The sequence below is a fragment of the Ranitomeya variabilis genome, chromosome 6 (genome assembly GCF_051348905.1).
Source record: "Ranitomeya variabilis isolate aRanVar5 chromosome 6, aRanVar5.hap1, whole genome shotgun sequence".
Classification (NCBI taxonomy): domain Eukaryota; kingdom Metazoa; phylum Chordata; class Amphibia; order Anura; family Dendrobatidae; genus Ranitomeya; species Ranitomeya variabilis.
In genome coordinates this window covers 368,503,673-368,647,851 of record NC_135237.1, presented here as the reverse complement: position 1 = coordinate 368,647,851, position 144,179 = coordinate 368,503,673, and the positions used below count along the sequence as shown (strand labels likewise).

At 45.1% G+C, this 144,179-nt stretch overlaps 2 protein-coding genes across 11 annotated transcripts; one reads left to right on the top strand and one right to left on the bottom strand.

Annotated features, from left to right (window-relative positions):
• Window positions 1-2,844: 2,844 nt before the first annotated feature.
• Window positions 2,845-3,526, bottom strand: LOC143781185 (chromobox protein homolog hpl-2-like). Its single transcript, XM_077267674.1, has 2 exons — window positions 3,289-3,526; window positions 2,845-3,084 (listed from the first exon to the last, which is right to left on the bottom strand). The coding sequence occupies exons 1-2, from the start codon at window positions 3,388-3,390 to the stop codon at window positions 2,851-2,853; spliced, it is 336 nt and encodes a 111-aa protein (XP_077123789.1). The 5' UTR covers window positions 3,391-3,526; the 3' UTR covers window positions 2,845-2,850.
• Window positions 3,527-58,874: 55,348 nt separating this feature from the next.
• ADNP2 (ADNP homeobox 2) lies at window positions 58,875-123,266 on the top strand. 10 transcript variants are annotated; one of them, XM_077270012.1, is made up of 5 exons: window positions 58,897-58,954; window positions 75,651-75,992; window positions 86,494-86,611; window positions 117,165-117,254; window positions 119,292-123,266. In XM_077270012.1, exons 2-5 carry the CDS (start codon window positions 75,652-75,654, stop codon window positions 122,094-122,096), a joined length of 3,354 nt encoding a protein of 1,117 aa, XP_077126127.1. In that variant the 5' UTR covers window positions 58,897-58,954; window position 75,651; the 3' UTR covers window positions 122,097-123,266. The 10 variants fall into 10 exon arrangements, with proteins under 10 accessions (XP_077126131.1, XP_077126134.1, XP_077126127.1 ...); XM_077270009.1 differs by lacking the exon at window positions 58,897-58,954 and adding an exon at window positions 59,117-59,274; XM_077270011.1 differs by lacking the exon at window positions 58,897-58,954 and adding an exon at window positions 59,165-59,368.
• The last annotated feature ends 20,913 nt before the right edge of the window (window positions 123,267-144,179 follow it).

Sequence of the window (144,179 nt, the reverse complement as noted above, 5' to 3'; positions counted from 1 at the left end):
GCATTTGGTTAGCGCTGGGCAGGCCCGCCTGATCTAATAGAAGGGTGTCACTACTAGGCTTGCCTGGATGCTGTGCATCACCATTGTGTGAACAGCGCCACATACAAGTCTTTTATGTGCAGCAATGTGCCAAGCAGCCACCCCCTCCATTAATTTGGCAGGTTGTGAGTGGCTGTCTCATCGGTTATGCTGCACCTGTGTTTTTCTATCATAACCATATGGGTCCACTGCATCCTGATAGTGCATTTGTTTGGAGGCCTAGGCCGGTAAGCATCTCTACCTTGTTTTGCTGTTTTTTCTAATTTTTGGAGGATCTCTGAATCCTCTTTTTGTGCTCTTGCTATTTAGTGTAAAATACCACTGAAACGTAACACAAAGCACCTAATACTGTATGGGTGAATAATTGAATCCAGACACATTTCTCAACCCTTTTTTTAACTCTTGTATACCACCAAAATGTAACAGAAAGCACCTAATACTCTATGGATGACTAATTGAATACAGACAAATTTTTCAACGCTTTTTTGGAGTGTAAAATACCATCGAAACTTAAAACAAAGCACCTAATACTGTATGGGTGAATAATTGAATCCAGACACATTTCTCAACCCTTTTTTAACTCTTGTATACCACCAAAATTGAATCCCAGATACATTTTTCAATGCTTTTTTGGAGTGTTATATACCATCAAAATTTAACACAAAGCACGTCATACTGTATAGATGAGTAATTGAATCCGTACAAATTTTTCAATGCTATTTTGGAGTGTTATATACCACCCTAATGTAATAGAAAGAACCTAGTACTCTGGATTACTAATTGAATCAGGACAAATATTTGAACACTTTTTGGAGTATTATATACCAACGTAATGCACCAAAAAGCACGTAATACTGTATGGATGAGTAATTGAATACAGAAAAAAATATGAACAAAAATTATTTGAAAGGCGTTGGAGAAAGTGCAAAGGCAGGAAAAAATTGTAAGGAGGGTTATCCAGTCATCCATAGACCCCAGAAAGGAAACAATTGATAGGCCTCATTCTAATATTTTTAAATTGCAGTTGCTGTACAATTACATTCAAAAAGGCTTTGCAGAAAGTGCAAAGCCAAGAAAAAATTATAAGGGGGGTCATCCAGTCATCCATAGACACCAGAAAGGAAATAACTGGTGGGCCTCATAAAAATATTTTTAAAGTGTAGTTGCTCTACTCCTACACTCATAAAGGCTTTGCAGAAAGTGCAAAGCCAGGAAACAATTATAAGGAGGGTCATCCAGTCATCTAAAGACCCCATACAGGAAAAACCTGGCTGACCTCATTCAAATATACTTAAAGTGTAGTTGCTGTACTACTACACTCAAAGGCATTGTGTAATAATTATAGGGGATAACTCAGGAGACTTTGTGTGGAACAAGACAACTACAGGACACAGTTTTATAAGTGGTAAAGTATATTATCACATGGTGATTCAAACAGGTGCAGAGAGAAACTCAAGTCCACAACACTTGGTGCAAATATCAAATGCAGCTCAGCAGTCTATAGGAAACTTCAGAGGAAAATGCAATCACGCAGAAAGTCTATGAAGCACAATTATTCTTGAGGATACTTGACACGAATAAGTCCTTGCTTAGTCCAAAACACAGATAGATATGCTTATAAGGCAGTTCAAACAATATCTTAGCTCAACCAGGGAGGTCTGGATAACAGTCTCAGGTTCTTGCAAAGCAGCAACAGCTTACATGTCCAGCAAATGCAGATGGAAGTAAACACGAGCAGCAGATGAAGGAGGATTACTGGAACTGGTGTTATGGCTAGCGGAACGCACCGAGTAAATATAGCTGTTTATTATAAATGGTGCGTTCGCAGCCCGGGGTCCACCGTGCAGGAGGAACCTGCTGCTAGTGAATGGTGGCACTGTTTGGCGGTATAGACTAGGAATTCTAGGGGCTAATTTCAGCCGGGTCCCTGAATACATTCATACAATCTCCTCACCGGAGGTGCCGGAATTCTAGGGGCTTATTTCAGCCGGGTCCCTGAATACGTTCATACAATCTCCTCACCGGAGGTGCCGGTATTCTAGGGGCTTATTTCAGCCGGGTCCCTGAATCCATTCATACATAACCACACTGGCGCAAAGCACATATTTGGATTGATACTAGCGCATGGCCGTGCGGCCATGCAAGCCTTTTATAGCTGCAGCAAGTACAAGACCTTCCTAGAAGGACCAATGAGACGCTGCCACAGAGCCTGAGCACTTTCAGGACCTTCCTGGAGAACCAATGGACTTTGCTGCATTATCCAAGCATGTGACCCTCGATCTCCAATGAGAGATCTTACCCTGGGCATGCTCAGAAGGAGAAAAGCAGGACTTAGTCCCAAAAGCGTCTGCTCGCCGCTACCCAGCACTGGCTTCAATGGCAGAAGCTGGAAAAGCAGCAGTATCCCTTTGTACAGAGTCAGACTGAGCGAGACGCTGGGACCAACGTCTCCGCTGAGCAGACTCCACTGCGGCAGGAGACGAATTGGAGACCGCAGCGGAGATGGCCCGAGATTCCCCCTGTGCAGAGGCAGGAACTCGACCCCTAACAACTGGTGTATGCAGCAGGAACTCAGAACAGAGTAGCAGGATAACCCCACAGGTTCACAGGAGCAGGTATATAGCCAGGGAGTCACCAGAGGTCAGGAGCTGGATGCAAGGCAGAATACTCTAGCACAGACTGAAGGCTGGGGTAGAGTTTTATAGCAGAAAGACACAGTGCACATGAGACCAAAGACGCCATCTTGGAAAAGGGCACAAAAAGGTAATAAAAAATGTTCATCCTGACATTACTCCCTCTTTAAAAGCGGCCTCAGGACGATCCTGGACCTGGTTTCTCAGGGAATCTCTGATGAAAACGAGAAATCTTCTGTTGGGCATTGATGTTTTCCACAGGTTCCCAAGAGTCTTCCTCAGGGGGATATCCCTGCCATCTTATCAGATATTGGAGCCGATTCTTGCGAATCCTGGAATCAACAATTTCCTCCACCACAAATTGTTCTGGCCCATCAATCACCACAGGCTGCGGAGGTGGCACCACACGTCCCTGGAAGGTATTTAGAGATACAGGCTTTAGTAAAGATACATGAAAAACTGGGTGTACCTTCATAGTCCTAGGCAACTTCAGCCGGCAGGCCACAGAGCTCACAATACCGTTGATCTTGAAAGGGCCAATGAATTTCTGTCCAAGTTTTTGTGAAGGAACATTTAACTTCAGATTCTTAGTTGCTAACCACACGGAATCTCCTACCTTGAGCATGGGTGCAGGTTTACGGAATCTATCAGCCGATCTCTTATAACGTTCTTGAGCTGTGGTCAGGGATTCCTTCAGAACCTCCAGATTTTGCCTCATCGCAGTCAGCCTTTCCTCCACTGCCAGAACCGGAGAATTAATTGGAGACCTAGGTAAGATACACGGATGATAACCCAGATTGGCAAAGAAAGGTGTAAATTTAGTGGAGGCGCTCTGAGAATTGTTATATGAAAATTCGGCTAACAGCAGCAACTCCAACCAATCATCCTGGAGATGGCTGACATAGCATCTTAGATATTGTTCCAGTGTCTGGTTGGTACGCTCAGTCTGACCATTTGTCTGGGGATGATAAGCGGAAGAGAGACAGACATTAATATTGAGTGCAGAGCAAAACCCCTTCCAGAATCTTGAAGTGAACTGCACTCCTCAGTCAGAGATGATCTCATCTGGAACCCCATGCAACCGAAAGACATTCTGTATAACCAAGTTCACCGTATCTTTAGCTGAGGGGAGGCCGGTGCACGGAACAAAATGAGCAGCTTTAGTCAGGCGATTAACTACCACCATGATTGTATTCATGCCCCCGATGTAGGCAGCTCCACAATAAAGTCCATTGATATAGACCCCCAAGGGCGGGACGGAACAGGTAATGGTTGTAGAAGACCCGTAGGTGCCACATGAGGAGTCTTGCAACGAGCACATACCTCGCAAGAGAGAACATAGTCCTTAGTATCCTTCAGGCAAGTTGGCCACCAGAAGAATCGGCTCAAGAACTCTTGTGTCTTCTGTACCCCCCGGTGACCAGCCAACTTGGAGTCATGTACCAACTTGAGGATCTGCAGACGGACGACCTCAGGGACGTAGATACGTCGATCTCTGAACCACATGCCACCCTTAAAGACAAGATTAATATCCACAGGTGGGTTGGCCAGAAAAACATCCAAGCCTCCCTGCACTCCTTCCACAAGTCCTGATCGTGGATAACTCAGATGAAATTGGCATCAGATAGAATGGACTTGGACGGGGCTCCAGGTACGGAATCCGCAGCATGGATTCGGGATAAAGCATCAGCCTTCCCATTATGAGAACCTGGACGGTACGAGATAACAAAGTTAAATTGATTTAAAAATAAGTTCCAACGAGCCTGACAAGGAGAAAGACATCTAGCGGATCTAAAGAACTCTAAATTGCGATGGTCAGTGAGCACTATGATCTGTTGTGCAGCTCCTTGCAGATGATGCCTCCATTCTTTGAAAGCCGCAATAATAGCCAGCAATTCCTTGTCTCCCACGTCGTAATTCTTCTCTGCTGAGGTTAGTCTACGGGAAAAGAAAGCACAAGGATGTAGCAGACCCTTCTCTCAAGTTCTTTGGGAGAGAATAGCCCCCAAAGCATTATCAGAAGCGTCCACCTCCACAATGAAAGAAAGTGTTGGATCTGGGTGTATCAACAGCGGTGCTGATGTGAAACAGATCTTAAGCTGATCAAAAGCTTCTTGAGCCTGTGATGACCACTTAAAGGGCTTTTCCTTCTTTGTCAAGGAAGTAATGGGACGGACAATATAAAAATTTTTTTGAATGAAGCGTCTGTAGAAATTTGCAAAACAAATAAAACGTTGGACCTCCTTAACGTTCTTGGGTACCGGCCAGTCAAGGATAACCTGAATCTTACCAGATTCCATGTTCAGCCCCTGGGGAGAGATGATATAACCTAAGAACTGTATCTCAGAACGATGGAACTCACATTTCTCCGGCTTAATATACAGATGGTTCTCTTTCAGACGTCTTAAAACAGTTTTGACATGTTCTTCATGTTCCTGTAGAGAGTCAGAAAAGATTAGTATATCATCCAAATAGATCACTACAAACTGGCCCAACAAATCTCTGAAAATGTCATTAGCAAGGTGTTGAAACGTTGCAGGGGCGTTACAAAGCCCGAAGGGCATCACAAGAGATTCAAAGTGTCCATACCGGCATCTGAATGCTGTCTTCCACTCATCCCCTGGACGAATACGCACCAAATTATAAGCCCCATGAAGATCCAGTTTAGAGAACACCTTAGCATGGCGGACTCTTTCCAGTAATTCGGGAATCAGAGGCAAAGGGTAACGGTTTCGTAAGGTTAACTTAGGCTACGTTCACATTAGCGTTGTGCGACGCAGCGTCGGGCGCCGCTGAGGCGACGCATGCGTCATGTGCCCCTATATTTAACATGGGGGCGCATGGACATGCGTTGCACTTGCGTTTTGTGACGCATACGTCACTGCGGCGCACGCGTCAGGGCGCAGAGGACGCAGCAAGTTGCATTTTTTGTGCGTCCAAAATCAAGCAAAAAAAGGACGCATGCGTCACAAAACAATGCGCTTTGCATGCGTTTTGCATGCGTTGTGCGTTGCGTCGCCGATGCGTCGCCGACGCAACACACAACAATGCAAATGTGAACGTAGCCTTATTGAATTCTCGATAGTCAACACAGGGTCTCAGGGTCCCATCCTTCTTCTTTACAAAAAAGATAGGTGCCCCTGCTGGTGAGGAAGAAGGACGTATGAAGCCTTTGGCCAGATTTTCATCAATATACTCTTTTAAGGCTTGAAGCTCAGGTGCCGCCAAAGGGTATACGTTACCAAAAGGAATGGCTGCCCCAGGAAGCAGCTCAACGGGACAGTCATAATGCCTGTGTGGAGGAAGCTGATCTGCATTCTTCTTGTCACAGATGTCAGAGAACTCTTTATTAGCTGGAGGTAAAGAAAATACCTGTACATGTGGTTCCGTAGTCGTGGACTCAGGGACAGCTTCTGTTTATACTGAGTTGCTCCTTGTTGGGAAGATAATCTCCTTGGTCTCCCAGTTGATAATTGGGTTCTGAGAACGCAACCAAGGAATGCCTAAAATCACAGGAAAATGAGAAGAAATTAGCAAGAAAGAAAGTTGCTCCTGATGATTAGGCTCCAACAAAATTTCAAGGGGTACGGTCTCCTGATCCACAGGCCCAGAGATTAAAGGTGACCCGTCCACTGTTTCCATGGTAATTGGAGAGGCTCTTTGCTGAATTTTAATACCATGTTCCTTGGCAAATGCGATATCCATGAAATTGCCACCTGCACCAGAGTTAATCATAGCTGAACTGGAAATCCACTGTCCTGAACACAGGATCTTATTAGGGAGAGAACAGTGAGAGTTCTTTTCCTTCAGCTCCTTGGGGGTGAAGTCATGGAAAGTGAATGGAATACAGCGTTTAAATGCAGGCTACATTCAGAGATGTCAGATTCATCATCACAGTTGTCATACTCCCCTATTGCTACTAGCACCTTGTTAGGCCGTCTAGGACACTTAGGACAATTGATCAAGAAGTGGTCAGACTGGCCGCAGTAGAAACATAGACTTTCACGAAGGCGATGCTCCTGGCGCTCATTGATCTCGCGCCTCTGAACGGAATCAATTTGCATGGGCACCTCCTCCACCTCCCAAGAGGTTTTACCTGCAGGCTCTTTGGAAGGAAGGGAAAGTTAGAAACACGGTTATATGCAGCAAATTTCTCCTGCCTACGCTCAGTAAGGCGATTGTCTATGCGCACACAATGCTGTATAAATGTCTCTAGCTCTTGTGGTGACTCAGAGCGGGCTAGTTCATCTTTTACAATACTAGACAGACCCCTTTTAAAAATAGGCAATTGTGCATAACTGTCCCAATTGGTATCTACCGCCAATCTCCTGAATTCAGTGGCATACTCAATAACAGAACGTTTAGCCTGGCGTAAAGACAACAAAGCAGATTCAGCGGTTGTACGGCGATTAGGGTCATCAAACATTAATGTCATAGCGGCCAAGAAATCATCCAAGTCATTTAACCGTGGGTCACGAGACTCAATCATCGGATTCGCCCAGGCGAGCGCTCGTGAAGTCAGTAGCATTATTACACACAATACTTTGGATCTATCAGTAGGAAAACGGTCAGCATGCACATCAAAATATAGCATACATTGATTCACAAAGCCACGAAATTTGTCGCGATCACCATTAAATCTGAATGGGGGCAACTTAGGTGGGCCAGCTGGTGGCGGTTGCCCAGAGGGTAAAGTCACTTGTGCAGCTATTTGCGTGCTTATGTCCTGAAAAGCCCATCCATACTGGGACTCTATGCCAGCAAGTTTGTTTTCTTGGGCTGCCATGCGGTTGCTCAAGTCCTGCAAAGTTTGTCCAAACGCTTGTTGATTGTGTTCAAAGCTTCCAAACTTCTTTTGCAGACCTTCCACATCTTTCTGCAGTGATCTAATTATGGAAAACACCTGCTCTAATTTGCTTTCTACAGTCATTGTTCCAGCAGTCTCCTTTTTTTTTTTTTTTAGGCTAGAGTATCCTGTAATAATTATAGGGGATAACTCAGGAGACTCTTTGCGTGGAACAAGACAACTACAGGACACAGTTTTATAAGTGGTAAAGTCTATATTATCACACGGTGATTCAAACAGGTGCAGAGAGAAAATCAAGTCCACAACACTTGGTGCAAATAATAAACGCAGCTTAGCAGTCTATAGGAAACTTCAGCGGAAAATGCAATCAAGCAGAAAGTCTATGAAGCACAGTTATTCTTGAGGATACTTGACACGAATAAATCCTCGTCTTAGTCCAGGCACAGATAGATATGCTTATTAGGCAGTTCAAATCATATCTTAGCTCAGCCAGGGAGGCCAGGTTAATAGTCTCAGGTTATTGCAAAGCAGCAACAGCTTACATGACCAGCAAATGCAGATGGAAGTAAACATCAACAGCAGATGAAGGAGGACTATTGGAAACTTGTGTATGCAGCAGGAACTCAGAGCAGAGTAGCAGGATCACCACACAGGTTCACAAGAGCAGGTGTATAGCCAGGGAGTAATCAGAGGTCAGGAGCTGGATGCAAGGCAGAATACTCTAGCACAGACTGAAGGCTGGGGTGGAGTTTTATAGCAGGAAGATACAGTGCACATGAGACCAAAGACGCCATCTTGGAAAAGGGCAGTAATGCACAAAAGGTAAAAAATGTATAGAGTCCTGACACTCCGTCTACTACTTCAGTCATGGGAGAAGCTACATCTCTCCAGGCTCGGCCGGGTACGTGCACTAAAGATGACCATTCTCCCCAAATTACTTTACTTATTTCGTGTCTTGCCAGTCCCTGTCCCTTCACATTACCTCAAAATAGCCCAACGATTAGTGGATGCTTTTGTTTGGAGAGGTGGCCTCCCCAGGGTTAATAGAGCTACCCTCTACCGTCATTGTTTGAAAGGAGGCTTGGGAGTTCCCAATGTTTCTAAATATTACCATGCAGCCCAATTGGCGCAACTGACCCTATATCATGCCTACTCCGAACCCCCACTGTGGCTATCTCTAGAGGCCCCTGAATTTTACTCAGTTACCCTCGACACACTACTATGGATTCTCCCAGCCCAGCGTATACACATCTCGAATCCTATTATAACGCACTCCCTTAGGATTTGGGACTCGTTGAAATAATCCTCGCAGCTAATCTCACCATTTTTACCCCTCGCCCCCCTTTCGGGCAATCTCCAGTTTCCCCCAGGCATGAAATCCCTTAAGAACTTTTGTTTATGGATCTCTGCAGGGATAACCAGAGTCCACCATCTTTTTAACGTCGATGGGATTATTCCATTCTCGGTCCTGAGTGAAAAATATAATTTCCCCCCTGGAGAGGTATTTCGCTATCTACAACTTAAAAACGTTGTCAACTCATTACTAAAAAATTCTACCCCTCCCTACTCCTTTACTCCCTTCGAACAAAAGTGCCGTCAAAATCCACATGCTCCAGGTACTATATCTCTCCTCCACTCGCATATCAACTCCTCCTCTCATGGGTGCTGCTTATAATACACTTCTCGCTGGGAGTCCGACATTGGTTCCACCTTGACAGATTCGGAGTGGTCCCAAATTTGGTCCTCCTCTACTGGAGGAATATTAAATACCCTTATGCTGGAAACTAACTATAAGGTGTTAACCCGATGGTACCTGACCCCAGCCAGAGTGGCTAAGGCAGTCGCCAACTACTCTCCAAATTGCTTTAGAGGGTGCAATTCCGCAGGAGATATGTTCCATACATGGAGGCTATGCCAGATTGTACGTAAATTTTGGATCAGAATCTACCATTTGGTTTACTCTATAACAAATATAAACCTTAAAAAAAAAACCTTGGGAGGCCTTACTAAACAAACGCATCCCCAACATCCCTAAACACACTCCAACCCTCATTGCATTCATATTCCTGGCAGCCAAACAAACCATAGCTTTGTCATGAAAAAAAAAACACATTTAGATTTAGCTGCGGTTAAAACACGCCCTTCTTGGTATATGATCAACGAAAAATTATCTGCCATACTTACAGATAAAGTCGGTAAATTTGAGAAAGTATGGCTTCCCTGGGCGGAGTACGCCAACCACACCCCCTTTGCCACACCTGTATTTCATCTGACCAACCCAGATCCCCCTGATTCTGATTCAATCATTAACGATAATTGGACACAACATATCCCCCTTCTCGGGCTTCCCTCCTCCCCTCCCTTGCCTCCTACCCTGTTGTTAGTTTGTCTGTTTGTTTGTCAACCGTTTACATGCTCTCTTATGCATATTGCAAATACAGCTCTGTATTGATATTTGCTATCACCTTATTTGTAAAATGTAAACTTTCAATAAAAATGTATTGTTCAAAAAAAAAAAAGGTGCACATGGGGCATTATTACTTTCTTGGGGGCAAAATGTGGAAACTGTTTTCTAGGATCTGCACAGAGCATTAAAATATTTTCTGGGGGGTAATTTTACCATCTAGAGGGCACAAAGGAATAATATTACTTTGTAAGGGCCACAGTAGTGGCATTACTACGTGGAGCAGTAAGAAAACCCCTGTTATTATGCCAAACAGCAGGTGCAGTAATAGGGACACATACGACAGGAGCGGCTCAGCATTGGGGTAAGAGTAGGATGAGGAGATAGTGCAGGGTGGGGATAGATGGGGACGAACCTGGAGACATTGTACCCTTTTGTATCTGAGTCCTGACTGGAAGTGTCATGGCAATGTGGGCCAGATGGAAAAGACGGGAAAAGTGAACGACGCCATCAGAAAGAATGTGAGCTGTAAGTCACCATCAATAAATGTACTGTAAACATTTGTATGTTCTGCAGGATTGATATCTACCACTATATGTCACCATATGGCGGTAACATCAGTATTGATTTTTCTTTAGTGATTTATTTTCACTAACAGCACGGTCACCATAGTTGCAATCAGGGTTATCTGGTTAGGGGTCTACTCAGATATTTCGCCCCTCCTGAGCTGAACCCCTAGCTATGCTTTTGGGCAATACTGTCCTGATTTCTCAGTAATAACCCAGCCTAATTTGGGGTTGTAAACTCCACCCAAATGTAAGGGAGAGATTTGTCCGATATCACTTTCCACATCCCAAAACACCCTACCACGGTACCATGGAATGAGTGTGTGCTTTGTGGGGACTTTTACCTCTTTCTGAGCCACAAGCGTTATGATGGAATGGGGACCTTAACTTTATGCGATGAATCGGAGACCAGCAACTGTTTTTAAACATTAAAAACAGCTTTAGTCCACATTCACACGTTTTCGGTCAGTATTCTAAATCAGTATTAGTAAGCCAAAACCATGAGTGGAACAGTCAGAGGAAATGTATAATAGAAACACGTCACCACTTCAGCATTTATCACCCACTCCTGGTTTTGGATTACAAATCCTGAGGTAAAAAACTGACCAAAAACTCGTCGTATAATCAATGTGTGTGTGTGTGTGTGAAACATTGCACTGCACTCGGATAGCACCCGAGTGCAGTGCGATACCCGAGTGCAGTGCGATTCCCGCTGACACCAGCAGCAGTGAACAGCCTGTCTAGTCGTTGGCCACCGTCTCTGTTACGTTGATATCAGAATCTACATCCTCAAGACACCCACACTGTTGACTGTTGTGAAGGAGCACAAAGTCACTGGCTCCATCACATACTCCAGCAGGACACGAGCATCCTTCTGTTGGCGATCTGCTGGAGGGCAGCACCAACAGGGGACATTGCCGGTACAATGATGCCACTGCATTGTGCCGCCAGCATCCACTGCAAAAATGGATAGAAGAGGAGTCAGACACCTCGGAGGATGAGGTGTCTGGATTAGGTGAGTATAGGGATTTTTTTTTTTTTGGGGGGGGGGATTGTGGGGTATCATCACACTATATAGGGCACTGTGATTTGGACTCTGTGAATAGCCATCTTCTTTAGCAATGACCTTTTCTGGCTTACCCTCCTTTTGGAGTGTGTCAATGACTGCCTTCTGAACATCTGTCAAGCCAGCAGTCTTCCCCATGATTGTAGAGCCTACTGAAATGCTTAGGAAGCCTTTGCAGATGTTTTTTGTTAATTATTCTAATTTACTGAGATAATGACTTTTGGGGTTTCTTTGGCTGTAAGCCATAATCATCACTTCACGTTTTGTATTGAAGAACTGAAATAAATTAACTTTTTGATGATATTCTAATTTTCTGAGAAGCACCTGTAAATGGTGGACTGTGAGGTGGACCGTCATACTATATAGGGAGCTATGAGGTGAATCATCATACTATATGGGGAACTGTTGAGGGTACCATCATAATATATAAAACAGCTGTAGGGGGAGTACCATCATAGTATATAGGGGGCTGTTGGAGGGACCAACATACAATATGGGGGGCTGTGAAGTGGACGTCATACTCTATAGGGAACCATGAGGTGAACCACATACTATATGGGGGGCTGTTGAGGGTACCATCATACTACATAGGAGCTGCGACGTGTACCATCATAATTTATAAAATAGCTGTGAGGAGTACCATCATACTATATAGTTGGCTGTTGGAGCGACCATCATACTATATGGGGGGCTGTGAGGTGGACCGTCATACTATGTAGGGAGCTATGAGGTGAACCATTATACTACATAGGAGCTGTAAGGAGTACCATCATAATATATAAAATAGCTGTAGGGTGTACCATCATACCATATAGGGGGCTATAGGAGGACCATCATACTATATAGAGGGCTGTTGGGGGACTGTCATGCAGTATTGGGGCTATGGGGGATCTATCATACTGTGTAGGGTGGCTGGGGTGGACATCATACTGTGTGGGGGTCTGTGGTGCCTCTCATACTGTATATTGGGGGATATGGTGGATACCATACTGGATGGGCGGCTGTGGTGACACTCTTACTGTGTGGGGTGCTTTGGGGCATCATACTTTGTGTAAGGTTTGTGGGGCAATCATACTGTGTGGGTCATCATACTTTGTGGGGTTATAATACTCTACGAAGGTCATGAAATGGGTATCATAGAGAATGAGACCACGTAAAAGCTTTAGAAAGGGCAAAATATATGTCAAAGTAATGCAATACATTTCCTTCTCCTTTTCTAAGAACTTTGGGAGATATTTCTATCACAGTCACAGTCAAAGAGCATAACAGGCAACCCATAGAAAAAGTCCTATGTACGCCCCTGCTAAGGAGCATTATTACAATAAAGAGGAACTGAGGGTCATTATTATAAGTGTTACACCACGATAAAACTTACCTGTCCAGGCCGGCATGCTCCCGACGCTCCTCCTCGCTCCTCTCCGTCTGGATTCCCTGGCGTTCGTCCCTTCGGCGGTCCGCGCATGCGCAGACGTGCTCCTCTCACCGCCGGGACTTCTGGGAGGTCGTGACCCGCTGTCTCCACCCCCAATATGGCGGCGCCAATCGGGTATTTCTCCCCTGCATCGCACCGGGTAAGACACCTTTGCTTCTATTGCGTTTGCTGGTCTGCCGCCAGCATTCCTTTAGGTTCCCTGGCTCTGATCCCTGCTATCTTCGCTGTGTCTCTTATCTTCTCTGTTTCCCGTGTTCTGCCAGTCCTGTGTTCCTGCCGTGTCCTGCCAGTCCTGTGTTCCTGCCGTGTCCTGCCAGTCCTGTGTTCCTGCCGTGTCCTGCCAGTCCTGTGTTCCTGCCGTGTCCTGCCAGTCCTGTGTTCCTGCCGTGTCCTGCCAGTTCTGTCTGTGTTCCTGCCATGTCCTGCCAGTCCTGTGTTCCTGCCGTGTCCTGCCAGTCCTGCGTTCCTGCCGTGTCCTGCCAGTCCTGTGTTCCTGCCGTGTCCTGCCAGTCCCGTGTTCCTGCCGTGTCCTGCCAGTCCTGTGTTCCTGCCGTTTCCTAAGTAATACTATTTTTGCTAATTTTTTATAATATTTTTGGTTTTTGGGTCTATTGGTATTTGTGACACTACCTTTTAGGGACTATAGGGTATTTGTAGGGCCAACAGGGCCAGTCTTCGTGGAGCGGGGGCGCCAACCGCAGAAACTTAGGGTGCCTACCTCCGCAAATAGGTAGTGGACAGGAGTAGGGTATTTGATAGGGGTCAGTTAGTTCCCCTGTTGGTTATTCAGTGTCACTGTATTGTCCTCAATTTTGGAACTTTGTTATTTTAACTTTATTTATTAAAAGTTATATTTTAGGAATCCTTGTGTTTTGGTTTGTTTCGTGTTCTGCCAGTCCTGTGTTCCTGCCAGTCCTGTGTTCCTGCCGTGTCCTGCCAGTCCTGTGTTCCTGCCGTGTCCTGCCAGTCCTGCGTTCCTGCCGTGTCCTGCCACTCCTGTGTTCCTGCCGTTTCCTGCCAGTCCTGTGTTCCTGCATCCCAGCCATGTCCTGCCAGTCCTGCATTCCTGCCTCCACCGTTCCTGCCGTATCCAGTCGGCTCTGCGTTCCTGTCATACCTAGCCTATCCTGAGGTCCTGCCGTATCCTGCCAGTCGTGAGTCTCCGTTGTCTCCTTCTGTCAAGTGCTAGCATCCTACCGGTTAGTGCCCAGTCCTTGCTTTCTCCATCTGTCCAGTACCTCTGCCATTCTAGCTTCTGTTCTCTCTCTGCGCTAACCTCAGTCGTCCCTTTGGCTCCGGCTGTCGCGGCTTCACCCTCCTTGGGCCTGTCCCTAAGACTCCCTGTACAGGGGGTGGTACCATCTGGTTCACTCGCCCTCGGGGGCTCTGAAGTCGTGACCCAGAGGGTCCACTTCCTAGTCCTAATAATAAGTACTGTATGCACAATGGGGGCATTGTTATCTTGTTAACGGAAGCAAGGATTCATTATTATTATTAATATAATAAAGCACAGGAGATATTTTTATTATGAGGAGGTACAGGGTTATTATTATAAGGTCACGGGGAGCATTTTTAAAGGAGGCAGAGAAATTATTATAAGGTAGCACAAGTTATGGTTTGTGGAGAGGTGGCAGAATCTGAGGAGGGTCCTGGAAAATCAGTAAAGTGAAGATATCTGTGTGCTACATTTTGCGGGGACAAGATATGGATGGAAGAAAAGGTCATGTTGACCTGGACCGAATGCAAAGGAAAAGGGAATGACAACAATCAGCGAGAACGTCACTGGTGAGAACCTGCACAGTATACATATATATGGTTTGCAGAGCACTGGTGTAAAACTGATCTTACCATTATATGGTCACTGTGTGGTGGCAATATCAGTCTTAGTACAGTGGTTTTGGTTAAAGTAGTCTAGTTGTTCAAGCTTGAAGTTAAAGTCTGCAGTGACTCTATGTGACTGCGGACTTTTGGATCCTCACAGAGCTTGCACGCTGCGATGATTCTCCGGTGCTGGGAGTTGGTGATCATGTACAGTGGCGTAACTTGAACAGCATGGGCCAAAAAACAAAAGCTCTAATGGGGCCCACAATTATTTCAAGTCTTTAATAGTATTGGTCTTTTTATATAGGCCAAAAGGGACTTTTGGGGCCCTCTAGGCTCCAAGGCCCTGGTGCGATTGCGACCCTCACGCACCTACTGTAGTTACGCCCCTGATCATGTTACCACAAGTATGCATTTTTCATACATGCGGTCATGTGTTAACTAGATGTGCACGCCCTTGCTCAATACAATTGACATTAGCAAAGCCGAGAACAAATAGTCGGAATGTGGCCGGAAGTGTGAAAATCGCATACTTGTGGTCACATGACAGCTGGTCCCAATGCTGGCACCGGAGGGGCTTCACAGTGTGCACTATGAGGATTCAGAAGTCTGAAGTTACATAGACTTTAACCTCAACCCCTTTAACGATCAGTATGGTGGTATTATCAATATTGTATATACTGGTAATATTTGGTTGTGATTTGTTGGTATTTGTAATATTGCAATATTATTATTTTGATATTATAATTATTTAATCTTATATAGCAATATTATTGGTATTATTAGAAATAATGGTATTGTAGTAAATTTTGATTTCCTTCAGGCAAGGTAATATTAGTTATATATCCGCATCTGGTGCTCAGGGCAAGGACAGCATGGGAATATGTGATTTCAAATGCCAGGGCTAAATTTCAGTCCCAGTCCGTCCCTGGTCCCTACACTGTATGATGGCCCGAATTTTGTCAAATCCAACCTTTCGTCAAAATAACCTATTGTTACTGGCGCACCTCTCCCAGGACTTATATCACCGAGGCCAGCCACCTTGGTGATACAGACATAGACATGACATCCAAGACCTTATCTCCCGATTTCTTACATATCCCCCCTCTGCCCAAAGATGGGAGGCTAGGCACCTTCTGCCAATAAACAACATATCCTTGACAGAGCATCCACATTTCCATGTTGCTTATCGGGTCTATGCTCTACATGAAAACTGAAATCCTGCAGAGCCAAAAACCAGACGGTTACCCTGGAATTGTTCCCCTTTTTCTCCCTCATCCGCCTTAGCGGGTTATGATCTGACACCAGCTTACATTTTCGGTCTAGAAGGGAATATTTATCAAAGAGTCCAATGTCCAGGCACTTTTTCTCTACAATTGAATTGTTTTTCTCATATGAGGAAAGCTTTTTACTGAAGTAGACTTTCGGGTGTTCCTACCCATTGAGCTCATGGAACATGACATCCCCTAGCTTGACAACCAACGCATCCATCTGGACTATGAATTCTTTGTAGAAATCCATCACTACCAACATTGGAAGCCTACAGAGGGCCAGTTTTAACTCCTGAAATTCCCTCTCAGCCTCTGGAGACCACGTAGCCATAACTGATTTAGTGTCCTTTAGGAGATCAGTTAGTGGCGCTACTATTATGACAAAATTAGGGACAAACCTTCTTTAATAGCCCAAAATGTATAGGAATGCTCTGACCTGTCTTTCCAGAGGGGATGTGGCCTGCTTTGTATTGCTTCCACCTTGTTAACTTGAGGTTTAATCTTGACCCAGCCTACAATGCTGCCCAAATAGTTGATTACTCCATCCCCATGGCATATTTTTTAGGACTAATAGTAAAGCTAGCTTTCCCTTAGAGCATTTAAGACTGCCTGGACAAGCATATGGTTTGCATTTTCTTAACCCCTGTCTAATGGCGCACCCTGTGTCACATCGATCCGGAACTCGCCCTTGGATGGCGGCTGGTTTGGTAAAAGACTAATGAGAGTGCTTGTCACAAGCCTCCTATTACATCTTATAATGGCCAGTCTTTGGCCACTTTGGTACGTCCCTTTTGAGACAGCTGATACGTACTGATGTAAGATGCCAGGCCTTTATACAGACAAAACACATGCCCTGGAAGGTGTGAAGAACATTTTAGGAGATATCATGGTTGATATGCCCTTATCTGAGCTACTAGTGCCACTGCACTGCTCAAGGAACCTTTAACTATCTTTATATATATATATATATTATATATATATATACATACAGTGGTGTGACTTGAAACTCATGGGCCACGATGCGAAAGCTCCAACGGGGACCCCAAATATTTTAAATCTTTAATAGCAATAGTCTTTTTCTATAGGCCAAAGGGACTTTTAGGGCCCCCTAGGCTCCAGGACCCGGGTGCGATTGCAACCCCTGCACCTGTTGTAGTTACACCCCTGTATATATATATATATATATATATATATATATATATATATATATATACACTGCTCAAAAAATAAAGGGAACACTTAAACTACAGAATATAACTCTAAGTAAATAAAATTTCTGTGAAATCAAACTGTCCACTTAGGAAGCAACACTGTTTGACAATCAATTTCAAATGCTGTTGTGCAAATGGAATAGACAACAGATGGAAATTATTGGCAATTATCAAGACACACTCAATAAAGGAGTTGTTTTGCAGGTGGGGACCACAGACCACATCTCAGTACCAATGCTTTCTGGCTGATGTTTTGGTCACTTTTGAATGTTGGTTGTGCTTTCACACTCGTGGTAGCATGAGACGGACTCTACAACCCACAAAAGTGGCTCAGGTAGTGCAGCTCATCCAGGATGGCACATGAATGCGAGCTGTGGCAAGAAGGTTTGCTGTGTCTGTGAGAGTAGTGTCCAGAGGCTTGAGGCGCTATCAGGAGACAGGCCAGTACACCAGGAGACTTGGAGGGGGCCATATGAGGGCAACAACCCAGCAGCAGGACCGCTACCTCAGCCTTTGTACAAGGAGGAACAGGAGGAGCACTGCCAGAGCCCTGGAAAATGACCTCCAGCAGGCCACAAATGTGCATGTGTCTGCACAAACGGTTAGAAACCGATGGTCTGAGTGCCCGACGTGTATATATTCATGTACAGTATATTCATGTGTATATATTCATGTATATTCACTCTGCGACTATAATTTCCCCTGATGAGGCTTATGAAAAAAGGCTTAAATGGTATTGGTTGGGGTTCACTACTATACGGCCATAATTGGGTACTGCCCTTGTTAGGGTGGGAGTCCTGCATTTGGGGCACAACAGAGAACAACAGAGCATACTAAGGACTAAACTATATCACTGATCCCCATCCTATGCCGCATTCTGAGGGCGATCTCCAGTGAAACGGGTGACATCCCCCCAATCTTTTAATTAATGCACTGTTTTTGTCGCAAGTACTTTTTTAAATGTCTATGTCATATACAGCTCTGGCAAAAATTAAGAGACCACCACATCAAAACTCTGTCATGGGCAGCCCAATCTCCAGACCTGAACCCCATTGAAAATCTCTGGAATGTAATCAAGAGGATGATGGATAGTCACAAGCCATCAAATAAAGAAGAACTGTGCCAGAAGCAGTGTGAAAGACTGGTGAAAAGCATGCCAAGACGCATGAAAGCTGTGATTAAAAATCATGGTTATTCCACAAAATATTGATTTCTGAACTCTTCCTGAATTAAAATATTAGTATTGTTGTTTCTAAATGATTATGAACTTGTTTTCTTTGCATTATTTGAGGTCTGAAAGCACTAGGTTTTTTATTTTGACCATTTCTCCTTTTCAGAAAAAAAATACAAAATTTATTGCTTGGAAATTCGGAGATATTTTGTCAGACGTTTATAGAATAAATGAACAATTTACATTTTACTCAAAAATATACCTATAAAGAGAAAATCAGACAAACTGAACATTTTGCAGTGGTCTCTTAATTTTTGTCAGAGGTGTATTTGGTTTATTGGTGCTTGTAGTTTTACTCCTTATACATTAAAAGTTAAAGGGGTTGTCCACTACTTTCAATTAACCCCCCAATGTATCCCCCCGGGGCCCCTGATGAATTGTGCAAATACCTTTTGTTGCCGTTTTTGCCTGTGAGCGGCGCTGTAGCGGCGGCTGAGTCCGGGTCACGTGACCCCCAGGCTGCAGCCGCCGCTTATTTCCGCCGACGTCACGTCAATTTCCAGGCTCTGGAAATTGACGTGACGTCAGCAGCAGGTGTGTCCCAGCCGCACAGTCAGAGCAGTCACTCATCAAGAGTGACTGGGCTGTGGGCGTGGCTGGTGGCTGCCTGCGGGGCTGTGCTGGGGGCGGGCGGGGATGGGCAGGGATGATGAAGGTGCGGGCGCTGAGGTCTGTATGTACGTGCCGGCGCCGGTGCTCTGCGTGCCAGCGCCGGTATGTAGGTACGGCGCCGGGGCTCTGCGCCGGCATGTGGGGGTGGGGGCCGGCGCCGGTGCTCTGCGTGCCAGCGCCGGTATGTAGGTACGGCGCCGGGGCTCTGCGCCGGCATGTGGGGGTGGGGGTGGGGGTGGGGGTCCGGCGCCGGTGCTCTGCGTGCCAGCGCCGGTATGTGGGTACAGCGCCGGGGCTCTGCGCCGGCATGTGGGGGTGGGTGCCGGAGCCCTGCGTGCCCTGCGTGCCAGCATGTGGGTACAGCGCCGGGGCTCTGCGCCGGTATGTGGGGGTGGGGGCCGGCGCCGGTGCTCTGCGTGCCAGCGCCAGTATGTAGGTACGGCGCCGGGGCTCTGCGCCGGTATGTGCTGGGTCTGCTGCGGGGGGTGGGGTGGTCTTTGGTGTGTGTGTGTGTGTGTGTGTGTGTCTCTGTGTGCAGGCATTGTCCGATGGGACTACAAGTCCCATCGGGCTCTGCCTGCTACAGTGACAGTCAGTGACACATTAGCCAATGATGGGACCGTAGTAGTCCCATCATCCGGCTAATGTGTTGAATGTAAAAAAAACAAAACAAAAAAAACCCACACATATACAGTACATACACACATACAGAACATGCGCCGACATGCGCCATGCGACGACATGCAACATGCTGCATGCGACGACATGCTGCATGCACCATGCGACGACATGATGCATGCGACGGCATGCGCCATGCGACGGCATGTGATGACATGTGCCATGCGACGACATGCGCCACGTGACGGCATGCGCCATGCGACGGCATACGACGACATGCGCCATACGACGACATGCGCCATGTGACGACATGCGCCATGCAACGGCATGTGACGACATGCGCCATGCGACGACATGCGCCACGTGACGGCATGCGCCATGCGACGCCATGCGACTGCATGCGCCATGCGACGGCATACGACGACATGCGCCATGCGACGACATGCGCCATGCGCCATGCGCCATGCGACGACATGCGCCATGCGCCACGCGACGGCATGCGCCATGCGACGACATGCGCCATGCGATGGCATGCGACGGCATGCGACGACATGCACATACATACATACAGACATACAGTACATACATACAGACATACAGTACATATAACATAGATTACATACTCACCATCACATGTCACTTTGATCCCCGAAGCCAGTGTCATAAAAAATATTAAAATAATTAACAACCAATATACTCCCTGATCCGCAGAAATCCAATTAAAACAGTGTCCCACGACGATCTCCCGTGGAGAACAGGAGCATCTGCTGATGCAACCACTCTCCAGGGGCTCCAGGAAGACAATGAGGGGAGGAAGGTATCCTTCCACAATGTATTCCCCACAATGTATTCCTACGCCCCTGTGAGAAAATAGTCCCTAGTCTCACTTTATGGCATGCTGTATGAGAAAGTTCCCACGCAGCTTTTTGCCATAAAGTGAGACCAGTGAACTATAGTAACCTCAGTGATGCACTGCAGGAGCCATTGTCCTTAAATACGTGGCACGTGGCACTTACATACGTGGCACTTGCATACGTGGCACTTATATACGTGGCACTTACATACGTGACACTTACATACGTGGCACGTGGCACTTACATACGTGGCACTTACATACGTGGCACTTACATATGTGGCACTTAAATACGTGGCACATGGCACTTACATACGTGGCACGTGGCACTTACATACGTGGCACTTACATACGTGGCACTTACATACGTGGCACTTACATACGTGGCACGTGACACTTACATACGTGGCACTTATATACGTGGCACGTGGCACTTACATACGTGGCACTTACATACGTGGCACTTACATACGTGGCACGTGGCACTTACATACGTGGCACTTGCATACGTGGCACTTATATACGTGGCACTTACATACGTGACACTTACATACGTGGCACGTGGCACTTACATACGTGGCACTTGCATACGTGGCACTTATATACGTGGCACTTACATACGTGACACTTACATACGTGGCACGTGGCACTTACATACGTGGCACTTACATACGTGGCACTTACATATGTGGCACTTAAATACGTGGCACATGGCACTTACATACGTGGCACGTGGCACTTACATACGTGGCACTTACATACGTGGCACTTACATACGTGGCACTTACATACGTGGCACGTGACACTTACATACGTGGCACTTATATACGTGGCACGTGGCACTTACATACGTGGCACTTACATACGTGGCACTTACATACGTGGCACGTGGCACTTACATACGTGGCACTTGCATACGTGGCACTTATATACGTGGCACTTACATACGTGACACTTACATACGTGGCACGTGGCACTTACATACGTGGCACTTACATACGTGGCACTTACATACGTGGCACTTAAATACGTGGCACATGTCACTTACATACGTGGCACGTGGCACTTACATACGTGGCACTTACATACGTGGCACTTAAATATGTGGCACGTGGCACTTACATACGTGGCACTTATATACGTGGCACGTGGCACTTACATACGTGGCACTTACATACGTGGCACTTACATACGTGGCACGTGGCACTTGCATACGTGGCACTTATATACGTGGCACTTACATACGTGACACTTACATACGTGGCACTTACATACGTGGCACTTACATACGTGGCACTTACATATCGTGGCACTATGTCATAAAATGTTCATTACACGGTTAGGGGTGAGGTTATAGGGGTAGGGTTAGGGTTTGGATCCCTTTATCACCCTGATGGTGGTGGGTGGTTTTTCAGTGTTTTTTCTGTTTTTTTTCTATAAAAACACATGCGTTTTTAACGCAAACGCGCGCGTTCAAAAACGCATGCGTTGCCGAAAACGCGTCAAAACGCATGTGAAAAAACGCATGCGTTTTTAATGTTAAGTATAGGAAAAAACGCATGCGTTTTTTAGCGCTAAAACACAGCGTCCAAAAACGCAAGTGTGAAACCAGCCTCAGTGCCGGAATTGGCACATCTAAGGCTACGTTCACATTTGCGTTGTGCGCCGCAGCGTCGGAGACGCAACGCACAACGCAAACAAAAACGCAACAAAACGCACGCTAAAACGACGCATGCGTCCTTTTTGGCCGAAAGTTGGACGCAAAAAAAATGCAACTTGCTGCGTCCTCTGCGCCCAACGCTTGCGGCCAAAAAAAACCATGCGTCGCAAAACGCAGCACAATGCATGTCCATGCGCCCCCATGTTAAATATAGGGGCGCATGACGCATGCGGCGACGCTGCGGCGCCGAACGCTAATGTGAACGTAGACTTACAGATGCGCCATTTCTGGGGTGGCTGCGGACTGGTATTTGTAGCCGGGGGGGGGGACCAATATCCATGGCCCCTCTCTAGGCTATTAATATCAGCCCGCAGCTGTCTGCGTAGCCTTTCTGGCTATAAAATATAGGGGGACCCCACGTCATTTTTTTGGGGGGGTCCCTCTATTTTAATAGCCAGTAAAGGCTACGCAGACAGCTGCGGGCTGATATTCATAGCAGGCTACAAATATTGGCCTCGGCCGTCGGCTTTCCCCCTCTGGCACAGAAAATTGCGCGGGAGCCCACGCCATTTTTTTCAGTTTTTTATTAAATTAAACGCTCATTAAGCCCCGTTTCACACTTGTGTCGGCACGGGTCCATCGCTATGCGTTGGGCCGACGTACCGACGCACGTTGTGAAATTTGTGCACGTCGTGTGCAGCGGATGCAGTTTTTCAACGCATCCGCTGCCCATTCTGAAGTCCGGGGAGGAGGGGGCGGAGTTTTGGCCGCGCATGCGCGGTAGAAAATGGCAGACGTGACGGATGTGCCAACGGTCCGCCAAAACACGACGCATCCGTTGCACGATGGACGCGACGTGTGGCCATCCGTCGCGATCCTTCACTAATACACGTCTATGGGTAAAAAACGCATCCTGCGAGCACATTTGCAGGATCCGTTTTTTTCCCAAAAAGACGGATTGCGAAAAACGCAAGTGTGAAAGTAGCCTTATAGAAACATCGGCCTTTCTATTATATATCTATGGATATATCTATCTATAGATATATTTATCTATAGATATATCTATAGATACATAGATGTATCTATCCATATATTTGGCTGCTTTCACACATCAGGTTTTTGCCGTGAGGCACAATCCGGCGAGTTTTGAAAAAAACGGATCCATTTTTTTCCGACGGATCCGTCTTTTTCTCATAGAGTTGTATTAGCGCCGGATTGCGCCTGATGGCCACACGTTTCATCCGTTTTTTGCCGGATCCATCAAAAAAGCTGTTTCCGCCGGATGGAAAACACATACAGAGGAACGTTTTTTCTGTCCGGCGAAAAAACGCACAGCGACGGATCCGGCAAAAAAAGTATGAAACTGAGCTGTGAAATGATGAATCCGGCCTTGGAATCCGTTTTTTCATGCATGTTTCCATTCAAATCATGCACATTTTCCGTTTATTTACTTATTTCCAAAAACGGCATTAAAACCGCGCATAAACTGCACCCAAAAAAGCATAAAAACTGCACCAAAAACTGCATCAAAACTGCACCAAAAACTGCATCAAAACCTGGTGCAGTTTCGCAGTTTTGGTGCGGTTTTGATACAGTTTTTGGTGCGGTTTTGATGCAGTTCTTGGTGCGGTTTCGGTGTGGCTTTTTCCGCAGCATGTGCACAACAAGTCTGCGGCTCCCATAGACTTACATTGGTTGTGCACTACACTGCGGATTTGATGCAATTCAGTGCAGCAAAAAACGCTGCGGATCTGCAATCAGATCTGCAACAGGTGCACACAGCCTTAGCATTTAGTGAACCTAGCCAAAAAGCCAAGCAAAAAACAAGCGTGGGATTGCACTTTTTTTGCCATTTCATTGCACTTTGAATTTTTTTCACATTTCCTGCTACACGACATGGTAAAACCAATGGTGTCGTTCAAAAGTAGAACTTGTTCTGCAAAAGATAAGCCCTCACATGGCCATATTGACGGAAAAAATATGGCTCTGGAAAGAAGGGGAGCGATAAACGAAAACAAAAAAGCTCCAGGGGGTGAAGGGGTTTAGAAACATGGATATGGACATATCTATGGAAATAGACATAGATATATCTGTATGTATCTATCTATCTATCTATCTATCTATCTATCTATCTATCTATCTATCTATCTGTCTGTCTGTCTATCCCATATCTATCTATCTATCTATCCCATATCTATCTATCTATCTATCTATCTATCTATCTATCTATCTATCTATCTATCTATCTATCTATCTATCTATCCCATATCTATCTATCTATCTATCTATCTATCTATCTATCTATCTATCTATCTATCTATCTATCTATCTATCTATCTATCTATCTAACCCATATCTATCTATATCTATCTATCCCATATCTATCTATCTATCTATCTATCTATCTATCTATCTATCTATCTATCTATCTATCTATCTATCTATCTATCTATCTTTCCCTCTATCTATCTGTAATGGAGTGTGGGTTGGACAAATGTAAAAGAGGAGGTCGGACAGAAATGACATCACAAATCTTTTTGAAGCTAGAGGGGGGAGAGGAGGGAGGGGTTGGGGTGTGTTTTGGAGAGGGTGTGCTAGGTTCAGGCTTAGTAGCAGTGCAATGCATCATGGAACTTGTAGTATTAGAGCACAATGACTCAGGAGAAAGGAAGTTGTCGATTAACCCCATGAGAGCTGAATCCAGCACTAAAATGTGCTGCTACAGCATGATAAAAGGTAATATTGCTAAAATAAACACAGTAGATGTTTTCAGTGGCCCATAATAGCAAGATTTATGAAAAAAAAAAAAAAAGGTTATAGTAGTGGACAACTTCTTTAAGGTTTTTTTTAATATAAATTTTTATATTTTTAACAGTGGTAACAAAAATATATAATAAAATATAAATTGTCATTGATACAATCTGTCAATTCCATAATTAAAGAATTACTAACATCATGACTATTATTTCTTGATACATATAGGAGGAATAAGAGCTCCAGAGCCTCCCCCTCGCGGAACTGATAACTTATATCTGTGCTGCTCCTTTTCCAAAATGACATATGAAAATTTCCATGACCACAGTAACAACAAAAAGATATCGTCCATCATGACCTGTCATTGGTATAAAATTTCCCCTCTGTACTTAAAAGATTAAAGATTTCATGGTTTTTGATTTCCAGATGTATATATAGAGAGGGAGATTAAAGCCCTAGAGCTCCCACCCCCTGAAAGTGAGGACTTATTTCAGTGAAAAAAGTTAACTTTTATGGTATCTTATGCGATACACCATTGATCCTTGGGAAAGGTCCACAGTGGCCATATCAGCCACAGTTTTGGGGCTTTAAAGTGACCTGAGCGTGAGGCTCAGTAAGTATCTCATGCTCGATGACAGGATTAAGACCTAGTACTCAAAGAACATGTCTCTATTTTGGAGTAACAATTCCCAGCACTGACGTGTTTAGGATGGCAACAAAGTTTCTGCAACTGCGACATGCTCAAGGTTGGCTTTTGAATGGGCCAACAAGCAAGGAGTTTTTAGAGGGTCCTTATCCTTCCAGCGTTTTATTAGGTTGATATATATTTGGAATAGGTTCCTTTTCCCTGATTGGTGTATTTTATAGTTGACCTCTCTAACCTTTTCCACCACTTCATAGAGTCCTTGCCACTTGACAAGGAATTTGCTCACCACTGTGGGCACTAGCACAAATACCTGATCCCCAGGCTTAAACTGTCCCGATCCTATTATACACCCTGGATTCTGCCTCTTGTTCCTTGAGGAGGTGCCTTTTTACAACAGGCATAACGTTTGCAATCCTTTTCTGCATCTGGGCCACATGCTCTATTATGCTTTTATAGGGTGTGGTGTAAGTTTCCCACGTCTCCATTGCTACTTCAAGTAGTCCCTGGAGGTGACACCATACAGTAGCTCAAAAAGGTAATACTTTGATGAGGCTTGTGGAACTTCCCTGATCGAAAATAGGTAGGGTAAAAGACAGTCTCAATCCTGACCATTCTTCTCTTCCACCTTCTTTAACCTGACCTTCAATGTTTTATTAAACCTCTCTACCAGGCCATCCGTCTGTGGATGGTACACTGAGGACCGTAGCTGTGAAATCTGTAGGGTCTTACACAATTTCCTCATGACTTTCGATATGAATGGTGTCCCCTGATCTGTTAATATCTCATTGGGAAGGCCAGCTTGAGTGAATATATAGAATAACTCTAGAGCAATACACTTGGAAGAGGTGTTTCTCAAAATCACCAGGTACTGGGTAGCATAATCTAACATCACTAATATGTACTGAAGTCCTCTGTCAGACTTCACCAGGGGTCCCACCAAATCCTTGGCTATTCGTTCAAATTGAACCTAAATAAATGGCAATGGCACCACTGGACTGTGGAGGTAGGCCACCAGGGAGATCAACTGGTTTATGGAGCAAGACTGACAGTAATCCAGTATTTCTCTATAACAACCTGGCCAGTAAAACCTTTGGAGAATCCGCTCCTAGGTCCTGTTTATTTCAAGATGACTACCCAACACATGGGAATGGGTCATATCGAACACCATATGTCCATAGGGCCCAGAGACAAGTAGTTTCTCTATTACCCTGCCCCTCACTTTGATCACTCTATACAACAGGTATGTATTCATGGCAAAATACGGGAAATGTATCGGCTCCTGGGTAACACCATTCAACACTGTTTGACAGAGAAGTCAGCTATGTTTTGAATTGTGTTGATATACAAGGTGGGCCATATAGGAGGATAAACCTGGGTGGGCCATGTATATGGATATACATAAATAAAATGGGAATGGTTGGTGATATCAATTTCCTGTTTGTTGCACATTAGTATATGGGAGGAGGAAAACTTTTCAAGATGAGTGATGACCATGGTGGCCATTTTGAAGTCGGCCATCTTGGATGTACAGTACAGACCAAAAGTTTGGACACGCCTTCTCATTTAAAGATTTTTCTGTATTTTCATGACTATGAAAATTGTAAATTCACACTGAAGGCATCAAAACTATGAATTAACACATGCAATATTATATACTTAACAAAAAAGTGTGAAACAACTGAAAATATGTCTTATATTCTATGTTCTTCAAAGTAGCCACCTTTTGCTTTGATGACTGCTTTGCACACTCTTGGCATTCTCTTGATGAGCTTCAAGAGGTAGTCAGCGGAAAATGGTCTTCCAACAATCTTGAAGGAGTTCCCAGAGATGCTTAGCACTTGTTGGCCCTTTTGCCTTCACTCTGCGGTCCAGCTCACCCCAAACCATCTCGATTGGGTTCAGGTCTGGTGACTGTGGAGGGCGTAGCCCCCCTTTCACTCTCCTTCTTTGTCAAATAGCCCTTACACAGCCTGGAAATGTGTTTGGGGTCATTGTCCTGTTGAAAAATAAATGATGGTCCAACTAAACGCAAACCGGATGGAATAGCATGCCGCTGTAAGATGCTGTGGTAGCCATGCTGGTTCAGTATGCCTTCAATTTTGAATAAATCCCCAACAGTGTCACCAGTAAAGCACCCCCACACCATCACACCTCCTCCTCCATGCTTCATGGTGGGAACCAGGCATGTAGAGTCCATCTGTTCACCTTTTCGGCGTTGCACAAAGACACGGTGGTTGGAACCAAAGATCTCAGATTTGGACTCATCAGACCAAAGCACAGATTTCCACTGGTCTAATGACCATTCCTTGTGTTCTTTAGCCCAAACAAGTCTCCTCTGTTGTTGCCTGTACTTAGCAGTGGTTTCCTAGCAGCTATTTTACCATGAAGGCCTGCTGCACAAAGTCTCCTCTTAACAGTTGTTGTAGAGATGTATCTGCTGCTAAAACTCTGTGTGGCATTGACCTGGTCTCCAATCTGAGCTGCTGTTAACCTTCAATTTCTGAGGCTGGTGACTCGGATAAACTTATCCTCAGAAGCAGAGGTGACTCTTAGTCTTCCTTTTCTGGGGCGGTCCTCATGTGAGCCAGTTTCTTTGTAGTGCTTGATGGTTTTTCTAACTGCACTTGAGGACACTTTCAAAGTTTTCCCATTTTTTCGGACTGGCTGACCTTCATTTCTTAAAGTAATGATGGCCAATCGTTTTTCTTTACTTAGCTGCTTTTTTCTTGCCATAATGCAAATTCTAACAGTCTATTCAGTAGGACTATCAGCTGTGTATCCACCAGACTTCTGCTCAACACAACTGATGGTCCCAACTTCATTTCTAAGGCAAGAAATCCCACTTATTAACCCTGACAGGGCACACCTGTGAAATTAAAACCATTTCCAGTGACTACCTCTTGAAGCTCATCAAGAGAATGCCAAGAGTGTGCAAAGCAGTCATCAAAGCAAAAGGTGGCTACTCTGAAGAACCTAGAATATAAGACATATTTTCAGTTGTTTCACACTTTTTTGTTAAGTATATAATTCCACATGTGTTAATTCATAGTTTTGATGCCTTCAGTGTGAATTTACAATTTGCATAGTCATGAAAATACAGAAAAATCTTTAAATGAGATGGTGTGTCCAAACTTTTGGCCTGTACTGTATCTTTATAAATGGCCCACTCAAGTGTATCCATATAAATGGCCCACCCTGTACAATGGCATTCTAAAAGTTTGGGTCCCTTGTTATTGTGAAGATAAAAAGATCTCTAAAATGCCAAAAGTTAAAGATGACACATTTCCTTTGTATTTTAGGCAAAATAATAACAAAAAATATTGTCATGTCTAACATTTTAACCCCTTAATGACTGCCAATATGTCTTTTAACTGACCTGAGATATAAGAGAATAGCATCCCCATACAGAAGACAATCCAGTAGCTGTCGGCTGTACACTATAGCTGACAACTTGCTGCATCAGCCACGATCAGTGTTTGCACCGTCCTAATCTCTTTAACCCCTTAGATGCTGCTGTCAATAGTGACTACATCATTATAAATGGTTAACAGAGTTTGGGGGCTACCTCTTTATCTAAGTTGGTGTCCTCAGATCATGATTGTGTGGTCTTGATATTTGCCACTGCAATTCATGACCAAATAGCGGTCTTGGAGTCTGACGGCTGTAGTAATCTGTTCAGAAGTTAGAGGCATGTGGTAAAAATACAAATTTTCATTTCTGTCATGCTACTTTGCATTAATTCCTGAAAAGCACCTGAAGGGTTAATAAACTACCTTTTTCAATATGCCAGGGGGTGCTGTTTTTAAAATGGTATCACATATGGGGGTTTCCCAACATATGGGACCTCTGAAGGCACTTCAAACATGGATGAGTCCCTAAAAAAATACATTTTGTAAATTTCCTTGAACAATGAAAAATGACTGCTACATTTTTAAACCTCCTAAAATACTGACAAAATAAAATAACATTTTGTAAATGGTGCTGATGTAAAGCAGGCATGAGGGAAATGTTATTTTTTTATGTTTTGCTGTGGTATGACTATCTGGATTAAAGGTATAATCATTCAAAGTTTGAAAAGTGCAAATTTTTTTACATTTTTCTCAAATTTCTGATATTTTTTATAAATAAACACAAAACATATCGACCTAAATTTACCATTATCCTAAAGTATAATGTGTCACGAAAAAACAAGCTCAAAATAACTTGGATTTGTTGAAGTTTTCCAGAGTTATTACCACATAAAGTGACACTGGTCAGATTTCAAAAATTTTGCTCCGTCACTAAGGGGTTAAAAACTACAAAAAGGAAAATGGGTCAATGCAAATGTGTCACGGGTTTACCATGACAGAGAGGAGCCAGAAGACCTCAGCATCTGATTTCTCCTACTCCTGCACTGATTAGAAGCACTTCACCTTCATATTAAGCGGTGTAAATTTATTTTAGCAGTGCAGGGGTTAATTGTCTCAGTTGAGAGCTCCTGGAAGCTTTAGTGCATTAATACTCTTAGCTGTGCACTGTCAGCCACTCCCATCTTCTATATAAACTGGGTCCTGGCTTACACTCATTGTCAGAGTAGCTTTTTCTGCATGGCTGGAGGTTGTTGTTGGTTGTTAATGGAGAAGGCATTTGGTGGATTTATCTGTGACTGTTGATGGGTTTTGAGTGTGTGATAATTCCCTTTTTTCTCCCACTTTGGTTTAACCCCATCCTCCACTCACCGGTGTTTACATCTGCTGTTTATGTGTGTATATTTGTATGATTGGTATTTTCCTTCATTCCTGTTTGTATTACCTTATTAGTCTGGTTGGTGTATTACGGTACACTACTACTCCCCTCTTCCCTGGGTGGGGGAAGGGTACAGACTGAGGCCGGATTCAGGAGCTAAGGCAAGGTACGTGGCCCTGGCATCTTCCCCATCAGAAGTAATCTGGGGAACAAGCTAGGGCGCCCTTAGCGTTAGGGACAGGAAAAGAGCCCCTGGTCCAGGAACACCCGACAACAGAGTCAAAACAAAACGTTTGGGAATCCTGCATAGTTAGTATCTAGTAGCACCCTCTTTTGAAAGTATCACAGATTATAAACACTTTTTGTAGCAGCCAAGAGTCTTTCAATTCTTGTTTGAGGGATTTTCGTCCATTCTTCCTTGGAAAATTCTTCCAGTTCTTTGAGATTCCTGGGTCGTCTTGCATGCACTAATATTTTGAGGTCTGGACACAGATTTTCAATGATGGTCAGATAAGGGGTCTGTGAGGGCCATTGTAAAACTTCAGCTTACGTCTTTTGAAGTAGTCTAGTGTGGATTTTGACATGTGTTTAGTTAGCATCATTATTCATTTGCAGAAGCCATCCTCTTTTCAACTTCAGCTTTTTTTTACAGATGGTGTGTCACGCTCGCGCCCAGACTGGTTGGCGCGGGTGTGCGGGGGAGTGGCCCCACTGGACCACAGACCAAACTTCCCTGGAAGTGGCGTAACTAAGTAGCTTCATAGGTGTTCGCTGGAGCCTCTGATGGTGAGGTCAGACTTGTGCAATAGGAAGCTACCAGGTACCACTCCAGGGTGGTGTCTGGCTGTGGCTGCTGATCCCACCGGGGAATGGAACATAGACAGGCAAGCGGGCACGGCTGGCACTCAGGCAGACACGGCTGGGACACAGGCAGATGGGTACAACAGAGACACTGGCAGGCGGTCACGGCTGGCTCTCTGGTAGGGAGGCAGGAACGGCTGGCTCTCTGGCAGGACAGGCGGACAAGGCTGGTACACTGGAAGAACCGGTAGGAACCGGTCTGCAGGCAGGTATGTTAAACAGGTATGAACCTGTTCAGACAGGAGGACTAAATAGTTAGAGAAAGACCGCAAGAGCGGATGCAGAGCGAAAGCACAGGAGCTAGAGCCAAGAACAGAAATGGAGGAGGTGGAGCCAGGAGCAGGAGGCGGAGCCAAGTGCAGAAACGCAGGAGGCGGAGCCAAGAGCAGGAGGCGGAACTAAGCACAGAACCGCAGAAGGCGGAGCCAAGAGCTGGAGGCGGAGCCAAGCGCAGAACCGCAGGAGGCAGAGCCAAGAGCTGGAGGTGGAGCCAAGTGCAGACACGCAGGAGGCGGAGCCAATAGCTGGAGGCGGAGCCAAGTGCAGAAATGCAGGAGGCGGAGCCAAGAGCGGGAGAAATAGAACCGCAAGGAGCGGAGCCAGGTAGAACCGCAAGGAGCGGAGCAAGGTAGAACCACAAGAAGCGGAGCTGTAGAGCGAGAGCTGAGCGGAGCCACAGAGCAGGGCCACAGAGTGCAGAGCAAAGTCAGAGTACAGAGCAAAGTGCAGAGTAAAGCTACAGAGAGCAGAGCTGAGAGCAAAGCCACAGAGTGCAGAGCTGAGAGCAGAGCAAAGTCAGAGTGCAGAGCAAGACACAGAGTGCAGAGCCGAGAGCAAAACCACAAAGTGCACAGCAAGTTCACAATGCAGAGCAAGGAGCAAAGCAAGGTCGCAGAGAGCGGAGCCGAAAGCGGAGCAAAGCAAGACACAGAGAGCAGAGCAAAGCAAGACACAGAGTATGCACAGCAGAAAAATCTAACCAAGACAGGGATATAAACAGACACAAGAACGGGACTAGACTAAGACAGAGTCAGGAACGAGACTAGGCACAGAGACATGGACACAAGCCAGGGTACGACGCCGCTCTGGGTGGTGGACATAGGCCAGGGTACGAAGCCCCGCTGGGTGGCTACACAGAAAACAGACCAGGGTACAACGCCCCCCTGGGTGGCGGACATGAGAGTAAGTGAGACAGGGCCTGGCACCTCAGCAGCTAAGAACTGACTGAAGGAGTAAGGGTACCATCTCACAAAACGATTTACCAACGATCACGACCAGCGATACGACCTGGCCGTGATCGTTGGTAAGTCGTTGTGTGGTCGCTGGAGAGCTGTCACACAGACAGCTCTCCAGCGACCAACGATGCCAAGGTCCCCGGGTAACCAGGGTAAACATCGGGTTACTAAGCGCGGCCCTGCACTTAGTAACCCGATGTTTACCCTGGTTACAAGCGAACGCATCGTTGGATCAGTGTCACGCACACCGATCCAACGATGACAGCGGGAGATCCAGCGACGAAAGAAAGTTCCAAACGATCTGCTACGACGTACGATTCTCAGCAGGGTCCCTGATCGCTGCTGCGTGTCAGACACAGCGATATCGTATGGATATCGCTGGAACGTCACGGATCGTGCCGTCGTAGCGACCAAAGTGCCACTGTGAGACGGTACCCTAAGTTGCACAGGCCCCCACCAATGCCTGGGGATGTCTTAAATACAGGAAGCCTCATGGTGATTGGCCAGGGACACCTTAGCAAGGTGCACACAGTCGCTATAAGAAACAGGAGTTGCCGGCGCTGCCCCCCTATGCACATAGACAGAGCATGCACAGAGCAAACAGCAGACATGAGGCACACAGCATGGAGCTGGCAGCAGAGAGAAGTCACAACAAGGCCCAGAGAAGTAAGTGAGTTTGAGTGTAATGCAGGTGGGGGATGGGAGGCCATGCGGTGATGCCAGCAGAGTTGTTACATGGTGCTATGTTTGCATCAAGAATTTGTTTAAATTTAATTGAACACATTCTTCCCTCTACCCTTGAAATATTTCCAGTGCCATTGGCTGCAACACAACCCCAAAGCATGATTGATCCACCCCCATGCTCATTGTTTGGCGAGATTTTCTTTTCATGAAATTCTGTGCCCTTTTTTCTCCACAGATACCTTTGATCATTGTAGCCAAAGAGTTCTATTTTAACTTCATCAGTCCAAAGGACTTATTTCCAAAATGCATCAGACTTGTTTAGATGTTCTTTTGCATACTTCTGATGCTGAAATTTACGGTGAGGACTCAGGAGAAGTTTTCTTCTGATGACTTTTCCATTAAGGCTGTATTTGTGCATTTGTCACTGAACAGTAGAACAATGTATCACAATTCCAGAGTCTGCTAAATCTTTCTGAAGGTCTTTTGCAGACAATCGAGGGTTCTGGTTTGCCTCTCTAGCAATCCTATGAGCACTGAAATATTGCTTGGTCTTCCAGACCTTATCTTGACCTCCACTATTCCTGTTAACTTTAATTACATTTTGAACTGAGGAAAGAGCAATGTGAAAATGTTTTGCTATCATCTTATAGGCTTATCCTGCTTTGTGTGCCTCCACCATTTTAATTTTCAGAGTGCTAGGTAGCTGGTTAGAAGAACCGATGACTGTTGTTTTTTGACACAAGGTTAGAGGAGACTGGGTTTTATAAAGCTGGAAAATTTGCATTATCTGGCCTTTCCTAATGATGACAGGGAACTAACCATAACCTTAACAGGCTAGTTAAGGTCTTAAACCTTTGTCAAAGTTATGTGAGCACACAAATCTCCAAGGGTGCCCAAACTTTTGTATTGGCCCATTTTCCTTTTTGTAATTCTTAACATTTAAAATATGACTACGGTATATATATTTTGTTTCCTAAAATACAAAGGAAATGTGTCATCTTTAACGTTATGCCTTTTAGAGATCATTTCATCTTCATCTTGCTTAACTGTTCACAATAACAGTAATTTTGACTTTGACTTTGTTTGACTTCATTACATGATATAACTTTCACTGGATTTTGTGGTTTGCACAGTGAACTGTGCTCACAATGATTTCTTGAAGTACTACTGAACCCATACACTGATCTGCATGACCAAATCATGCCTTTTTCTAATGCAGTGCCGATTTTTCCAGAATCTATGAATCTTTTGATGATGGTGGGATCTTTAAAGCCTTTGCAATTTTACATTTAGACACATTTTTCAGATATTATTTCAAAATTTTTACTTGCAGTTGGTCACAGATTGCTGAGCTCCTGACCATCTTTGCGTTTGAGAGTTTCTGCTTCTCCAACATTCTCTATTCATACTCAGTCATGTGACTTAGTAGAAACTGGATCCATTAGCTCTTTTTTTATTAGCACTTCTCAGTTTTGTATCCTTTTGTTAACCCTACTCCAACTTTTGAGATGTATTGCTGCCATCAATTTCTAAATGAGTAAAAAAATTTAAAATGAAATGAAAAAAATACCTAACTTTCAGCTTTTGATCTGTGGTCTGTTGTGAATAAAATATAACTATATGAGAAATCCAAATTATTACATTCTTGTTTTATTTACATATTACCAAAAGTCCCAACTTTTCTGGAATTGGGGTTCTAGATGCATATAGTTGCCTATTAGTGCTAATAATGCAAAAGAAGATTAGCTATTTAGATACAAGGGGAAGGTTGTGAATCTTAATTTACAAGAAACTTGATTATGTCCATCCTTGAACACCATTTTTTATCTACGGCTAGATTCACTCATAGGCCGGATTCACACTAGCGTAGAATATGGACGAGTGCTATGCGAGAAAACAGCATAGCACTCTGACCAGTGTTAATCTATGGAGCAGCTCACATCACCGTATTTTTCCTCTGGCGTATTCTATGTGCCTGTAAAATCACAACATGCTGCGATTGTCACCAAGACTCGGCCGAGACTCGCCAATGCAAGCCTATGGGAGCGAGAAAAAAAATCGCACAGCACTCGGACCATGTGACTGCTGTCCAATTTTTACTCATCGGTGACCTTTGAAAAGCCGGCAGTTCTTGTGCTGCATACAGTAAAATCACACTGACAGGTTAGAATAGAATAGATATATACACATAGCAAAAATGCATACACAGGGCGGCACAGTCTCTATCATAGAGGTTTTGGTGGTGGAGGGAGGTGTCCTGGCCGGCACTATATTTCCGCTGTCTTGCCCCTACACTGATTGACCCGTAGAAGCACAAGCACAGCGTGAAACGGCCGTCGTCCCTGTTCTCCCCTGCTCACACGAGCTTCGGCTCCGTCATTCCCGGCCATGAATTTTATCTGGAGAAGTTGCCAATAAAAGTTTGAATTTTGAAGACTGGTGAGTGCCCTCATCTTTTCTCATTGGTGGATTATATATACACATAGAATACATAGATATATAGATGTCAGTGACACACACACACATATATATATATATACTGTATATATATATATATATATACAGGGTGGGCCATTTATATGGATACACCTGTTGTGAATTCTGTTCTCGAACTCCCTCCGGTGGTTATGAATGGTACTTCGGTGAGTTCTGTCCATGGACTCCCTCTGGTGGCTGTGAGTGGAGCTGCTGGCTCTGAGGTTCTTTCCTCAGCTGACCTCGTTTAGTTCTAGGCTGCTGCTCTATTTAACTCCACTTAGATCGTTACTTGATGCCAGCTGTCAATGTTCTAGTACTGGTTCAGTTCTCTCTTGGATCTTTCAGATGACCTGTATACTCCAGCAAAAGCTAAGTCCCTGCTAGCTTATTTGTTTACCACTGTTTTTCTTGTCCAGCTTGCTATCATGATTTTGCCCGGCTAGCTGGAAGCTCTGGGATGCAGAGTGGCACCTCCACGCCGTGAGTCGGTGCGGGGGTCTCTTTTGCACACTCTGCGTGGTTTTTTGGTAGTTTTTTATGCTGACCGCAAAGATACCTTTTCTATCCTCAGTCTGTTTAGTTAAGTCTGGCCTCCTTTGCTGAAACCTATTTCATTCCCGTGTTTGTGACTTCCATCTTAACTCACAGTCAATATTTGTGGGGGGCTGCTTATTTCTTTGGGGAATTTCTCTGAGGCAAGTTAGGCTTTATTTTCTATCTTTAGGGGTAGTTAGCTCTTAGGCTGTGAAGAGGCGTCTAGGCAGAGTCAGGTACGCTCCACGGCTATTTCTAGTTGTTTGTGATAGGATTAGGGGTTGCGGTCAGCAGAGCTCCCATTTCCCAGAGCTTGTCTTCTATTACTAGTTTGCTCATCAGGTCATTCCTAGTGCTCCTAACCACCAGGTCATCATAACATACACCTAAATAAAATGAAAATAGTTGGTGATATCAACTTCCTGTTTGTGGCACATTAGCATATGGGAGGGGGAAAACTTTTCAAGATGGGTGTTAACCATGGCGGCCATTTTGAAGTTGGCCATTTTGGGTCCAACTTTATTTTTTGCAATGGGAAGAGGGTCATGTGACACATCAAACTTATTGAGAATTTCAATATCAATAAGTATCCGTTGTTTCAAATGCTGGGGTCATCTGAAGGCAATTGTCTATGCTGTGAAGATATGAGATGTGCAACATCTGAAACAACAGATACTGGAAGCCTGTGCTAGCATTTCTTTTGCGGTGTTGCTATCAGTGTGTCAAGAGTGGGAGAAGAGGGTTGCATTGACAATCCAACACAATGGGCAGCACTTTGAACACATTTTATAAGTGGTCATAAACTTGTAAATAACTCATCTTTTGTGAAAGAATAGAGTTATGTTAAAATCAAGCACACCATTGTTATTCTTGTGAAATTCACAAGAAGTTTGATGTGTCACATGACCCTCTTCCCATTGGAAAAAAATAAAGTTGGATCCAAAATGGCCGACTTCAAAATGGCCATCCTGGTCACCACCCATCTTGAAAAGTTTTCCCCTCCCATATACTAATGTGCCACAAAAAGGATGTTGATATTACCAACCATTCCCATTTTATTTAGGTGTATCCATATAAATGGCCCACCCTGTATATATGTATATATATATATATATATTTATTTATATTGCATGGATAGATGCACCTCGAGCAGGAGAACTTTCTCAAGATAGCAATCCCCCAAGTATCACCCCACTTGCCACCGCTACAGGTCAAGTGGGAAGAGCGAGGCCAAATGCCAGAATTGGCACATCTTAGAGATACGCCTTTTCTGGGATGGCTGAGAGCTGATGTTTTTAGCCAGGGGGCCAGTATCCATGGCCCCTTCCTAGGCTATTAATATCAGCCTGCAGCTGTCTGCATAGCCTTTGCTGGTTATTAATTATAGGGGACCCTACTTTTTTTTTAGAGTCTAGCATTTTAATAGCCAGTAAAGGCTAATTATACAGCTATGAGCTGATATGAATAGCCTGGGAATCTCCATGGGTATTACCCCTTTCCCAGGCTATAAACATCTGTCCCCAGCTGTCAGCTTTCCCTCTGCTGGTTATGAAAATTGCGCGTGAGCCCACGCCATTTTTTCTGAAAAATAATCTTTTATTAAATTCATGTACAGTAAGCTGCACACATTGTACTAATTATATTTGTCATTGACATCTGTATATCTACCTATTCTATTTGTATTTACTGTATGTAATCCATCTCTATCCTGTCAGCTCCTGCAGTGATTTTACAGAACACAGCAGATGAATTACAGGCTTTTCTATCTATCTATCTGGAGCGCCCTCACCGCCGCAGGGCCGAGGGGTACCCGGTACCGGGCCTGGGTGAGCCTCTGCTCTGGGGTTGTCACGGCGGCTAGGCCCCGGTCCGTGACCCTGCCGTGGGGCGCACAGTGAATAACAGGTGTGGATGATGTAGATGGGGGGTGAGGCTGTGGTGGTGCGGTGCAGTAAATAACGAGGACACCAGGTTGCAGTCTCTTTACCTCTTTACTGAAGATCTCTGGGTCCTCAGTCCGGAATACGGTTCACCAGGCTGCGCAAGTCCGGCCGGTCCAATGGCACCTCCAGAGTTCTCCTCACAGGTGGAAATCGGTGCCTTCCTTCTAGCGCTATGTGTTGTGGTCCTTCCCTGCTGTGCTTACGGAAAGTCCCCCACAACCGTTGTGTCTGTTTCTTAAGTTCCCTCACAACTCGATTAAATGATGTTCTTCTAATCCTCCGTCCCTCCCTAATGTTCTGGTTGGGACGGCACCCGTTTGACGGGTAGGCTCGGAGCTCTTCCGGGACCCTAGAGTCGCCCCTCTCCACAAGTTGCCCCCCAAGACTGCATAGGTGATTTTAGTTAGACAGCCCGCCTTAGACTGACTGTCCTGCCGCTGTTTAGAGTATTGCTTGAAGCTGAATGTTATAATACTCCCTCGGCGTTCCGGCCACCGGTAATGCGCCTCAGTAGGGTGTTGCTCCGGTCTTACAGCACGACCCCTACTGGTATTTCTCCTTTTGCTTGATCTCGTTTCTCACTCAGCACAATCTATCTCGCTTCTAGTCCTTCCTTGGGCACCGCCGCTACCCGGAGCAGGCGCGGTCCCGTTACGTTCGTTCAAGTTGCCAAGCCTCTGTCAGGATCCCACCCCTGACAGAGACCCTACTGTATCTTCCCCCACAACACCCTCTGCCACAAGGTGTTGCCTGGTTCCAACCCAGTCAGCTTTCTGATCTAACTTCCTGCCTGACCCCCAGTTTACCCACTATGGTGGGGAGTGGCCTAATGAATAGAACCCTTAGCTCCCCCCGGAGGCCCAGCTGTGAAATGTATTGGTGTCTGTGATACCTGATCAGGGGAACTCCTTCAGTGCCATCGGACGCACCATGGCTCCCCATAGTGGCGGAGCCACAGTACTGCAACGACCAGGACTCTGGGGCGCTGTACTCCCCCCTGGTTAAACACAGTACTCCGGGACTGGGAAGAAAACAACAATACAAGTTAGCAAAAAGACATACAATTTCGTTGAGTGTAATAACAATAAGTATACTTGAACAGGCTTCCCTTTATGGGAGGTAAGGACACTTGAACGTTACAAACATAGTTAACATTATAAATTACAGGCTATAAATAACTCCTGTTACCCAACCGGGTATTCTACTAAGTGCAAAATTGTTGAACAATAATTTAATATTGTCTTTAAGGACTTACACTCTAAATCCACTAAAGACCTTCCTATAATCACATTATAAGGCAATTTAACGTTCTCATTCTCCTTCTTTAAATCTGCAGGACCGCCTGTCCTATCGGCACCAGACCTACTGCCTCTCCTTTCAGTTACAGGACCGCCCCGTTCAGCCAGGGCCTACTGCCTTTTCAACTACTATACACAGTATAGAACATAACATTACTTTCAGTTTAAGAGCACTAAGTCATCTCTACATGACTCCTATGAGGACTCAGGGTTTACCTTCTATCCTAACTATCTATCAGCATTATCAAAAACATTTTCTATTGAACATTAAGCCTTCTCATTATCTTTCTTCCTTTCATGCATGCTGGACACCACGTCTATCCCTACGGGCCCACCGCATCCTTCTTCTATCTTTCACCTTTTTCTTCTCAGAGCACATCATCAGTATTTCTTCACATTTAACTACTTAAATACATATAACTTTCTCATGTAAACATTATCATCTCTTTCTTTGGTCAAGACATTATTGCTTCCTATCTTAAGCAATATCACAGTTTAAGCATAACAAATGAACATCCCCTTTAAGAGGGGACCAAGTCTTTATGAGGTAGCACGCCTTCTTAAGCTACCAGTCCATACTCAGCAAAGGTTCCAGTGTGGTATCTTCACAAAGAGTCCTTCTTTAAGTAAAACCAGTAGGGAGCGCCTTTAATAAAGTGCAAACTATGTACAAGAAGTTCGGATCATGCACTGTTCATGATTTCAGCAGTTCTAGAAACTTGTGCAAATAAAACTTTAGAAAAATCAAACAAAAGCAAAACAATAGGGATCCCAGGTCCACAGAAGGATCCCCTTAAGAGTTAACCCTGAACGGGTTCAGCAGCAAAAATCAGGAAACAACAAACCAACAGTTAAAAACTATGTACATATTAACAAAGCAATTATGCTTACTCGTTCTTTGTGGAACAGGGTGGTTTCCGATCTGGCCTCACCAGGCCAACGGATCGCACTGGTGAGCCAGGAAGCGGTTCCGGTCCCCGCAGCGATAAGATCCCTCGCCGGGAGGCCCTTCTCACTGGCAGGTGTACACGTCCCTCCGGGGCACGGCGAGGCCGGGCTTCTCGAGGTTCCGCGGGGCCGGGCTCTGCTGCTTCCCTCACTGGATCATCTTCTTCCAGTGTTCCGGCAGCAGCCTGGAGGGCAATGCATCGCTGTACGCCTCGGGCTATCCAGCCCGTCTCACCAGTTTCCCTCCTCCACCTCGTGTAAGTCACGGCGTCGCCCGGCTCCAGATCACGAGCGAACCTCCTGCCGCAGGGCTCCACCTCCTCCCGATCGACACGGACCTGCAGCGGCTCTCCAATCTCCTGGATAACTCCTCTCCCGTGCCGGGAGTTAAAAGACACTACCACACCCCAGTGTGACGGCGGGATCTCTGGAGCTCTGACCAAGTCAATCGGTGCTGCAGGCTGGGGCCGGCTCCCCCACGCTGCCATCAGATGCCGTAAATGTTCGGCGTCCGGCATGATCTTCAGGTCCGGCGTCTGTACCGTACCTCCAGCCGCGGCCAGGTGGGAGGGAACAGGGGACACTGGGGACAACCGGACCTCCGTGGGCTGGCCCAGCCGAGTAAGCACGCGGGCATCAGCCTCCAGCCGGCGGGCTAGCTGTCGGGCCTCGGCTGCAGCCACACACTCCTCAGACAGCGGAAAAGGGGGTCGGCCCATCGGTGGCTCCGTGAGGGTCAGACCCCGCAGCGTTGGCGCTTCTGGGGCTGTGTCGGGTTGCGCAGCCTCAGGCCGGATCGGGTCAGTCCCACGCGGTGTTCCTGGTGTCGCCATCTTTGCCTTTTCTCCAATGTCCTCTTCCCGTGGTCTCTTTCGTGGGCGGCCCCGTCTCCATTGTCTCCACCCTCCAAACAGGATCAGGAGGCGGACCTCGGCTGTTGACGGACACGTCCGCAGGACACAGAAATATTTGGACTGGGCGGCCATTGTCGTTCACGCTTTCCAGCCTGCCTCCGCCTACTCCACGCCCTTCTTCTTCTCCTGCGCTCTCCTTAGCGCTGCAATGGCGGCGGTTTTGGCGGTAACTTTTAGCGGCAAGTGGCAACGCACAGTCCTTGTAATAAAGCACAGTCCAAGCACAATAAATCACAGTTCCAAGGCACACATGACCTGATTCTTCAGGCTTAAGTAGATCCTGTTCGTGACGCCAAGTTGGAGCGCCCCCACCGCCGCAGGGCCGAGGGGTACCCGGTACCGGGCCTGGGTGAGCCTCTGCTCTGGGGTTGTCACGGCGGCTAGGCCCCGGTCCGTGACCCTGCCGTGGGGCGCACAGTGAATAACAGGTGTGGATGATGTAGATGGGGGGTGAGGCTGTGGTGGTGCGGTGCAGTAAATAACGAGGACACCAGGTTGCAGTCTCTTTACCTCTTTACTGAAGATCTCTGGGTCCTCAGTCCGGAATACGGTTCACCAGGCTGCGCAAGTCCGGCCGGTCCAATGGCACCTCCAGAGTTCTCCTCACAGGTGGAAATCGGTGCCTTCCTTCTAGCGCTATGTGTTGTGGTCCTTCCCTGCTGTGCTTACGGAAAGTCCCCCACAACCGTTGTGTCTGTTTCTTAAGTTCCCTCACAACTCGATTAAATGATGTTCTTCTAATCCTCCGTCCCTCCCTGATGTTCTGGTTGGGACGGCACCCGTTTGACGGGTAGGCTCGGAGCTCTTCCGGGACCCTAGAGTCGCCCCTCTCCACAAGTTGCCCCCCAAGACTGCATAGGTGATTTTAGTTAGACAGCCCGCCTTAGACTGACTGTCCTGCCGCTGTTTAGAGTATTGCTTGAAGCTGAATGTTATAATACTCCCTCGGCGTTCCGGCCACCGGTAATGCGCCTCAGTAGGGTGTTGCTCCGGTCTTACAGCACGACCCCTACTGGTATTTCTCCTTTTGCTTGATCTCGTTTCTCACTCAGCACAATCTATCTCGCTTCTAGTCCTTCCTTGGGCACCGCCGCTACCCGGAGCAGGCGCGGTCCCATTACGTTCGTTCAAGTTGCCAAGCCTCTGTCAGGATCCCACCCCTGACAGAGACCCTACTGTATCTTCCCCCACAACACCCTCTGCCACAAGGTGTTGCCTGGTTCCAACCCAGTCAGCTTTCTGATCTAACTTCCTGCCTGACCCCCAGTTTACCCACTATGGTGGGGAGTGGCCTAATGAATAGAACCCTTAGCTCCCCCCGGAGGCCCAGCTGTGAAATGTATTGGTGTCTGTGATACCTGATCAGGGGAACTCCTTCAGTGCCATCGGACGCACCATGGCTCCCCATAGTGGCGGAGCCACAGTACTGCAACGACCAGGACTCTGGGGCGCTGCATATCTATCTATCTATCTATCTATCTAAAATATTTTTTTTTTCAGAGACTATGAACGATAACACCCAAAAAGTTTTTATACACTCATGGTTAGTGGTTAGATGAAGCCATTTATTGTTAAACTACTGTGTTTTCTCTTTTTAATTCATAATGACAACCCAAAACAAATCCAAATCACCCTGATCAAAAGTTCACATACCCTGGTGATTTTGACCTGAAAACATGCACACAAGTTGTCACAAATGGGGTTGAATGGCTACTACAGGTAACATCCTCGCCTGTGGCCTGTTTGCTTGTAATCAGTGTTTGCATAAAAGTTGAGTGAGTTTCTGGGATCCAGAGAGACTTTTGCATCTCTCATCCAGCCCCTGTCATTTCTGGATTGTGATTCATGGGAAAAGCAAAAGAATTGTCAGCAGATCTATGGCAAAAGGTAGTTAAGCTGTAGAAAACAGGAAAGGGACACAAAAGATATCCAAGGAATTGATAATGTTAGTCAGCAGTGGCTTCACCCAACCACTAAGGCTGGTTTCACACTTGCGTTTTGATCTGCAGTGTTTTTAAAAAAAGTGCATGTGGTGAAAAAACGCATGTAAACGCGGAAAAACGCCGCGTTTTTTTAGACGCATGCGTTTTTGCATGCAGAAAAAAAACGCGGCGTTTTGCCGCGTTTACATGCGTTTTTTCCTGCGTTTGCGTTTTTTAAACGCATGCTGAGAAGTGTGTGACAGCTGCCAATCATCAAAATCAACTAGAAAACCCACTATAAACAGAAATAGCTAGGGTTAGGGTTAGGGTTAGGATCCCTAGGGTTACTGGGGATCCTAACCCTAACCCTAGGGATCCTAACCCTAGGGACCCTAACCCAAACCCTAACCCTAGGGATCCTAACCCTAACCCTAAGTGTTAGGATCCTAACCCTAAGGGTTAGGGTTAGGATCCCTAGGGTTAGGGTTAGGGTTAGGGTTTTCTTGTTTTTTTCTTGTGTTTAGGGTTAGGGTTTTCTTGTTTTTTCTTGTGTTTAGGGTTAGGGTTAGGGTTAGGGTTTTCTTATTTTTTCTTGTGTTTTCTTGTGTTTTTCTATAAAAACGCATGCGTTTTTAACGCAAGCAAACGCATGTGCTTAAAAACGCATGCGTTTACATAGACAGCAATGCATTTTTTTGCCACGAATAAACGCATGCGTTTTTTTGCGGCAAAAAAACGCCGCTAGAAATTACTACAGGTTGCATTTCTGCAACTCAACGCACACGTCAAAAAACGCATGCGTTGCCGAAAACGCGTCAAAACGCATGCTAAAAAAGCATACTTTTTTAATGTTAAGTATAGGAAAAAAAAACGCATGTGTTTTTTAGCGCTAAAACGCTGCAGATCAAAACGCAAGTGTGAAACCAGCCTAACCATGAGTGGAGAAAAAGTTTTGGTGTTATCATTCATTTTCTCTGAAAAAAGGCCAAGAAAGCAAAAATTCTGCCAGGGTATGTAAACTTTTGAGCACAACTGTATATATATATATATATATATATATATATATATATACAGCTCTGGAAAAAATTAAGAGACCACTGCAAAATGTTCAGTTTGTCTGATTTTTCTCTTTATAGGTATATTTTTGAGTAAAATGTAAATTGTTCATTTATTCTACAGGAAAGATATATATCTTGATACTGTGTTAGCCAGTAGATAGAAAATTATTTAGACGTGAGAGTCCTCAGTGGTTAGCCAATAAAAGGCCATTAGCCATTAAAAGGTATCAACCACCGAGGATTCTCACATCTAAATAATTTTCATTTATTCCATAAACTTCTGACATGTCTCCAAATTTCCAAGCAATAAATTTTGTATTTTCTTTCTGAAAAGGAGAAATGGTCAAAATTAACCCCACCCCCACCCCCCAGTGCTATCATACATCAAATAATGCAAAGAAAACAAGTTCATAATCATTTAGAAACAACAATACTAATGTTTTAGCTCAGGAAGAGTTCAGAAATCAATATTTTGTGGAATAACCATGATTTTTATTCACAGCTTTCATGCGTCTTGGCATGCTTTCCTCCAGTCTTTCACACTGTTTCTAGAGCAAAAATGTAAGCAGTTCTTCTTTGTTTGATGGCTCGTGACTATCCATCATCCATTCCAGAGGTTTTCAATGGGGTTCAGGTCTGGAGATTGGGTTGCCATGACAGGGTTTTGATGTGGTGGTCTCTTAAATTTTGCCAGAGCTGTATCTACATTATTATTCAAAACTGTATTTACAATTCTTCAAATATGCTGTGAACAACAAGTATGTAGACAGGCATGGCTGTGACAGTTGAGATTGTATAAAGCAAGCAGACAGTAAAGTCTTTTTACACTGCTTGGTGTAAAGAAAACACACTAGAATGCAAAACACCAGCACAAGGCGTAAAAAGATTTAAAGGGGTATTCCCTTCTCCAAGATCCTATCCCAATATGTAGTAGGTGTACTAACAATAATATTAGCAAATACCTCCAATTAGAAATGTAGTATAGTTTTTCTGATTCAATTCGCTATGTCTCTTTCCTCATGTGCAGACATTGCAGGACCTTAGGTATCCATGGTTACGACCATTAGCAACTAGCTAACTGCTACTATATTAGTGGTCGAAACCATGAATGCCTAAGGTCCTGGAATGCCTGCACATGGCAGGACGAAGGACACAGCTACGAAATGCGCGTCGGGGTGTGCTCCGCACCACACACTGGGTGTGCTCCGCACCACACACTGGGTACCGCTACATTCATCACCAGGTATTAACGCTTCATTATTTTCCTTTTTTCACTCACGGATTACTCTATACTGCAGTTGTGTGCAGCTTTTGCCCGATATGTTCCCCCGAATGGGGTATTTAATATGACACATTATGCATATTCGGATTGATTTTATACTTGATGTTATTATAATTTGGTCTCTTTGATATTTGCAATGGTTCATAGGTGGTATGAATATACTTTATGTATATATATTATTTCAGTTATTCACATATATTCATTATTTTGCACCTATTTGGACACTGTTTCCTATTTTTTTATTTATTATATTTTGTAGCGAACACCCCTAATTATTTTTTATTTTTTCCTCATATTTTTTCACATTTTTTTATTTTTTTATGGTGTCATGGTTTTGCATAATCTTATTTTGTGCGGACACTCTTGTTATTATATTATTGCCATTTGCTTCAATAAAGGCTCTTTTATCATAATTTTCCCTTGTCCTTTTAATTCTTACATGTCCTGAGGTTTTTCTTGTTACTGTTCTGAATGGTTTGCCATTCAAAATTTTTAGATGTAGACACTCACATTTTTTAGTGTATATTTTTAACATCTCATATTTTTATTATTTTTAATATATTTTTTATTCTATATTATATTTATTACTTATATTTCATTTATTGTCACATCTTCCTTCTGTTTTATGTCTGTGCCATGTAGGTTTGGAGAAACTTTTATCTTATCAGATTTTGCACGGCCACAGAAGTCATGACCTGTGGGCTAGTGTAGCATAGCGTCTACTACGTGTCTTGGGGGACACTCGCGTGGCATGGGATTAACGCACTCAGGCACGGTTTTCTATCAAAACAGAGTCTTTTAGGTTTATTTCTCACAACATAAACCACATCCACAGGAACTTAGTAACAGTTTGAACACCATCTGGACGTATTCAACTTCACCACAGTTCATCTCTGACCCCGGTCAGCATTACACACGGTTTTCAGACCGTTACCCGTTGGCAACCTTCACGGGTTCCTGGACACCTCTTGGCCTCAGAGGTGCCCCATACACAATGTCTCTCTCTTCTAACCCCGGTTAGCATAACACGGATCCCTTTCCGTTACCTGTTGGTGCTGCACAGGTTTCTCGGATACCTCTCCTCCACAGAGGTATCCTTCAGACGTTTCTCACTCTGACCACAGTGAGTACAACACGGATCTCCATCCATTCCACACACTGGCATGTGCTAGGTCCAGAGCCCTGCCATGTGCTCTTCAGGAATCCTATTCTCCAGGACAGGGCCGGCTCCAGGTTTTCATGGGCCCTTGGGCGACAGAACCTCAGTGGGCCCCCTTGTGGAGCAAATCATGTGGCGACAGTAAAACAGCAGGGACCACAGAGACCCAAATATTTTATTTAGAAAAAAACTATGTAAACTTTATAAAAACACTAGTGCAAAATAGAGAAAGTGCAATATATCAGGGAAACTTTTGATAAATTTGCTTCTCTGTAAGTTGTAAACTTCTAAACAAATTTAAACAATTTATGCCTTTTGCTAGATCTTTAACAGTAGTTACTTTTCTTAGGTGCTCCTTTAAACCTTTCTTCCCCATCTATTCCCTACCTACAAAAACTCCCCACTCTGTGTGCACCTGCAGTGTGGACCACTGACCCCAATATTTAATCAATTGTGTCATTGCTAGGATTACTCCCACCCCCCAAAATCCCACAGAAAGTAGTAATGCCCCTACTGTGCAACGACATGTATGGGCCTTTGAAGGATATAAATATATAAATACAATTGTAAATGCATTAATTTAAAAAAAACCACAATACTAAGTGCTATTTACATGAACTCTGTATTTACTGTCAGTGTACATGTAACACAGTGATCACTGGTGACATTATACACAGGAGCTCTGTATATAGTGTCAGTGTACAGGTAATACAGGGATCACCAGTGACATTATACACAGGAGCTCTGTAAAAAGTGCCAGTGTACAGGTAATACAGTGATCACCACTGCCAGTGACATTATATACAGGAGCTCTGTATATAGTATACAGTGTATAGTGTCAGTGCACAGGTAATACACTGACTCACCAGTGACGTCTCTAGCTGAAGTCCTTCATCTTTGCTTTTCTCATTCATGCAGCACAGACCGCCATCGCTTCTTCCAGCCAGGACTCGCCTCTGCATAAAAAAAACACAGTTATCTAGAGCACATTCCCCACTTTTTCCCTTTCTTCTACACTACACATCTGAATACAGAGGTCCACCCACAATCAATATATAATTGGTTATTATGCAACCTCATAGATTGCAAGCTTACGAGTCCCCCATCATGTGCAGTCCCCCTTACCTCCCACTTCATGTGCAGTCCTCCTTACCCCCACTTCATCATGTTCAGCCCAACTCCCCCACTTCATCATGTGCAGCCCAACTCCCCCACTTCATCATGTGCAGCCCAACTCCTCCTTCATCATGTGCAGTCCTCCTTAACCCCCAAATTCCATCATGTGCAGCCTCCTTTAACCCCCCAAATTCCGTCATGTGCAGCCTCCTTTAATCCCCCCAAATTCCACCATGTGCATCCTCCTTTAACCCCCCAAATTCCATCATGTGCAGCCTCCTTTAACCCCCAAATTCCATCATGTGCAGCCTCCTTTAACCCCCAAATTCCATCATGTGCAGCCTCCTTTAACCCCCCCAAATTCCATCATGTGCAGCCTCCTTTAACCCCCCCAAATTCCATCATGTGCAGCCTCCTTTATCCCCCCAAATTCCATCATGTGCAGCCTCCTTTAACTCCCCAAATTCCATCATGTGCAGCCTCCTTTAACCCCCCCAAATTCCATCATGTGCAGCCTCCTTTATCCCCCCAAATTCCATCATGTGCAGCCTCCTTTAACTCCCCAAATTCCATCATGTGCAGCCTCCTTTAACCCCCCCAAATTCCATCATGTGAAGCCTCCTTTAACCCCCCAAAATTCCGTCATGTGAAGCCTCCTTTAACCCCCCAAAATTCCGTCATGTACAGCCTCCTTTAACCCCCCAAATTCCATCATGTGCAGCCTCCTTTAATCCCCCCAAATTCCACCATGTGCATCCTCCTTTAACCCCCAAAATTCCGTCATGTGCAGCCTCCTTTAACCCCCCAAATTCCAACATGTGCAGCCTCCTTTAACCCCCCAAATTCCGTCATGTGAAGCCTCCTTTAACCCCCCAAAATTCCGTCATGTGCAGCCTCCTTTAACCCCCCCAAGTTCCATCATGTGCTGCCTCCTTTAATCCCCCCAAACTCCATCATGTGCAGCCTCCTTTAACCCCCCAAATTCCATCATGTGCAGCCTCCTTTAACCCCCCAAATTCCGTCATGTGCAGCCTCCTTTAACCCCCCCAAGTTCCATCGTGTGCAGCCTCCTTTAATCCCCCCAAACTCCATCATGTGCAGCCTCCTTTAACCCCCCAAATTCCATCATGTGCAGCCTCCTTTAACACCCCCAAATTCCATCATGTGCAGCCTCCTTTAACCCCCCAAATTCCATCATGTGCAGCCTCCTTTAACCCCCCAAATTCCGTCATGTGCAGCCTCCTTTAACCCCCCCAAGTTCCATCGTGTGCAGCCTCCTTTAATCCCCCCAAACTCCATCATGTGCAGCCTCCTTTAACCCCCCAAATTCCATCATGTGCAGCCTCCTTTAACACCCCCAAATTCCATCATGTGCAGCCTCCTTTAACCCCCCAAATTCCATCATGTGCAGCCTCCTTTAACCCCCCAAATTCCGTCATGTGCAGCCTCCTTTAACCCCCCCCAAGTTCCATCGTGTGCAGCCTCCTTTAATCCCCCCAAACTCCATCATGTGCAGCCTCCTTTAACCCCCCAAATTCCATCATGTGCAGCCTTCTTTATCCCCCCAAATTCCATCATGTGCAGCCACCTTTAACCCCCCAAATTCCGTCATGTGCAGCCTCCTTTAACCCCCCAAATTCCATCATGTGCAGCCTCCTTTAACCCCCAAAACTCCATCATGTGCAGCCTCCTTTCACCCCTCCCCACTTCTTCATTTGCAGTTACCCACCATTTAATTTAAAAAAAAAAAAAGGTTTTTTTATACTTACATCACCACTCGCTCCCTTGCAGCGCCTCTCCGCTAGCGTCCTGGCCGGGACATGTCGGCACGTGCGCGATGACGTCATCGCGCACGCCCGACACCTGACCCGGAAGCATAGAGAGATATCATGGAGGGAGCAGGAGCTGTGCAGCCGTCAAGCTGACAGCCGCGCACAAAGCTCCCGGACCCGGCGCGGACGTGTGCGCCGACTGTGACTGCTGCCGGCCGCTTCACAGTGCAGCGCACACGGCCGCGCACAATTTGATGCAGCTTTGCACACAATTTGCAGCTTTACAGCCACCACCAGGCGGCCGGCCCTGATCAGCTGCAGGGGGAGCGGCCCGGGGGGCATTTGCATCTTTGCAACCCGGCCCAGTCCGCCCCTGCTAGGGGGGCCCCCAGAAGTCAGGGGGCCCCGGCATCTGCCCGACCCTGCCGTCCGCTGACGCCGGCCCTGCTCCAGGACTTCCAACACAGGCTTCCAGGACCTTCCGGCACAGACCATTCAGGTCCACACTCCAAGACCATGTGACCATCCCTCAGTCACATTATATAGTACTAACCACTCCCACAGGTGGGAGTGTGGATGTGTGGCTAGTTTGTCCCACCCATCTCACACAACTAGCCTAGTAAGTCTCCCTTACAACTACACCATAGATATACACACTCTTGAAGGACTACAGGTCCCAGAACAACAACATTGCATCAGACTTCTGCGACACATATCGGCCATTCACAACACTGCCAGTGACTGTTTCACCACGATTATAACGACAAATATGCCTCCATGCACATCCCAAGGAGCATACACAGCGCCCCCTAACTGCCACAGGGGTCACTACACCACACTAGTTATGCCCTTATATCACTGATTGACTGCTTGTTCTCTATCACTCAGCACAGGCTTGGACTGGCCCATAGAAGAACAGGAGAATCCTCCAGTGGGCTCATGTGCAAGAGTGGGCCACCACCCTCTTATATAAGCAGTATTTGGCACAATATACTTGAATCACTATGTACAGATAAAAGCAGCATCTTATACATTTAACAGTTTACCCAGTTCATTGGTATATAAATGTGATTGAGGATAATGTCACATTTGAATGTAGTTAAAAAGTGGGCCCTGGAGTTCGTTACTAGTGGACCCTTGGCACCCCAGGCTGACACTGACTGCGCATTGGGAGAAAGCTGGGCTGGGTAGGGTATGCCTGCACATGAATACAGACAACTTCACAGCATATGCCATGGAAGTATAAGAGATATGGGTCCACTACTAGAAACCTCAACTATTTAGAAAATGGAACCCCATCTAGCACTCCTGTATATGTAGAAGAATGGAGCCAACCATATCAGACATTTATGGCATTTCAGAGTATGATATGTAGACTGTCACAATTTGGCAGTCTTCAGTCACCATGAGTGACTGCAGATTTGTCTTCTCAGAGCGAAAAACTCCTTTAACCCCTTAACGACCGCCAATATGCTTTTTAATGGCGGCAGATAAGGGTACTTATTCCTCAGCGCCACTTTTTAACGGTGCTGAGAAATAAGTGTATAGCGCCTCTCAGCATCGGAAAATCTCCGGGGTCTCAGTCACGTGATCAACGTTATTCACTGAATAACAGTGATCACAAAAAAAAGTCTGGTTTTCCATTCATTTCTCTCTCCTCCGATATAATCTAGCATACCAGAGGAGAGAGAAAGGAGGTCCCTGGATCCTCCTGCTCTGACCCCTGTCCCTCACGTCTTTTTCGCGGAAGAAAAAGATAGGTGCATATGCAGTATGCCTGTCGAGATCTGCCGGCCGGTACACGGCAACAATAGATTTTTCCTATTGGTTCATTTGGATTACTGTGATAGACCCCCTGACGAAGGCAACGAGCCGAAATGCGCGTCGGGTGTTGGACGCCATTCCAGGAGACCAGGCACACATTATACTGCCCTGTAAGTTTTTTACTCTGTTTTATTCTCTTGATTTGAGGTCTGACTCTAAATAGTTAACCTTACTGTTACGCTATGGTCCTGGTCTTATGTATAGGTATGTGGAAACACTGACTCCTACTGGCTGTTTTGCTTTTTTTGCACTAGTGCACTTTAAATATGTATATTTTTGTATTTTCCTATATTATTCATATGGATTTGTTGGATAAGTCTTATATATGCACTTTATAAGGTTTATAATTACACTATGTTCCAAATTATTATGCAAATGACATTTTTCTTGGATTTTCCTAAATGGTCAGTGCAAATGACAGTCAGTCTAATAAAAGTCATCACCCGTTAGATTATACATCGAATTTTATTGAAGAAACCTCCCAATGATAACAGTATAATCTCCAAAATGAATAAAACCTCAAAATGCACTGTTCCAAATTATTAGGCACAGTAGTATTTCTAAACATTTGATATGTTTTAAAGAACTGAAAATGCTCATTTGTGGAATTTGCAGCATTAGGAGGTCACATTCACTGAACAAAAAAGCTATTTAACTCCAAAACATCCTAACAGGCCAAGTTACATGTTAACATAGGAACCCTTCTTTGTTATCACCTTCACAATTCTTGCATCCATTGAACTTGTGAGTTTTTGGAGAGTTTCTGCTTGTATTTCTTTGCATGAAGTCAGAATCGCCTCCCAGAGCTGCTGTTTTGATGTGAACTGCCTCCCACCCTCATAGATCTTTTGTTTGATGATACTCCAAAGGTTCTCTATAGGGTTGAGGTCAGGGGAAGATGGTGGCCACACCATGAGTTTACCTCCTTTTATGCCCATAGCAGCCAATGACTCAGAGGTATTCTTTGCAGCATGAGATGGGGCATTGTCAGCATGAAGATGATTTTGCTCCTGAAGGCACGTTTCTGCTTTTTAGACCATGGAAGAAAGTTGTCAGGCAGAAACTCTATATACTTTGCAGAGATAATTTTCACATCTTCAGGAACTTTAAAGGGCCCTACCAGCCGTTTCCCCATGATTCCAGCCCAAAACATGACTTCTCCACCTCCTTGCTGACGTCGCAGCCTTGTTGGGACATGGTGGCCATCCACCAACCATCCACTACTCCATCCATCTGGACCATCCAGGGTTGCTCGGCACTCATCAGTAAACAAGACTGTTTGAAAATTAGTCTTCATGTATGTCTGGGCCCACTGCAACCGTTTCTGCTTGTGAACACTGTTTAGGGGTGGCCGAATAGTAGGTTTATGCACCACAGCAAGCCTTTGAAGGATCCTACACCTTGAGGTTCGAGGGACTCCAGACGCACCAGCAGCTTCAAATAACTGTTTGCTGCTTTGTAATGGTATTTTGGCAGCTGCTCTCTTAATCCAATGAATTTGTCTGCCAGAGAACTTCCTCATTATGCCTTTATTTGCATGAACTCTGTCTGTGCTCAGAATCAGCCACAAATCTCTTCACAGCATGATGATCACTCTTAAGTTTTCGTGAAATATGTAATTTTTTCATACCTTGTCCAAGGCATTGCACTATTTAACGCTTTTCAGCAGCAGAGAGATCCTTTTTATTTCCCATATTGCTTGAAACCTGTGACCTGCATAATAATGTGGAACATCATTTTTGAGTAGTTTTCCTTTAATTAGAATCACCTGGAAAACTAATTATCACATGTGTTTAAGATTGATTTCAGTGATTCATTGAGCCCTGAGACACAATACCATCCATGAGTTTATTTGAAAAACAAAACAATTAAATCTTTAAGACACTTAAATCCAATTTGTATAATAATTTGGAACACAGTGTAGCTCTGCAGTGGTTGAATACTACTTATTAGCACATTACACATATTGTTTTATATGCACTATATATTTATACATCTATGAGCCATTTGTAATTTCAGTATATTCCACTACCTAAGAATTACTATTTTCTCTGGATTTGGTTGCGTTCTTATAACAATATGCAATAAATCAAGTATATTTATATTTATTTTTATTATTCGTACAGATCATGTGATCTCATTGTTTTTAAACTGGTACCCAATACAAATTATATATTTTATTCTTATAATACTGTTTGGACGTTTTATGGTCAGTTTTCTTTTGGTTTCGTGAGGTTATTGCTTGCATCACCGGCTGTCCCAATTATTTTTACCTCCTAGTATTCTATATGTGCACATATATGAATAATAAACTAGATGGGCATTTCCTGAAGGAAATACATAGTGCTTGAACAGCGCTGCCAGCTTTACAGCAGCACTTTTCACACATGGAACCAGGGGGGCCACTTACTTTTCCACACCCGGGACCGGGGCGCACTTACTTTTCCACACCCGGGACCGGGGCGCACTTACTTTTGCACACCCGGGACCGGGGCGCACTTACTTTTGCACACCCGGGACCGGGGAGCACTTACTTTTGCACACGGGGCCGGGGGCGCACTTACTTTTGCACACGGGGCCGGGGGCGCACTTACTTTTGCACACGGGGCCGGGGGCGCACTTACTTTTGCACACGGGGCCGGGGGCGCACTTACTTTTGCACACGGGGCCGGGGGCGCACTTACTTTTGCACACGGGGCCGGGGGCACACTTACTTTTGCACACGGGGCCGGGGGCACACTTACTTTTCACACACGGGGCCGGGGGGCACTTACTTTTCACACACGGGGCCGGGGGGGCACTTACTTTTGCACACGGGGCCGGGGGCGCACTTACTTTTGCACACGGGGCCGGGGGCACACTTACTTTTCACACACGGGGCCGGGGGGCACTTACTTTTCACACACGGGGCCGGAGGGGCACTTACTTTTCACACACGGGGCCGGGGGGGGGCACTTACTTTTCACACACGGGGCCGTGGGGGGCGGCACTTACTTTTCACACACGGGGCCGGGGGGGCACTTACTTTTCACACACGGGACGAGAGGGTGTCATAGTCACTTTATTCTGATGTTTGACTTTGATAAATGATCATGTCCTAAAATGGACACCGTACATTTGCATAGCTGCCATCTTTGGAAGGTCAAGTTGGGGGTAATGGAAAGTTCGCCATTATTTCCTATGGGAATTTTTTTTTTTTAAATGCGATTTTTAAAAAAACTACATATCGGATCGACTATAAAAGTCATAGCACACCTGTCCCCACCGAGGCCTTCAAAACGCCACCTGAACGGGGTCTCTGCGCCGAGCGGTTCGGGCCGCATTAATTGCGGAAAACGCGGAGAAGTGTAATAAGAAAATATAAGAAATCGGATTACAATATGTTGCTTGAACCTAGAGGGTTCAAGCACCATAATAATCTAAATAATTATTATTACTATTGCATTAGGAGGTATCCCTGATTCTTGTTAATCATTCCTATCACAGTGATCAAAATAAAAATAAATAGTAAATCAAACCACCCTTTGTCACCCCCTTAATTAGGTCAAAATAATATTTTTTGCATTTCCATTCTTTGCTGTTAGAGTTAGGGTTGGGGTTAGGGCTGGGGTTAGAGTTGGGGTTAGAGTTGGGGTTAGATTTGGGGTTAGGGTTGTGTTAGAGATAGGGTTGTGTTGGGGTTAGGTTTAAGGATGTGTTTGAGTTAGGGTTGTGTTGAGGTTAGGGTTGTGTTAGAGTTGTAGTTAGTAATGGGAGATTTCCACTGTTTAGGCATATCAGGGAATCTCCAAACGTGACATGGTGCCCGCCATCTATTCCAGCCAATTTTGCTTTCAAAAAGTCAAACGGTGCTCCCTCCCTTTTGAGCCCTGCCATGCACCCAAACAGTGGATTCCCCCCACATATGGGGTATTGGTGTACTCAGGAGAAATTGCACAACAAATGTTGTGTTCCATTTTCTCCTGATACCCTTGTGAAAATAAAAAAGTTTGGGTCTAAAGTAATTTTTTTGAGAAAACCCTGAAGGGTTAATAAACTTCTTGAATGTGGTTTTGAGCACTTTGAGGGGTGCATCTTTTAGAATAGTGTCACTTTTGGGTATTTTCTGTCATATTGACCTTTCAAAATTACTTCAAATGGTCCCTGAAAAAAATGTCACATTTTGTTAGAAAAATCACTGGTCAACTTTTAACCCTTATAAAGTCATAACAAAAAAAAATCATGTTTCCAAAATTATGCTGATGTAAAGTAGACACATGGGAAATGTTATTAATTAAATATTTTGTATGACATGACTGATTTAAGGACACAAAAATTAAATTTTGAAAATTGTAAAATGTTCTAAATTTTTGCCAAATTTCTGGATTTTTCATAAATTTTCCGTATTTTTCATAAAGTTATATAGAAGAAATTTTACCACTAACATGAAGTACAATACGTCACAAAAAAATAATCTCAGAATCAGTTGGATACGTTGAGGCATTCCAGAGTTATAACTTCATAAACTGACAGTGGTCAGAATTGTAAAAATTGTCTTGGTCATTAAGGTCAAAATTGGCACAGTCACGAAGGTGTTAGGCAACAATATATTGAAAGTTATTCACAACATTTTTCCCTGTAATGTGTAAAATTGATTGAGAAAATAAAAAGAGACTGACTGATTTCGGATAGAGGTTCTAAGTCATACCTGTTTCATTACTCATATTGAAATCGACTAGTGGCAGTCATAATGTTACAGGTACCACCCATAATTATCTTTCAGAAATAAATGTTCATATATAAAATAATGTTTTGGTGGCATAATGTAACATAAATAATTGACTTTTTGCATTAGCTTTGCAGTTTCTGTGTTTTTTTTATGGAGAACATAAAATTAGCAATGCCCTTCCCATTATATTCCGCATCCGCAGCACATTAGAATGACGGAAAGTAAGATTTGTAAAATGACAAGTAATCAAAACAAATGAACGAGTGGTAAGGGAAAATGACAGGAGTCCTTGTTTACAAGAGCGCACAATGAATGTGGAATGTGAGAAAGTCACAAATTTTGTCCACATGGCCCGCTTTCTGTATTGGTAAATGGAATATACATAAAGCAGTAAGAAGCAGTCACCAGATCCATCTCCTCAACGAATAGGCACACAAAGTTGTTTGTAAAGTTTTTTTTGATTGGGATGGATCTTCATCAAAATTTTCTTTAAAAAATGATTAAAATACTCTTGGAAAACTCTTTAAAAAAATTCTATGGTTAAATCCACTTTTTCTGTTCATTTAAGGAGGTCTATTTTGGCTTTTTTTTTCTTACCTGGAGAGGGGATAACAAAACAACAAAACACAGGGTGGAAATAAGAAAGCGCATGTCACATCTTTAAAACCTCTCCAAACTAGGCGCTGTCATTGTAAAAGGCTGCAAACAATGTTTCGGAAAAGGAGTCTTCTAAAACTCTTTGAAACTGCTTCTGGATACTAATCAGAAAACGAGAAACCCCTTAAAAAATTGTCCAAAAAGGCAGCATTTCCTGAAGCGGTTTCTGTTTGAAAAACTTGTCATTTTGTAACACCTCAGAAAGCGCTGTCTGCATACAAGCTAATAGAGATCCACCAAGTCCCCTAATCCTAATGGAGACCAACAATAGAGACCTGATCCCTGTACAATCATCATGGAGGATTGAGGAGATAACCAGAAATTCAATAATGTTTCTTGTAACATAAAACATGTCTATTCGGCTGAGTGACCTCTCACATTAGCGACAATGTGAGGAGCAAATCTTCCATCATGGCTGAGGCTCGTTGTAAATTACACCAAGGAAGTTATACATTATGTACATCATGGCTCCCTCCTCCCCTACCATCGCATTCACATAGACTGGCAGGAAAGTTGGAAGCAAGAACTAAAGATTACAACTGTTTCTCACAGAGACTGAATCCTGGAAATCATTTTGATTTGGGATTAATAGACGTTCTCTACAGTGCAGGTTAAATGAGAAAATGATTTTAGTATCCTCGCCCATCCCCTGTAGACTGTGAGCCCTCGCGGGCAGGATCCTCTCTCCCCCTGCACCAGTCGGTGACCTGCATTGTTCAAGATTATTGTACTTGTTGTTATATATATCCGTTTTCACATGTAAAGCGCCTGGAATAATGGCGTTGTAATGATAAATAATAATAATTTTTGTGGAAAAATCACATTTTCCTTTGAAATGTCTACAATTTATCAAAACTACATTTTTTACTTTAAGCCATTTTCCCAGGAGAGGAAATGTATAACAGCAGGGAATGATAAAATTTGCACACAAAAAGGCGTCATACTCTTCTGTCAAGGTGTTATGTACCGTCCGCGACACTGATCGGCCTTAACATTAAAGCCGCCTGTGCCATTGTGCTGCCGAACCAGCACTGTCTTGACAAGGCATGGACTCCACAAGGTCTATAGTGGTGTCCTGTGGGATCTGGCTCCAAGATGTTTGCAGTGGCTCCTTCCAGTCCTGTAAACTGTGAGGTGGTTCCTCCATGGTTCTGACAGGAATACATGAGCCACGGCCACCCAAGACCCTGTCATCAGTTGCCCTTTCCTTGACCACTTTTGGTAGGTGCTTACCACTATATACAGGAACATCATCCACAAGCCGCGCCATTATCAGGTGCTCTCACCCAGTCATCTAGCCTTCATAAGTTGGCCCTTGCCACAATATGCTTGCCCACTTTTCCGAATTCCAACATGAAGGACTGGCCGTCCACTTGTCACCTAGCATATCCCACCCCAAGACCCCGAGATAATTAGGGTTATCCATGTCACCCCTCAATGGTTTTAATGTTATGGCTGATTGGTGTCTGGTTCTGGGAAAGCTGGGTAACAGCTAACATGAGGTCCATCACAGTTTTGCTTCGGTCTCCTTTTATAACGGTGGTCACTAAGAAATGTCTGGAGAGAGTCTGAGAGGAAATGGGACTTGTGTGCACTGGGAGAATGGTCTACAGTCCCATTAATAGAAAATGACACCATTATAGCGGATATTGGGGTGTAATACGGCAATATGGAGCCTGGCCAAGGTGAGGTATAGGGCTGTTGTACGAGTTTATTACTTATTTCAGTCAGCACCATCATGAGGTAAAATTTGTGTCAGGTGGAAATGATGCAAAAATTCTAATTTTTAGAACATTTTCTGTGGTAAATTTTTGTGCAGACTTTTCTGTGGTAAATTACCATGCTACACTTAAGTTAGTAACCAGCTTCTGCCCCTTACTGAGCAGTGGCTACTAATACTGTGCCATCAGTCACACATATGGCTTGTATGCTGCTCCTCATGAGAACTTCATTCCTATTGGCTACTGGGATTTGCCAACAATCCAGAGTGGTTCCCTCCAATTAGAAATAATCCCACCCACACCATCTATAGAAGCATTTTCCTATTGGCTGAATGGTTGTGGGCGGGGTTTAATCACACCACCTATTATATTTGCATAAAAAAGGCGGGTATGGATGCAAGTCACATGACTTGATATCGTCACACTGATGTCACTTAGCCCCGCCCACCTGACGTCTTTAGATTTCTGGAAGCAACGCGAGAGTTTTGAAGGTAAGCACACACAATAGAGGGGTGGGGAGGGTGATTTAGGGGGGCACATTGGAGTCTTGTGGAGCCCCCCAAAAGTTTGTGAACCCTCTTATTCTTCCATTGCACCCTAAAAGAGTAACTGGAAGGGAACCCTAAATTTTCAACTGTAAAGGGGCGTGGCTTTTGGGCACTAAGTGCATGCTAATTCTAGGGTCTCTGACGTCACTTCCCACCCATACACCCGGTCGCCATTTTCTGGCTGTGAGACAGTTGGGGGAACGGCGCACCGGTGGCGGGAGAGGAGCGCTCGCAGTTTCCGGGACAGCACGCCCACCCACAAGGTGACTGATATCGGCTCTATACAGGGGGAGGGCAGAGCGGCGGCAATAGGCGGAACCCCGGCCGGGGCGGTAATACTCAGCGGAGCACTGCCGGGTAAGTGCAACACGTGCGGCCATTGTGTGCGCGGCGCCCGGGCATTTATACCCGATAACAAGGCAGGGAGAGCGGCCTCTGCGAGCACGGCCCTGCCGCTGACTCCTCCCCCGACCGGAGCGCCATGTCTGGCGGTGGCCGCCGGGGCTAAGACGCTCCATGGAGGACCCGCAGCCCCCTAGGGGGAAGTGCCGAGTACAAGGGAGGCAGGGAGCAGTGTACGTGTGCGGGAGACATCCCGCCTAGTGTGCGCCTGCGATACGGCGGAGTCCGGAGGCAGGTGCTGTTATACCGCCCTCACTACTGTACTATTATACACTGGGACTGCCCTCACTGCTGCACTATTATACACTGGGACTGCCCTCACTACTGTACTATTATACACTGGGACTGCCCTCACTGCTATTATACACTGGGACTGCCCTCACTACTGTACTATTATACACTGGGACTGCCCTCACTACTGTACTATTATACACTGGGACTGCCCTCACTGCTGTACTATTATACACTGGGACTGCCCTCACTGCTGCACTATTATACACTGGGACTGCCCTCACTGCTGCACTATTATACACTGGGACTGCCCTCACTGCTGCACTATTATACACTGGGACTGCCCTCACTGCTGCACTATTATACACTGGGACTGCCCTCACTGCTGTACTATTATACACTGGGACTGCCCTCACTGCTGTACTATTATACACTGGGACTGCCCTCACTGCTGCACTATTATACACTGGGACTGCCCTCACTGCTGTACTATTATACACTGGGACTGCCCTCACTGCTGTACTATTATACACTGGGACTGCCCTCACTGCTATTATACACTGGGACTGCCCTCACTACTGTACTATTATACACTGGGACTGCCCTCACTACTGTACTATTATACACTGGGACTGCCCTCACTACTGTACTATTATACACTGGGACTGCCCTCACTGCTATTATACACTGGGACTGCCCTCACTGCTGTACTATTATACACTGGGACTGCCCTCACTGCTATTATACACTGGGACTGCCCTCACTGCTGTACTATTATACACTGGGACTGCCCTCACTGCTGTACTATTATACACTGGGACTGCCCTCACTGCTGCACTATTATACACTGGGACTGCCCTCACTGCTGTACTATTATACACTGGGACTGCCCTCACTGCTGTACTATTATACACTGGGACTGCCCTCACTGCTGTACTATTATACACTGGGACTGCCCTCACTGCTGCACTATTATACACTGGGACTGCCCTCACTGCTGCACTATTATACACTGGGACTGCCCTCACTGCTGTACTATTATACACTGGGACTGCCCTCACTGCTGTACTATTATACACTGGGACTGCCCTCACTGCTGTACTATTATACACTGGGACTGCCCTCACTGCTGTACTATTATACACTGGGACTGCCCTCACTGCTATTATACACTGGGACTGCCCTCACTGCTATTATACACTGGGACTGCCCTCACTACTGTACTATTATACACTGGGACTGCCCTCACTGCTGCACTATTATACACTGGGACTGCCCTCACTGCTGCACTATTATACACTGGGACTGCCCTCACTGCTGCACTATTATACACTGGGACTGCCCTCACTGCTGCACTATTATACACTGGGACTGCCCTCACTGCTGCACTATTATACACTGGGACTGCCCTCACTGCTGCACTATTATACACTGGGACTGCCCTCACTGCTGCACTATTATACACTGGGACTGCCCTCACTGCTGCACTATTATACACTGGGACTGCCCTCACTGCTGCACTATTATATACTGGGACTGCCCTCACTGCTGCACTATTATACACTGGGACTGCCCTCACTGCTGCACTATTATACACTGGGACTGCCCTCACTGCTGCACTATTATACACTGGGACTGCCCTCACTGCTGCACTATTATACACTGGGACTGCCCTCACTGCTGCACTATTATACACTGGGACTGCCCTCACTGCTGCACTATTATACACTGGGACTGCCCTCACTGCTGCACTATTATACACTGGGACTGCCCTCACTGCTGCACTATTATACACTGGGACTGCCCTCACTGCTGCACTATTATACACTGGGACTGCCCTCACTGCTGCACTATTATACACTGGGACTGCCCTCACTGCTGCACTATTATACACTGGGACTGCCCTCACTGCTGCACTATTATACACTGGGACTGCCCTCACTGCTGCACTATTATACACTGGGACTGCCCTCACTGCTGCACTATTATACACTGGGACTGCCCTCACTGCTGCACTATTATACACTGGGACTGCCCTCACTGCTGCACTATTATACACTGGGACTGCCCTCACTGCTGCACTATTATACACTGGGACTGCCCTCACTGCTGCACTATTATACACTGGGACTGCCCTCACTGCTGCACTATTATACACTGGGACTGCCCTCACTGCTGCACTATTATACACTGGGACTGCCCTCACTGCTGCACTATTATACACTGGGACTGCCCTCACTGCTGCACTATTATACACTGGGACTGCCCTCACTGCTGCACTATTATACACTGGGACTGCCCTCACTGCTGCACTATTATACACTGGGACTGCCCTCACTGCTGCACTATTATACACTGGGACTGCCCTCACTGCTGCACTATTATACACTGGGACTGCCCTCACTGCTGCACTATTATACACTGGGACTGCCCTCACTGCTGCACTATTATACACTGGGACTGCCCTCACTGCTGCACTATTATACACTGGGACTGCCCTCACTGCTGCACTATTATACACTGGGACTGCCCTCACTGCTGCACTATTATACACTGGGACTGCCCTCACTGCTGCACTATTATACACTGGGACTGCCCTCACTGCTGCACTATTATACACTGGGACTGCCCTCACTGCTGCACTATTATACACTGGGACTGCCCTCACTGCTGCACTATTATACACTGGGACTGCCCTCACTGCTGCACTATTATACACTGGGACTGCCCTCACTGCTGCACTATTATACACTGGGACTGCCCTCACTGCTGCACTATTATACACTGGGACTGCCCTCACTGCTGCACTATTATACACTGGGACTGCCCTCACTGCTGCACTATTATACACTGGGACTGCCCTCACTGCTGCACTATTATACACTGGGACTGCCCTCACTGCTGCACTATTATACACTGGGACTGCCCTCACTGCTGCACTATTATACACTGGGACTGCCCTCACTGCTGCACTATTATACACTGGGACTGCCCTCACTGCTGCACTATTATACACTGGGACTGCCCTCACTGCTGCACTATTATACACTGGGACTGCCCTCACTGCTGCACTATTATACACTGGGACTGCCCTCACTGCTGCACTATTATACACTGGGACTGCCCTCACTGCTGCACTATTATACACTGGGACTGCCCTCACTGCTGCACTATTATACACTGGGACTGCCCTCACTGCTGCACTATTATACACTGGGACTGCCCTCACTGCTGCACTATTATACACTGGGACTGCCCTCACTGCTGCACTATTATACACTGGGACTGCCCTCACTGCTGCACTATTATACACTGGGACTGCCCTCACTGCTGCACTATTATACACTGGGACTGCCCTCACTGCTGCACTATTATACACTGGGACTGCCCTCACTGCTGCACTATTATACACTGGGACTGCCCTCACTGCTGCACTATTATACACTGGGACTGCCCTCACTGCTGCACTATTATACACTGGGACTGCCCTCACTGCTGCACTATTATACACTGGGACTGCCCTCACTGCTGCACTATTATACACTGGGACTGCCCTCACTGCTGCACTATTATACACTGGGACTGCCCTCACTGCTGCACTATTATACACTGGGACTGCCCTCACTGCTGCACTATTATACACTGGGACTGCCCTCACTGCTGCACTATTATACACTGGGACTGCCCTCACTGCTGCACTATTATACACTGGGACTGCCCTCACTGCTGCACTATTATACACTGGGACTGCCCTCACTGCTGCACTATTATACACTGGGACTGCCCTCACTGCTGCACTATTATACACTGGGACTGCCCTCACTGCTGCACTATTATACACTGGGACTGCCCTCACTGCTGCACTATTATACACTGGGACTGCCCTCACTGCTGCACTATTATACACTGGGACTGCCCTCACTGCTGCACTATTATACACTGGGACTGCCCTCACTGCTGCACTATTATACACTGGGACTGCCCTCACTGCTGCACTATTATACACTGGGACTGCCCTCACTGCTGCACTATTATACACTGGGACTGCCCTCACTGCTGCACTATTATACACTGGGACTGCCCTCACTGCTGCACTATTATACACTGGGACTGCCCTCACTGCTGCACTATTATACACTGGGACTGCCCTCACTGCTGCACTATTATACACTGGGACTGCCCTCACTGCTGCACTATTATACACTGGGACTGCCCTCACTGCTGCACTATTATACACTGGGACTGCCCTCACTGCTGCACTATTATACACTGGGACTGCCCTCACTGCTGCACTATTATACACTGGGACTGCCCTCACTGCTGCACTATTATACACTGGGACTGCCCTCACTGCTGCACTATTATACACTGGGACTGCCCTCACTGCTGCACTATTATACACTGGGACTGCCCTCACTGCTGCACTATTATACACTGGGACTGCCCTCACTGCTGCACTATTATACACTGGGACTGCCCTCACTGCTGCACTATTATACACTGGGACTGCCCTCACTGCTGCACTATTATACACTGGGACTGCCCTCACTGCTGCACTATTATACACTGGGACTGCCCTCACTGCTGCACTATTATACACTGGGACTGCCCTCACTGCTGCACTATTATACACTGGGACTGCCCTCACTGCTGCACTATTATACACTGGGACTGCCCTCACTGCTGCACTATTATACACTGGGACTGCCCTCACTGCTGCACTATTATACACTGGGACTGCCCTCACTGCTGCACTATTATACACTGGGACTGCCCTCACTGCTGCACTATTATACACTGGGACTGCCCTCACTGCTGCACTATTATACACTGGGACTGCCCTCACTGCTGCACTATTATACACTGGGACTGCCCTCACTGCTGCACTATTATACACTGGGACTGCCCTCACTGCTGCACTATTATACACTGGGACTGCCCTCACTGCTGCACTATTATACACTGGGACTGCCCTCACTGCTGCACTATTATACACTGGGACTGCCCTCACTGCTGCACTATTATACACTGGGACTGCCCTCACTGCTGCACTATTATACACTGGGACTGCCCTCACTGCTGCACTATTATACACTGGGACTGCCCTCACTGCTGCACTATTATACACTGGGACTGCCCTCACTGCTGCACTATTATACACTGGGACTGCCCTCACTGCTGCACTATTATACACTGGGACTGCCCTCACTGCTGCACTATTATACACTGGGACTGCCCTCACTGCTGCACTATTATACACTGGGACTGCCCTCACTGCTGCACTATTATACACTGGGACTGCCCTCACTGCTGCACTATTACTGGTATATGCTGTACTGCCCTCACTGCTATTATACACCGTACTTCCCTCACTCCTGCACTATTATATACTGATACTGTCCTCACTTTTATTATACATGGGTAGTGCCCCAACGCTGTTTATTATTATTATACCATGGTAGTGCCCTCACTACTTTAATACATGGGTAGTGCCTTCACTACTGTACTATACACGGGTACGGTCTTCACTACTGTGCTATACATGGGTACGGTCTTCACTACTGTGCTATACATGGGTACGGTCTTCACTACTGTGCTATACATGGGTACGGTCTTCACTACTGTGCTATACATGGGTACGGTGTTCACTACTGAACTGTTATACATGGGTATTGCCCTAACCCTGTGTGTTATATGCGGGAACTGCCCCCACTACTGAACTATTGTACGCTGGTAGTGCCCTGACCCTGTGTGTTGTTATACATGGGTACTGCCCTCCCTACTGTACTTGTATATATGGGTACTGTCCTTGCTTATATTGTACACAGGTAGTGCCCCAACCCTGTGTTATTATATGCTGGTAGTGCCCTCACTACTGAACTATTTTATACTACTATAATACACAAGCAGTGCCTTAACCCAGTGTGTTATTGTACATGGTTAGTGCCCACACTACTGTACTATTTATACACAGGTAGTGTCCTCACTACTGTACAACTATACATGGGTACTGTCCTCACTACTATCTACATATATAATTGTCTAAGGGGTACTTCCGTCTTTCTGTCGGCAACTTCCGTCACGGAAATCCTGCGTCGCTGATTGATCTCGCCAGCTGCCTTTCATGGCTGCCGCGACCAATCAGCGACAGGCACAGTCCGATTAGTCCCTCCCTGCTCCCCTGCAGTCAGTGCCTGGTGCCCGCTTACTCCCCTCCAGTCAGTCAGTCACCGCTCACACAGGGTTAATGCCAGCGGTAATGGACCGCGTTATGCCGCGGGTTACGCACTCCGTTACCGCCGCTATTAATCCTGTGTGACCAAGTTTTTACTATTGATGCTGCCTATGCAGCATCAATAGTAAAAAGATCTAATGTTAAAAATAATAAAAAAACAAACAAACCTGCTATTCTCACCTTCCGTAGTCCGACGATGCGCTCGCGCCTGCAGGTTTCGGTGCTAAGGATGGTATGCGAGAAGGACCTGCCATGACGTCACGGTCATATGAGCGCGACGTCATCACAGGTCCTGCGCTCATACCAAACCTGGGAAGCACCCTGCGCCGCACACAGGCGACAGGACTACAAGGGGCCCTCAGAAGGTGAGTATATCTTTATTTTTTAACCTCTGACATTCGTGGCTGGGCAATATACTACGTGGCTGGGCAATATACTACGTGGCTCTGTGCTGTATACTACGTGGCTCTGTGCTGTATACTACGTGGCTCTGTGCAGTATACTACGTGGCTCTGTGCAGTATACTACGTGGCGCTGTGCAGTATACTACGTGGCGCTGTGCAGTATACTACGTGGCGCTGTGCAGTATACTACGTGGCGCTGTGCAGTATACTACGTGGCGCTGTGCAGTATACTACGTGGCGCTGTGCAGTATACTACGTGGCGCTGTGCAGTATACTACGTGGCGCTGGGCAGTATACTACGTGGCGCTGGGCAGTATACTACGTGGACATGCATATTCTAGAATACCCGATGCGTTAGAATCGGGCCACCATCTAGTACTATTATACACAGGTACAACAAATTCGAAAAATGGAGTCAAGAGAAATGTTAAATGAAAAAAATAATGTATTAAATATAAGAAAACAATAACAAGTATATATAAAAGGCATCAATGTAGATACCCATACATTTCAAATGAGTATCTGAAAAATGAAGGACACCGGTAAAAGCTGTCCAAAGAACAACACTGATAAATATGGATATCTCACCAGAGGAATCTAGTTAGTTGAAAAAATAGACCATGGAATAAAGCATGTATACATCTTTAAGGGCACCTAGTAAATTGGCTAGTCAAAGACAGATCCTCACCCATCATGGTCGCAGTGTGTCTAAGGACTTCCATTATACACAGGCAGTATCCTGCCTGCTGACTGGTGCACTGTACTTGAGCAGTGGCCTGACTGGTGCATTGTACACGGGCTGACTGGTGCATTATACACGGGTAGTGGCCTGCCTGCTGACTGGTGCATTGTACATGGGCATTGGCCTGCCTGCTGACTGGTGCATTATACGTGGCCTGACTGGTGCATTATACACGGGCAGTGGCCTGACTGGTGCATTATACACGGGCAGTGGCCTGCCTGCTGACTGGTGCATTATACATGGGCAGTGGCCTGCCTGTTGACTGTTGCATTATACACGGGTAGTGGCCTGCCTGCTGACTGGTGCACTATACACGGGCAGTTGCCTGCCTGCTGACTGGTGCATTATACACGGGCTGACTGGTGCATTATACACGGGTAGTGGCCTGCCTGCTGACTGGTGCATTGTACATGGGCATTGGCCTGCCTGCTGACTGGTGCTTTATACGTGGGCTGACTGGTGCATTATACACAGGCAGTGGTTTGCCTGCTGACTGGTGCATTATACACGGGCAGTGGCCTGCCGCCTGACTGGTGCATTATACACGGGCAGTGGCCTGCCGCCTGACTGGTGCATTGTACACGGGCAGTGGCCTGCCGCCTGACTGGTGCATTGTACATGGGCAGTGGCCTGCCGCCTGACTGGTGCATTATACGTGGGCTGACTGGTGCATTATACACAGGCAGTGGCCTTCCTGCTGACTGGTGCATTATACACGGGCAGTGGCCTGCCTGCTGACTGGTGCATTATACACGGGCAGTGGCCTGCCTGCTGACTGGTGCATTATACACGGGCAGTGGCCTGCCTGCTGACTGGTGCATTATACACGGGCAGTGGCCTGCCTGCTGACTGGTGCATTATACACGGGCAGTGGCCTGCCTGCTGACTGGTGCATTATACACGGGCAGTGGCCTGCCTGCTGACTGGTGCATTATACACGGGCAGTGGCCTGCCTGCTGACTGGTGCATTATACACGGGCAGTGGCCTGCCTGCTGACTGGTGCATTATACACGGGCAGTGGCCTGCCTGCTGACTGGTGCATTATACACGGGCAGTGGCCTGCCTGCTGACTGGTGCATTATACACAAGCCAAGTCTACACTAACCACTAGTGATGAGCGAGTGTACTCGTTGCTCGTGTTTTCCCGAGCATGCTCGGGTGACCTCCGAGTATTTGACTGCTCGGACATTTTAGTTTTCATCATGGCAGCAGAATGATTTACAGCTATTAGCCAGGCTGAGTACATGTGGGGGTTGTCTGGTTGCTAGGGAATCACCACATGTATTCAGGCTGGCTAGTAGCTGTAAATCATTCAGCTGCCATGATGAAAACTAAATCTCGGAGCAGTCATAAATACTCGGAGGTCACCCGAGCATGTTCGGGAAAACCCGAGCAACGAGTATATTCGTTCATCACAACTAATCACATCTTCTGCAAGATTGGTAGCTGAGCAATGTATGTCTGCTTAACATGGCTTGGCATATTTATTTATTGAGAAAGGCAGCCTTATACAATTGTTGTAGATTCCTACCTATCCGTTCAGTAATGTACTTTAAGGTACCGTCACACTAAGCGACGCTGCAGCGATAGCGACAACGATGCCGATCGCTGCAGCGTCGCTGTTTGATCGCTGGAGAGCTGTCACAGACCGCTCTCCAGCGACCAACGATGCCGAGGTCCCTGGGTAACCAGGGTAAACATCGGGTTGCTAAGCGCAGGGCCGCGCTTAGTAACCCGATGTTTACCCTGGTTACCAGAGTAAAATGTAAAAAAAACAAACAGTACATACTTACATGCGTCCCCCGGCGTCCGCTTCCTGCAATGACTGAGCGCCGGCAGTAGCAGGGCACAGCGGTGACGTCACCGCTGTGCTGTGGTTTCACTTTCACTTTGCGGCGCTCAGTCAGTGTGGGAAGCGGACGCCGGGGGACGCATGTAAGTATGTGCTGTTTGTTTTTTTTACATTTTACGCTGGTAACCAGGGTAAACATCGGGTTACTAAGCGCGGCCCTGCGCTTAGTAACCCGATATTTACCCTGGTTACCAGTGTAAAACATCGCTGGTATCGTTGCTTTTGCTGTCAAACACAACGATACACGGCGATCGGACGACCAAATAAAGTTCTGAACTTTATTCAGCGACCAGCGACATCACAGCAGGATCCTGATCGCTGCTGCGTGTCAAACTAAACGATATCGCTGCAACGTCACGGATCGCTAGCGATATCGTTTAGTGTGACGGTACCTTTAGTAAAATCTGCAACCCACTGATAAGAGGTTGGTTCTTTAGTTAGAATATTGTAGAGAGTATGTGTAATGTCTTTGCAGTCACTAGTGGCATCCAACAGAACGTGTAGGCTCATGGGCTCTAGTTGTATCACTTCATCCTGCCCAGTATCTACAATAATGGACTATTCAGTGCAGAGATTAGAATAATCCCTGGCCGTGATTGGATGAGGCTGTAATGTACTGAGCACCTAGTTGGACATGGCAGGCTGGGCCTGTACACAAGTAGGAGTCGACGCGCTGTTGCTCTGCCTCTACTTCCAGTACAGTCTATCTGCGAAGCAGCTGCCAGTATGGCACGTCTCCCATCTTTCATGAGGTCTGGCATTGGCAGTAGATTATTGCTTCCAGTTGATCTCTTTAAAGCATAGGCCATAATTGTAACTTACCAACAGATCTGATGTTCTGCATTCAAGGATGAGGACTATATAAACACGTTACTTAAAAAATGGGGCGTCTTGTTGGACTGAGGTTAATTTTTGGGGTATTTGTGGCTTGTCAAATCAATATGTCATAAATGTTAGTTGTGAGGAACCCTTTTTTTTTTTTTTTTTTTTTTTTAGCCATGCAGTTTTCTTACTGGTCACTTTACATTAGTAACACTTCTGTAGAGATCAGTTTTTCAGTGGTGATCTTATGATTGTTGGCAGGAGTAAAACCTTTGTTATAAAGCTGGAAATGGATAACACTGGATCCAGTTATTCACATTAATAGCATTTTTAAGTTTATTTTAATCAATATATTTTGGAATAATAATAATTTTATAATTTCCACAAAGGGATGTGTTTAAATAAAATGTTCCTGTGCTGAGATAATCTTATCTATATAATTGCCTAAGGGGTACTTCCGTCTGTTTCTGTCTGCAACTTCCGTAACGGAAATCCTGGGTCGCTGATTGGTCGTGGCCGGCCGCGACCAATCAGCGATATTGGGGCGGAATTTGAACACCGCTTCACTTTTTACTATTGATGCTGCCTATGCAGCATCAATATAAAAACATAGAATGTTAAAAATAATAAAAAAAAAAACAAACCATTATATTCTCACCTTCCAAAGTCCGCTGCAGCCTTTCCCACTCCTTGTGCTCCGGTCCCAAGAATGCATTGCGGCACTGACTCGAGATCACATAGCGGTCTCGCGAGATATATACGGTACTGCGTGGGCTGCGCTATATACTGCGTGGGCTGCGCTATATACTGCGTGGGCTGCGCTATATACTGCGTGGGCTGCGCTATATACTGCGTGGGCTGCGCTATATACTGCGTGGGCTGCGCTATAATATACTATGTGGCTGCGCTATAACATACTATGTGGCTGCGCTATAACATACTATGTGGCTGCGCTATAATATACTATGTGGCTGCGCTATAATATACTATGTGGCTGCGCTATAATATACTATGTGGCTGCGCTATAATATACTATGTGGCTGCGCTATAATATACTATGTGGCTGCGCTATAATATACTATGTGGCTGCGCTATAATATACTATGTGGCTGCGCTATAATATACTATGTGGCTGCGCTATAATATACTATGTGGCTGCGCTATAATATACTATGTGGCTGCGCTATAATATACTATGTGGCTGCGCTATAATATACTATGTGGCTGCGCTATAATATACTATGTGGCTGCGCTATAATATACTATGTGGCTGCGCTATAATATACTATGTGGCTGCGCTATAATATACTATGTGGCTGCGCTATAATATACTATGTGGCTGCGCTATAATATACTATGTGGCTGCGCTATAATATACTATGTGGCTGCGCTATAATATACTATGTGGCTGCGCTATAATATACTATGTGGCTGCGCTATAATATACTATGTGGCTGCGCTATAATATACTATGTGGCTGCGCTATAATATACTATGTGGCTGCGCTATAATATACTATGTGGCTGCGCTATAATATACTATGTGGCTGCGCTATAATATACTATGTGGCTGCGCTATAATATACTATGTGGCTGCGCTATAATATACTATGTGGCTGCGCTATAATATACTATGTGGCTGCGCTATAATATACTATGTGGCTGCGCTATAATATACTATGTGGCTGCGCTATAATATACTATGTGGCTGCGCTATAATATACTATGTGGCTGCGCTATAATATACTATGTGGCTGCGCTATAATATACTATGTGGCTGCGCTATAATATACTATGTGGCTGCGCTATAATATACTATGTGGCTGCGCTATAATATACTATGTGGCTGCGCTATAATATACTATGTGGCTGCGCTATAATATACTATGTGGCTGCGCTATAATATACTATGTGGCTGCGCTATAATATACTATGTGGCTGCGCTATAATATACTATGTGGCTGCGCTATAATATACTATGTGGCTGCGCTATAATATACTATGTGGCTGCGCTATAATATACTACGTGGCTGTGCATTCTAGAATACCCAATGCGTTAGAATCGGGCCACCATCTAGTATTAAATAAAGGGAACCTATCACCCCGTTTTTTAAAGATTAGATAAAAATAGTGTGAAATAGGGGCAGAGCTGGGCTTTACATTAGTGCCTTTTTGGTGCCTTTACACCCCCGTTAGGCTGCCGAAATACCTTTGTGAAGTGGCCGTTTTGTCCTGTCACTCAAGTTGGTCAGGTCGGATGGGCGTGGTCACAGCGCTGTTTCTCCCCCAGATCAGGCTCATCATTACGTTGGTGGCGTAGTGGTGTGCGCATGTCCAAAGAGAAGATCCACTGCCCAGGAGATTCAAAACAGCGCGGTCTACGCTATTCGCCGTTTACCGGTGGGCGCGGCCATCTTTCCTGTGGTCGCGCGTGCGCAGATGGAGCGCTCTGCTGCCCGGGGCTTCAGGAAAATGGGAGCATGCCAAATGGTATTTTTGGTATATACCAGTCAGGAACTGTGATAGACAGGTTTGTAGGATGCACAATAGAAGCAGTTAAAGCTCGTGCCATTTGTTCATAGGCTCAAACAGTGGTGACAGATTCCATTCAAGAAAAGTCTTTGACATCTGAAGCTATACAAATATTAAATAGTATGGTTAAGTTGTGGCTGGGCCAACAGAAGGTAGTTTTAAAAGCTGCTAGCCAGCTAGGCTACATGTTCCTCCCCCCCCCTATTCTTATTATGTGCCTCTCAATATATCCATTGTATGTTCTCCCCGTGTTTGCGTGGATTTCCTCTGGGTTCTCCAGTTTCCACCCACGTTTCAAAGACATACTGATAGGGAATTTAGATTGTGAGCTCCATCGGGGACTGCGATGATAATGTGTGCAAACCAAAAAATTATTTTAGTAATATTTACTTTTTATCATGCATTCAGCAGCTCTTCCTCAATGCAGGCTGCAGCTCTGATGGGTGCATCAATACTACTAATACTAATTGTAAAGTGCTGTGGAATATGTTGGCGCTATATAAATAAAATTATTATTATTATTAACTTCCTCTCCCCTGACTTCCTGTGTTCTACTACTGCAAGTTCCATCATGCATTGCAGTGGCCTGTAAGCCAGTTCCTAACATACCCACTCAAGCCTCCCTCCTCCCTCTATCTGCAGCGTCTTATTGTGACAGTCCTACTTCTGATGAGAGTGAGAGATTTTATAAGTGTCACCATCTCAAATAGTATGGCACCAAGCACTATACACTCAACCATGGTAATAAAGCTTTTTTATTTTCCTCTTTCTGACATGTTTCTCTATATAATTTTGAGAGCGAGATCTCAACACGCTAATAACCAAATAGCTACCAAAGAGTTCCTACTCAGTGGATTGACATCAAGCTTTGATCTATTGCTGAAGGCAGCTAGCTGCACAACCTGGAATGCCGGCTGCGTTGTTCTGGAATATATCTTACTTTGCAACAATCATAAAGTCATAGATGAGCTCACTGACACTGAACTTGGAGCCAGAGGGTACACACAGAGGCTCCCCCCTCCCCAAGCCAACTGGGGATAACTGGCCCTAGTTGCAGTTACGCTCTTTGCGACTGCGATCATTACGCTTGTGCCACCCATAATTTGTCCTTGGGACGACACTTGCTATTGCGCTTCTAATCAAAGACCAGGGCACGTGCGAGACAGACACTGTTGTGATGTATGGCGAACCTCCCACAGTCAAATCAGTGACGGTAATGTGGTTGGCGTAAAACTGGGTCACATGTTTCTGATGTAATTTCTATATCCAGAGCCCAGAAAAGGTGACACCGCAGGATGTGACAACAATCCCTGCACCAGCACTACATGTTGGGGAGAGAGTGCCGCTCAGAGGCACATTTGAAAATAAAAGGGATTTACATAAGTGATTATGTCAGTCATCTATATTGCGTAACAGCACAAGTTAGGCAGTGGACGATTTCTTTAACACATTGGAAAATATATTTGTATTTTTAAAACACCTTACAATGGTCTAAAGCCGCAAAATAACTCAAACTGATGATACCTGCTGCTGCGGTCCTGTCGCTGCCCAAGTGTCTTGATAGTCTTCACTGCTCTTCCTTCTTGATCAGTTACGACCCCAACAAGGACATGTGACCATCTGCAGCTCATAAAACCCAGAGCTTAGAGGGATCAGTAAAGAGACTATGCTTCTATTGTTTTAGACCCCTTCACATGTCCATGTTTCAGGTACAAGTAGAGTCCGTTTTCACAGATACCACACGTATCTACTACATAATTGTCTAAGGGTCACTTCCATCTTTCTGTCTGTAACTGAAATCTTAAGTCGCTGAGTGGTCATGGCTGTTTCGCCGCGACTAATCAGTGACGGGCACAGTCCGGTGCCAAAATGGCCGCTCCTTCCTCCCCGCAGTCAGTGCCCGCTACATACTCCCCTCCAGTCAGCGCTCACACAGGGTTAATGGCAGCGTTAACAGACCGCGTTATAACGCAGTCCGTTAACGCTGCTATTAACCCTGTGACCAACTTTTTACTATTGATGCTGTCTATGCAGCATCAATAGCAAAAAGATCTGTTAAAAATAATAAAAAAAAATAAAACATTATATACTCACCTTCTGTCGGCCCCCCGGATCGCGAGATGCACTGCGCGACCAATCAGCGACATTGGCGCGGGATTTAAATCCCGCTTCGCTGATTGGTAGCGCCCAGCCGGCGTGCCCAAGCAGCCACATTGGCAGCAGCTACAGGGAAAAATAGCGTTATTCTCACAGTAGCCACTCTCTTCCCTTCATTGATGCAGTACAGGGAGGGATTAAGGTCACTGCTCTCCTCAGTGAGTGCAGTTGTAATCGCTCCTCGACACTTTGGCAGCCAGCTCTAAACACGCTACACACACTCTGTAGAGCAGGCTGTCAGTCAGTGTGATTCCAACACGCTCACGAAATAGTGACTGTCACCGCCCCTGATGACTGCCAGGAGAGTAAAGTATAATTTACTGCTGCTCCAGTAACCCAGCTGCAGTGACATAGTGCAGTCACGTTTAATGAACATTTTCTGTCAGTCATGGTGCCACGTGTTTCACGTTTAATGAACATTTTCTGTCAGTCACAGTGAGTCATAGTTCTGTCACGTTTAATGAACATTTTCTGTCAGTAACAATGCCACGTAGATCACCGACGTTGGCGCGGAATTTAAACACTGCTTCACTGGTCGCGCACTGTCGTTAAATTCCGCGCCAATCAGTGAAGCGGTGTTTAAATTCCGCGCCAATTTGCGGCCAGACTTGCGCCTGTCGCTGATTGGCGCGGGATTTAAACACCGCTTCACTGATGGCTGTGCCCGGCTGCCCGCGACCAATCAGCGACAGGTGCAGTCCGGCCGTGAATTGGCGCGGGATTTGAATCACGCTTCAGGCCAGATTGCGCCTGTCTCTGATTGGTCGCGGTGATTGGTTGTGGCCGACCGGCTGCAACTAATCAGCGACAGGTGTAGTCCGGCCGCGAATTGACGCAGAATTTGAACCATGCTTCAGGCCGGACTGCGCCTGTTTTTGATTGGACAGGCCCAGTCCAGCCGAGAATTGGCGCGGGATTTGAATCACGCTTCACTGATTGGTCGCGCCTGCCGGCCGCGACCAATCAGCGATATTGGCGCGCAATTTAACCCCCAGTCACTGCGAGACATAGTTCACTCACATTTACTGAATAAGTTTTGTCAGATCAGTCACAGTGCCATGGTGCCATGTAGTTCAGTCTAATTTAATGCATACTTTCTGTCAGTCACAATGTGACATAGTTCAGTCACGTTTAATGAACATTTTCTGTCAGTCACAGTGCCACGTAGTTCAGTCACGTTTAATGAACACTTTGTCAGTCACAGCGCGCTGAACAGATACTTCTTTACTGTACGCTATCACGATTTACGCTTTCTGTCTTAGAATGGGTCGTAAGCGAAAATACGCCAATGAGGATGACAGAAAAGCAGCAGCAGCAGCAAGGCAACGACAACGTCGAGAGCAACAGACACTTCAACAAATTGCCGCTAGACAAGCCCAGGATGCGGAATCTCACAGACAACGTCGCCAACAGGAGACACCACAACAAACTGCCGCCAGACAAGCCCACGATGTGGAATCTCACAGACAACGTCGCCAACAGGAGACATCACAACAAACTGCCGCCAGACAAGCCCACGATGCGAAATCTCACAGACAACGTCGCCAACAGGAAACACCACAACAAACTGTTGTACGACAGGAACAACATGATCACCAAATAAGGCAAGCTCAGGACAATATTCAACATCTTGCACATTACGTAACAGACAATGAAAGTACAATTATTGAACACTGCTGTGGGAATATGAATGCAGTTTGCTCTAAATGCGACTCTCAGTATTTCATTGATGAAAAACCAACTGACAATCAGTTTACTCAATGCTGCCAAAAAGGAAAAGTTATGCTACCGAGACCTCACTACTCAGATGTGTTTGAGCAGTTGATGAAAGGAACGCATCAACACAGTAGAAATTTTATGGAAAATATCAGAAGCATCAACAGTTCTCATGCGTTTGCTTCATTTGGTGCCAACATTGCACCGCCCCCTGGATTCGGACCATATTGTTTTAAAATTCACGGCCAGATCTACCACCGCACTGGAACACTTCACCCAGAAATAGGACAACCACCAAAATTTGCACAATTATACATCACTAGATGGTGGCCCGATTCTAACGTATCGGGTATTCTAGAATATGTAGGTAGTATATAGCACAGGCTACGTACTATATTGCACAATGACGTAGTATATAACATAGCTACGTACTATGTAACACAGCGTACGTAGTATATAGCAGAGCCACGTAGTATATAACACAGCCACGTAGTATATAACATAGCCACGTAGTTTATAACATGGCCACGTAGTACATTGGTCAGCCACATAGTACATTGGTCAGCCACGTAGTATACAGCAGAGCCACGTAGTATATTGCACAGGCACGTAGTATATAACAGTCACGTAGTGTATTGCACAGCTACGTAGTGTATAACAGAGCCCACGCAGTACATAACAGAGCCCACGCAGTACGTAACACAGCCCACGTAGTATATAGCAATGTGGGCACTATATGCGTGGTTAAAAAAGACTGCACGGTGCACGCGGCAGCTTCCGGTCCCAGGGTTGGTATGAGCGCAGGACCTGTGATGACGTCGCTGTCACATGACCGTGACGTCATGGCAGGTCCTCGCATAGCATCCTTGGCACCGGAACGTGCCCCTTGCACTGCTGAGGACAGCGTGCGACGTCGGAAGGTGAGAATAACCGTTTTTTGTTTTTTTTTTGTATTATTATTTGTAACATTAGATCTTATTACTATTGATGCTGCATAGGCATCATCAATAGTAAAAAAGTTGGTCACACAGGGTTAATAGCTGCGTTAATGGAGTGCGTTACACCGCGGCATAACGCGGTCCGTTAACGCTGCCATTAACTCGGTGTGAGGGCTGACTGGAGGGGAGCATGGAGCGGGCACTGACTGCGGGGAGGAAGAGGTGTCCATTTTGCCGCCGGACTGTGCCCGTCGGTGATTGGTCGTGGCAATGGTTGTGGACGTTTTGCCACGACCAATCAGCGACTTGGATTTCCATGACAGACAGAGGCCGCGACCAATGCATATCCATGACAAACAGACGGAAGTGACCCTTAGACAATTATATAGTAGATTGATACAAATGAGTCTACAGAACAAAGGATGAACCTGAAAGAAAACGGAAAGTGTGATGCTGAACTGATGAACCAAATTGCTGTACATTTACAAAAAATAAGCCCATTTGCTGCCGCATATCGCATGCTAAAAGACGTCAAAGCTGAGGAGGAACAGAGGGCTATACAAAATGGTACTGAAATGCCTTCTATTGTCATGGCCATTAAACAACGTAAACAGGATCCCCGACTTTTACAACAAACCAGGTGTGAGGTCGCAGTTGTTTTTCAAAACGATGATGGAGAGCCTCCTTCTCAAAGGGATATATTAGTCCATCTTAAGCCAGAAAAAAACAATCTTTTGGTTCCTAAGACACAACGAATTAGCATTTTGCACAGCAACCTTGATGCTCTTGTGTATCCGCTATTCTTTCCAAGAGGTGATCAAGGGTGGCATGAAAACCTAAACCAGCAAGGAACTTCAAGAAGAATTACACAGCTGCAATACTACAGTTTTCTTCTGTCTGTCCGAAATTACTTCAATCTTATTTTAAACGGTGGGAACTGACACAACAGTACTTAGTTGACGCATATGTTAAAATTCGTCTAAATTTCATAAGAATGAACCAAAAACAACTTAAAGTTGAAGACTACTGCTTTCTTCAAGAACATTTGCAAAAACAATCAATTGAAAAAGGAATTCCAATTGGAAAAACAGTAATTCTCCTGTCATCGTTTGAAGGTAGCCCCCCCCCGCAACAGCGTTATCAAGATGCAATAGTAACAAAGTATGGAAGACCTGACATTTTTGTGACAATGACCTGTAATCCTAAATGGCCGGAAATTACCGAAAATCTAGAACCCTGGCAAAAAGTTGAACACAGGCCGGACTTAGTCGCACGCGTATTTCGACTGAAACTCAGCAGCCTTTTGAAAGACATCAAAAATGGTCTTTTTAGAACAGTCGTAGCAATGGTACACATCATAGAGTTTCAGAAGCGAGGTCTCCCACATGCGCATATACTAATTATCTTAGACGCAGATTCCAAGTTTCGTATGGAGGAAGAAATTGACAACATAGTGTGGGCTGAAATTCCTAACCAAGAAAAGTATCCTGAACTGTATAATATTGTAGTCTCTCATATGGTTCATGGCCCATGTGGTGTAGCAAATCCAAAAAGTCCATGCATGGAAAATGGAAAGTGTGCAAAAGGGTTTCCAAAGGAGTTGAAACAGCACACTATTAAAGACTTGGATAGCTACCCATCCTACCGGCGACAACACATTGATAACATTGTTTGCAACATAAAAATTATAAATAACTCATGGATAGTCCCATACAACCCGTACTTAGAAATCTGCTTCAATAAAAAGTGTAAAATATCTTTTCCAGGACGCCCCCCTGACAGCACTCTGGAGGACGTCCTCCTCCTCCTTGCAGGGACAGGAAAAACAACACGAGAGGTTAAAAGATCCCACTCCACCTGTATGTAGGGACACACGAGAGTCAGCGCAGAAGCTTACCGGACCAGAGGGCTCAGGGGGATCGTGCGGCTGGCCAATATCTTTCCCCCTTGTTGGTAGCCCAGGGTAGAAACTTCCCGGTGGGGAGTCCCTCTGCCCCAGAGACCAGTCGAGTTGATGGTCTCTTGGGTAGAGCCGCTTTCTCCCAGTGGGGGGCTCTCGGCTCAGGCGCCATATTGGAGAAGAGGCACCGGCGCCACGTAGGAGAAGAGGCGCAGGGACCCACGTGTTCCGGACACGAACATGGAGGGGTCAGGAGAACTTCCGGAATCAGCGGGGACCAGCGTGCATTCCACTGCTTCGAACGCGGAAGTAGGTAGTCATGGTAGCCGAGCGTCATTTCTGGTGACGTCAGCGGCGTTTCTCGATCAGTCCTGGACGCCATTTCCGGTGACGTTGGCAGCCTAGCATGCGTTCCTCTTCATGGAACGCAGAAGTAGGCATAATAACTGAGCGTCGATCCCTGGTATCTCAGCGTGCATCTGGCCAGCGTTCCACAGTGTGAGGAGCAGCAGGCCCCAAAATTTGTTTAATTTGCACAGGCTTCCGACCGCAGGTGCACGATACTCGTGGTTATTCAGTCCAGAGTCACGAGGGCTGGAGCAGAGGTGTCTGCAATGCCGGAGACAAAGGGTGAGTGCAGCGGCTGCTGCTGTGTCCTTCTGTCATGGGATTATACATTTACCCAGGCCTAATTGTTTTTCAACAGAGGATATGGAAGTCAGGAGTGAGGAGGCTGGGGTAAGCGCGCATAGCGCAGATGTACCTACACAAACACATGTAGACGCTAAGCAGTCCCCATTCTTATGTCTAGGATAAGGATGTTCCACAAACACCCCTCCCAACGACAAAAAAGCCAGGCAAGACCTCGGCGAAGTCTAGGCGGTGCTCCATATGTCATGAAAAGCTGCCAGAAGCATACAAGAAAGCTCTCTGCAGCTCATGTATTTCCAAGGTTGTAAGAGAAGAACAACCGACTTTCTTATCAGAGATGAGGAGTCTAATTCGGGAGGAGGTGCAAAGCTCGTTAGCTACCATGGCACAGCAGCTCGCAAACAACCGGACTATAGAGACCAGTGGAGATCCAGCAGAGGGGCCTATAAAGGATCCTGTGCTCAGAACAGAAGGGGAAGAAATTTCCTTTTTGGGTCAAGCTCTAGACCTGGAAGGCAATGACGCCATAAGTATAGGGGGCAGGCTCAGTCTTTTTCTGAACAACTGGAGGCAGATCACAAAGAACGCATATGTCCTCAATATAATATCCGAGGGCTACAAAATAGAGCTTATATCTCCCGCGCCACAAAGGTGTATCTCACCAACAACTGTAGCATACAATTCTCCAATGTTCTCAGACCTTCAGAATCTTTTCAGATCTCAAGTCATAGTTCGGGTTCCCTCATCAGAAATAGGCACAGGTCACTACTCTTCCTTATTCTCAATCCCAAAACCGTCAGGAGAAATACGCATGATAATAAACCTAAAAAGTTTTAAACGTATGCGTCAAATACAAAAGGTTCAGAATGGAGTCGATAAGGTCAACCATCCACCTTATAGACAAAAATTCTGTAATGTGCACTCTCGACCTATCAGGTTCCAATCCATTCAACTTCTCAGGAGCTTCTGAGGTTTTCGGTAAGATTTCCGGACCAAACCTGCCACCTCCAGTTTCAATGCCTCCCGTTTGGCCTTGCCTCAGCTCCAAGGATATTCACAAAACTGGTGGCAGAGGTAGTGGCGTACTTAAGAAACCAAGGAATTACAATAATTCCTTATTTGGACATTTTCTCCTGGTAGCCCGAGCAGAAGACACTTTACTCCTACACAGAGATCGAGTTATAGCGGTGTTGGAATACCTGGGTTGGGTCGTAAATCGAAAGAAGTCACACCTAAAACCCGAGTCTCGGAAGGTATTCCTGGGAGTTCTTCTAGATTCTACCTCCAGACAATCCTTTCTACCAAGAGAAGAGCTGGAGTCCATAAAGAAGATGATCATAGAGTTCCTGAGGCATCAGGTTACCATAAGATCAGCCATGAAGATCTTGGGAAAGATGACAGCCTGCATCACTTGTCACGTGGGCTCAAGCTCACTCAAGACTATTACAAAATCAAGTTCTCTTGGTATGGGATCATCGTCAAATGTCTCTGGACAGAACAATTCAACTATCAACGACAGTAAGAAGATCATTACGGTGGTGGACACAAGGCAGCAACCTAAAAATAGGTGTACCATGGATCTTGACACCTTGTGTGGTAATCACCACAGACGCCAGTCAGTGGGGATGGGGAGCACATCTAGAAGGGAGTTTCTTCCAGGGCAGGTGGCCCGAAGACATCAGTCACAAGTCGTCAAACTACAAAGAACTTTACGCAGTTTGGGAGACCCTAAGAAGAAATCATTCTCGCCTAAAAAAACAAGCATGTGAAGATTCTAACAGACAACATGACAGCAGTATCCTCCCTGAAACACCAGGGAGGTCCCAGGCACAAACCACTTCAAGAGTTAGCACAGAAGATATTTGTTTGGGCGGAGAACACAGTTCTGTCAATTACAGCAGTGCATTTAGAAGGGTCTCAGAATATCCTGGCCGACTACCTGAGCAGGAGGAAAATCTGTCCAACAGAATGGGAACTAAATCAAGAAGTTTTCCAACTATTATGCCACCGTTGGGGAACTCCCAAAATAGATTTATTTGCCACAAGAAAAAATTCGGAGGTGCCCAGATTCTATTCCCTCAACCCTTCGGACATGCCAGAAGCAGTCGACGCCTTAAGCCAAACATGGGACGAACCACTCTCCTATGCGTTTCCTCCATTGGCACTCATTCCGATGGTACTCAGGAAAATTCAGGAAGACCAGGCAACAGTGCTGATGATTGTACCATTCTGGCCAAAAAGAAGCTGGTTTCCGTTGCTGGGATCCATGACAACAGAGAACCCAATCAAACTTCCTCTATGGAAGGACATCATTTATCAGGGTCCTGTCCTACACCAAAACCCGGAACGATTACACCTTTCAGCATGGATCCTGAGAGGGACATTTTGAAAGCCCGAGGTTTATCCGATGAAGTCATTTCAACCATTCAGGCTAGTCGAAAACCGGTAACTTCAGCCATCTACTACAAAATCTGGAAAAGATTCTGTATGGAGGGTGGCAGGTCGGCCGTGATGCCGGAGACCCCAGATGTTCCCAGAGTACTGGATTTTCTCTAATCTGGTTTCAATATGGGGTTTAGACCTAGTACCCTTAAGGTGCAGATCTCAGCCCTCAGCACTTTCTTAGATTATCCTTTGGCCTCTCACCCTTGGATAATTAGGTTTGTTAAAGCCATCCAGAGATTACGTCCCACTTTTAGACAATTGACTCCCACTTGGGACTTAAACCTAGTCCTCAAGGCTCTATGTAAAAACTCTTATACCCTTGAGGAAGACATGCCTATCTCGGTTCAGACATGGAAAACAGCCTTTTTGGTAGGGATTACAACGGCTAAAAGAGTGGGAGAAATTCAAGCCCTATCTATTAGGGACCCATACCTTCAGATTCGTGACGACCATATAATTTTAAAATTAGATCCATCATTTATCCCTAACATAGCTTCAGTACAAATCCGAAACCAGGAGATAATTTTACCCTCCTTTTGCGAAAACCCCTCTAATGCAAAAGAGCAATCTTTACATTCTCTTGATGTCAGACAAGCAGTATTAGACTATCTAGAGGCCACTTGTACCTGGAGAAAAGATCCTAACCTATTTATCCTTTTTGGGGGAAAGAATAGGGGTAAAAAAAAGCTTCCAAAACCTCTATAGCTAGATGGATCACAACGGTAATTGCTAAAGCCTACTCATCAGAAGGGGTAGATTGTCCAGCAGGAATTAAAGCTCATTAAAGCAGGGGCGTCCTTAGAACAAATATGTAAAGCCGCAACTTGGACCAGGGTGAACACATTTTGCAAACATTATAAACTTGACGTATTAGCAGCCCAGCAAACGTCATTTGGGAGAAAGGTTCTCCAAGCAGTTGTCCCACCCTAAAGGAGTTTTCTTTGGTATTCTCCAGAGTGCTGTCAGGGGGACGTCCTGGAAAATGGGTATTAGACCTACCGGTAATTCGGTTTCCTGGAGTCCATCCTGACAGCACCATTACTTTCCCCCTCATGTATACTATTTCATAAGCTGTAATATGATTTGGTTAATAAAGAATTCAAATTGTATCTATCCATGGTGTGGTACTTGTCAAAACACTGAAGGAAAGGGGGCAGAGTGGGACCTTTTAACCTCTCGTGGTGTTTTTCCTGTCACTGCAAGGAGGAGGAGGACGTCCTCCAGAGTGCTGTCAGGATGGACTCCTGGAAACCAAATTACCGGTAGGTCTAATACCCATTTTCAAGTACATCTACAAGGGGCATGACAAAGCTAACATCGAAATACAACAGAAAACAGTCAATCACGATGAATCATCAACTTTTGTTGACTCATGATACGTCAGTGCTCCAGAAGCTGCTTGGAGGATATTTGCATTTCCAATGCATTCACCGTCCCATGCCATTATACGTTTAGCTATTCATTTACCAAAACAACAGCAGCTTTATTTCTTTGAAGATGCTGAAGTCAAAGATGTCTCAAAAACTTTAAGCACGACGTCAACATTAATGGAATGGTTTTTGCTGAACCAACGTGACGAAAACGCAAGGCAGTATTTGTACCGAGAGATTCCAGAGCATTACGTTTGGAATAAAACTTGGAATCCGAGACAACGAGGAGTTAGCAGAATAACTGGACGCATGTATACTGTTAGTGTCAAGGATCAAGAAACATATTGCCTTTGGCTGTTACTACTGCATGTCAAAGGAGCTACAAGTTATGAGGATTTGAAAACAGTTAATGGAGTATTGCAGGATACATTTAAAGCTGTAGCTTTGGCTTTAGGACTTCTATTGGATGATGCTGTGTGGAGACTTACTTTAGAAGATGCAGTTACCCTACATATGCCTAAGCAACTTCGTGAATTGTTTGCCTACATATGTGTATTTGGACCACCTACAAATCCGGCTCAACTTTGGGCAAATTTTAAAGAACATCTAATCGAGGATTACTGCTTACATTTTCACAACAGAAGTGGAAATTGTCAAAATTGCGAATCTTATGCCATGAAAGATGTCCAAAATGTGTTACTACTGCATGGAAAAACGTTTTCAGACTTTAATTTGCCACAGCCTGCAATTCAAGTTCCAGAGTATGACGAAGCTTACGAATTATTGTTGGCAACAGAGAAAAGAAACTCCTTAAATGAACAATGGATTGCATATTACACTATTGTGAGCACTATAGAAAACCAAGCAGATGCAAGGCCAAAATGTTTCTTTATTGACGGTCCAGGAGGGAGCCGTAAAACATACCTCTATGAAGTTTTAATGCATCACGTTAGAGGGTTGGGAAAAGTCGTATTGCCATTGGCTACAACAGGTATTGCAGCAAACCTTTTACGAGGAGGTTGCACTTATCCATTCACTCTTTGGGATACCAATTCCAGTCAATGAAATCTGTTTCCAGAATAAAACAAGACACATTTTCAGGAAGACTGTTAAAGAACGCAAATCTTTTCATACTTGACGAGTGCACCATGGCACCCAAATACGCTTTAAGCTTAATTGACAGACTTCTGCGTGAAGTAATGACTACAAATGTTGCTGAAAAAAATGAAATTCCGTTTGGGGGTAAAGTTTTTGTCATTGGCGGAGATTTTAGGCAATGCGTTCCAGTCATACCAAATGGAACAAGAACAGATGTTATCGAGTCCAGTTTAAAAATGGCTGACCTTTTGGAAACAGTTTAATAAACTCCAACTAATTAACAACATGCGATCTTCGGACCCAAAGTATAGCAACTGGCTTCTTAAACTTGGTAACTGTGAACTTAGCAACGAATACAACCTTGGAGAAGACATTATTGAAATACCAGAAGACATGTTGTGCACTGACTGCATCGTAAGTGATGTTTTTGGACAATGCATAGACATTGATGTGAACAACCAAAGTAGTGTTGAGAGGGCCTCTTCTCATGCAATTCTCTGTCCCAAGAATGATGACGTGGCTCTGCTAAATTCCCGTGTGATGGATAGAATGCCTGGAGAGTATAATTTGTACAAAAGTGATGATTCAGTGGATGTAGATAATGATGAACGAGAGCATTATCCAGTTGAATTTTTAAATAGTCTTACGCCATCAGGAATGCCATCCCACAGACTACAACTCAAAGTTGGAAAAATCATAATGTTGCTGTGGAATCTAAAGACAAAAAATGGTCTATGTAATGGAACTAGCCTTATTGTTAATGGACTCCATTCTCACGTCATTCAAGCAAGAGTGATCACTGGATCAGGAAAAGGAGATGAAGTGTTCATTCCACGCATTGATTTTATGTCCTTCAGACACCGGTCTTCCATTTAGGCTTCGGCGTCGACAGTTTCCAGTTACACCAGCTTTTGCCATGACCATAAACAAGTCACAAGGTCAAACCCTACACAGTGCTGGCATATATCTACCGGAGCCTGTTTTTGGTCATGGACAACTCTACGTTGCATTTTCAAGTGTTAAAATGAGATCCAACGTCAAGGTGCAAGTTCTTCCTACCCCGTTACAAGGAAAGTTGCTTATATGTAGTCAAAAGGTATTCACTAAAAATGTGTACAAAAATATTTTTTGTTTATATTTTTAACAAATATATTAGTGTCGATGTACTTCTTTTGTTCGTTGATTTATTTAAATTCAATTAGATATTCATGTAATGGCTTACGGATTTTGATGATCTGTTTCATAATTTCATTCAATTGTATTAAGTTCTCTGAGCAATAAAATTTAATGATAATAAACATTTTACCCAGAAAATCCTGTGTATTCATTGCATTATTCTGAAATCTTCCTAAATGAACTACATACATATTCTAGAATACCCGATGCGTTACAATCGGGCCACCATCTAGTCCATTATAATCTGTGATGTTTTTGCACGGACCACGTATCTGCATATCACACAGACATGTTACCGTAGTTTTTTTTACCTGCAGCACGGATGGCCAGGGCCAATACAAGTCTATGGGTCAGTGTAAAACGTGCAGCACACGGATGGCATCCACTTGTCCGCCATGTGTTCTGTGTGTTTAAAATTGCATAATATAGAAGTTTTGGAATTGATTTTTGTTTTTTCTAAAGCCATTCCGAAAAAAAAAAAAGGGATGACACACCGTTTACACCGGTACCATTTTTTCGATATCTGTATTATGCTGAATTGTCAAGGGGGCCTAAGCTGGTTTCAAAATATTTTCCCACCTGAAATACCCCTTTTTCAGTTCTGTTAACCTAAATTTAATGTTGATGGTTTTACCACTATTGCAGTAAAGAAAATGGTCCAAAAGGGGGAAAGGTGACCAGATGCATAATTAGAACCAAGATGGGAACAGGGTGCAACATGAGAGATGTGAAGTAACAAGGACGTTCTATAATTATGCAGAGTGCATTAAATAGATGTTAAATTATGTTTTTTCTTCCCTTTTCGGTTTAGTGCCGCCAATATGCTCCAGACACCTGTCACTAATCTTGAGAAAATAAGAAGGGCACGAAAAAGGGTGAAGCAGTTGTTGCTACAAATTGGTCTAGAAACTTGCAGAGATGCTTTTGAGGTAAGGAATCCTATCATCCATGTTTGTGGATACTGAACCCATAGAGCTCTGCTCCCCTTCCAGAGATTATACATGTAGGAATCCAAAAATTGACTTTTTGTAACAAAGTGTGCTAGCTTAAAAGTTCCATATTTAGATAACTTCACCGCATTCCAAATTATGAAAATGTTTTATTTTTTTCTGACTTTTCTAAATGGTGGATACAAATGAGTCAGTATAATTTTCAAATCTTCAACCGTTCAGGGTATAAATCAAATTTAATGAGACAAATCTCCCATAATAAAATAAAAAACAACAAAAAAAAAAACAACTCAATGTACTGTTCCAAATTATGTACAACAGAGTTTCCAAATGTTTTATAGGCTGTTAAGAATTGAAAATGTTAATCTGTTGAATTTGAAGCATTAAGAGGTTACATTTACTGAAATTAAAAGCTATTTCAATCAAAAACATCTTAACAGGCCAAGTTTCTTCTAAGCATAGGACCCCTTCTTTGATATCACCTTCACAACTCTTGCATCCATTAAACTTGAGTTTTTTGGATTGTTTTTGCTTAAATTCCCTTGCAGGATGTCAGAGTAACCTCCCAGTGCTGCTGTTTTGATGTGAATCGCCTCATACAGTGGGGAAAAAAGTATATAGTCAGCCACCAATTGTGCAAGTTCTCCCACTTAAAAAGATGAGAGAGGCCTGTAATTGACATCATAGGCAGAAAAACTATGAGAGTCAAAATGAGAGAACAATTCCAGAAAATCACCTTGTATGATTTGGCAAGATTTATTTAGCAAATTATGGTGGAAAATAAGTATTTGGTCACCTAAAAACATGCAAGATTTTTGGCTCTCACAGACCTCTTCTTTAAGAGGCTCCTCTGTCCTCCACATATTACCTGTAGTAAAGGCACCTGTTTGAACTTGTTATCAGTATAAAAGACACCTGTCCACAACCTCAAACAGTCACACTCCAAACTCCACTATGGTGAAGACCAAAGAGCTGTCGAAGGACACCAGAAGCAAAATTGTAGCCCTGCACCAGACTGGGAAGACTGAATCTGCAATAGGCAAGCAGCTTGGTGTGATGAAATCAACTGTGGGCGCAATAATAAGAAAATACAAGACCACTGATAATCTTCCTCGATCTGGGGCTCCATGCTAGATCTCGCACCGTGGGGTCAAAATGATCATAAGAACGTTGAGCAAAAATCCCAGAACCACACGGGGGGACCTAGTGAATGACCTGCATAGAGCTAGGACCACCATAACAAAGGCTACCATCAGTAACACGCTATGCAGAACTCGGAGATCCTGCAGTGCCAGATGTGTCCCCCTGCTTAAGCCAGTACAAGTCTGGGCCCATCTGAAGTCTGCTAGAGAGCATTTGGATTATCCAGAAGAGTATTGGGAGAATTTCATATGGTCTGATGAAACCAAAGTAGAACTCTTTGGTAGAAACAAAACTTGTTATGTTTGGAGGAGACAGAATGCTGAGTTACATACAAAGAACACCATACCTACTGTGAAGCATGGGGGGTGGCAACATCATGCTTTAGGGCTGTTTCCCTGGAAAGGAACCAGGATGACTGATGCATGTACATGAAAGAATGAATGGGGCCATGTATCGTGAGATTTTAAGTGCAAACCTCCTTCCATCAGCAAGGGCTTTGAAGATGAAACAGGGATGGGTCTTTCAGCATGATAATGATCCCAAACACACCACCAGGACAATGGAGTGGCTTCGTAAGAATCATATGAAGGTCCTGGAGTGGCCTAGCCAGACTCCAGTTCTCAACCCCGATAGAAAACCTTTGGAGGGATTTGAAAGTCTGTGTTGCCCAGCGTCAGGCCCAAAACATCACTGCTCTAGAGGAGATGTGCATGAAGGAATGGGCCAACATACGACAAACTGTGTGCCAACCTTCTGAAGACTTACAGAAAATGTTTGTCCTCTGTCATTGCCAAGAAAGCATGTATAACAAAATATTGAGATGAACGTTTGTTAATGACCAAATACTTATTTTCCACCATAATTTGCTAAATAAATCTTGCCATATCAGACAAGGTGATTTTCTGGATTTGTTTTCTCATTTTGACTTAGTTGTGGTCTACCTATGATGTCAATTACAGGCCTCGCTCATCTTTTTAAGTGGGAGAACTTGCAAAATTGGTGGCTGACTAAATACTTTTTTTTTTTTTTTTTTTGTTCCCCACTGTAGATCTTTTTGTGTGAGGATATTTCTAATGTTCTCAATAGGGTTGAGGTCAGTGCAGGATGGTGGCCACACCATGTGTGTTTCTCCTTTTATGCCCATAGGAGTCAGTGGCTAAGGTATTCTTTGCAGCAGAAGATGCTATATTGTCAAGCATGAAGATTAATGTACTATGAATGGCACAATTCTTCTTTTTGTACCATGAAAGAATTTGATCGGTCAGAATCTCTATAAAGTACTTTTTCTGAGGTCATTTTTCACACCTTCAGGGACCTTAAAGGGGCCTACCAGCTTTCTTTCCTTGTTTCTGGCCCAAAATAGGAGTCCGTCACTTGCCTGCTGATGTCAGTTTTGTTGGAACATGGTGGCCATCCACCGACCATTCACTACTCCATCCATCTTTACCATCCAGGGTTTCACGGCACTCATCAGTAAACAAGACAGTTTTAAAATGACTTTTTTTGTATGTCTTGGACCTCTGTAAGGCTAGTTTCACACTAGCGTTTTAAGGAGCTGCGGACTTCGTCCGTGAAGCCCTGCCCTCGGCCGCACCTCTGCCGCTAGCTCCGCCAACTTTTGCATGTGGCCTGTGTACCTATCTTTAACATTAGGCACGCAGGTCGTGCGGCTGTAAGCGGATGCTTCCACATGCATCGTTTTGACGATGCAGAGAAAAAAAGAAATTTCAACCAGCTGCGTCCTACGCTGGTCACCGCATTGTCAAAACGACGCATGCGGAAGCATCCGCATACAACCGCACGACCTGTGTACCTAATGTTAAAGATAGGTACGCAGGCCGCATGCAGAAGTAGGCGGAGCTAGCGGCGAAGGTGCGGCCGAGGGCGGGGCTTCACGGAGGAAGTCCGCAGCTCCTCCAAAACGCTAATATGAAAACGGCATAACCGTTTCTGCTTGTGAGCACTATTTAGGGGTGGCCAAATAGTAGGTTTACACACAACTGCAAGCCTGTGAAGGATCCTACACCTTGAGGTACATAGGATTCCAGAAGATCTAGCAGCTTTATATACATGTTTGCTGCTTTGTAATGGCATTTTAACATCTGCTCTCTTAATCAGATGACTTTTTCTGAAGAAACCTTACTTATTTTGCATTTATGTGTACAAACCCATCTGTGTTCTGTATCTGCCACAAATCCCTTCATGAGTATGATAATCATGCTTAAGTTTTCATAAAATAACTAACCTTTTCCTACCTTGTCCATGGCATTTCACTATGACGCTTTTCGGCAGCAGAGAAATCCTTTTTCTTTCCCATATTGATCCTTGTGACCTGCTTAATAATGTGCAACATGCTTCATAGGTAGTGTTCCTTAAATTGGGCTCAACTGGCAAATTATTAACCACACTTTGTGAGATTGATTTCAGTGATCCAAAGAGCCTGAGACATGACCATCCATGAGTTTATTTGAAAAAGAGAAATTACATCTTTACGACCCTTAAATCCAAGTTGCATAATTTCAAATGCGATGTAGCTTGTTTATTTGTAAAGTCGGCATGGTATGTTTAACAATCAAGTACTAGTGTGCTGGTTCCAAAATGGCAGGGCTGTGGAGTCGGTAAGCCAAACCTCCGACTCTTCAATTTCCATGACTCCACCAAAATGGGCTCCAACTCCACGACTCCGACTCTATAGCCCTTCCAAATGGTATGATTTAACTGCCAAAACACCAATAAAAGCACCACAAACTGTATGCTCACGCTGTGTGTAGGTGCTTAACCCCTTTTCCCCCAAGAGTGGCTTGCACGTTAATGATCGGGCCAGTTTTTACAATTCTGACCACTGTCCCTTTGAGATTATAACTCTGGAACGCTTCAACGGATCCTGGTGATTCTGACATTTGTTTTCTCGTGACATATTGTTCTTTATGATAGTGGTAAAATGTCTTTGATATTACCTGCGTTTATTTGTGAAAAAAAAAATTGGCAAAAATTTAGAAAATTTCGCAATTTTCCAACTTTGAATTTTCATGCCCTTAAATCGCAGAGATATGTCACACAAAATACTTAATAAGTAACATTTCCCACATGTCTACTTTACATCAGCACAATTTTGGATTTTTATTTGTTAGGGAGTTATAAGGGTTAAAAGTTGACCACCAATTTCTCATTTTTACAACACCATTTTTTTTTTTTTTTTCTTAGAGACTACATTACATTTGAAGTCACTTTGAGGGGTCTATATGATAGAAAATACCCAAAAATGACACCATTCTAAAAAACTGCACCCCTCAAGGTGCTCAAAACCACATTCAAGAAGTTTATTAACCCTTCAGGTGCTTCACAGGAATTTTTGGAATGTTTAAAAAAAAAAAAATTAACATTTAACTTTTTTTCACAAAAAATTTACTTCAGATGCAATTTGTTTTATTTTACCAAGGGTAACAGGAGAAATTGGACCCCAAAAGTTGTTGTGCAATTTGTCCTTTGTAAGCTGATACCCCGTATGTGGGGGTAAACCACTGTTTGGGCGCATGGCAGAGCTCGGAAGGGAAGGATCGCTGTTAGACTTTTCAATTCAAAATTGGCTGGAATTGAGATCAGACACCATGTTGCGTTTGGAGAGCCCCTGATGTGCCTAAACAGTGGAAATCCCCCAATTCTAACTCCAACCCTAACAACAACACAAACCTAATTCCAACCCTAACCATAACCACACCCCTAATCCCAACCCCAACACAGCCCTAATCCTAACCCCTACACACCCGCCCTGATCATAACCCTAACCCTGACACACCCCTTATCCCAGCTGTAGACGTAATCCAAACCCTAACCCCAACCGTAACCCTAACGGTAATGGGAAAATGGAAATAAATACATTTTTTTTTTTTTAATTTTATTATTTTTCCCTAACTAAGGGGGTGATAAAGGGAGATTTGATTTACTATTTATAGTGGGTTTTTATATCGGGTTTTTATGTTTGGCAGCTGTCACACGCTAAAAGACGCTTTTTATTTCACAAAATAGTTTTTGCGTCACCACATTTTGAGAACTATAATTTTTCCATATTTTGGCCCACAGAGTTATGTGAGGTCTTCTTTTTTGTGGGAATAATTGACGTTTTTATTGGTACCATTTTCAGGCACATGACATTTTTTGATCGCTTTTTATTACGATTATTGGGAGGCAGAATGAAGATAAATCAGCAATTAATTAATTTCTTTTGGGTGGGGCGTTTATACCGTTCCATGTGTGGTAAAATTGATAAAGCATCTTTATTCTTTGGGTCAGAAAGATTACAACGATACTTCATTTATATCTTTTTTTTTTTTTTTTGGCGCTTTTATACAATAAAAACTATTATATAAAAAAAATAATTATTTTTGCATTGCTTTATTCTGAGAACTTTTTTATTTTTTTCGTTGATGGCGCTGTATGACTGCTCATTTTTTGCGGGACAAGATGACATTTCGGCGGTACCATGTTTATATCTGTCTTTTTGATCGCATGTTCTACTTTTTGTTCGGCGGTATGATGATAGAACATTGTTTGTTTTTGTTTTTTTTGCTTTTTTTTTTTTTTTTTTTTACGGTGTTCACTAGTGGGACAGTTTTATAGGTCGGGTCGTTACGGACGCGGGGATAACAAGTGTGTACTTTTATTATTTTTTTTTTTCTTTATTTACTTAAAGAAATGTATTTATTGGAACAATATTTATTAATTTTTTTCTTTATCACGGAATTTAAAAAAATATATTTTTACACATTGTGTTTTTTTTTTTTTTTACTTTGTCCACTATATATTGTCAGATCGCTGATCTGACACTTTGCAGAGCACTGTGTCAGATCAGCGATCTGACAGGCCGTGCAGGAGGCTTGCCGGCGCCTGCTTACAGCAGGCACTGACAAGCCACCTCCCTGCAGGACCCAGAAGGACCCCACGGCCATCTTGGATCCGGGGGCCTGCAGGGAGGAGACCCTCGGAACAACGCGATCATATCGTGTTGTTCTGAGGGTCTCAGGGAAGCTTCTCTATGCCACGAAACCCTGCAATCTTGTTTGATCACAGTGTTCCGGGGGTTAAAGTGCGGGAAGCTGGCACATAGTGCCGGATGTCAGCTGTGATAATCAGCTGACACCCGGCCGTGCTCCCCCGTGAACGCGGCTGATCGCTTATGACGTACTATCCCGTCGATGGTCATGTCAGAAAGGGGTTAAGAAGTATCTGAAAAATTATTTTGGGTTGAAGGCCATTTAATCAATTTTAGGAGTCTGCGGCACCTTGTGTACATTCATCTTAAATGCAATTTGGTCTGTTCGGCCTCACATTCGATCTCTACAGAAGGCAAAGGGGAAGGAGACTTTCTTTAATGCTGGTTTCACACATCCTGATATTTCAGGGTGCTGTAAAAAACCAGTACGGGAGATATCGGTGTCCGTGTGTAATACTTGCGGCACACATGTGGCAAGTGTGCCGCATCAGTACCACATGTACCGGCTCCTGGTAAATAGCGGTACAGTTGGATTATTCATCAGCCGCCACCTGTTCTATAAAAAAATATAAAATCCGATATGGGTTCCCCTGTATTTTTGACAACCAGCCAGGCAAAACTCACAGCTGCGGGCTGCAACACTCAGCTGTCAGCGTTGGCTAGGCTGGTTATCAAGAATAGAGGGGTCACCATGCTGTATTTTTTTTTTTTTAACAGCTTAAGCAAATAAAGTGTGGGCCCCCCTCCCCTATTATTTTATTTTTTTACAACCAGTCTTGCTAAACTGGACAGCTGGGGTCTGGTATTCATAGGCTGTTAAGGGGCCATGGATATTGGGCCGCCCCCCCTGACTAAAAATAGTCCCATCAGCCTCTAACCGCTATCGCTGTTATCAGTTGAATATAACCCTCAACAGTCTCAGAGCAGGGGAGAATGATTCGAGCGGTCATGAGCACCCGGTGCAGGGAAACAGCACGAACTGTACCACTGTTCCCCAAGCGCCGATACGTGTGGTACTGATGACACACGGATGTCATCAGTGTGGGCCGTGCTGCTGTTAAGATAACGGACATGCCAGTGTATTTTGCCCAAGTACACACAGTGAGAACTGTCACCACACCTATCAGACACACTGACGTGTGAAAGGGGCTTTAAAGGGAACCTACCACCCCGTTTTTTAAAAATTAGATAAAAATAGTGTGAAATAGGGGCAGAGCTGGGCTTTACATTAGGGCCTTTTCGGTGCCTTTACACCCCCGTTAGGCTGCCCAAATACCTTTGTGAAGTGGCCGTTTTCTGCTGTCACTCAAGTGGGTCAGGTCGGATGGGCGTGGTCACAGCGCTGTTTGTCCCCCAGGATCCTGCTCATCATTACGTTGGTGGCGTAGTGGTGTGCGCATGTCCAAAGAAGATCCACTGCCCAGGAGATGAATAACGGCGCGGTCTTCGCTATTCAGCCGTTTACCGGTGGGCGCGGCCATCTTTCCTGTGGCCGCGCCTGCGCAGATGGAGCGCTCTGCTGCCCGGGACTTCAGGAAAATGGCCGCCGCGATCTCCATCTGCGCACGCGCGGAATCCCGCGGCCATTTTCCTGAAGTCCCGGGCAGCAGAGCGCTCCATCTGCGCAGGCGCGGCCACAGGAAAGATGGCCGCGCCCACCGGTAAACGGCTGAATAGCGAAGACCGCGCCGTTATTCATCCCCTGGGCAGTGGATCTTCTTTGGACATGCGCACACCACTACGCCACCAACGTAATGATGAGCAGGATCCTGGGGGACAAACAGCGCTGTGACCACGCCCATCCGACCTGACCCACTTGAGTGACAGCAGAAAACGGCCACTTCACAAAGGTATTTGGGCAGCCTAACGGGGGTGTAAAGGCACCAAAGAGGCCCTAATGTAAAGCCCAGCTCTGCCCCTATTTCACACTATTTTTATCTAATTTTTAAAAAACGGGGTGGTAGGTTCCCTTTAAGGAAAGTTTAAGAATCAATTATTTTCATTCAAAAAGTAATCTGGCCTTACTTGTGTAGATATTCAGTTATTGCAAGATTTCAACATTTATTCTGCTTGATTGTGAGGACAGTAATCAATGGATGCTCTGTATTATTGCATATTTGTAGTTTTATTATATTCCCCTCAGCAAATGTATCATATTTGTCTCTTCTTCCAGACAGGCATCAATGAAAAATAATATACATTTTCTTGAAATAATATTTCACAGAATTTTGGTGTGTTTGTGTGTTTTTTTTTTTTACTTTACATTCACTTATTCTGGAGGTGTGAGACATCAAAGCCAATACCAGTAATCAGTGAGAAAAAAAGGATGCCCAATGTTAGCTTTGGAAATGCCCAGAAAATCCAGCAAACAGACAAATGTTCTTGCAAACATCTGAAAATAATGGTGTTTAATGGGGTTGTCAGAAGCTACTCCAACATTGAAAGATCAGGGGCAGTAATGTCATGTGTGCATATACCTCCCAATGTTGTGTACTTCCTGGCAAGTGTGATGTGATCAGTACATCTCACCTCCCAATGCATAAAGTGAGCACCATTGGACTCCTTTAAGTCTCCAATTATCTTTTATTATTATTATTATTATTATTATTATTATTTATTTATATAGCACCATTGATTCCATCAGAATACAAATATCACTTACAGTAAACAAACTAACAATGACAGACTGGTACAGAGAGAAGAGGACCCTTCCCTTGTGGGTTTACATTCTACAAGATTATGGGGAAGGAGACAGTGGGTCAGGGGTTGCCGTAACTCGGATGGTGTGGAGTTGGCCGTACGGTCACTGCAGGTTATAGGCTTTCTTGAAGAGATGGGTTTTCAGGCTCCGTCTGAAGGATCCAAACTTGGTTGATAGTCGGACGTGTTGGGGCACAGAATTCCAGAGGATGGGGGATAGTGAGGATAAATCTTGGAGTTGATTGGGTGAGGAGCGAATAAGTGTGGAGGAGAGAAGGAGGTCTTGGGAGGACCGGAGATTGTGAGTGAATATATTGGGAGATTAGTTCAGAAATATATGGAGGAGAAAGGTTATGTATGGCTTTGTAGGTCAGTGTTAGTAGTTTAAACTACTTCTAGAGAAGGGAGTTAGGAAGAGGGGGATTAGAAAAGTGCTGTGATCATTGTTCCATACATACAAGATAGCAAGGTGGAAATGACTGATTTCCTGGGACACGAACAATAATTCTTTATCCTTATTTGTGTCCTATATTGCAATTCATATTGATTAGTGTATAAATTTGAATGTGTGAAGAAATACACAAAATGCCACTCCTCTTTTAGGTTTAGTGTCCATTGAACTTAAAGGGAACCTGTCAGCTCCTCCATGCCCTCTAACCCAGCAGCATTCAATTAGTTATAAGTAAAGTCCTAACCAGCCTTGTAACGTTTTTCTATAAAAATTAGATTTAAAAAAAATCATTTGTTTTGTCACCGTTTGCTATGCTAATGAGGGCTTTGATTAGTTGATGGAGCGTTGGTTCTCCAGACTAGTCAACCATCTTTTCATGTAATTACAACCTTGTGGGTGTGATAACATAATTTGTGGGAGCTCCATTATCGCCAGTTCCTGCAAATCACACACGCCGCACATTTCAGTAGTGTTGCGGGACCTCTGCAGCCATGTGTATGCTTCCCGACTTGAGAGGCACACTGCGCGTGACCAGAAGTTCAGAAGATTGCTTGGTCAAAATTGTAAAAATTGGCCTGATTGTGAAGGACAAAATTGGCTCTGTCATTAAGGGGTTATTTATAAGATCATGAAAAATTAAGCACTTCCATAATTAGAAGTGAAATGTTGAAAAAATAAATGTTTCTGTGCACAAATACTTATAGCGGTGCCTCTACTGTATCCCTTTTAACTGCCTGTGCCCAACAATACCTACAAGAAACAAAATGAGCAAAAACCCTGCTGTAACAAGCAAAAGTGCATTAAAATAGGAGTTCTTAGTAATAATGGTTTTGATCAAAAATAGCATAAAAGCCATCCCACCGTCGACAAGGTGACCCTGATCGGGACGGTCCTACACTGTCCGTTATTAAAAACCTTACCATGTGTCAGTTGACCTCAGTGTGTGAATAAGGGCAGACAAAAGGATTGGGCCTAACCAGTGGACACCGGTCTGGGGAAGCCGTTAAGGCCGGCATCACACTGGCGTATTGCATCCGATGCGAGATCATCGGATGCGATATGCTAATGACACTCAGCTCCTGCTCGCAGCAGAGCAGGAGCCGAGTGTCATGCGTCTGTGCTCCGATTCTCTCGCACAGGGAGGATCGGAGCACAGCTGCGGAGGAGGCGGAGAAATGAATTTCTCCATCTCCTCCATTGCTGGGGTCCGCTTATAACGCACATCACTTGGCTGATATCCGAGTGGTGTGCGCTGTCTTACCCGCACCCATAGGCTTATATGGGTGCGAGTGAGCCGAGAGTTTTCCTCGGTCCGAGACAATCGCAGCATACTGCGATTGTCTCGGACCGAGGAAAACGACCGACAAAAAGTCGGCTGGTGGGAGCGGCCCATAGCTGAACATTGGTCTGAGTGCAATGCGATTTAATGCGATTTTTTTTTTTTTTTTTTTTAATCACATTGCACTCGGCCGTTTAAAACGCCAGTGTGAAGCCGGCCTTAATGTGATTTCCAGCTCAGGAAAGGGAGGCCACACCCCGGCTTGCACAGAATGCAAAAATATAAAGAAAAAACACAAAAATTGAGCTTGGATTAAGTTGATACCCAACAATATAGAGCTGCTTTAGCTGCTGGTCAGTGTGTGCTGTTTTTATTGATCCCACATTACGTAGCAAGAAGTGGGAGGATAAATGAATGTACTATTCTGGAGCCACTGACAGGGACTTTTCTACCTGCTAATTTGAATAACATTACCTCTCCCTTCATCTAATTAGCGATTTGTAAGTGCTGTAGCAGAGGACCATTGAGCTCACCTCAATAAATCAAAGCAGTGCAACAAGCTCAGTAACCCCACATGTACTATGTTTTTTCAGATTAAAGGGAACCTGTGACATTGTACATACAGTCTGATTTGTTGAGAGCAGGGCAAGTGGGAGGAGCCAGGCAAAGCGCCAGAATTGGCGCATCTAATAGATGTGCGTTTTCTGGCCAGCTGCGGGCTGCTGTTTTTAGGCTGGGGGACCTATATCTGTGGCCCCTTACCAGCCTGAGAATACCAGCCCCCAGCTGTGAGCTTTAGCAATGCTGGTTGTCAAAAATGGGGGGACAACACGCCATTTTTTAAATGATTTATATACTTAAAAAATACAGCGTGGGGACCCCTCTATTCTTTATAACCAACCTTGTGGACGCTGACAGCTGAGGGTTGCAGCCCCAGCTGTGGGTTTTGCCTGGTTGGTTCAAGAAAATAGGGGGGAACCCACGTCTGGATTTTCATTCACGTGTGCAGGATGTTTTGCAGTCTGTGCTGACGGTAAAAAACTGACATGTCTGTGTGGTGCACACTAGCACTGTGAGCAGCTTGTCTTGTAGTGGTGCTCTCCTACTGATAAAACACTGATTTGTAATTTTGCATTGAAACTGCAACACACAGCCTAGCAATCATGCTCTCGCATCACTGTAATCAGGCTTTCTTCCCCTACATCATGGTGCCCTCAGATTATGCAGCAAATACCTACTGACAGATTCTCTTTAAACTCTAATTCTCAAGTTATTTGCAATTTAATTGTAGTTTAACCTCTTAATCCCATATGACGTACTATCCCGTTGAGGTGGGGTGGGCCTTAATTCCCACCGACGGGATAGTGTGTCATAGCGATCGGCCGCGCTCACGGGGGGAGCGCGGCCGGGTTTCAGCTGCCTATCGCAGCTGACATCCGGCACTATGTGCCAGGAGCGGTCACGGACCGCCCCCGGCACATTAACCCCCGGCACACCGCGATCAAACATGATCGCGGTGTACCGGCGGTACAGGGAAGCATCGCGCAGGGAAGGGGCTCCCTGCGGGCTTCCCTGAGACGATCGGTAGAAGGCGATGTACTCGCCTTGTACCGAGCGTCTCCTCCCTGCAGTCCCCAGATCCAAAATGGCCGCGGGGCTGCATCCGGGTACTGCAGGGAGTACTCCCGGGTGCCGTGCAGGCGCTGGTAAGCCTGCAGCGATGTGAGTGAGATCGCCGATCTGATAGAGTGCTATGCAAACTGTCAGATGATGTCCCCCCCCGGGACAAAGTAAAAAAGTAAAAAAAAATAAAAATTTGCACGTGTTAAAAAAAAAAAAAAAAAAAAAAAAAAAACCTAAATAAAGAAAAAAAATATTATTCCCATAAATACATTTCTTTATTTAAAAAAAAACAAAAAACTATAAAAGTACACATATTTAGTATTGCTGCGTCCGTAATGACCCAACCTATAAAACTGTCCCACTAGTTAACTCCTTCAGTGAACCCCGTAAGAAAGAAAAAAAAAACGAGCCAAAAAACAACGCTTTATTATCATACCGCCGAACAAAAAGTGGAATAACACGCGATCAAAAAGACGGATATAAATAACCATGGTACCGCTGAAAACGTCATCTTGTCCCGCAAAAAACGAGCCGCCATATAGCATCACAAGCAAAAAAATAAAAAAGTTATAGTCCTCAGAATAAAGCGATGCCAAAATAATTATTTTTTCTATAAAATAGCTTTTATCGTATAAAAGCGCCAAAACATAAAAAAATGATATAAATGAGATCGCTGTAATCGTACTGACCCGACGAATAAAACTGCTTTATCAATTTTACCGAACGTGGAACGGTATAAACGCCTCCCCCAAAAGAAATTCATGAATAGCTGTTTTTTTGTCATTCTGCCTCACAAAAATCGGAATAAAAAGTGATCAAAAACTGTCACATGTCCGAAAATGTTACCAATAAAAACGTCAACTCGTCCCGCAAAAAACAAGACCTCACATGACTCTGTGGACCAAAATACAGAAAAATTATAGGTCTCAAAATGTGGAGACGCAAAAACTTTTTTGCTATAAAAAGCGTCTTTTAGTGCGTGACAGCTGCCAATAATAAAAATCCGATATAAAAAACGCTATAAAAATAAATCAAGCCCCCTTTCATCACCCCCTTAGTTAGGGAAAAATAATAAAATTAAAAAAATGTATTTATTTCCATTTTCCCATTAGGGCTAGGGTTGGGGCTAAAGTTAGGGTTGGGGCTAAAGTTAGGGTTAGGGTTTGGATTACATTTACGGTTGGGATTAGGGTTGGGATTAGAATTAGGGGTGTGTCAGGGTTAGGGGTGTGGTTAGGGTTACAGTTGGGATTAGGGTTAGGGTAGGGGTGTGTTTGGATTAGAGTTTCAGGTAGAATTGGGGAGTTTCCACTGTTCAGGCACATCAGGGGCTCTCCAAACGCGACATGGCGTCCGATCTCAATTCCAGACAATTCTGCGTTGAAAAAGTAAAACAGTGCTCCTTCCCTTCCGAGCTCTCCCGTGCGCCCAAACAGGGGTTTACCCCAACATACGGGGCATCAGCGTACTCGGGACAAATTGGACAACAACTTTTGGGGTCCAAGTTCTCTTGTAAGGCTGTGTTCACACGTTGCGTTTTTTTCGCGGTTTTTCCCGATAAAAACGCTATAAAACCGCAATAAAACCGCATACAATAAGCATCCCATCATTTAGAATGAATTCCGCATGTTTTGTGCACATGATGCGTTTTTTTCCGCAAAAAAACGCATACCGCACAAAATCCGGACATGCTCTATCTTTTTGCGGTTTTTTTTGCGGATTTCCCACTCCAAAATGCATTGGGAAGTGTCCGGAAAAAAACGCGGCAAAAATGCATGCGGTTTTCTTGCGGATTTCTTGCAGAAAATGTCCGGAATTCTCAGGAATTTTCTGCAAGAAATCCTGAACGTGTGCACATAGCCTTATCCTTGGGAAAATAAAAATTTGGGGGGCTAAAAATCATTTTTGTGGGAAAAAAAAGATGTTTTATTTTCACGGCTCTGCGTTATAAACTGTAGTGAAACACTTGGGGGTTCAAAGTTCTCACAACACATCTAGTTAAGTTCCTTGGGGGGTCTAGTTTCCAATATGGGGTCACTTGTGGGGGGGGTTATACTGTTTGGGTACATCAGGGGTTCTGCAAATGCAACGTGATGCCTGCAGACCAATCCATCTAAGTCTGCATTCCAAATGGCGCTCCTTCCCTTCCGAGCTCTGCCATGCGCCCAAACAGTGGTTCCCCCCCACATATGGGGTATCAGCGTACTCAGGACAAATTGGACAACAACTTTTGGGGTCCAATTTCTCCTGTTACCCTTGGGAAAATAAAAAACTAGGGGCTAAAAAATTATTTTTGTGGAAAAAAATAAAAATACAAATTTATTTTCACGGCTCTGCGTTATAAATTGTAGTGAAACACTTGGGGGTTCAAAGCTCTCAAAACACATCTAGATAAGTTCATTAGGGGGTCTACTTTCCAAAATGGTGTCACTTGTGGGGGGTTTTAATGTTTAGGCACATCAGGGGCTCTCCAAACGTGACATGGTGTCCCATCTCAATTCCAGTCAATTTTGCATTGAAAAGTAAAATGGCGCTCCTTCCCTTCCGAGCTCTGCTATGCGCCCAAACAGTGGTTTACCCCCACATATGGGGTATCGTTGTACTCAGGACAAATTGCACAACAACTTTTGTGTTCTAATTTCTTCTCTTAGGCTACTTTTACACTAGCGTCGGGCTCGGCCCGTCGCAGTGCATCGGGCCGAGGTCACCGACGCTAGCGTTGTCTCCGCCGCACATCGGGGGCAGCGGATGCATTTTTCCAGCGCATCCGCTGGCCCATTGTGAGGTGCGGGGAGGTGGGGGCGGAGTTCCGGCCGCGCATGCTCGGTCGGAAAAAGCGGACCGTCGGGAGCAAAAAACGTTACATGTAACGTTTTTTGCTCCCGACGGTCTGCCACAACACGGCGCAACCGTCGCACGAAGGTTGCGACGTGTGTCAATGCGTCGCAAATGCGTCGCTAATGTTTGTCAATGCAGAAAAAACGCATCCTGCAAGCACTTTTGCAGGATGCGTTTTTTCGGCAAAACTACGCATTGCGACGTATTGCAGTTAACGCCAGTGTGAAAGTAGCCTTACCCTTGGGAAAATAAAAAATTGGGGGCGAAAAGATCATTTTTGTGAAAAAATATGATTTTGTATTTTTACGGCTCTGCATTATAAACTTCTGTGAAGCACTTGGTGGGTCAAAGTGCTCACCACACATCTAGATAAGTTCCTTAGGGGGTCTACTTTCCAAAATGGTGTCAATTGTGGGGGGTTTCAATGTTTAGGCACATCAGGGGCTCTCCAAATGCAACATGGTGTCCCATATAAATTCCAGTCAATTTTGCATTGAAAAGTCAAATGGCGCTCCTTTCCTTCCGAGCTCTGCCATGCGCCCAAACAGTGGTTTACCCCCACATATGGGGTATCGGCGTACTCAGGACAAATTGTACAACAACTTTTGGGGTCCATTTTCTCCTGTTACCCTTGGTAAAATAAAACAAATTGGAGCTGAAATAAATTTTGTGTGAAAAAAAGTTAAATGTTCATTTTTATTTAACCCCTTCACCCCCAAGGGTGGTTTGCACGTTAATGACCGGGCCAATTTTTACAATTCTGACCACTGTCCCTTTATGAGGCTATAACTCTGGAACGCTTTGACGGATCTTGGCGATTCTGACATTGTTTTCTCGTGACATATTGTACTTCATGTTAGTGGTAAAATTTATTCGATATAACTTGCGTTTATTTGTGAAAAAAATGGAAATTTGGCGAAAATTTTGAAAATTTTGCAATTTTCCAACTTTGAATTTTTATGCCCTTAAATCACAGACATATGTCACGCAAAATACTTAATAAGTAACATTTCCCACATGTCTACTTTACATCAGTACAATTTTGGAACCAAAATTTTTTTTTGTGACGGAGTTATAAGGGTTAAAAGTTGACCAGCAATTTCTCATTTTTACAACACCATTTTTTTTTAGGGACCACATCTCATTTGAAGTCATTTTGAGGGGTCTATATGATAGAAAATACCCAAGTGTGACACCATTCTAAAAACTGCACCCCTCAAGGTGCTCAAAACCACATTCAAGAAGTTTATTAACCCTTCAGGTGTTTCACAGGAATTTTTGGAATGTTTAAATAAAAATGAACATTTAACTTTTTTTCACACAAAATTTATTTCAGCTCCAATTTGTTTTATTTTACCAAGGGTAACAGGAGAAAATGGACCCCCAAAGTTGTTGTACAATTTGTCCTGAGTACGCTGATAACCCATATGTGGGGGTAAACCACTGTTTGGGCGCATGGCAGAGCTTGGAAGGGAAGGAGCGACATTTGACTTTTCAATGCAAAATTGACTGGAATTGAGATGGGACGCCATGTTGCGTTTGGAGAGCCCCTGATGTGCCTAAACATTGAAACTCCCTACAAGTGACACCATTTTGGAAAGTAGACCCCCTAAGGAACTTATCTAGATGTGTGGTGAGCACTTTGACCCACCAAGTGCTTCACAGAAGTTTATAATGCAGAGCCGTAAAAATAAAAAATCATATTTTTTCACAAAAATGATCTTTTCGCCACCAATTTTTTATTTTCCCAAGGGTAAGAGAAGAAATTGGACCCCAAAAAATGTTGGCCAATTTGTCCTGAGTACGCTGATACCCCATATGTGGGTGTAAACCATTGTTTGGGCGCATGGCAGAGCTTGGAAGGGAAGGAGCGCCATTTGACTTTTCAATGCAAAATTGACTGGAATTGAGATGGGACGCCATGTTGCGTTTGGAGAGCCCCTGATGTGCCTAAACATTGAAACTCCCTACAAGTGACACCATTTTGGAAAGTAGACCCCCTAAGGATCTTATCTAGATGTGTTTTGAGAGCTTTGAACCCCCAAGTGTTTCACTACAGATTAGAACGCAGAGCCGTGAAAATAATTTTTATTTTTTTTCTCAAAAATGATTTTTTAGCCCCCAGTTTTGTATTTTCACAAGGGTAACAGGATAAATTAGACCCCAAAAGTTGTTGTCCAATTTGTCCTGAGTACGCTGATACCCCATATGTGGGGGGGAACCACTGTTTGGGTGCATGACAGAGCTCGGAAGGGAAGGAGCGCCATTTGGAATGCAGCCTTAAATGGATTGGTCTGCAGGCGTCACGTTGCATTTGCAGAGCCCCTGATGTACCCAAACAGTACAAACCCCCCACAAGTGACCCCATATTGGAAACTAGACCTCCCAAGGAACTTATCTAGATGTGTTGTGAGAACTTTGAACCCCCAAGTGTTTCACTACAGTTTATAACGCAGAGCCGTGAAAATAAAACATCTTTTTTTTCCCACAAAAATGATTTTTAGCCCCCCAAATTTTTATTTTCCTAAGGATAACAAGAGAACTTGGACCCCAGAAGTTGTTGTTCAATTTGTCCCGAGTACGCTGATAACCCATATGTTGGGGTAAACCACTTTTTGGGCGCACGGGAGAGCTCGGAAGGGAAGGAGCACTGTTTTACTTTTTCAACGCAGAATTGGCTGGAATTGAGATTGGACGCCATGTCGCGCTTGGAGAGCCCCTGATGTGCCTGGACAGTGGAAACTCCCCAATTCTACCTGAAACCCTAACCCAAACACACCCCTAACCCTAATCCCAACGGTAACCCTAACCACACCCCTAGCCCTGACACACCCATAATTCTAATCCCAACCCTAATCCAAACGTAAATGTAATCCAAACCCTAACCCTAACTTTACCTCCAACCCTAGCCCTAACCCTAACCCTAACCCTAAACGTGACTGAAATACGTGGCACTGAAATACGTGGCACTGAAATACGTGGCACTGAAATACGTGGCACTGAAATACGTGATACGTGGCACTGAAATACGTGGCACTGAAATACGTGGCACTGAAATACGTGGCACTGAAATACGTGGCACTGAAATACGTGGCACTGAAATACGTGGCACTGAAATACGTGGCACTGAAATACGTGGCACTGAAATACGTGATACGTGGCACTGAAATACGTGGCACTGAAATACGTGATACGTGGCACTGAAATACGTGGCACTGAAATACGTGGCACTGAAATACGTGGCACTGAAATACGTGGCACTGAAATACGTGGCACTATGACTGTCAGAAAATGTTCATTAAACGGTTAGGGGTAGAGTTAGGGTTAGGGTTTGGATCCCTTTATCACCTTGATGGTGGTGGGTGGCTTTTCAGTGTGTTTTCTGTTTTTTTTCGATAAAAATGCATGCGTTTTTAACGCAAACAAACGCATGTGCTTAAAAACGCAAGAAAATACTGCAGGTTGTATTTCTGAAAATGAACGCATGCAGAAAAAAACCGCATGCGTTTGAAAACGCGACCAAACGCGTACAAAAAAAACGCATGCGTTTTCAATGTTAAATATAGGGAAAAAACGCATGCGTTTTTTTGTGCAAAAAACGCTGCAGACAAAAACGCAAGTGTGAAACCAGCGACGCTTTTTATAGCAAAAAAGTTTTTGCGTCTCCACATTGAGACCTATAATTTTTCCACATTTTGCTCCACAGAGTCATGTGAGGTCTTGTTTTTTGCGGGACGAGTTGACGTTTTTATTGGTAACATTTTCGGACACGTGACCATTTTTGATCGCTTTTTATTCCGATTTTTGTGAGGCAGAATGACCAAAAACCAGCTATTCATGAATTTCTTTTGGGAGAGGCGTTTATACCGTTCCGCGTTTGGTAAAATTGATAAAGCAGTTTTATTCGTCGGGTCAGTACGATTACAGCGATATCTCATTTATATCATTTTTTTATGTTTTGGCGCTTTTATACGATAAAAACTAAAATATAGAAAAAATAATTATTTTGGTATCGCTTTATTCTCAGGACTATAACTTTTTTATTTTTTTGCTGATGATGCTGTATGGCAGCTTGTTTTTTGCGGGACAAGATGACGTTTTCAGCGGTACCATGGATATTTATATCAGTCTTTTTGATCGTGTGTTATTCCACTTTTTGTTCGGCGGTATGGTAATAAAGCGTTGTTTTTTGCCTCGTTTTTTTTTTTTTTTCTTACGGTGTTTACTGAAGGGGTTAACTAGTGGGGCAGTTTTATAGGTTGGGTCGTTACGGACGCGGCGATACTAAATATGTGTACTTTTATTGTTTTGTTTTTTTTATTTAGATAAAGAAATGTATTTATGGGAATAATATATTTTTTTTTATTATTTATTTAGGAATTTTTTTTTATTTTTTTTTACACGGTGAAAAAATTTTTTTTTACTTTTTTACTTTGTCCCAGGGGGGACATCACAGATCATTGATCTGGCAGTGTGCACAGCACTCTGCCAGATCGACGATCTGCTGTGCAGGGCTGCAGGCTTACCAAGCGTCTGCTCTGAGCAGACACTCGGTAAGCCACCTCCCTCCCTGCAGGACCCGGATGCCGCGGCCATCTTGGATCCGGGACCTGCGGCGAGGAGGGAGGTAGGAGACCCTCAGAGCAACGCGATCACATCGCGTTGCTCCGGGGGTCTCAGGGAAGCCCGCAGGGAGCCCCCTCCCTGCGCGATGCTTCCCTATACCGCCGGTACACTGCGATCATGTTTGATCGCGGTGTGCCGGGGGTTAATGTGCCGGGGGCGGTCCGTGACCGCTCCTGGCACATAGTGCCGGATGTCAGCTGCGATATGCAGCTGACACCCGGCCGCGATCGGCCGCGCTCCCCCCGTGAGCGCCGCTGATCGATGATGACGTACTATCCCGTCGGCGGTCATACGGGCCCACCCCACCTCGACGGGATAGTACGTCTGATGTCAGGAAGGGGTTAAACATTCCAAAAATTCCTGTGAAACACCTGAAGGGTTAATAAACTTCTTGAAAGTGTTTTTGAGCACCTTGAGGGGTGCAGTTTTTAGAATGGTGTCACACATGGGTACCGTATTTTTCAGACTATAGGACGCACCGGATTATAAGACGCACCCAGGTTTTAGAGGTGGAAAATAGGGAAAAAAATATTTGAAGCAAAAAAAAGTGGTAAAATATTTAATAACATAAATAACATACTATTACTAGCTATTGAACCCGTTCTACGCCCGGGTGGCGAGCATTTATATTGGTATATGGTCACCATCCTGTCATGTGCTGCTCCATCCTGCGTCCCCATCCTGTCATGTGCTGCTCCATCCTGCGTCCCCATCCTGTCATGTGCTCCTCCATCCTGCGGCCCCATCCTGTCATGTGCTGCTCCATCCTGCGCCCCCATCCTGTCATGTGCTCCTCCATCCTGCGCCCCATCCTGTCATGTGCTGCTCAATCCTTCGTCCCCATCCTGTCATGTGCTCCCATCCTGCGCCCCCATCCTGTCATATGCTGCTCCATCCTACACCCCCATCCTGTCATGTGTGTGCCCCCATTCTGTCATGTGCTGCTCCCATCCTGTCATGTGCTGCTCCCATCGTGCGCAATCATTCTGTCATGTGCTGCTCCCATCCCGCGCCCCCATTCTGCCTGTTCCTGTTTCCATTCTGCCATATGTTGCTCCCATCTTTCTCTCTCCGGCTCTACTGCCCGAGTGCGGCTGTGCTGAGTGCGGGCGGCTGTGCTGAGTGCGGGCGGCTGTGCTGAGTGCGGGCGGCTGTGCTGAGTGCGGGCGGCTGTGCTGAGTGCGGGCGGCTGTGCTGAGTGCGGGCGGCTGTGCTGAGTGCGGGCGGCTGTGCTGAGTGCGGGCGGCTGTGCTGAGTGCGGGCGGCTGTGCTGAGTGCGGGCGGCTGTGCTGAGTGCGGGCGGCTGTGCTGAGTGCGGGCGGCTGTGCTGAGTGCGGGCGGCTGTGCTGAGTGCGGGCGGCTGTGCTGAGTGCGGGCGGCTGTGCTGAGTGCGGGCGGCTGTGCTGAGTGCGGGCGGCTGTGCTGAGTGCGGGCGGCTGTGCTGAGTGCGGGCGGCTGTGCTGAGTGCGGGCGGCTGTGCTGAGTGCGGGCGGCTGTGCTGAGTGCGGGCGGCTGTGCTGAGTGCGGGCGGCTGTGCTGAGTGCGGGCGGCTGTGCTGAGTGCGGGCGGCTGTGCTGAGTGCGGGCGGCTGTGCTGAGTGCGGGCGGCTGTGCTGAGTGCGGGCGGCTGTGCTGAGTGCGGGCGGCTGTGCTGAGTGCGGGCGGCTGTGCTGAGTGCGGGCGGCTGTGCTGAGTGCGGGCGGCTGTGCTGAGTGCGGGCGGCTGTGCTGAGTGCGGGCGGCTGTGCTGAGTGCGGGCGGCTGTGCTGAGTGCGGGCGGCTGTGCTGAGTGCGGGCGGCTGTGCTGAGTGCGGGCGGCTGTGCTGAGTGCGGGCGGCTGTGCTGAGTGCGGGCGGCTGTGCTGAGTGCGGGCGGCTGTGCTGAGTGCGGGCGGCTGTGCTGAGTGCGGGCGGCTGTGCTGAGTGCGGGCGGCTGTGCTGAGTGCGGGCGGCTGTGCTGAGTGCGGGCGGCTGTGCTGAGTGCGGGCGGCTGTGCTGAGTGCGGGCGGCTGTGCTGAGTGCGGGCGGCTGTGCTGAGTGCGGGCGGCTGTGCTGAGTGCGGGCGGCTGTGCTGAGTGCGGGCGGCTGTGCTGAGTGCGGGCGGCTGTGCTGAGTGCGGGCGGCTGTGCTGAGTGCGGGCGGCTGTGCTGAGTGCGGGCGGCTGTGCTGAGTGCGGGCGGCTGTGCTGAGTGCGGGCGGCTGTGCTGAGTGCGGGCGGCTGTGCTGAGTGCGGGCGGCTGTGCTGAGTGCGGGCGGCTGTGCTGAGTGCGGGCGGCTGTGCTGAGTGCGGGCGGCTGTGCTGAGTGCGGGCGGCTGTGCTGAGTGCGGGCGGCTGTGCTGAGTGCGGGCGGCTGTGCTGAGTGCGGGCGGCTGTGCTGAGTGCGGGCGGCTGTGCTGAGTGCGGGCGGCTGTGCTGAGTGCGGGCGGCTGTGCTGAGTGCGGGCGGCTGTGCTGAGTGCGGGCGGCTGTGCTGAGTGCGGGCGGCTGTGCTGAGTGCGGGCGGCTGTGCTGAGTGCGGGCGGCTGTGCTGAGTGCGGGCGGCTGTGCTGAGTGCGGGCGGCTGTGCTGAGTGCGGGCGGCTGTGCTGAGTGCGGGCGGCTGTGCTGAGTGCGGGCGGCTGTGCTGAGTGCGGGCGGCTGTGCTGAGTGCGGGCGGCTGTGCTGAGTGCGGGCGGCTGTGCTGAGTGCGGGCGGCTGTGCTGAGTGCGGGCGGCTGTGCTGAGTGCGGGCGGCTGTGCTGAGTGCGGGCGGCTGTGCTGAGTGCGGGCGGCTGTGCTGAGTGCGGGCGGCTGTGCTGAGTGCGGGCGGCTGTGCTGAGTGCGGGCGGCTGTGCTGAGTGCGGGCGGCTGTGCTGAGTGCGGGCGGCTGTGCTGAGTGCGGGCGGCTGTGCTGAGTGCGGGCGGCTGTGCTGAGTGCGGGCGGCTGTGCTGAGTGCGGGCGGCTGTGCTGAGTGCGGGCGGCTGTGCTGAGTGCGGGCGGCTGTGCTGAGTGCGGGCGGCTGTGCTGAGTGCGGGCGGCTGTGCTGAGTGCGGGCGGCTGTGCTGAGTGCGGGCGGCTGTGCTGAGTGCGGGCGGCTGTGCTGAGTGCGGGCGGCTGTGCTGAGTGCGGGCGGCTGTGCTGAGTGCGGGCGGCTGTGCTGAGTGCGGGCGGCTGTGCTGAGTGCGGGCGGCTGTGCTGAGTGCGGGCGGCTGTGCTGAGTGCGGGCGGCTGTGCTGAGTGCGGGCGGCTGTGCTGAGTGCGGGCGGCTGTGCTGAGTGCGGGCGGCTGTGCTGAGTGCGGGCGGCTGTGCTGAGTGCGGGCGGCTGTGCTGAGTGCGGGCGGCTGTGCTGAGTGCGGGCGGCTGTGCTGAGTGCGGGCGGCTGTGCTGAGTGCGGGCGGCTGTGCTGAGTGCGGGCGGCTGTGCTGAGTGCGGGCGGCTGTGCTGAGTGCGGGCGGCTGTGCTGAGTGCGGGCGGCTGTGCTGAGTGCGGGCGGCTGTGCTGAGTGCGGGCGGCTGTGCTGAGTGCGGGCGGCTGTGCTGAGTGCGGGCGGCTGTGCTGAGTGCGGGCGGCTGTGCTGAGTGCGGGCGGCTGTGCTGAGTGCGGGCGGCTGTGCTGAGTGCGGGCGGCTGTGCTGAGTGCGGGCGGCTGTGCTGAGTGCGGGCGGCTGTGCTGAGTGCGGGCGGCTGTGCTGAGTGCGGGCGGCTGTGCTGAGTGCGGGCGGCTGTGCTGAGTGCGGGCGGCTGTGCTGAGTGCGGGCGGCTGTGCTGAGTGCGGGCGGCTGTGCTGAGTGCGGGCGGCTGTGCTGAGTGCGGGCGGCTGTGCTGAGTGCGGGCGGCTGTGCTGAGTGCGGGCGGCTGTGCTGAGTGCGGGCGGCTGTGCTGAGTGCGGGCGGCTGTGCTGAGTGCGGGCGGCTGTGCTGAGTGCGGGCGGCTGTGCTGAGTGCGGGCGGCTGTGCTGAGTGCGGGCGGCTGTGCTGAGTGCGGGCGGCTGTGCTGAGTGCGGGCGGCTGTGCTGAGTGCGGGCGGCTGTGCTGAGTGCGGGCGGCTGTGCTGAGTGCGGGCGGCTGTGCTGAGTGCGGGCGGCTGTGCTGAGTGCGGGCGGCTGTGCTTGGCTCTGCTGAGTGCGGGCGGCTGTGCGTGGCTCTGCTGAGTGCGGGCGGCTGTGCGTGGCTCTGCTGAGTGCGGGCGGCTGTGCGTGGCTCTGCTGACTGCGGGGGGCTGTGCGTGGCTCTGCTGACTGCGGGGGGCTGTGCGTGGCTCTGCTGACTGCGGGCGGCTGTGCGTGGCTCTGCTGGGGGCCTGAGCAGGCGGGGACACCGGCGCGCTGTGGGGGTCAGGTGCCGGGGTCGCCGCTAGCTCAGGCCCCCGGCACTTGCTATATTTACCTGTCCTCCCGTTCCACTGCTGCGCGGCGCGCGCCGGTCTGTCTTCCGGGTCCTGTCCTCTGGCTGTGACTGTTCAGTCAGAGGGCGGCGCGCATTAAGCGCGTCATCGTGCCCTCTGAACTGAACGTCTCAGGCAGAGGATGTGGATGACGGAGGCTCGCGCGCAGCGGTGGAACGGAGGACAGGTAAATATACTCACCCTCCTGGCTCCGTGGCTCGTCCCCGCTTCTCCGTTGGAGATCGCGGTGTGCGTTCAGTGCTTACGCATACCGCGATCTCCTGGGAGCGTCACTCTGTGGGGTCCAGACTGCGCCGGCGCTTGCGCTTGCGCAGTCTATAAAGGCTTCGGACAGAGTGACGCTCCCAGCGTTATATTATAGATATGTGGTGTTATTATATATAATAGTGTGTTATTATTATGTTGGAAGCTGCGGGACCAGTGTGGTGTTTGTGAAGTACCATATGAAGATGCTGGAGGGTGAGTATAAGGGCTCATTTCCACATGCGAGGCACACGTCCGTATCTCGCATGTGGAAACCAAGCTCTGGCACCGGCACTTTGGAGCGGAGCTGTGCGGCTCCATGTGTTCCTATGCGGCCGCACGCTCCGCTCTGGAGTGCCGGCTCCACAGCTTGGTTTCCACATGTGAGATACGGACGTGTGCCTCGCATGTGGAAATGAGCCCTAAGAATGGGGGCACAGGGCTTATAGTGAAAGCACCACTCCAGTACTGCAAAATAACACTGGAGTGCTGCTTTAAAATCCCATGGGAGAAATATAACTCCCAGCATGTCCTGCAGATCCTAGGACATGCTGAAAGTTATAGTTCACCAAAGGAGTGGCAGAGTGCTTTATAGTGTTTTGGAAAGACTGACCTCTTAATTGTGCCAGCCAGCCACACTGTGCTGAGGTAAAAGCTGGAGCATCCCATGGCTGCACACACAGAGCCCTCCCTGTTGTTGTTGCCTTTCCACAGCGCAGGACATAAGAGGAAGCTGCAGATTCTAGGTGGGAGTCTGAAGGACCTGTGATGATGTCAGAAGAGGGAGGGCTCTGAGCTGCCATGTGATGCTCCAGCCCGCCCACTCCTGACATCATCACAGGTCCTGATTGTGCACAACACTCGGCGTCCAGGCATGGCAGGCAGGTATACAGCGATCTCCTCTCTCCTCTGGCCCCTGCTGCTGCCTCCTCCTCCCCAGGACACACAGATTCTCCCCGGAATCAGTGCTGGGGAAACTGTGTGTCGCTGCTGAAGTGCAGCATTCATTTGCTGCTCCCGGCTCACCGCTCAGCTGATCGGTGGGCGGGGAGCAGCTAATAAATATTCACTGCACTTAATCAGCGGGGCCATGTGCTTTCCCGAGCAGCTGATTCCGGGCAGCGGGGACATCCTGAAGTGGGATAACAGTGCGATCTCACTCGCTGCTGCCCCCCTCCCCACATGCTATATCCGGACTATAAGACGCACCCACACTTTCCTCCCAAATTTGGAGGAAATAATGTGCGTCTTATAGTCCGAAAAAATACGGTATTTCCTATCATATAGACCCCTCAAAATGACTTCAAATGAGATGTGGTCCCTAAAAAAAAAAAATGGTGTTGTAAAAATGAGAAATTTCTGGTCAACTTTTAACCCTTATAACTCCCTAACAAAAATAGATTTTGGTTCCAAAATTGTGCTGATGTAAAGTAGACATGTGGGAAATGTTACTTATTAAGTATTTTGCGTGACATATCTCTGTGATTTAAGGGCATAAAAATTCAAAGTTGGAAAATTGTGAAATTTTCAAAATTTTCGCCAAATTTCCATTTTTTTTCACAAATAAACGCAAGATATATCGAATAAATTTTAGCACTAACATGAAGTACAATATCTCACGAGAAAAGAATGTCAGAATTGCCAAGATCCGTTGAAGCGTTCCAGAGTTATAACCTCATAAAGGGACAGTGGTCAGAATTGTAAAAATTGGCCCGGTCACCCCGTTTTTTCCGTATGAGATAAAAATACTGTTAAATAGGGCCTGAGCTGTGCATTACAATAGTGTATTTTGTGGACCCAGATTCCCCACCTATGCTGCCGAAATACGTTACCAAAGTAGCCGTTTTCGCCTGTCAATCAGGCTGGTCTGGTCAGATGGGCGTGGTGTCTTCCCCCAGATCTTGCTTAGTTTTCCGTTGGTGGCGTAGTGGTTTGCGCATGCCCAAGTTCAGAATCCACTGCACAGGGGAGGGAAAAGAGCGCGATCTGCGCTATTCCCCTGGCGATCGGTGGGGGCGGCCATCTTCCTGTGGCCTCGCGTGCGCAGATTGAGCGCTCTGCTGCCCGGGGCTTCAGGAAAATGGCCGCGGGATGCCGCGCGTGTGCAGATGGAGATCGCGGCGGCCATTTTCCTGAAGCAGAGTTCGCATCTCTGCTTCAGGAAAATGGCCGCTGCGATCTCCATCTGCGCACGCGCAGCATCCCGTGGCCATTTTCCTGAAGCCCCGGGCAGCAGAGCGCTCCATCTGCGCACGTGCGGCCACAGGAAGATGGCCGCCCCCACCGATCACCAGGGGAATAGCGCAGATCGCGCTCTTTTCCCTCCCCTGTGCAGTGGATTCTGGACTTGGGCATGCGCAAACCACTACGCCACCAACGGAAAACTAAGCAAGATCTGGGGGAAGACACCACGCCCATCTGACCAGACCAGCCTGATTGACAGGCGAAAACGGCTACTTTGGTAACGTATTTCGGCAGCATAGGTGGGGAATCGGGGTCCACAAAATACACTATTGTAATGCACAGCTCAGGCCCTATTTAGCAGTATTTTTATCTCATACGGAAAAAACGGGGTGACAGGTTCCCTTTAAGGGCTACTCTGTTGGCAAAAATGAAAGGTTTTTTTATTTAACCCCTTCGTGACCCAGCCTATTTTGACCTTAATGACCTGGCCGTTTTTTGCAATTCTGACCAGTGTCCCTTTATGAGGTAATAACTCAGTAACGTTTCAACGGATCCTAGCGTTTCTGAGATTGTTTTTTCGTGACTTATTGGGCTTCGTGTTAGTAGTAAATTTAGGTCGATAATTTTTGCGTTTATTTGTGAAAAAAAAAAGGAAATTTGGCTAAAATTTTGAAAATATCGCAATTTTCAAATTATGAATTTTTATTCTGTTAAATGGGAGTTATGTGACACAAAATAGTTAATAAATAACATTACCCACATGTCTACTTTACATCAGCACAATTTTGGAAACAAAATTTTTTTTTGCTAGGAAGTTATAAGGGTTAAAATTTGACCAGCGATTTCTCATTTTTACATCAAAATTTACTAAACCATTTTTTTAGGGACCACCTCACATTTGAAGTCAGTTTGAGGGTTCTATATGGCTGAAAATACCCAAAAGTGACACCCTTCTAAAAATTGCACCCCTCAAGGTACTCAAAACCACATTCAAGAAGTTTATTAACCCTTCAGGTGCTTCACAGCAGCAGAAGCAACATGGAAGGAAAAAATGAACATTTAACTTTTTAGTCACAAAAATGATCTTTTAGCAACAACTTTTTTATTTTTCCAAGGGTAAAAAGAGAAACTGGACCCCAAAAGTTATTGTACAATTTGTCCTGAGTACGCCGATACCCCATATGTGGGGGGAACCACTGTTTGGGCGCACAACAGGGCTCGGAAGGGAAGGAGCGCCATTTGACTTTTTGAATGAAAAATTGGCTCCAATCTTTAGCGGACACCATGTCGCGTTTGGAGAGCCCCTGTGTGCCTAAACATTGGAGTTCCCCCACAAGTGACCCCATTTTGGAAACTAGACTCTCCAAGGAGCTTATCTAGATGCATAGTGAGCACTTTGAACCCCCAGGTGCTTCACAAATTGATCGGTAAAAATGAAAAAGTACTTGTTTTTTTTCACAAAAAATTTCTTTTATCCTCAATTTTTTCATTTTCACATGGGTAACAGGATAAAATGGATCCTGAAATGTGTTGGGCAATTGCTCCTGAGTACACCAATACCTTACATGTGGGGGTAAACCACTGTTTGGGCACACGGCAAGGCTCGGAAGGGAAGGAGCGCCATTTGACTTTTGAATGAAAAATTAGCTCCAATTGTTAGCGGACACCATGTCGCGTTTGGAGAGCCCCTGTGTGCCTAAACATTGGAGCTCCCCCACATGTGACCCCATTTTGGAAACTAGACCCCCCCCAAGGAACTTATCTAGATGCATAGTGAGCACTTTGAACCCCCAGGTGCTTCACAGGAGTTTATAACGCAGAGCCGTGAAAATAAAAAATCATTTTTCTTTCCTCAAAAATTATTTTTAGCAAGCAATTTTTTTTTTCACAAGGGTAACAGGAGAAATTGGACCCCAATAGTTGTTGCCCAGTTTGTCGTGAGCACACTGATACCCCATATGTGGGGGTAAACCACCGTTTGGGCACACGTCGGGGCTCGGAAGGGAAGTAGTGACTTTTGAATGCAGACTTTGATGGAATGGTCTGCGGGCGTCACGTTGCGTTTGCAGAGCCCCTGATGTGCCTAAACAGTAGTTCTCCCCCCCCCCCCCCACAAGTGACCCCATTTTGGAAACTAGGCCCCCCAAGGAACTTATCTAGATGTGTGGTGAGCACTTTGAACCCCCAAGTGCTTCACAGAAGTTTACAACGCAGAGCCGTGAAAATAAAAAATAATTTTTCATTCCTCAAAAATTGTTTCAGCAAGCAATTTTTTTATTTTCGCAAGGGTAACAGGAGAAATTGGACCCCAATAATTGTTGCCCAGTTTGTCCTGAGTATGCTGGTACCCCATAAACCACTGTTTGGGCGCACGTCGGGGCTCGGAAGGGAGGGAGCACCATTTGACTTTTTGAATGCAAGATTGGCTGGAATCAATGGTGGCGCCATGTTGCGTTTGGAGACCTCTGATGTGCCTAAACAGTGGAAACCCTGCGGACATGCTGCGGAAAATACAACACAGCATTTCCGCGCAGTATTTTCCGCACCATGGGCACAGCGGATTTGGTTTTCCATAGGTTTACATGGTACTGTAAACCTGATGGGAAAACTGCCACGAATCCGCAGCGGCCAATCTGCTGCAGATCCGCAGCCAAATCCGCACCGTGTGTACATAGCCTAACCCTAACCCTAGTTCTAACCCTAATTCTAACCCTAACCCTAGTGGGGGGGAAAAAATATATATATATTTTCTTTATTATATTATTGTCCCTACCTATGGGGGTGATAAGGGGGGGGTCATTTACAATTTTTTTTTTTTTTTTGATCACTGTGGTAGGTTTTATCACAGTGATCAAAATGTACCTGGAACGAATCTGCCGGCTGGCAGATTCGGCGGGCGCACTGCGCGTGCGCCCGCCATTTTGGAAGATGGCGGTGCCCATGGAGAAGACGGACGGACACTGGGAGGCTCTATAAGTCTGAGGGGGTGCGATCTGAGCATCGCCTCTATGTAGCAGAGGCGATCGAGTTATGGCAGCTTCTGTCCTCCAATGGAGGCTATTGAAGCTTGAAGCATGCCAAAACCTAAAGAAAAATAGTTTTTAAAAATATGAAAAAAAAATATCAAAGTTTAAATCACCCCCCTTTCGCGCCATTCAAAATAAAACAATTAAAAAAATCAAACTTTCGCAATGCGGTGATACCAAATATGTGTATCGCCCGCTCTGGCGATCAGCTTAATCCTTTTTTTTATTGATAAACGGTGTAGCGAGAAAAGTCAGAACGGCAGAATTACGTTTAGTTTTTTTTTGGTCGTTGCGACATTGCATTAAAATGGTAAATCATTAGATGGTAGTATCATTAAAAACATCAGCTCGGCACTCAAAAAATAAGCCCTTACCCAACCCCAGATCACGAAAAATAAAGTCGCTACGAGTAACGGAAAATTGTCTATTTATTTTATTTTTTTTAGCAAAGTTTGTAATTTCCCCACTTAGATAAAAAAGAACCTAGACACCAAACATGTCTATGAACTCGTAATAACTTGGAGAATCATAATGGCAGGTCAGTGTTATCATTTAGTGAACCTAGCAAAAAAGCCAAACAAAAACAAGTTTGGGATTGCACTTTTTTTGCAATTTCACAGCACTTGGAATTTTTTTCCTGTTTTCCAGTACAAGACATGGTAAAACCAATGGTGTCGTTAAAAAGTACAACTCGTCCCGCAGAAAATAAGCCCTCACATGGCCATATTGACAGAAAAATAAAAAAGTTATGGCTCTGGGAAGGAGGGGCATGAAAAAACGAAAACACAAAACTGAAGAAAGCTCCAGTCATTAAGGGATTAAATTTCATTGTTGGAATCACAGGCCGTGTTAGTACTGGTGCTCACCATAGAAGTGCCTAATGTAGCATGATAACACTCAAGGCTAAGGCTGAAAGATTGTGCAGAAATGACTGCTTAGTGTGTGGGCTTCTTCCAGAAGTGCATGAGTTATTTTATATGGAGCCACAGTAACGCTTGCAATATATCAAAAGCAAGTATCAAAACATATATTCTTTTGTTTGTTTTTTAGGAAATCAACACTTATAATCCAGGAGACACACATTTTTCCAGTACATCATGGGAGGATGTCTCGCTTTGGGAATCTATTGGACGCAGAAATGTATGTCTAACACTAGCTGTTGGAAGATAGAGTAGAACAGATTTCTATCAGTATTCTGGTCTGTCACATATGCACAGATAATGACTTGCTGGAGGTAGAATTGTGACTATAATCTCATTTTCAAGAAGGTTCCTGTGCATTATTTTATTTTTTTTTTTACACTTGTTACACAGCATACATTTTCATAAAAAAACAAATCAACCCTGCCTATATATGTTAGTGTCTGTTTTGTGTCATAATTGCAGCTATAATGTTGCCTTTAAGAAGGTCTTCCATATGCAAGCTAGTACTATATGCATTACTAGTACTTTATGCTTAATCCAAAAGGAAACCTTGAGCCTTTTAAAAAAAAAAAATCTGATTCATATCCTCCCTTGATGTCACTGCCTTGTGTAGTTTTAATACATTTGCTCTTATTCTGTTTTTCTTAATGAAAGACTTTATTAAAGTAAATATTGTATACAATATACATTAATCTATACGCTGGCTTCAGCTGCATGTCTTTCTGGAACTGAATTAGTCTTTCATACGCACAAGCAGCCATTTCTTCCCTGTTCTGCTTTACTTTGACAGATTACAGAATATGGGGATTGGATTATCTCGTTCTTGCACTCTTACGGTTGGCACTAGTGATGAGCGAGCGTGCTCGGATAACGTCTTATCTGAGCATACTCTGATAACACCAGAGCATGCTCAGATATCTTGTAGTGCTCATATATTATGTTCGAGTCTTTGTGGGTGTATGCTTTCTGGATGTTAGACAGCCTCAACACATGCGGAGATTACCTGTTTGTTACAGTCTCAACATCATGCAGCTGCAGGGACTCGAACATAATATACAAGCACTCCCAGATGCTAGGATAACACCCGAGCTTGCTTTTATCTGAGCACGTTCGGTCAGCACTAGTTAGCACCCTAAGAATTAAGTTAGTGGTTGCAGTTGTTAAGGTGGCTATACACGTTAAACAGCTGTTGGCTTGTTGAGCTGATGGCTATTCTTTCCCAATCTTTTCTCCTCACCCACCCAATACAAGTGTTTCTCAATGTGGAGAAGTCCTTGAGCTGCCATACCATCAGCTGTCTTTCATTTTCTATGAGAAGGAATTGGGCATGTTCATATTCAACATGCCGAATCTCTCCCCATATCTGATGAGCAAACATTGGCTATTAAACATTAGATAGTAGGCCAGTTTTGCTGAAATTGGCAGGTATGTTTTGGATGATAGGGATGATATGCAGCATGTGATACACTATGGCCAGTCTAGATAAATATAAGAACAATGCATGATGGGTATAACTGATAATATACATACGTTTGGGCACAATATATATGAAAATGGTATAACCTAAAAGTTATCCAGATCCTTTGCACAGTGGAGATGTAAGAAAGCTGAATCGTGGCCGGCCAGCCCTTGTGGTGTTAAGTATTAAATGTATTGTTCATGTGGATTAGCAGAGTGGTGACTGCAGTGTAGTCCAGCTCATCTTAGTTAAGGCTTTCCATAATTTTCAGTACTGAAATGCCACTCCTGCCCCTTATGGCCAAAGACTGCATAACAAATAGAGGATTTTCCATACATTTCTTGATTAAAATATTTTAAAAACTTTTATTCCATATTGTTAAAATTTGCACTCACAATAAATCCAAGCATAATGTAGTTTCCTTTGCGTTTAAGACTAAAAAAAACATCTTTAATCATTAGTGAGCAGAGTTTTGAATCTACAAACACACAACGATGAGTTATGGTGTGTTGTATTGCTCAGAGCGGCATTCACAATCCAGCTAAAAGTCAAGACATTCAGCAGTCCAGACACTGAACAAGCAGGATATGCTAACATAATTTCTCAGGATGGATTTGTGAATGTAGCTGGGGATGATATGACATGCTGTAACTCAAGATCAACACATTGGGTGTAATTGCGTATACATTGCTTTTCACATAATGCAAATTCAGTGTTTTTAATCATCATATAGTATTATAAAATGCAGAAACCTAATATGCTCGTCGTAAGAGTTTCTATTCTGTTTCTTTACAGGGTTACAGATCAAAACCGTTCTGCTGTAGTCTCTGCAAATTCTCAACCAGACTGGTCTCTTCATTCAAAAGTCATCTACAACGCTATCATGAAGATGAGAAGGACCAGGAACTTATGTCTGCCTGTCCAAGCTGCCCATTCACGTCACAGACCAAGAATGTTTTAAAGCACATGCGAATATTTCACTCTAGTGTTCGTAAGGTCCAGCCTGGTGCAAAAGAGAGCCCAAATATAAAGATTCCAAATATAAAGATTCCAAATGTAAAGAGTCCAAATGTAAAGAGTCCAAATGTAATAAGCTCAGTCAGGTTTTCATGTAGAAAATGTAACTATACTGACATGCTCTATTATAGCTTGAAAAAGCATGTTCTTTTGATCCATTATCAAGCTGAACTTCAAAATTATTTTGGGGAGAAATCTGAAGAGGAACTCAAACACTCTTCTGCATTCAAGATCAGTCCCGATAGTAGATACTATTGCAAAAAATGCACATGCGTTAATGGTAATCGTGATGCTTTGATGTACCACATTTTAACATCTGATAAGCACAGAGATCTGGAACTTAAGCTTAGAACTGACATTTGTGATATTAGCCGACCACATGCTAGACGACCATACAAAAAGTATCTAAGTTCCTCCATACCTCTTTCCCCTAAACCACCACTGAATGTGCCAAATGCCACACCTGTAACCCCTCCAGTCGCTCAAGGTGTAAAGGCAATTTCCCTTCCGCAAAATGGTCCTAGCCCACCTTTATTGGGGGCACCCAATCCCATCATCCAGAAAGTTGAACCAGTAACTATGCTCTCTGATCCTACTGGGGGTTTGAGCCCGAAAATATCGACTACAGTTGCCCCCTCTGCTCAGGTTGGGTTTGTTAATACACAATTTCCACAAAACCAGAGCATTACCCTTCAAGCATCTCTTCCTCAATCCGTCTTCCTGTCTCCAAGATTTCCTTTGAACCAGCAAGTTACTGCTACTGTCCTTCCTTCAGGTGGTCAGGTTATCACTGGTGCTCAGGCTGGTGTGAGAAATGCTGTTCTGCCAATTAACCAAACTTTGGCTTTAACCTGTCCACAGACTTTGCAGTCGGCTCTGTTGAATATGAATCCAGGTGCGAATCCCACAGTCTTTCCAGTAAATCAGTCAGTAGCGCCTAACAATGTTGTAGGGAGTCCACCTGGAATTCCGCAAATCCTTACTGCCCCCTTACTTAGACAGCTGATTCCAACAGGAAAGCAGGTAAATGGCATACCAACATACACTCTCGCTCCCATCTCGGTAACACTTCCAGTTGCTCCTTGTGCTATACCTACCGTTCCTCCACCAACAGTGCCAGTTCAGTTGTCTCCGCCTGATAAAGTGATGCCAGTTTCAAGTCCTCCAGCTACTGCGCCATCTCCTCCCGTTGTGCAGCCTGCACAAACTAAAACAGAGAAGCCCGCCAAGCCTTCTGTTGGAAAAAGACCAGTTGTCTCAGCTGCTTTAGGCAAGGAGGCTAAACAGTGGAAGACGTGCCCTGTTTGCAATGAACTCTTTCCTTCTAATGTGTATGAGGTGCACATGCAGATCGCTCATGTAAAACCAGAAAATAAACCAACCAACAAACCAAAAGAATCAGCAAATGAGGCAAAGGGACCAGTAATCATAGCTGCTCATGCCTCATTTTTGAAAGTCCTGAAAGACAATTCAATTAGATGTGTTACCTGCAAGACATTTGCTCATGAAGACGAGGTGTTAAAACACTTACTTATGCATGGCATGGTATGCCTGTTCTGCAAGGCCATTTTCTACGAACTAAGAAACTTCATCTATCATATGAAAATTTTACATGTAAACAAAAAGAAGGTGCATAATGATTTTCTCAAGAAACGTATCGACATACCACGTGATGCTAATAATGATGTACTGTTTACTCATTTTGACTTTACCTTTAATGTATCTAGAGAACAGCTTGGGGACCGAGACATGCACCTTGCTGTGGTTACTGGAACCAATGGCTTCACAGCTACGCCACTTTATATCAAAATTCAATGTAAACCAGAGAGTGGTCCAGAACGTCAGCAAGAATCTAAATGTTCATTCTGCAACACTGCGTTGTCAAAGTCTGAGGTATATGAGACTCATCTGAAAGAAAAGCATCATATAATGCCCACCGTGCATACAATACTAAAGACTCCGGCTTATAAGTGCATCCATTGCTGTGGGGTTTATACTGGCACTGTGACTTTGTCGGCCATTTCTGTTCATCTTCTGCGTTGTCGCAATGCACCAAAAGATAGTACCTCTGGAGAAGAGTTGGTTCCTGAAGCTAATGGTGGGCCAAAACAGAAGGGAAGCGAGAATACAAAAACAAAATGCAGTACTACTGGTGATACTCCAAGAGCCTCAAATGAGTATCGGAACAATTACAAGACTGGTCCCAACGCTTCGAAAGACATGGTGCCTTTTAAGAGGAGGAGGCTTGATATTAAACCTGATTCTTCAGAGACTCTAGAAGCTTTGCTATCTCTTGATATGCTTGAGTTGATTCCAGACTCTAACGCGACGGCGTCTAATGAATCGAAGAAAGAGTTTTTGTCAAAGTATTTCCAAAAGAAGCCATACCCTAGCAAGAAAGAAATCGAGTTGCTGTCTGTTGTACTTGAAATGTGGAAAAGTGATGTGGCTTCGTTTTTTGGTACAAAGCGTTATGTATGCCTAAAATTTCTCCGAAGTCACAAACAGAGAGTATTGCTCGGATTTAAAATGGCTGAGCTTAAGCAAGTGCAACATGATGTAGAATTGCAGGAAGACTATTAAAGGCATTATTAGATGGCACAGGCGGCAGTGGCATACACCCGGTTAGCATTCCTGTGTCTTTTTATAACTTCACATAAAGAGCTTGAGGGAATTCTAGCTGTTTCTATGCGAAGACTTTTGTCAGTTTTCTATTTGTTTCCCGCTGGTCTGGTGCTCCCATTTAACAGCCATTTTGGGTCTGCACTTTCTAGGTGACCTCTATACAAGTCCGTGTCTGTAGGAAAGTTCAATACTCTGGACATTCTTTGTTTCCCATTCTGTGTATTTCAGTACATTCTGATTTTAAGAATAACTTTTCTTTTTTTTTTTTATCCGTGAAGTTTGTAATAAAACCTTGTTTTGATAGTTGTCACAATGTGTACATAACCGAGACCAGGTGAATAATGGCTAAAGTGCATGGTGTACATCTGTGGTCCCCAACCTTTCTTCCTTTGAGAGCCATATTCAGTTATTGCCACCCACCATAGTGAAACGCAGAGGGCCTAATCACCCTTTCCCACAGAAAGCACCTTGTGCCACCCTCCCTAGTATATGGTATACGGTACTCTCACCCCCACCACTATTTACACATGAAGCACACTCTCCACAATGTTTCATCCAGATTCAAGGGCTGGATAAGCCCTTAAGTTTCTTGCGCACAAAACTGGCAGTGTACTTCTATAACCAATGTTAAGAGATCTCATTGTGCTGCTGTATGGTGTGGTTCTCCCTCCTCTCCCCTCATCTTCTGCAAAAACAGGGTGCTGCCCGTGAATATACATTATCTATTGGTAACTGGTTGAACATGTCCTGGACTAAGCCTTGTAACATCTACAAATGGCATTAGAATCATAGGCAAATTCATCTACATACTGGGTGGAGCATGATTTCTGCATCATTTTGGGTGTAGTTAACAAGACTTTTTTTTTTTTTCCAGTAAGGAAATTATAATTCCAATTTCTGCAATTTAGTTTTTAATCTGTGATATAGGACACTTTTATATACATATATAAATATAATATAATTTATTAGGAACTGGGAAATCAGGAACCCCTAGTTGTAGAATATGCATCTATGGTGCCAGTTGGGCTCCCTCATTTCTACTATTCTGTATCAGGTGTAGTACAAGGAAAATGTTACTTTGGCCAATTTGGATTTGCCTTTGTTTAAAATAAACATTTAAAACCTTTCCATCAATGTTTTTTTATTTGATATTTCATTGCAAACTTCTTTTTTCATACACTATGCACAATTCTCACTCATAACTTTGCGCTAGTAGTTAATACTGAAAACTGCAGTCCAACATGATTTGTAACACCCTTTTCCTAAACTGATTTCTGAGGAGCCCGTCCCTTGTCACTCAAAACCACAGCTTCCTTTCTGTTGCAGACTGATAACTACAGGGTGGGCCATTTACCGTATATGGCAGTGTTCCCCAACTCCGGTCCTCAAGAGCCACCAACAGGTCATGTATTGAGGATTTCCTTAGTATTGCACAGGTTATTGAATGCTTGCCTGTCCAGGTGATGCAATTATCTATACTAAGGAAATCCTGAAAACATGACCTGTTAGTGGCTCTTGAGGACCGGACTTGGGGAACACTGGTATATGGATACACCTGGGTGGGCCATTTATACGGATAAACCTAAATAAAATGGGAATGGTTGGTGATATCAACTTCCTGTTTGTGGCACATTAGTATATAGGAGGGAGAAAACTTCAAGCTGGATGAAGTCAGCCATTTTAGATCCAACTTTATAAATGGCCCACCCAGGTGTATCCATATAAATGGCCCACCCTCTATATTGTATGAGTAGCTTTAGACACGCTGCAATAACCAGAAATGCTTCCAGTGGATGTATTTGACAGGTTGATATATATCAAAATAAGATTTCCTTCATATGATCTTTGCAGTAGTCTATATATTCCTGGTCTGGTGCTGAAAGGGAACCTATCATTAGGCCTACATAAAAAATGGGCAGAACCTCTAATTCCAGTGCTGTGAGACTTACTAGTTTTTTTTTGTTTTGTTGTTAGTTTGTTTTCCCCTGCTTCAGTTCTGTGCTGTGGAGTTGGTGTTTTTTTTTGGTAGAGTCAGTCGGTATAAAATAGACAGACTCCTAAAATATATAACACATTGGGTAGAGTAGTTCAGTGGAGTATTTTTTCATAAGAATTTGGGTAAGTTATGAAATGTCAGAAAAACGGGTTGTATTCCTCATCTAAGGATATCAGCTTTTGGTTGAGATGAATCTGTGCTGCACTTTATTGAACATGCTCAGTAGTGAAGCTCCTCATTCAGTGCTGTGGTGTCGGGAGTCAGGGAAGTTGAGGAGTCTTAAGTCGGAAGTTTTGCTTTCTGACTCCACAGTCCTGGTAGCTCTGCTAATCCTCTCAAAGATGGGCAAGATCTAACCTTACCTAGTCCTCACTTGGGGAAAATAGCAGCACATATACTAGTGTCATCTGCTTTGTAGACTAGCTGTTGCTAGTTTCAAACATGGCAATTGTGTGTTTGTATGAAAAAATTCTGCCCATAATGTGTTACTTACAAATTTAAAAAAATTAGTGCAGCAGGCATCACATAACCCTCCAGTCAAATAAATTTTAGGGACATCAATCTGTTAAGTTAGAAAGAATAAGCTATGGTGAATTAATTTTACCCGCTGTTGTGTATATGAAAGTGAAAATGAAAGACAACTCCCCAAAAAAGAAGTTTTGAAAGTGGTGGCCTTCAACAGTTACTTTCTCCTTGTACGTCATCATGATTGTTTTAGGGGTTTTTTTTTACTTATTTTTTTGGATATGCAAAAACCTACAATCGTAAGACACAAACTCTGCCAAAACATAGAGATTAGAACAATTAATTGAATAATCATATCCTGAGGGTTATACTGAAAAAAAACATCATTTGGATATTAAAGAGGGGATGGTATAACATAGCAAGAATTGCTTAAGACAATTGTAGCACACCAGACCGAAACCAGATCGAAAAAAAAACAAGCACGAAGAGAAGATTGGAGAGAAAGGAACAGCAGTATGAGGCCGGCCTCACACTTGGCGTAAGACAATACACCACGTATTATACGTCCGTACTACGGCCGTAATACGGAGAAATGTTCCCAAAATAGTGATCCGTATCTGTGAAAAGCCGGTAATTCAATTGCCGGCTTTTCATTTCTCCTGCACAAACCCGACATGATATGAGACATGGTTTACATATAGTAAACCATCTCATATCCCCTTTTTTTTGCATATTCCACACTACTAATGTTAGTAGTGTGTATGTGCAAAATTTCAGCGCTGTAGCTGCTAAAATAAAGGGTTAAATGGCGGAAAAAATTGGCGTGGGCTCCCGCGCAATTTTCTCTGCCAGAATGGTAAAGCCAGTGACTGAGGGCAGATATTAATAGCCAGGAGAGGGTCCATGGTTATTGGCCCCCCCGTGGCTAAAAACATCTGCCCCCAGCCACCCCAGAAAAGGCACATCTGGAAGATGCGCCAATTCTGGCACTTGGCCACTCTCTTCCCACTCCCTGTAGCAGTGGGATATGGGGTAATGAGGGGTTAATGCCACCTTGCTATTGTAAGGTGACATTAAGCCAGATTAATAATGGAGAGGCGTCAATTATGACACCTATCCATTATTAATCCAATTGTTTGAAGGGGTTAAAAAACACGATTTAAAAGTATTTTAATGAAATAAACCGGTTGTTTTAATAATTTATTGCTCTCTCAATCCATTTCCAGGCCCTCGCTTGGCAAAATAATAAACGCACAAGATACATACCCTCAGCTGAACCGTTACGTCCCACGATGTAATCCATCTGAAGGGGTTAAAATAATTTACAAGCAGGAGCCCTGCTAATGCAGCTGTGCTCGTGCTTGTAATTCCCCAGCGAATGAATGAAATGTAGGTCATTGACCTACATTTCCTTCAGTCGCGGTGATGCGCCCCCTGGTGGATGTCCTCATATGACCTGGAGCGTGGGAAAAAGTTCCCAGGCTGCAGTTCATGAGAACATCCAGCAGGGGCGCATCACCGCGACTCAATGTAAGTACAGATCCAGCTTTCCTTTCAGCACCCGGGGATTACAGGCACGAGCGAGTGGTTTATCGCAGCTCGTGCCTGTAATATTAGTTAACCCCTTCAGATGGATTACATCGTGGGAAGTGATCGGACATCAGAAGGTATGTATCTTGTGCGTTTATTATTTTGCCAAGCGAGGGCCTGGAAATGGATTGAGAGAGCAATAAATTATTAAAACAACCGCTGTGTTTATTTCATTAAACTACTTTGTAATCGTGTGTGTGTGGTTTTTAACCCTTTCCTACAATTGGATTAATAATGGATAGGTGTCATAATTGACGTCTCTCCATTATTAATCTGGCTTAATGTCACCTTACAATAGCAAGGTGGCATTAACCCTTCATTACCCCATATCCCACCGCTACAGGGAGTGGGAAGAGAGTGGCCAAGTGCCAGAATAGGCGCATCTTCCAGATGTGCCTTTTCTGGGGTGGCTGGGGGCAGATGTTTTTAGCCACGGGGGGGCCAATAACCATGGACCCTCTCCTGGCTATTAATATCTGCCCTCAGTCACTGGCTTTACCATTCTGGCGGAGAAAATTGCGCGGGAGCCCACGCCAATTTTTTCCGCCATTTAACCCTTTATTTTAGCAGCTACAGCGCTGAAATTTTGCACATACACACTACTAACATTAGTAGTGTGGAATATGCAAAAAAAAAAAAAAGGGGATATGAGATGGTTTACTGTATGTAAACCATGTCTCATATCCTGTCGGGTTTGTGCAGGAGAAATGAAAAGCCGGCAATTGAATTACCGACTTTTCACTAACACCGCTGCGTATTTCTTGCAAGTCACACTGCTGGTCCGTGTGGAATACGTATTTTTCTCGCCCCCATAGACTTTCATTGGCGAATTTTTTGCGCAATACGCTGACAAACGCAGCATGCTGCGATTTTGTACGGCCGTAGAAAGCCATATAATACTGAACCGTAATATACGGCTAATAGGAGCAGCCCCATTGAGAATAATTGTGCCGTTTATTTTGCGAGTTTTACAGACGTAATTTCTGCGCTCTTACGTCCGTAAAACTCGCTAGTGTGAGGCCGGCCTGAAAGAGAGTTTCCAAAAATTGCAAATAGTCACCCGGCGCTCTAAATTCCATCTAGTAGAACCAGGTATTGTGGAAACGATCATGATACTTGTTAATGGAAGAACTCATTTCCACAATTAATATAATCTCGTTTACTTTGGAGAACCAGAGATAGATTGTTGGAGCAGTAGCTTCTAAAGTAGGGGAGTGAACGTTCTCGCAGTTTCAATAAGACGTCTTCATATTGAATTCCTCTAGGTTTTTAAGGGAATGTCAGTGATGGAGTTCTCTAAGAACAAGGGCCGGGTCCAGGTCTGAACTCAAATTAGTGATTTTACACATCGCTTGCTGCAGCTTCCCCCAAAAGGAAGAGAAGCCTGCAGACCAGAAAATATGTAGCTTATTGCCCTCCCCACATCTACAGCATAGAGGACCCACCTCTGGAAAGAGTGCAAGTGAGTTGGCGGGAGTTTCAACTACCTGGAGAGTAATTTATAGCCCGCCTCATGAAAACAGGAGCAGATAGATGATTTATGCATGGAGGTGAAAATGTGTTTCCACTGATCTTTCGTAAAGAGGCTCAATTTTCCTTCTCATTTGGTTTTAAAATTGGTGTTAGGTTGGTCTGGGATTTCGATCAGGGAGTATGCGAAGGATAAAGTGGGTCTAAATGGTTCTGTATCCGAGCACTCAACCTCAAAAGGCATCCTGACATAATACAAGGTGTAGGAAGAATTTCTTTGAATGCCAGGTACGACCAACCCCAAAATGAGACACTCTGAAGCAGCCCCCTTTCAGTCAGTCATGAAAGATCTTATCCTCTAGCCCTAGGGGGAAAAGTCCAAAATTGGAACTTGGAGGAAGTTAAATGTAAAATATGAGATCGGACCTTGGGAAGAGTACAGCAAGCCAGTGTGGCTCCAATTGTGGGCTGACATTTAAGGGATTTGAAAAAAAGAAGATTCCAACCAAGGGATAACAAAGAAATATTGGTATGCTATGCTCGGCGAGCATTTTCGGGATTATTCGGTGGTAACGAGTCTCCATCCAGCAGTTTTGCCGGATTTTAGAGACCCAATCATGCTGCAGGGATTGTTTGCCAGGCCATGAAACAACGCAACCATCTTTGTTGTGGTTGTGTAGTGATTGGCTTGGCCGCACAGCATCAGCCCGAGTATGAGACCTGGCCCCGCCCTGCTCGCCGCATTCAACTCTGGATTCAGCGAGAGCAGGGAGAGCTGCTGCTGAGATAGGGTCAGAATCATGCTTTTTAGTGTTAGTGTAGGTCTGCAACTGTGAAATCCACAACTCCTCAGAAGCCATCAGTCCTTTTTAGGGCTAATTCGTGGGTCCCGATATTGCAGCACTAGGTAGGCAGGGCATAGCATATTCACATCAGTGCAAGGCCTGCAGGCACTGTATGTGCGCACATAGCTCCCATTGCATCCTTCCCAAAGCTCCATAACTGTCTGCTGCTGCTGCAGGTTATTTACTATATACCAATTTATTTTTTTTTCCCAAAAAATTCATCCCCCCAAAAAAAATATACAGTCTGTTCTGTCAGACTGAGGCCTGTTTAAAAATCATAGTTTATCAGGCATACATAGCATAGTTTTGTGTGCTAGCCTTGTGCCAGTTTTGTTTGTTTTTTTGCTTTGTTTCATTTTAAATTAACCCAAAAAGGCCTCATATATCTATATGCTTCATGTTTGCGCATTTTAGGCCAGTGGAATACTTCTTTCGCTGTCTGTTACCCAAATTATATACAGCACTATTTGGCATTTAAAAATAGCCACAGATTTGGCAGTGTGTTATTTCAGTGACAGGCCTCATATTTTTGCGTGCTCCAAGTTAGCGCATTTTAGGCCGGTGGAATACTTTTTTTGCTGTCTTATCCAAATTATATACAGCACTATTTAGCATAAATTCACTTCACAAAAAAGCCCCCAAACATTGAATACAGTCTGTTATGTCAGGCTGAGGCCTGCCTGGTGTTTGGGTTTTAAAAATTGTAGATTTGCAGGCATACTGATCAGATATTATTTTGCTACTAAAAAGACATTTGTGTTGAGCATTTGAAATCGTGCAGTAGTCCATTTAAAATGGTTAAGGGAAGTGGAGATGGTGCATCCAGAAGACGAGGCTGTGGGCAAGGTGAAAGTGGGCAACAACAAAGACCTACATCTTGTCGCTCGACCTTCCTGTCCCAGTTTCTAGGGGATCGCAGCACACCACTATTGAAGCCAGAGCAGTGTGAAACGGTTGTCTGTTAGATAGCGGATAATGCTTCCAGTCACTTAGCCACCACCATGTCTTCCACATGGTCAATTCTGAGTAGCCATGAGTGTGGCCAGGATATTCCTCACCCTGATCCTCCTTCCTCCCACCAGGCTGAGTGTCCTGAGACAACTGATCCCACACTTGGACACTCTGAAGAGCTGATCAGTTTTCCATTTCAAGATTCAGAAATCTCTGCCCGTCAACTTGAAGTGGGGGAAACATGACATCGCATGTAGAGCTGCCCAAAGCTTTGACCAGCCCCGGTCACACGAAGGTGATGGTGTGAAAGTGTCACGAGGTGGACGATGATGAGTTACACTGTGGAAGACGAGGTGGTGGATGACATAGTGACTGACCCAACCTGGCAGGAGGACATGCATAGCGAGGCCAGCAGCACAAATGGGGAAGGAGGCATATCCCCCAACAGGCAGGAAGAAGCAGTGTGGTGGCTACAGACAAGGCGTGCATCTGTTCCCCATAACACCAACATGAGGGAAGTTGCCATTCCAACTGTTAGAGCTTCCCGAGTCTGGTTATTTTTTAAAGACTGCCAATAACCCCAAACAGGCCATTTGCAGCACCTGCCATGCCCGCATCAGCAGGGGTAGAAAAACAACCAGCCTGACCACTACCAGCATGATCAGGCACATGCAAGCAAAGCACCCAACTTTGTGGGCCGAACCCCAGGCTCCAAGAACACTGCAGGTCACACCACTGCTTCCACTGTTTTGCGTAGAAGCCAATCCCCAGTACACTGCATGTGAAGATGCCTCTAGCCCTGCACCTGTTGTGCCCCACAGTCAAGCAGCACCATCATCGAGCACGTCCTTGTCCCAGCACAGCCTTCAGTTATCTATAACCCAGTCTTTTTAACGCAAGCGGAAATACCCAGCCAACGCCCCACAGCCCTAAATTCTAATATTTCTCTTCTGCTTGCGCTAGAAATGCTGCCTTTTAGGGTCGGTGAGACGGAAGCTTTCCGCAACATGATGGCGGCGGCCATCCTAAGGTACTCTGTCCCCAGTCGCCACTATTTCTCCCGGTGTGCCGTACCGGCATTACACCAGCATGTGTCCCACAACATTACCCGTGCCCTCAACAATGCTGTTACAGGGAAAGTCCACCTAACCACAGACACATGGACAAGTGCTTGTGGGCAGGGACGGTACATCTCAACGATGGCACACTGGGTTAACATAGTGGAAGCCGAGACCCAGTCGGACCTTGGGATGGAACACATCCTCACGCCGAGGATTGTTGGCCTTACGTCAATCATGGTTGCCCCCACAGTCTACAGCTCCTGCACCTCCTCTTCATTCTCCATCTCTGAAATCAACACATCAGTCAGAAGCTGGAAGCACTGCAGCACCGCCTCAGCCAAGCGGCAACAGGCTGTGCTAAAGCTAATGTGCATAGGTGACAAACCGCACAATGCAGAAGAGTTGTGGACAGCGCTGAAAGAGCAGTCAGGTGTTTGGATGACACAGCTGAACCTACAGCCAGGCATGGTCGTGTGTCAATGGCCGTAACCTTGTGGCTGCTCTGAGGCAAGGTGAGCTCACACACGTACCTTGCTTGGCCCATGTGCTTAACCTCATGGTTCAATGTTTTCTGAAAAGCTACCCGGAGCTGCCGGATCTGCTAGTGAAAGTACAACGTCTGTCTGCCCATTTTAGAAAGTCAGCTACAGCTTCAGCTGCACTTGCCGTGCTTCAGCAGCGTTTTCAGCTTCCAGCTCACCGACTGTTGTGTGATGTCCCCACACGCTGGAACTCTACAATGCATATGTTGGAAAGGATTTGTGCGCAGAAAAGGGCCGTTGTTGACTACCAACATCAACAAGGCTGACTAATTTCAGGTCAGACTCCACACATAAGACCTCAGGAGTGGATATGGATATCAGACATATGTAACATCCTCCAAAACTTTGAGGACTGCACCAAGATGGTGAGCGGCGATGACGCCATAATTAGAGTCACCATCCCGCTTCTCAGCATTCTGAAAACCTCTGCTCACAATTAAAGAGGATGCATTGCAGGCAGAGCATGAGGACATGGAGCAAGGAAACATACAGGGGGATTACTATCAGCCCAGCCTCATGTCTTCTCAACATGGATTGGTAGGCGAGGAGGAGGAACAGGAGCTACTTTCATGCGCTATAGACGGTACTACAAACACATCTGTATTAGCTTCTGTTCAGCAGGGATGGCCTGAGGACAGGGAGGAGGAGGACAGCATGGTCAGTCATCCTGTTGGTGAGGACACGGAAGTCTTGCCTGTTAGGCTACTTTCACACTAGTGTCGTGCACTGCACGTCGCTATGTGTCATTTTGTAGAAAAAACGCATCCTGCAAAAGTGCTTGCAGGATGCGTTTTTTCTCCATTGACTTGCATTAGCGACGCAGTGCGACGCATTGCCACACGTCTCAACCGTCGTGCGACGGTTGCGTCGTGTTGCATCAGACTGTCGCCACCAAAAAACGTTGCTTGTAACGTTTTTTGGTGCGCCGTTCCCGTCTTTTCCGACCGTGCATGTGCGGCCGGAACTCCACCCCCGCCTCCCCGCACCTCATAATGGGGCAGCGGATGCGTTGAAAAACAGCATCCGCTGCCCCCGTTGTGCGGCGCATTCACTGCTAGCATCGGTACGTCGCAACGACGCAATTCGTCGGGCGTCGTCCGACGCTAGTGTGTAAGTAGCCTTAGCAGTCTGGCACGCATGGCTGACTTTGTGTTGCACTGTATTTCACGTGACCCTCCCATTATCAAAATTTGGGTGATACTCATTACTGGTTGGTGACACTTCTAGACCCACGCTACAATGAGAACTTTCAATCTCTTCTGCCTGAGGCAGAGAGGTGTACTAAAATGTTTCAGTATCAGAGGGCCCTTGTAATGGAATTACTTAGAAAATTCCCATGTGAGAACGCTGGCAGCAGACGTCAGAGTTTGTTGTACAACCAAGGAGTCCAAGCGAGAGCGACAGAAGTACAATCCAGCTCAGGCAGGGGAACAATGGTCAAGTTCTGGGACAGTTTTCTCAGACCCTCCCATCATGGCGGCACAGAGGCAAGGGGTGCTGTCACAAGAAGTGCAATGTTTATGAAGATGGTGAGGGAGTACAAACGTCCTCCGTGATTCCTCTGTGCCTTTTAATTATTGAGTATCCAAGCTTGACACGTGGCATGAACTGGCTCTCTGCGCCTTGGAGGTCCTGGCCTGCCCTGCTGCTAGCGTTCTGTCAGAGAGGGTTTTTAGTGCCGCTGGTGGGATTATAGCAGATAAGCGCATAATAACAGATAAGCGCATCCGCCTGTCAACTGAAAATGCTGACAGGCTGACTTAGAAAAATGAACAAGACCTGGATTGGGAAAGACTTCGGTACACCACCAAGTGAAAACAGCGAAACATAACCTCAAATACATTCTCTCTTTTGGGGAGATGTATTCTCATGCACCTCTTCACAACCACGCATGGGTATACGCTACAATATTTGGTCTGTTTGTTGTTATCCTCCTCCTTTTCCTCATCCTCATCATCCAGAACCACTTGCTCACCAGGGTGAATGTGCTCTGTACGGTGCATTTTGAGCAAGGGGGCTGTGATAGCACACTTATTTTTTTTTAAAACGGACCACACATTGGGGAATTGGGCATGACATTACATTAGGCCTTCATTCTGTCTCCTGCAATGTGTCCTTTAACTGCCACTAGATCACCAGGGTTAACGTACTCTGTACGGTGCATTTTGGGCAAGGGGGTTGTGATGGCACTCTTATTTTTTTAAAAATGGACCCCACATTGGGGAATTGGGCATGACATTACATTGGGCCTACTTTTTCATTCTGTCTCCTGCAATTTGTCCTGTACCTGCCACAAGATCACCAGGTTGAACATGCTCTGTACTGTTGTAGGCCAGTGAGTTTTGGCCAAGGGGTCTGTGATAGCACTATTTTTTTAAGTCAAAAAAGGACACCACATTGGGGAATTGGGCATGACATTCCATTGGGCCTACTTAACTCGGTCTCCTGCAATCTGTCTTGTACCTGCCACTAGATCACCAGGGTGAACATGGTCTGTACTGTTATAGGCCAGTGAATTTTGGGCAAGGGAGCTGTGATGGCACTATTTTTCCTAAGTCAAAAAAGGACCCCGCATAGGAGAATTGAGCATGACATTCCGTTGGGCCTACTTCTTAACTGGTTCTCCTGTAATGTGTCCTTTAACTGCCACTAGATCACCAGGGTTAACGTGCTCTGTACAGTGCATTTTGGGCAAGGGGGCTGTGATGGCACTCTTATTTTTTTTAAAAATGGACCCCACATTGGGGAATTGGGCATGACATTACATTGGGCCTACTTCTTCATTCTATATCCTGCAATGTGTCTTTAACTGCCACTAGATCACCAGGGTTAACGTGCTCAGTACTGTTATCAGCTGGTGAAGTTTGGGCAAGGGGCCTGCGATGGCACTACTCTATTTTTAAAAAAGGTACCCCCATTGGGGAATTGTTTGGCAGATCAGGCACTGGATTCAAGTCTCAGAGACACACACCACTACATTGGGCCTACTTCTTAACTCTGTCTCCTGCAATGTCTCTTGTTTAACTGCCACTAGATCACCAGGGTGAACGTGCTTTGTACTGTTAAGGGCTGGTGAAGTTTGGGCAAGGGGGCTGTGATGGCAATAGTATATTTTTAAAAAAGGTCCCCCACATTGGTGAAACCACATCCTTGATGGCAAACACTTCTTAACATTTCTGTACCTTTAAAGAGCTCACTTGAAAAGCTCCTTTTTGTGTTGCCTGGTTGCTCACATTGGACACAATACACTTCATATAAATTTGATAAAGCAATGCTGTTAGTTTGGCTTAGTAGTTCATTAAAAATATAGCTTTGTACACTATATTAGTTTCTCTCCTTGAGAGCCATAACTTTGGCTGCCTCAAATGTACAAATGTCGAATATACAAATGGCGACTTGTAAACAAGATTGAAATACTGTATACCGAATGCATTCAGACAATCACATAGCTGCATTTCTTGTAAAACATTTACAGATGTGACAGACAATGCTCATAGTGACACAATCTTGAGAAATGTTTGTTTGTTTGTTTACTCACTTCACAAACAGTTCTAAGCCTCAATAGGTTTGCTGTTTGTTATTGTAAAACATTAAGGTTTACTGAAACTATGCCTGTGGTGGTTTGATCTAAATTCTTGTGGCTTTTATTTTCTAGGGGTTTATGGCCCCTCGTCTAATGACTCCATGCTATCTCAGTTTCATCCAATCTTGAAAAGTGGCCACTTGAAGGTCTGGGTGAAACTAGAGTTACTACATAGTGTAAATCACTATATAAGACCAGAGAAACATGACTAAGACAGATGCCAAAACTGGGTGTACCTGTACATGTACAGTGTCCTGATACCTGCATAATTGGGGACGCCCATGCAGTGTAGGTAATCTCCCAGGGGTTCTCTGTCTTGGTGTTGCTTCTCTGATATTCCAGACGGATGATGTTTAAAAGCCTCTTGGTGATGATCTAACTATACTGTATGTAGTGAATCTTCATATATATGTAATCACTACATTTATGTAATCCTTATATGTACTTATTAACCTTTGTATGTTAACATATACAAAAGTGTACGCACTCACACTATTCAATCATACTATTTCTTGAATTTTGTAGTTTGCAATGAAATTGCTTTGTATTGCAAGGATTTGCCTTTTTTAAAGCCGTATCTGAACCTTAGTGTTAAAAACATGGCAAATACAATTGCCAAATTCTCCTGTAAATTATTCTGCAAAGAAGGAACCATCATACCATTAAAAAATACGAGTGGATTTTCATGGGACCATCCAGTATTTGGTTTCTAAGGTGTAATGGGGTGCATATGACTGACTATTCAGCAGGGCTGGCCTTGCTGCCAATGTGTAAAACAAAGGAGTACGGGAGTTCAAAATGCATATTGTGAAGTGGATTTTCATGGGCCCATCCAGTATGTGGGTTCCAAGGCATAATGGGGTGCACATGACTATGCAGCAGGGCTGGCCTTGCTGCCAATGTGTAAAACAAAGGAGTACAGGAGTACAAATGCATATTGTGATGTGGATTTTCATGGGCCCATCCAGTATGTGGGTTCAAAGGCTTATTGGGGTGCATATGAATTGGTAGCAGGGCAGGCTTTGAATTCAATACAACACTTTTTCAGGAGTCCCCACTGGACATCTTATCACAGGGTTATTGTGGTGCATCGTAATTCTTAAAAACAAAAAAACAAAACACCTATGTATATATCCAAAGTAAGAGCCATAAACTCACGATAACCACCTATAAACAAAGGCTACATACCGAAATGACCATGATAAAACCAATATTTTATTGTAACACAAGAGTAAAAACAATACCAAAAATGGTAGTGCCACACTAATGAAAATAAACAGGTGAGGACTAGTGTTGAGCTATACCTTCCGATACTCAAAGGTATCGGTATCGGATGGTATCGGCCGATATCCGAAAAATATCGGATATCGCCGATACCGATACCAATGCAAGTCAATGGGACACAAGTATCGGAAGGTATCCTGGATGGTTCCCAGGGTCTGAAGGTGAGGAAACTCTCCTTCAGGCCCTGGGATCCATATTCATGTAAAAAATAAAGAATTAAAATAAAAAATATGGATATACTCACCCATCCGGCGGCCCCTGGACCTTACCGATGTAACCGGCAGCCTCCGTTCCTAAGAATGAGGAGTTTAGGACCTTCGATGACGCCGCGGCTTGTGATTGGTCGCGTGACCGCTCATGTGACTGCTCACGCGACCAATCACAAGCCGCGACGTCATCGCAGGTCCTAAACTCATTCTTAGGAACGGAGGCTGCCGGTTACTCCTTACTCAGAATGACGCCTTTTGAAGCACGTGGCACTTTCTCTGTATATTATATAATATACTATATATTATATATATGGTTGTTGTTATTAAGGATTATTAAATTTTATTAAATTTTACTCTATTTAACTTTTCACGTCCTTTCACTTATATACTCATATTGTCTTACATTAATGATTGTATTTATGTATATTTATTAGGATACACTTATTATTATTCCCAGCTTGTTCCAATTATTTAATCAATTTTTTCTTATTTTAACTGTTACTGTCACTTTTTATGGCCATTATGTATTTGGTCAGTTGTGATCAAATTTCACTTTTTAGTTATTATTGTTTGTGCTCTACATCATTTATAAGGGAGTGGGGTTCATAATGTGTTATTCTTTTCTGTTTCTGTTTTTACATGTTTGTATCTAATTGCTTCCTCTATCTCAGCGGCACTTTTTTGAGACAGCGTTTCTGTTGCCATGGCAATTTTTTTCATATTCACTCTACGACTGCATGACTTGACTATGCGGCAACACCACGTGACTATCTCTATGTGTGCCCTTATCACCGGAAGTTTCTTCTGTAGTGTCTCCATGACGATCAGGCACAACAGAGATACGACATCTTCCCTGTTACTCTGTTGCTGCAATAAAACCATGTGACTATTTTCACTTGTGGCCGTGTTCCCGGAAGCTGTTCCTGCGGCGTCTCCATGACGATTAGATACAACCGAGATACAGCGCTTCACTCGGTATTTTGTTGCCGCTTTTCGCAGTTTACTGTGCTGTTTGGAAGCTCTACCCTTCCCCTCAAGGTCCTTAGTGATTTTCCCTTTTACTTTATTATGCAGTTATCTTTATTTGGACGGCACAAGCATTACCCCTCCCACCTGCGCATGCGCCTTTGTGTATGTTTGTTCCTTCCATTCTATTGGCCATCTGTAATATAAAAAGGTACCGTACCAATGTCTATCCACCCCTGGACGAAGCATTTAATTGCGAAACGCGCATTGGGTGTGGTGGACGCCTGGATCTCCTTCACTTGAATTGGAAATAAGTGTGTAAACTGTTTATCTATCGCATGCACTTTATAGTAACTTAAATTATTCTGTACGACCCCTGTCGGCCTCTACCTGCAATGACATACTTAGATTGTCTTTATTTATATAGGCTTATTTGACTGGTGTGTCCTGTTACTTTGATGTGTCTTTTCATACTATATATGGCATTTGCTTACTTACATTGTGCCTACATGCGATTGGCTTACTGTTAGTCACCATCTAGCATAGTTTATGATTGTTTGTTAATACATTCATTACTTCCAGGTGCTTCCACCTTCTTTTTCCTGTTCATTTGGTCCTCACTAGTGTTGAGCATTCCGATACCGCAACACCATGTGACTATCTCTATGTGCGCCCTTATCACCGGAAGTTTCTTCTGTGGTGTCTCCATGACGATCAGGCACAACAGAGATACGACATCTTCCCTGTTACTCTGTTGCCGCAATAAAACCATGTGACTATTTTCACTTGTGGCCGTGTTCCCGGAAGCTGTTCCTGCAGTGTCTCCATGACGATTAGATACAACCGAGACACGGCGCTTCACTCGGTATTTTGTTGCCGCTTTTCGCAGTTTACTGTGCTGATTGGAAGCTCTACCCTTCCCCTCAAGGTCCTTAGTGATTTTCCCTTTTACTTTATTATGCAATTATCTTTATTTGGACAGGTGCTTCCACCTTCTTTTTCCTGTTCATTTGGTCCTCACCTGTTTATTTTCATTAGTGTTGCACTACCATTTTTGGTATTGTTTTTACTCTTGTGTTACAATAAAATATTGGTTTTATCATGGTCATTTTTGTATGTAGCCTTTGTTTATAGGTGGCCATCGTAATTCTTGCCAGCCCATCCACTCACAGTATAGGCTACAAAAGCTTAGGAGACCCACTGTTTTATAATGGCCCTTTAAGAAGATTAATGCGCCTGATGTACCAGGCTCTGTGATTTTAAGAGTCCCTCCTTCGTAAATGAAACAAGATGGGTCTGCTTATGTGTCACACACCACATGGCCAGTTAGGGTTGTTAAATGTTACAGTGACATTTCCCAATGAATGCATTTGTAGTGGTTGAAAGCAATGTTAAAGTTGAAAAACGCATCAAAAACGCTGTGTCTGAACTAAGCCTAAGTGGGGGAGGAAATTTTCGGTCTGGGGTTAAATATTTGGCCTTACAGGCAAGTCATGAACCTGTAAAGGATGTACCTTGACATATTTCCAAGCAAAACCCGTTTTGGTTTCGTTTTAGTGTGTTTTTTTGTGGCACCGGGATAAATGGCATGAATCTCGGAAAAAAATGATTTAAAGCTGTGAACTAGGAGTCAGGAATGCTTCCAGGGGCGATCCCCATGATGTCCCTGTGTCATTTGAGCAGTGATTCCATCATTTTGAGATGTTTTTAGACCTTAAAAGGACCCCCGGGGGGATCGCGATAAAAATACTCGGGTCTACCATAGACTTACATTGGGCTAGTTGTACCCGACTATTCCAATTTGCTCGATCTGAGCAATGAGCACCCGAGCATTTTAGTGCTCGCCCATCACTAGCAAAGACTCGTTGCTCGGGTTTTCCCTAGCACGCTCGGGTGGTCTCCGAGTATTTATGACTGCTCGGAGATTAAGTTTTCATCACCTCAGCAGCATGATTTACAGCTATTAGACTGCTTGATTACATGTGGGGATTACCTAGCAACCAGGCAACCCCCACATGTACTCAGCCTGGCTAATAGCTGTAAATCATTCAGCTGCCGCAATGAAAACTAAATCTCCGAACACTAACAAATACTCGGAGGACACCTTAGCGTGCTCGGGAAAACCCAAGCAACGAGTACACTCGCTCATCACTAGTAAAGACCTGCTCGATCCCAACCAACGCTTTCTCTGTTGCATTCCTGCACCAATCCAGAATTCTAGAGAGGTGAGAAGCTATATAAAAGCATCTAAAATCGGGCAAGGCTATAACCCCTGCGGACTTGAAACAATGTAATGTATTTCTACTGACACGGGGAGATTTACCAGACTATGGGAACTTGGTTTGAACTGAGGAAGAGGGAACCCCAAGCGGAAGAGCCTGAGGGACTTTCCACGTCAAACGAACCAATAAATATTACCACTAAATTTTTTAATTCTTTTAAGAATTTGTTCTTTGGTAATACTCTGATAGAGAATGCAAATTGTGAAAAACCTAAATTTTGGGTTTTTTTTTATAGGTTTTCAAAGTTGTGAAAAAATACAAATTTCTGTGTTGCATGCCCTTTATGTTTCTCATAATTCAGGCAAGAAACAAGATGGAGAAATGGGAAAAACACCATTCAACGCTGAACTATACAGCCTTTCAACAGATATGCCACAAGAATCTTCATTACTACTTTACCCATATGGAATCAAACGTAAAATTTCAAAACGCATTTCCAGATAATCAGTTGTATTAAATTAGCAAAAAAATTCACATGTGCCTCCTAAGCTCCTAGCCATATCTGTACCAAAATTCAAGTTGCGCACTCAATGGGATCATACTTAAAAAAACAAAACAAAAAACCTATATAACCAGTGTCAATTCGAAAATCTTAAATTCAGATCTGTTCAGCCTGTCGTCTAAAAGTGTAGTGTCTGTTTTCCAAATAAAAACTTTTTTAGCTAGTAGGAGGGATGGCTTAGGCTGCTTCTTCACACAACGAACCGCTGACTAGACTGTGAAATGAGCTTTAGAAACCTCAAATCTTTGCCCTCCATCTGCTCTCTCCCAATCCAGTCACATCTTCCAGATCTGTCCAGTAATGAAGACAACATGAGCAAATTCTAGCAAGGCGAGTACCACAAGAACACCCGAGAAGGAGTGTGGAATATAGCAATAATTAAATAAAAAAAAGGAACAAATCAATAAATACCTGAAGGGGAAAATTAAGGGGTTATTACTGACAAGTGAAGTAGTATTTTAAAAGCAAGAGAGGCAAAGGAGAACCCATGTCCTGACATGCCTGGACCTGTGCCCTCTTGCTGAGTTAAACCAACAGTAGTCTCTACACAGGCATCAAGTGAGTCAGTGTACTACTATCTGGTTTGACGTGTTCAGTTTCAGTGAATTTGTATTAATAGTTTAATGTTTGTCCTTTAGTATTAATACTGACTAGTTATAACTGTTACTACAGTGCAGAGTACTGAAAATCTTTTTCTTTTATTCGTGTTACTACAGAGCAGAGTTACCCAACCTTTTTTACCTTGAGAGCCACATTTAGCTCTGAGTGAGGCTCACAAGCCACATCCAGCTCTTGCCACCCTCACAGTAGTGACACCCAGAGCCCCCATTCATGGTATAATGACAGTCAAAGCTTGCCCACAGAAATCGCACTGGGGCAGTATACCAAGATCCAGGGGTTCCTCCCTTACCCCCTTTCTGATCTGCACTTCTAGGAGGGGCTACTCACAAAAGTCACCATCTGGAGACCTACTTTCTATAGCTGTTTGCTAGACCTAGTGCTAATGCACCAAGCTGGTAGATGGCTGCGAGCCACACATCATGAGCCCGTTAGCCACATGTGGCTCCCGAGTCACAGGTTGGGAAGCCCTGTTGTAGAGCATACAGTACTGAAAATCTCCATTTTTGTTACCTAACATTAACTGGTATTTTGCTCACACAGCAATGGCTGGTACTTCTAAACTCGGAATGGCTTTTAGAATATACTGTTGCAATCCTTTTGAAAAAAAGAAACACAAAACAATAAGAAATCTTAAGCCAGTATAAGGTTGGATGCTTGATGCAAATCCACCAATCAAAGCAGGCATGAAAATTTGTGACTGTTGTAGAAAACTTTCAAAAGAGAAAAACACTATACAGACAGAAAATTTGCTAGAAAATGAATTTTACATTAGCAGTAGTAGTGTAGCATCGGGTGGTTTCGTCAAACTCAATCTGACAGGTGGGCGCGCCCCTATCAGAGTGTATCAAAGTGTGTAACCCCTCCTCCCCTCCCTGTCAGCCAGCTGTCCCTCCGGCTGGCTGCCAGCTTTTGATACAGTTTGATATTGTAAATTTGATACAGTGAGGGGTGACCATACAGCGTAGTAGCATAAATGTAATTCGGGATGTGTGTGCCTGTCTCCTGCATACATTCAAAATCATAAAAGATATAATAATCTGACTCATCCTGTGCTACATACTTCCGCATGTAACAAAGATGGGCATCGAATTTATTTATACGGATGCGACATACAGGACAGCGCAAACCATTACATTTATGCTCAGTTTCGCTATTTCTGAGAACAAAACGGTTGCATTTATCACAAAATGTTTTAAGCCTGCAGAATACTGCGTCGCCTACAGCCAATTGTGTGTGATAATCCAAGCACTCGCTCGAGCGGCAATAAACTCTGCAAACAGGGCACCTGGGCTGTTGGTCGGCACAGCTTTCTACACAATCCTCTCTCTGACAGGCTTTACAAAAATACTGACAGGAATGCTTGTTCTTGTGATGAAACACTGAATTGCATAGCTCACAAAAGTAATCAGCACCGATAAAATCCTTCATATTTTTGATACCAGAGTATTTTTGACCTCACTGTGCTTTTTTGTGTCTTCAAGTTTTCTGGTGGTGTGAACAGGTTCCTACAGACTTGTTCAGTGTGCAAGTAGCCCATGTGTTTCTGGTTCTATATTTTTGATACCGTAGTAGTGATTATCATGGAACAATATGAATACGGTTGTACTTGTGATACTATTTATTTATTTTGTAAGAAGTGAGTTGATGTATGATCATTGTACTATTTAATGTTTTTGCTTTTATACTCTGGAAGAATTTTTATAGTATTGAAATGTCTTTGAGATGTATTTATTTTACAATAAAATCTTTTAAACTTTTACAATATCGTGTCTTTGGTTTTTTATAATCGTATAAAACACACCGCTTCATACTTGTGGGTGTTGTAATATGGCCACATACATAATGTGCCCAATTGAGTTTGACGAGTTATATGTAAGCCGGTCATGGTTGGGAATTGACAACTAATCTCAGCTACACAGAGAACACTGCTTCTAAAATACATATTACAGAAGCCACAAACAACTGTTTGTGTTAATCTCGCAGCTCTTGCAGGGCTACAGCTGTTTGTAGTTAAGTAAGGAATAGACGCGGACTCTGTGTAAATGAGATAATGTGCCCATATAATGAGGCTGTTGTTATAAAAGAAACACTGTTTCTAAAATACATCTTACAGAACCAAGCTCCCAAACAACTAGAATATAATTATATAACTGGCACAGTGTGTTATAAAACACAATTTTGCACTATATGTGCTCATTGGTAATAAAACACACTGCCCTGATTACAGAATAATCGCATAGCAGCTACATATAATACGGAAATCTAATTAAAAACAAATACTGTGATAATAATCACTATCAAATTAACAATATCAAACTGTATCAAAAGCTGGCAGCCAGCCGGAGGGACAGCTGGCTGACAGGGAGGGGAGGAGGGGTTACACACTTTGATACACTCTGATAGGGGCGGGCCCACCTGTCAGATTGAGTTTGACGAAACCACCCAATGCTACACTACTAGCAATAGAATGGCTAGAAAAACTAAATCTCTAGTTACAGAACAAGGTTTCATGCCTGACCCTAAGCCAGGGAAAGTATTAGATAAATCTATAGTGGACAAGGTAAAAGATTTTTTATAATCGTGATGAAGTGAGCTGAATTATGCATGACAGGAAGGACTATGTGTCTATGCAAGTGAACGGTAAGAAGATTCATGTCCAAAAGGCTGGTTCTTGCCACTTTGAAAGATACCTACGATTTAAAAATAATAATAATAATCATTTCTGCAAAAATAGAGTTTTCAAAATTTGCTGACCTGTGACCTAAGAATTGTGTCCTGTCTGGTGGTAGTGGTACACACTCAGTATGAGAAAAGAAAAGTGTTGAAACGGTTACCTAAATATTTGCAAAACTTGCCCTCCAGTAATGGCTTGGAAAGAAAAAATATGAAATAATTTTGAAGAAGCTATGGTAGATAAAAAAAACAACTTATAAACTGGATATCAGTTGACAGATGTACTTTTGATATCATCTCAAAGGCCGGGTTCACACTTTGCGGTGTGCTCTGCGGGTTTATCCCGCAGCGGAATTGATAAATCTGCAGGGCAAAACCGCTGCGGTTATCCCTGCAGATTTATCGCGGTTTGTTCCGTGGTTTCCGCTGCGGGATTACTCCTGTACTATTGATGCTGCATATGCAGCAATATGCAGCATCAATAGTAATGATAAAAATAATAAAAATTGCTTTATACTCACCCTCTGATGTCCGGATCTCCTCGGCGCTGCACGCGGGGATCCGATTTCAAAGATGCTGTGCCGAGAAGGACCTGCGTGACGTCACGGTCATGTGACCGCGGCGTCATCACGGTCATGTGACTGCGACGTCACCGCAGGTCCTGCTCGCACAGCAAGTGAGACCGGATGCCGCGGGCAGCGCTGAGAGGTGAGTATAGCATAATTTTTTATTTTAATTCTTTTTTTTTACACTATTCATGCTTCCCAGGGCCCGGAAGAGAGTCTCCTCTCCTCCACCCCGGGTAGCAACCGCGCATTAACCGCTTACTTCCCGCAACGTGGGCACAGCCCCATGCGGGAAGTAAGCGGTTCAATGCATTCCTATGGGTGCAGAATCGCTGCGATTCTGCACAAAGAAGTGACATGCTGCGGGTTTTAAACCGCTGCGTTTCTGCGCGGTTTTTCCCGCAGCATGTGCACTGCGGTTTGCGGTTTCCATTG

What these genes read in the sequence shown, in the direction of transcription:
- LOC143781185 (XM_077267674.1), bottom strand. Translation starts at nt 3,390, where the DNA reads ATGAGGCAAAATCTGGAGGTTCTGAAGGAATCCCTGACCACAGCTCAA. An exon ending in AACCTGCACCCATGCTCAAG is followed by an intron (nt 3,085 to 3,288) that starts GTAGGAGATTCC and finishes AATACCTTCCAG; the next exon opens with GGACGTGTGGTGCCACCTCC.
- ADNP2 (XM_077270009.1), top strand. Translation starts at nt 59,132, where the DNA reads ATGCTAATTCTAGGGTCTCTGACGTCACTTCCCACCCATACACCCGGT. An exon ending in CAACATGATCACCAAATAAG is followed by an intron (nt 75,993 to 86,493) that starts GCAAGCTCAGGA and finishes TTTTCGGTTTAG; the next exon opens with TGCCGCCAATATGCTCCAGA. An exon ending in AATCTATTGGACGCAGAAAT is followed by an intron (nt 117,255 to 119,291) that starts GTATGTCTAACA and finishes GTTTCTTTACAG; the next exon opens with GGTTACAGATCAAAACCGTT.